Source organism: Panthera pardus, unplaced genomic scaffold, assembly GCF_024362965.1.
Source record: "Panthera pardus isolate Hobbes unplaced genomic scaffold, ASM2436296v1 HiC_scaffold_16, whole genome shotgun sequence".
Classification (NCBI taxonomy): Eukaryota; Metazoa; Chordata; class Mammalia; order Carnivora; family Felidae; genus Panthera; species Panthera pardus.
This window is the reverse complement of record NW_026526721.1, coordinates 86,594,482-86,701,055: the sequence shown is the minus strand read 5'-3', so window position 1 is coordinate 86,701,055 and position 106,574 is coordinate 86,594,482. Positions and strand designations below refer to the sequence as shown.

General features: G+C 38.8%; 2 protein-coding genes and 1 long non-coding RNA gene across 5 annotated transcripts; 1 reads left to right on the top strand and 2 right to left on the bottom strand.

Moving 5' to 3' along the window:
- Positions 1-944: 944 nt before the first annotated feature.
- On the bottom strand, positions 945-63,569 carry GNB4 (G protein subunit beta 4). Of its 3 annotated transcripts, XM_019463233.2 has the most exons (11): positions 63,446-63,569; positions 61,708-62,066; positions 35,781-35,878; positions 25,951-25,989; positions 25,137-25,243; positions 22,095-22,158; positions 19,412-19,574; positions 18,398-18,464; positions 18,052-18,253; positions 8,896-9,112; positions 945-5,404 (listed from the first exon to the last, which is right to left on the bottom strand). In XM_019463233.2, exons 3-11 carry the CDS (start codon positions 35,835-35,837, stop codon positions 5,298-5,300), a joined length of 1,023 nt encoding a protein of 340 aa, XP_019318778.1. In that variant the 5' UTR covers positions 35,838-35,878; positions 61,708-62,066; positions 63,446-63,569; the 3' UTR covers positions 945-5,297. The 3 variants fall into 3 exon arrangements, with proteins under 3 accessions (XP_019318778.1, XP_019318779.1, XP_019318780.1); XM_019463234.2 differs by lacking the exon at positions 63,446-63,569 and having other exon boundaries at positions 61,708-62,132; XM_019463235.2 differs by lacking the exons at positions 61,708-62,066; positions 63,446-63,569 and adding an exon at positions 39,077-39,099.
- Positions 63,570-67,574: 4,005 nt separating this feature from the next.
- On the bottom strand, positions 67,575-71,562 carry LOC109275166 (uncharacterized). Its single transcript, XR_002083994.2, has 3 exons — positions 71,297-71,562; positions 69,232-69,290; positions 67,575-68,110 (listed from the first exon to the last, which is right to left on the bottom strand). It is a non-coding gene; the product is annotated as an uncharacterized LOC109275166 (long non-coding RNA).
- Positions 71,563-78,081: 6,519 nt separating this feature from the next.
- LOC109275165 (60S ribosomal protein L6-like) lies at positions 78,082-79,405 on the top strand. Its single transcript, XM_053903618.1, has one exon. The coding sequence runs from the start codon at positions 78,104-78,106 to the stop codon at positions 78,965-78,967; it is 864 nt and encodes a 287-aa protein (XP_053759593.1). The 5' UTR covers positions 78,082-78,103; the 3' UTR covers positions 78,968-79,405.
- Positions 79,406-106,574: the final 27,169 nt, after the last annotated feature.

Sequence of the window (106,574 nt, the reverse complement as noted above, 5' to 3'; positions counted from 1 at the left end):
ATGAAAAGTACTTGAACTTTTGACACAGTGTAGTTTGGTATCACCGCATTAGAATGGTACAGTGCCTGTCAAAGTTTGACCTCTGGATTATCTGTGTATCACTTGTGAACTAAGAAATACATATTGCAGGGTCTCACCCCAGACCTATTAAATCCAGGACTAGGTTTCGAAACCAGCCATCTGTTTGAACAAGCCCTCCACGTGATCCTTATGCACACTAAAGTTGGGGTAATACTGGAATAGTGGTTCTGGTACAGTCAATTTATAGTAAGTTTTCCATCACTAGTTTGAATGCATTTCCACCTGATCAAGTTTGAAAATGCATGAATGTTGGAAACAGAACACTAAAATAATGAAACTCAACCTTTATGCCTGGAGATAAGTGCATCTATGACTAAGCCCGTGAATTATACAGAAATTATGTATTTCACAGCTGTAGTTCAAAGTTATTGCACATACTTGATTACATTTGCGAGATTATTTATAAACTTTGTATAACCTTAAACTTTTTATAGAACTACATTTTTATAAGTATGCAAGTGAAAATAAAACTTGTTTGCCTGATAGTTGATAAATGTAACATTTTTACTGGCATTAGTGAGTTTTAATCTTAAGTTTTGCAGCAGGGCTCTAGGTATCTTGGGTCATGGCTCATGTGCCTAGCCAAGTACTCAACTCCCTCCAACGGTGTGGAGATGAAATGACAACAGTGAATACTTTTATCTACATCCTATAAGCAATCAACTGGTTAATAAGCTGGCATTCATAATGCAGTAAAGTGAAGTACATTTATTCCTTGCTTCCAGCAGCCTGTTTTTCATTTCATAATTGCCAATGTTTGGATAAAGGAAAAAAAGGCTGAGCATGAAATGACTAGGCTTGGAGTTTACTTCTGAGACTTAACTTTTAGTGTGATTTTTAAAATTAAAACATGCTGTATGCAGTCTGGTTAAAAGCACTTTATTGATTACAATATCAATTCACAGCAATATCTCACAGAGCTACTGTACAAATAAAGGAATGAATCACTGTGCAAGAAAAGATCCAAGAATACTATTAAATCATGGTACAAGTCCATAGTTTGGTTTAAAGCTTTTATAAGAGCTTTAATCTACTACGTTCACCTTTCCCCAAGTCATACTACTGACATTCAGAGTCAATTCACTACGAGTTTGTAGAATCCATTTTAAGTGGGAAAAAATAATCAGCTTTAAAAACCCACTTATTTGTGGATGCCTTTGGATAAGAATACACAAATCCAAGTGTTCAAATGCTTCTCTGAAAACAATAGAATAGAGCACCATTGTGTAAAAGACAAAAAGGCTTGAAATATCCACCAAGTATCACTGAAATTCCATTAAGTAAAAAATAAATACTACATGATGTAAGATTTTGTTGGGAACACTGAAAACCAGTTGAAACACATAACCAGTTTTTTCATGATGCTGCATTATCACTATTTTATAGGATCAGTAATTGGATTTAAGGAAAAAGACTCAGGAAATTTTATCAACATGCAAATTGGCTAAATACAAGGTGTACCATCAATCTGTGACTAACTTTTAAGAAATACACTGCTAGCTTAGACATTCAACTACAAACCATCTTAATGAGTACCTATTGTAACCAATATTTTTAAATACACCACTGAATTTAAGACAATTCAAAATGAACGGGAGAAACACTAGTAAATATGAAACAGTTCACCTTTTACTTTAAATTTCTCACAAGAAAGACGGTCTACCCTTGTGCATGTTTTAAATTCTCACAGGAGATAAGACAGTTTAAAATTTTGCTTTCCACAATGGCAAAGGGGAAATTTGAAGCTGAACATAGTACTTAATTTAAAAGCAAAAATTTTTAAGCCTTATACTTACACCCTAAAGATGCTAGAAAGAATATTGTTAAAATGATAGGCCAATTTAGAAGATTGTTTAATCAGTTTCCGTAAGTTTAAATGTCAACAGATAAGCCGTAACTATTCAATATGTGAAACATTCAACAGTAATCAGAGCATAAATTTCCCTGAATGTTTTCACTTTTAAAAAGGTTAAAATTTTATTAAATCTAAGACCTCAATAGTGTCGGACAAAGTCAGTTATAATATTGGCACAGTATATTTTAGAAATAAAAGTTTCATTGTCACCTGGAGAAGTCAAGATCCATTTCTCTTAATAGGTTAACTTTAAAATGGCTCAACACATTCAGAAGCACCTACATCCATTGTGTCTAGGAGACTAGTTTACTATCATTGCAGTATGGGTTCAGCTGAGTCTAAATTACTAAATTAAAATAAGAATTGTCTATTAGACTCTTAAGATTAAAATATTAAAGCCAGATTTTTGCCTCTGAAGATAAAACTCAATATGGTGCATGTAACCATGGGATTACAACTATAAAAATCTGAGCTAGGGAGGGACCTTGGACATTCAGTCTAAACCTCTAATACAGCTGCCAAAAATGAGGCCTGTCCATCAAAGTAGAGAGGCCCTTACTATCAGCTTTTGGGATGATTTGCTGAACCACATGGCAATCATGCTCACTTTTTTTTTTTTTTTTTTTTTTTAAGAAAAGAATGTTCTCTTAAAATATTCTTGCAGTGGGGCACCTGGATGGCTCAGTGTGTTGAGCATCTGCCTCTTGATTTAGGCTCAGGTCATGATCCCAGGGTCATAGGATCAAGCTCTGTGTCAGGCTCTGTGCTGAGCATGGAACCTAAGATTCTCAAAAAAAAAAAAAAAAAAAAAAAAAAATTCTTGCCAGATCTGAAAAAAACACTTTACGAGGTGATTAATGAGGAGTCTACAAATAAAAATGCTGAGGCATATTATGTTTAAATGCTTCTTATAAGGTAAAAGAAAATTAATAGGCACCAAATAAATGCAACATTCTTGATCGAATTCTTTAAAACTGTATTTGGACATAATTTTAGTCTTGAACTAAAATTTATACAGTGCCTCTATATACTATGTTATTCTTAACTGGTTATAGGAAGTCTTAATGCACAGCACTTAAATAGACCACCAGCTGAACTTGAGCTTCAGGAAACAAATACGTTTAGCAACTGGAACCTATATTACTGGAGAGCAAAGGTTTAACTAGAAAGTTCATGTGGTAATGAGGTCACCATTTGGTCATTATGTAGAAACCACAACAGTGGTTGGTTTTTAGTTGCCTAGTACATATTTAATTATGGGAGCTGCTTTTCAACTAATCTACGCAAGATTTTTTAAATCATTCTATCAAAATGCTTAAGACCATGGAAGTAGGCTGTGCCTCTGACGAAAGTATCTTATTAAATTTCAGAGTAGAAGAGATACTTCTCATATATGTGTGTGTGTGTGTATGTTACTTTGCTTCTCATATATATATGTTACTTTGCACATGGCAGAAATGCTTTCTTGAATAGGATTTTGGAATGAATTGCTGAACTACATGGCAGACCCTCACCTTTTGGGGAAATGAGTACATTCCTTTAAAATACTCTTGCCTTATCTCAAAGAACTGCTCTTTATGAAATGACAGTTCACAAACATTAACTGCAAAAGGTTCATAGAAATCTTATGTGTTTATAAATATACATTCATGCCTGCCACCTACACTGTATTTTTTTGGTCCTGTATCATAATCTTCCTGTATCCATTTTCCTTTTTATTATTATCAGCCGTTCTTAAAACTGATACATTATAGCTGATTCACTTACTAGCACATTCACAATATAAAAATGAAAATTCACAAATACAGTTTGGGAGTATTTAGGTTAGGGTTACAGGTGATGAAAAGTTGAGACCTGTCTCAACAGTAACAGATGTAGTTCACTAAATCACAAAACAATGCACTTCTATATATCAGAATAACCCATGACTTCACCATCAAGCAAGACTAACAATCTTCTATTGTCATTTAGCTTCCTTTATAGAAGAAAATCCAAGGGGAAAAGTATCTTTGTTTAAATTTGACGTGAGGGAGGGGCGGGCAGGCATTCTAGTAACAGACACATTATACCATTTACGAACAGGAACTGCTTACTATTTTCCTCTGATTCCTTAAAGAGCTGCTCTTAGAATTTTTCTTTTGGCTTTCAAGTGGAGTCACTTGGATCTAAGCATTCTTTGAGACAAAAATCACTTAGAAACCAGTATTTTGTGCCAAAAGAAGAAGTACTACAGAAGAGCAAAAAGCTTTAATATTTCTTTCAAATTTAAGTCACAGAAAGTTTTTATCAATTCAGATTTTGTATTATCTGAACATAAATTCATAAAGCCACTTTGTTACACTACACAATTAGAACTAATCAAGTCTAGTGACTGATTAGATTTTACACTTCTTTCAACAATATAATGTCATCACATTATTTCCTATCTACATGTAGGTCAATGGAGTACACTGGGGAAAACTCTTCAGATTCAAGGACAGTCCAAACGTTCATCAATTTGAAATAATGAGTGTACCTACAAACTCAGTTCTAGAATATCAAATCCATAGGAAAGTAAGCCCAACTATTTAGAGGTCTACTGAAAGGGTCTTGGTCATAACCACATTTTTAAAATGTCAATAATTTTTATGCAATTACTGCTATTAACATAGGAGTTTCTTATGTATGTCTAAAATTTCAGAATGAAATCTTGATTCCCTGGCCTTCAGATTATCTCCCCCTCCAAGGACTGAAAACAAGCACTTCTTTAAATTCACAGGATGGCCAAGGATGCACCAGAAACTACTGATACTCAAAAGGGTCTCCCCTCAGAAGTACCTAAGCCTGCTAGTATAAACATTAGGCAACCAAATGTCTTTTACATCAAAAAGGAAGGTCAGACTTCAAGAAGACTTTCTTCAAATACAGCACACATACATCTGGAATCACTTCCATCTATCACTGTGCCTACTTCCTCCATTACATAACTCAAAAATGTGATATTCTTATGTATAGAAAGTTAAAAATGTAGTTCTTAAAAAAATGCAAACACACAAACATGATAGACTGCTATAATGTGTACATTCTGTCCTACACAAAGAAAATAAAGAATCTGAGTACAAGCAAAAATTCATCAAAGTTAAATTAGCTCAACTCAAATTAATGCACTGGTCCTTTTGATCTCAGCAAGCACCCTTGCCTTTTTTTTTTTTTTCCCACTTTTTTGTTTTATAGTTTACTGAAAGCTTCTTTTTGTATATAATTATCTCAATAGAAAAATCTTCACCTGCAAATATAAGGTAGAATTTTCTTCTCACAGCTATAGGCTGTAGCACTGATTTCTCCAGATAGCAACGGAGAACAGAAAAACCTGCACATGCTATTAATTCCAGATTCTAAGAAAACTGTCCCAAGAGCCTGTTGCCACAGCCATGCCATCATCTGTTACACCTAAACAGCTGACCCGGTTATCGTGACCAGCAAGAACACCTGAAAAACAAAAAGTTCAGTAAAAAAATTAGCAACAGGCAAGTTTCAGAATTAAACAACTATGTGCATAAAGATCTAAGAGAGTATTTAAAACCTAAATGGGGAGACTTGGTCCCAGGGGTAAGCTACATATGTGTACAAAATACAATTCTTTCCGTTATGTGAATTTTTGACATGTACGTTGGCTCATGCTTTTATCACTTCTGTAAAGTGATCTTATAATTATGCTTATATCTAAAACAGATTATATTTTACATTTCTAGTAAGTTCATGATACTCCAGATGCTGCCATTGCTCTACGCTATTTTCAACAAAAACAAAATTCCAAAGGAAGTTCAGTGAAGTAGCCTTTCACAAGAACAGAAAGAATGTAAGAACACAGGATGCCTGGGTGGCTCAGTCAGTTAAACCCTTGATATCTGTGCTGGGCATGGAGACTGCTTTAGAGTCTCTCCCCCGCCCCTCAAAAAAAAAAAAAAAAAAAAAAAAAGGAGGGGGTGTGGGAAATGTAAGAATGAAATTGCCTGACATTACCACTTCCAAAAATACCAACACAGTTTATATATTTTCGTTGTTAAACAGCAAACACTGCAATATTTGGTTGTAACTTTGTGAAACCAACACATCTAGTTTTAGTTTTGTCTATTAAAGTTAAATTCATTTGAATAAATACAGTTAAATTTATCTGCTATTCACATCACCACATGGGCTATTCCCAAATAATTGGGAGGAAAATGAGAAATGTGAAGATGTAGAAAAAAATTGGAATATATCAAATTCAAGATTTTTTCTTTACTGTACTGTGTATGAGTCTGCATGATCTCTGTACAATGAAGCGTTATCATTTTCACCCAACTTCAAGAACAGAAGTTCATCCTTTCTTAACTCCTAATATTCTCTGTAGTACTTCCAGTATGGCAATGTTTAGCAATGGGCAAATTTACAATTATAGGTTAAAATTACAAAAAACGAACAGTGACTAAATAGTCCAAGTCACGTTGGAAAGAAAAATGAATTAGCAATTCACAAGTCACCATTCAATTTTACTGTGAAAGTATACAGTTGAGCCCACTTGAAACCAAGCAGCTGTAAGCAAAGCAACACTCAAACTCAAATATAGGCTAAAACATGGAAAACAGATTTTAAATTTTGTTATGGATACTGATCCAACCCAGGCAAAACACCTAATACCTCTTGAAAAAGTAATTGGCTTTGGACAAGAGTATCTCCAAATTTCTACAGGCAGAATGTGAAACTGTGAACTTTTCTGCCATCTCTTAGGAAAGGTCGTTATGTAGAAAGTTATTCACGGGAATGTTAACATTGCCCCTACTCCCTCGGAAGTCTCAACAACTGTATAGGAGTTTAAAGGTAAGAATACAAACCCACAAGGACAGGACCGAGCCGGCAGTGGTAACAAAACTATACGCTACATGGTAGTACTGTGTTAGTGGACCCCAAACAAAATGCTGAGTTCAAAGCAAATGCTGTGGTATGCCGAGATATCAATTCACACTATGGAACCTCTACAAGGGTTACGTGCTAGTGGAACCAGCCATTTCTGGAAACAGAAAGGGGCAACGATGGGGAAATAAACTAAGACTACATGAGAAAGTGTTCAGGAATCGGACATCGCAGGTCTCTACTCTGAGTCAGATGACTGATCATCTTGTACCAGGGCATAAACCTAGAGACTTATTTGATAGAAAGAGAGAGAGATGATCTCTTAACGAGAAGAAAATGGATCTACTCCAAGATCTATTAAAACCAGCAAAAAGTTGGGGTGGCTGGGTGGCTCAGTCGGTTGAGCGTCTAACTTCAGCTCAGGACATGATCTCGTGGTCTGGGAGTTCGAGCCCCGCATCAGGCTCTGTGATGCCAGCTCGGAGCCTGGAGCCTGCTTCGGATTTGGTGTCTCCCTCTCTCTGCCCCTCCCCTGCTCACACCTCTATCTTTCTCTCAAAAGTAAATAAACATTAAAAAAATTTTTTTTTAAAAACCAGCAAAAAGTTTGATGATTAATAAGTATATCAAAGCTAAGAATATAAGCCAAAAAATTAACGTAACCTAATATACACCAAGAGTATATTGCTCTGCAATAGGTACTGTTTAAAAAGTCCTAATCAGGTAAACACTGAATGATGGGAAGGATGTGGCTGTGGTGGGAGGAGCGATGTTAAAGCTGAACCCTCAACAGAGCATGCCATGAAATTTAAAAAAAAAAAAAAAAAAAAAAAATCATGACCCAACGGAATTGTTTTTAAACTTCTAAGCATTTAGGGCCACCTGGGTGGCTCACTTAGGCGTCTGACTTCAGCTCAGGTCATGATCTCACCATTTGTGAGTTCGAGCCCCACACTGGGCTCTGTGCTGACAGCCCAGAGCCTGGAGCCTGCTTCGGATTCTGGGTCTCCCTCTCTCTCTCTGCCCTCCCAACTGCTCACGCTGTCTCTCTCTCTTAAAAATAAATAAACATTAAAAAAAAATTAAAAGAAAAAAAGACTTTAGCTTTAAAACAAACAAAACAAACTTCTAAGCATTTGGGGCGCCTGGGTGGCTCAGTCAGTTAAGTGTCAGACTCTTGGTTTCAGCTCAGGTCATGATCTCATGGTTCAGTAGATCAGGCCCTGCATCGGGCTCCACAGCCAACAGTGTGGAGGCTGTTTGGGATTCTCTCTCTGCCCCTCCCCTGCTCTCTCAACAAATAAATATTTTAAGAAAATAGCCTTATAGCTATTCGCTGTTGAGAGTTCAGCCTTAACATCACTCCTCCCACTGCTCCCCCATGTGGATACTAAATAATCCACACTGGAGGGTGCACATGTGTGTGTGCGCATACACACATCAAATAAAAGCGATACAGGCATGTTATTTAAAGATATGGAAATGAATACTTAGGAGCTACCTTTGGGAACAGAAAATGTGGGTTGAGGGCCAGAGGGCTGCTGTTTTGGGAACAAACCATGTACTTATTTGGTTCCATAGCATAATTTTGATTCTAAAAATATACATAATACCACTCTGTGTAAGTTGTTATTAATGACAGTCCCTAGGAGGACTTGATACTTTCACTAATATTCTGGAAGCTGCAGGGGAGAACTCAGAGCATGGGGCTAAGGGAGGAGAGTACAGATCTAGGTTGTGTCCCAGACAGGATCTGCTCAGAAGGAAGATGATTCAGAGCAGTTAGTTTCCTGTTAGGTTAGAAGAAACTGTAATTTGGAAAACACCACGCTGAATTATAGTCACTATTTCTCTTTAGAGCAAAACTCACCAAACAAGAAGCTACTATAGAACTAGATGTTACTCTTCAGAAAACAGGAATGTAAATATGGTTTATGGGCTGGAAACGCACTCACAGGACAAGGACCATGAATGAGAACTGCCAGGTCATCATTCCCCACAGCTCTAAGGAGAGTCCAGGCCTCGACAACTGATAGGAACCTCGTTTCCTAACAAAATCAAAACCTACTGTGGACTTCTTTACTAACCTGCACGATCTCCTTTTAGCGTGTCCCATACGTTACAATTGAAGTCATCATAACCAGCTAACAGGAGGCGCCCACTTTTTGAGAAAGCTACAGAGGTGATTCCACAGATAATATTGTCATGAGAATACAGCAGTAATTCTTGGTCTGCACGGAGGTCGAAAAGCCGGCAAGTGGCATCATCAGAGCCAGTGGCAAAGGCATATCCATTTGGGAAAAACTAGAAAGAAAAGGAACAAACATTTATTCTGTAAAAGTTCACAAAAACCACGTGCTATGGTGGGATGACAGACTCTGGGTAAAACAGACCTAGATTTGAATTCCAACTTGGCTTCTTACCAGGTGAAAAGCTATTGGGCCCTGAAAATTCTTAAACACTTTGGGCCTTGGTTTCAGAGTGTTGGTTAGGATTGAATGAACTAACATGCAAGGTACATGGTTTAGCACATAGCAAGTATTCAGTAAATGCTGGCTCTGTTCCTCCTGCATATGGCTTATTAAAAGATTTAAATCGAACACTACTATTTGTAGAATTTATGTATGTGTACTCTTAAACATTCCAAAATCCCATTATGAGAAATAAATAGGAAACATTTTACAGCAAAGAACATAAATCATCCCAGCTAGGCTAGGCATAAAGTTAAGCTAGTTAGAAAGCTATGCATTATTAGTTTGTAAATCCCTTTTTCTCAGAAACCGGCACTACTCAACGTTTTTTTTTGTTTTGTTTTTTGTTTTTTTTTATACAAAGGCTTTTTTCATATACCTGTTGGTCATCTGTATTACTTTCATGAACTGACTTTTCATGATCTTTGCTTATTTTAACTATGCTGTTAGTACTTGAAGGAATGAGATGAATATAAATTTTGTTTTTTGCAAACATTTTACAGTTTTTTTATAGTTTTTTTAAAATATAAAGCAATGTTTTTTTAGCAATATTCATTTTTATGTAGTCAAGTTCATCTTTCCTTTTGAGATTTCCATTATTTTTATGAATAAAGTCCTTTCTCAGGATTATTACCTGATATTCAATTATTTTTTTTCTAATTTTTAAAAATAATTTCTTTTCACATCTTAATTTTTATCCATCTGGAATTTGATGTACAGCATTCAGTATAAGGATCTAACTTAATTTTCTTAATAGTCAGGCAATTGTCCAGCTATTGACTAAATAATTTTACTGATTTTGTTGTTACACCTTTAATTCACTAAACTCTTATATACACAAAAACATTAGTTCTTTCTTGTACTTACACCACATGGTTTTTTTTAATCATAACTTAATAAATTTTTCTATCCGGTATGGCAAAATACTCATATTACTCTGATTCAAATCATTTTATTTTCTCCTTCCCCCCCCCCCCCCCGGAATTTCACAGATATTTGATCAAATTTCTTTTCTTCATATTCCTCTGACTCATCTCAAAAAAAATCCACTTGGGTTTAAACTGAAATTTGTATTAAGCCTAAAAATTAGTTTGAGGAATAAATAATTGGTTTACAATATGCAGTCTTCTCATTCAGTAATAGGGAATTTTATTTACTTTTTAAATGTTTTTTGAGTGAGTGAGCAGTGGAGGGGCAGAGAGAGAGAAGGAACCACAAGCAGGCTCTGTGCTGTCAGTGAGGACCCCAACACAGGGCTCTATTTTACAAACCATGAGATCACAATCTAAGCTGAAATCAAGAGTCTGATGCTTAACTGACTGAGCCACTCAGGTGGCCCTTACTTTATTATTTTTTTAAGATTTTAAGTAATTTCTACACCCAACATGGGGCGCTCAAACTCACAACCCCAAGATCAAGAGTCACATGCTCCAAATGAGCCAGTCAGGTGCCCCACGAATATGGAATGTAAAAACCCCCACACTCCCAGATGATGGTGGAGGAAGGGAGTGGTAACAGGTTAACAGGTTCTCAGAAATCAAGTACTTGTATTTTAACAGTAATGTGAAACACTTCACCAAACCCTTACTGCTAGAGGCTAATGGTTTTGACCACTTCCTTCCATTCTACCAGCTAGCAAGATCCTCTGTGTTGTTCCTTTGCTGGAAGTTCAGCAATGCCATTTGCATACATTTATCAGCATGTATGGATTCAACCCTGTTCTCTACCACAGACCAAAACAGAAGCTATAGGGCCTGCGCTAAAGGATGCCTAGTGGAGAACACCCAATCAAGATGACCCTTTTGGCTCCGTGTTTGGGGGCCACAGCATGCCAACATTCTATGTTCAAGACTCAGGATGACCAGCCATCCCATTTTGCACAGGACAGTCTCTGTTTATGCCTTTCTCCCTGGCAAAATTAATAACTGCACTTTTTCACACTGAAAACTTCACATTTCCCAGTTTGGATGATATATGCTCACTCTACCAATACAATGAACTAGTTTTAACTGCTCTCAGAACTACAGGAAATTAGCCCTTAGGTAAGATAGCCTTTAGAACGACAGGAAATATATAGATTTAAATGCATCTGGCAGATTTAATATACACTCAAAAGTGTGTGTGATGTTGGCAGTTCATTTAAGTTGGGTTTTGTGGTGGGGGTTGTTTGTTTTTAAATGGCAGAGAAGAGCTTTCTGGTACTGAATTCTTTGTTTTTTAAGAATGGGTGTTTGGCGGCACCTTGGGTGGCTCAGTCGGTTAAGCATCAGACTTTGGCCTTGGCTCAGGTCATGGTCTCAAGGCTCCTGAAATCAAGCCCTGCACTGACTGGGCTCTGCACTGACAGTGCAGACCTGCCTGGGATTCTCTCTCTCCCTCTCTCTCTGCCTCTCCCCCACTTTCAAAATAAATAAACTTTAAAAAAAACAAAAACAAATAATGGGTGTTTGCTTTTTATCAGCCAGCTTTCAGTATCCAGAATACTGACAAACTGATATGGAAATTTTTATTAATATATTTCCTAACGATAAATCATTTTTTTTTTAATTTTTTAAATGTTTTTTAATTTATTTTTGAGACACAGAGAGACAGAGCATGAGCAGGGGAGGGGAGGGGCAGAGAGAGAGGGAGACACAGAATCTGAAGCAGACTCCATGCTGAGAGGTCAGCACAGAGCCCGACACAGGGCTTGAACTCACGGACTGTGAGATCAGGACCTGAGCCAAAGTCGACTGAGCCACCCAGGCGCCCCATTAAATCATTCTTATAACTAATTTTTATTTAATATTTTTCTTCTTATTTTGACACATTGTTGGATTTGATTTGCTATAATTTCTCCTAAGATGGTTTTATCTAGTTTTAAGGGGTACCTGCTCTTGTGTTTTGGTGTAAGGGTTATGCTAGTTTGTCTGACACAATAAACTGGGAAACTTTGACCCTTTTTCTGTGTTTAGGAACAGATTTAATAGTGCTCAAATTTTCTGTTCCTTCAAATGAAGTATGAATTATTTGCCTAAAACATACATGGGTCTGTAAGTTTTTTTAAAGCTATTTTTTTTGTTAAAGAAAATTATCAAGCTATTCAAGTTTTGACTTATTGAGACAGTTTTTGGAAAACTATTTAGAATGACCATAAGTTATACAGTATATATTTTAAGATTTTCAAAGTCTTTAAAAATTTTTTTAAATAAAACAAAATCTTTTATCTGTGAGTAATATAACCTTTACTATAGTATCTTCATTTTGTATATCTGCAATTTTTATCCTTTTCCTCTTAAGTTTACCAGAGATTTCGGGAGCAAAGTCTTAGATTATTGAATTTTAAAATTTTCTAATAGTTTTCTATTTTTGAAATTTTCTAAATGTTCATTCAAATATTCATTGAGCACCTACTGTTCTGAGTGCTAGTCAGGTGATATACAGAAGTCAACAAAACGGACAAAAATCTGTCTCCGTGGAGCTTATATTCTTGTGAAGCATACTATAAACACAAAAAGTAAAAAAAACAAGCATGTTAGATAAGTACTAAGGAGAAAAAAAATAAAGGAGAAAAAGGGAAAGGGAGCATGGGCAAAAGCTTAGAGTGTCCAGGGAAGGCCTTACTGAGAAGTAATTAGTAAATACACCTCCCCTTGCCCCGTAGGAGGTGAACAATGGGCTTCTGCTGGGAAGACTGAGGGAGGGGGGAAGCAGTGAAGGGGACAGCCCCCATGGGGGAAATGTGGGGATGGGGGGCAAGGAGGCCAGCGTGACCGAGGCAGAGTGAGGACTGGGCAGATCGCAGGAAGAGGTAGGCAGCATGGGTAATGGGTGATCATAGGCCCACAAGCCCTACCTAACAGGCTGATATAAACCCCTTGGGACAGTTGTTTTCCAGATTTTAGAAAAGTAATATGCTGTGTATAAAATTCCACTGGGTCCTGAAGTAGTGCACTGTAATAAATAAACACAACAGTGTGTATTGAGTGAGCAACACGGTCAGACTAAGCGGGGTAAGTAGAGACTACATACAAATAGCTCCTTGTCCTTCCAGTGAGGTTCTGCCACAGAGTAAGTCTACACTAAACTGAAGGGAAAGAATGTCTTTCAGAACTTTGCAGATGTGACAGGTGCAGCTGCTCCAGGGCTGGATGGATTGCAGGTAAGGGGCAGAGGGTAGATCATGGAGAGCCTGTTGGTTCAGGTAAAGGCTCTCACTTCAATCTGTATTTCTGCTTTTCTCTTTACCAGCTCCTTCCTCTCACCCTCCTGGTGTGAACTGTTCTTTTTCCTTTTTCCGAAGTCCTGAGCTATTCAACCTCAGATTTATTCTTTCTTTTGTGGCCTACTATGTGAATGGTTATCCGTATGGTGCAGAGTGCAGTAAGTGTATTCAGTCAACATTATTAAACTGTATTATTTAATCCTTAGGGTTTTTTTGACTACCTAGGATATCAATACCTCCAAGTTGTATACGAAACTCTCTTACACAATGGTGTTTTGGGTTCATTTCTCCCTTCATTTCTAATGGTTTTGGCTTTACGGGCATTTCAGTGTTATGGGTTCCCTACAGACCATCTCTTATTAACATAAAACTTCTTTAACTTTTGTTTCAATTTTATTTTGTTTAATAGAAATATAGTAATATTACTAACATTTCTTTTAGTTTAAGGTGTGCCCACTTTTTCATCTTTACTGTTAGCCATCCTGGGCCATTTTGTTTTAGATGTAGCTCTTGTAAACACAGAGTTTGACTTACTCTGTTATCTTTTAATAGTGGCAACCATACATATGTATTGCCCTGAGTTATTCATATTTGGTCTTAATCTCTTATCCTATGTCATATTTACTGGAATTTTTCTCCCTACATTAAATATGACCTCTGATACTTAAAATTCTTGGGTCACAATATTTCTCCCTCAACATTCAGTGGATATTGTTCAGAAGCCTTTAGGCACTGTCTATTAGGGAAAAGTGTGAGGCTAGCCTGATTTTTTTTTTTTTTTTTTTTTGTATCTAGGTAATCTACTTTTTCATTTTGAGTATTTCTAGGATTTTTTGGTCCTTATGTTTTGATATTTTAAATTCAAGAGGATGGGTCTATGTTGTTGGTACTTTCAAGTACTTGGCAAGCCCCTCAAAATTGGTTTCTTTCTTCAGCTCACTTTATGCTTAAAAAATTATTTTTTGGCTATACTTCTGCTTTCAGCCAAAATGGAGTAATGCTGATCACATTTACCCCTATGCTGGAAAAAAGCAATTGAAGTGGACAACATATATGAAACATGGTTCTAAGGACACTGGATATGAGTCAACAAAGAAGAGTGGTCCCTGAGAGACAAGACACAAATGAGGTAAACTCCATAACTGACCCCCCCTTCCTGCCTGGAGAAAGTTTACAGGCCATGGTGCCAGGAAGGGGAACCCAGATGAAGCCTGCTGATGTCCCAGAGTTGAGGAGACAGAGCCAGGAATCCAGGGAGTCCAAGGCAGCTAGAGTTCACAGGCCAGAGCACCAGAGAGGACAATGCTTGGTAGACAGAAAAGTCAGGAGATGAAGAGGGGCCTCTCAAGTACTCAGCTGAAAACTGATCACAGGTGTGTGAGGAAACTATTCAAGCAGGGGAGACACCCATGAGGATAACAGGAAACTGATGCCCACGCAGGGCCAGGAATGATGCTTGTCCAACTGTAGCAAGAGGGAAAACCTCATAATTCACTGGGAAGAGAGAGGTTTTCCCTCACTGGTGGGGCAAACTTAAGCATACACAAAATGCTGCTCTGGTCCCACCTAACAAAACTGAAATGTCAGGCCTGAAAGGATCACACTATTTCCAAATAGCTATACCCTAAAACAAAGCAATATTTATATAAATAAAAAAATATCCAGCACCCAATAAGGTAAAATTTACAATGTCTGGCTGGCATCTAATGAAAATCAGACATGCCCTCCCCTACTTATGCTCTCTCTCAAAAATAAACATTAAAAAGAAATTTTAAAAGGGGCGAGGGGTGCCTGGGTGGCTCAGTCAGTTAAGTGTCCAACTTCAGATCAGGTCATGGTCTCACATAAGTTCAAGCCCCACATTGGGCTCTGTGCCAACAGCTCAGAGCCTGGAGCTTGCTTCAGATTCTATGTCTCCTTCTCTCTCTCTGCCCCCCCCCCCCCACAACTCACTCTCTGTCTCTCTCGCTCTCAAAAATAAGTAAACATTAAAAAAAAATTAAATTAAAAAAAAGAAAATCAGACATACAAAAAAGAAGCTATGACCCACAATTAGAAAAATCATTCAGCTGACACAAACCCAAAAATGTCATGGATGATAGATTAACAGACAAGGATGCAAGCAATGTCTGATTAAAACGTACACCATATGGGCTTAATGGCAGATTAGACACTGCAGAAGAGTAGCAACCTGGAAGACCTAGCAACAGAAACTATCCAGAGTGAAAAACAGCGAAAAAGAAGACTAAAAAATAAAAGTAACACAGCATAAGCGAACTGTGGGAACACTTCAACTGTGTTAATATATATGTATTTGGAGCCCCCAAAGGAGAGGAGACGAAAAATATATTTGAATGATAATGGCTGAAAATTTTCCAATTTTGATGAAAATTGTAACCCACAGATCCAGACACAAGAAATGTGAAGAAAATTACACAAGATACATCATAATAAAGTTGCTTAACCAAAAGAGAAATTAAAAGCAGCCAGAGAAAAACAAAGGACACACTGTATAGAGACCAAATATAAACATGAAAGCACATTTCATATCAGTACCAACATGGAAAACAATGGAATAACATCTTTACGGTATCAAAAGAAAAAAAATGAAAATACCTTTAAAAAATGATGGCAAAAAAACCCAAAACAAAACAAAAAACTGTTTTAAACGATTTTAAGTTAATCTGCACACCCAACATGGGACTCAAACTCACAACCCTGGGTTCACAGGTCACACGCTCTTCCGACTGAGCCAGCCAGGCACCCCAAAAATATTTTAGGCATACAGAAGCCAAAGGACCTTAGCAGATTTACACTATAAGAAATGTTAAAGGAAGCCCTTCAAGAAGGAAAATAGATGGAAATCTGAATCTATAAACAAGACTGAAAACAGAAAATGGTAGCTATGTAAGTAAACAAAGACTTTATTTTTTTAATGTCCCTTAAAGAGTATCAGCTCTTCAAAGCAAAAGCAGTTATCAATGTACTGTGGAGTTTAAAATATATAAAAGTAAAATTACAACAACTGCACAAAGGCTACGGGGGGAAATGGGAGTGTTGTTATTACTCAGCCATCAAAAAGAATGAAATCTTGAGGGGCGCCTGGGTGGCTCAGTCGGTTAAGCGGCCGACTTCGGCTTAGGTCATGATCTCGCGGTCCGTGGGTTCGAGCCCCGCGTCGGTCTCTGTGCTGACTGCTCAGAGCCTGGAGCCTGTTTCAGATTCTGTGTCTCCCTCTCGCTGACCCTCCCCTGTTCATGCTCTGTCTCTGTCTCAAAAATAAAAAATAAAAATAAAAATTAAAAAAACGTTAAAAAAAAAAAAAAAAGAATGAAATCTTGGGATGCCAGGGTAGCTGGGTCAGTTAAGTGTCCAACCCTCGATTTCTTTATTTCGGCTAAGGTCATGATCTCATGGTTCATGGGAATACAGCCCCAGTTTGCGCTCTTGCTCTCTCTCCCTCCCTCCCTCCCTCCCTCCCTTCCTTCCTTCCTCCCTCCCTCCCTCTCTCTCTCTCTGCCCCTTCCCCAGTTGTGCACATGTGCTCTAAATAAATATATAAGCATTAAAAAATAAATAAATAATGAAATCTTACCATTTGCAATGATGTAGTGGAACTAGAGTGTATTATGCTAAGCAAAATAAGTCAGAGAAAGACAAATACCAGATGATTTCACTCATGTGTAAAATTTAAGAAACGAAATAGATGGAGGCACCTGGGTGGCTCAGTCAGTTAAGCATCTGACTTCAGCTCAGGTCATGATCCTGTGGTTCACGAGTTCAAGCCCTGCATTGGGCTCTGTGCTGACAGCTCAGAGCCTGGAGCCTGCTTCAGATTCTGTGTCTCCCTTTCTTTCTGCCCTTCCCCTGCTCACACTCGGTCTCTCTCAAAAATAAATAAACATTTAAAAAAACAGACAAAATAGATGAACAGAGGGGAAGGAAAGGAAAAATGAAATAACAAAAAAAAGACAGGGAAGCAAACCATAAGAGACTCTTAACTATAGAGAACAAACGGAGGTAGCTGGAAGGTAGGTGGGTTGGGGGATGAGCTAAATGGGTGATGGGAATTACGGAGGGTGCTTGTTATGATGCACACTGGGTATTGTATGTAACTAATGAATCACTAAATTCTACTCCTGAGGGGCACCTGCTTGGCTCAGTCACTTAAGCATCCAACTTCAGCTCAGGTCACGATCTCAACGGTTTGTGAGTTCGAGCCCCACGTCAGGTTTTGCACTGATAGTGCAGAACCTGCTTCAGATTCTGTTTCCCTCTCCTCTGCCCCTCCCTGGCTTGCTCTCTCGCTCTTAAAAAAGAAAATTTTTTTAAAAATTGCAATCATAGTACTTTTGGAAATCCTAGTCACATCTATACAGTTTGGCATCTGACATACATAGAATAATTGTAACTACATATGACTAGTTCATTCTCATATGCACTGGGTACTTATTTGAGCTTAAACTACTTGTGGTTACCCGTTTGGAGTTTCTGTTGTTAAAATCATGTTGTAGACTTCAACAGTTTAAATGTACAATAAATTTTCCTTAGAAATTCTATTTACTTACACTGACAGCATTAATATCTGACACATGTCCAGTGAAAGACTGTCTACACATTCCATCTCGAATATCCCATAATTTTGAAGAGGCATCACAAGCACCAGAAACAAAAGTCCTCATGTCAGGACTCAGAGAAAGACTCATCACATCTCCAGAATGCCCAGTGAATGTGGTGGTCTGCTGGGCAGTTTCGATGTCCCACAAAGCACTATAATCAAAAATAAATTATTATAATGACAATTATATCTTGTTCTTATAAGATATAAGACTTATATAAGACTTATAATTCTTATAAGTAGTTCCTACTACCACCCTCAACCCCCAAATCAGTATTCTTGTGGGCCACACTTACCAAGTTGTATCTCCTGAACTTGTGACAATTTGGCTGTCATCTAAAAATCGACAGCAAGACAAGTAGCCTACAAGCATGAAAGCAACACGTTTTAGGTTGGCTGTGGTTAACTCAATTACCATGTGAAATAGTAATACTATAGATTTTTTTAAATCAATACACGGGCAACAAGTGTTAGTATAATCTGTAATTCTACTTTTAGTTACTTCAAGTTCTATGCTGTCTGCAACTAAATTGTATCAAAAGCTCTGATATTTACTATGTCAATGGCATCTTATTGGACACTCTGAGAATTATAATTAAGGCAAGAGTCCCTTCTGTCTACTAGAATTACCTGAGAGATTCCTTTACACAAATATCTATCATCTATGACAGACTGGGCTGAGTACATAGAGAAATCCTTCAACAACACTGTGAGAAATTAGACCCACCTCAGGGAAGGCTTACATGGGGGGGGGAGAGTGGGTCATGTGAATGCTCAGAATTCACCAGTATTTCAAATATGGAAATGGCAGAAAAATGACATTAGAGATTTTTGTAAAAAAAACACGGTCAAGGATTCAGAGAGGCAGAAACCTGGTGAGTGGAAATAAATTCCTTATTAACACCACTAAGCAAATGCTATACACTACTGTATACACACTAGGGTGTACATATTGGCAAAAAAAGCAATGCATTATCACATTTTTAAGTGTTTTACACTGTGTATCTAATACATACTTCCAGTTACATAACTAAGTACAGATGCCAAAATCCCATCATTGTTAGATGGTTGTAGAGAAAACAGAAAATTATTTTGCTTTCTTTTTATGTTTTTATTAAAGTTATGGTCATCATTTGTATAAGTATAAAGTATGTGTGTTCCTGATTCATAGTAATTTCTACTCTCACTTGATTGACACTCAACCTTCAGCAGCCGAGCACAATCTGTCACTCATTCCCCTTGATCGGTTTGGTTCATTCTTTAGGAGTCCTCCTACTTGGAAGGAAAGGACACTACTTAGTGAAGCTCACCTGTGTGACCTGGTAACTCTCGGCTCACTCTCACGTTTCCCTCTCTGGTTTTTAAGTTATATATAGAGCAGATGTTGTCCAGTCCTCCACATGCAACATAATTACCAGAGGGGGCATAGGCACAGGTCATCACCCAGGAGGACCTCAGAGGAATAGCGTGCATCTGTACAACAAATATAACACACAAAAACTGTTACCAAGATTACAAAAACAGTCCACTTTTCAAACCTATTTACAATGAAGCAAATATTACTAAAAATTAAATGCATCTAAAAATAAGCCGAGGGGCACCTGGGTGGCTTAGCATGGTTAAGTATCTGGCTCTTGATTTCGGCTCAGGCCATGACCTCAGCATCATGGAATCAAGCCCTCCATCTGGTTCCATGCTGAGCACGGAGCCTGAGATTCTCTCTCACTCTCCCTTTGTACCTCCCCCACTCAACGCCTGCTCTAAAATAAATAAATAAATAAAAATAAACTGAATTAAAAATGCAATGGTTTAAGTGAACAATGAAAAATACTAATACATACTAAAATACCTATTTTTTTCTGTATTAACCTCAATTCATTCAGATTTAAGTGTTCTCATCAGAAATTCTCTTGGGGTACCTGGGTGGCTCAGTCACTAAGGGTCCAACTCTTGATTTCGGCTCAGGTCATGATCTCATGGTTCATGAGATAGAGCCCTGTGGTGGGGTCTGCACTGACAGCACGGAGCCTGCTTGGGATTCTCTCTCTGACCCTCCCCTAATCTCATGCACACACACTCACACTCTCTCTCTCTCTCTAAATTAATTAACAAATAAACATTAAAAAATTATTATTTTAAAAGAAGCAAGGACACAGGATGTTTCAATATCAATCTACCCATTCAAAATTTTAAATGCAAAATGTTAAAGAATAAAATTCTGGGGCGCCTGGGTGGCTCAGTCGGTTAAGCGTCTGACTATTGGTTTCGGCTCAGGTCATGATCTCGGTTCCTGAGATCGAGCCCCACATCTGGCTCTGCACTGACAGCAGCTAGCCTGCTTGGGATTCTCTCTCATGTCCTTTTCTCTCTCCTTCCTTCTCTTTCTGCCCCTCCACCACTCTCTCTCTCTCTCTCTCTCTCTCTCTCAAAATAAATAAACTTCAAAAATTATTTAAAAAAAAAAAAAAAAGAATAAAAGTCTTTGTTTTGGCAATAACACCCAAAAGAGGAATTTCCTCCACTATAGCACTGAACGACACAAGTCTCAGAAGCAATTAAAATGGTTCTTCCATGAAAAGATAGCAGTTATGTCCTTCTAATAATAGGATACACTCTGTGCTCAAATTCAAAAAATGGTAATAGTTTGCACTGATTTGCCCACACCATTCTGGTGCCTTGTTACCCAATACCAATTATTTCCAAGTAGGTGGCAAAATTTAGTGTATATGGGAATAGCAAGGCTAAATAGTCCAGAGAATCAACACATTGTATTATTACTATTATGTTCTTATTTAAATCTAAAATATCTTTAAAACTCTATTTTTGTTCTAGGAAAATATAGTTAAAAGACATGCTGGATGGGTTGATTAATATAGAAAAACTGTTACAAATCTGTGTTGCTAGCTTTAAAATCTCAACCAGACTGAAGCTGTTTGCTTCACAAAACTGTACTTTTAAAACTTTAGTAAAAATAGTGATATAAGTATATATAGAATCTAACAGGTATTTGATGTAAGTTTTCCTGAAGCTTTTCCCCTACCACTCCACACTTTTTCATCAAGGATTCCTTCCAATGGACACAACAGCAAGACCCCCTGGGGTCTGCCAAAAGATGGGAAGAAGTTGTAATCTAGAAGTTGTAATCTACCTCTAATCTACTGCATCTTCTGAGCACTCCAGATACAAAAATCAGTGCCTAGAGTACCAAAGAAAGGGTTCACAGTAGCATTCTGGCACACCCACACCTAGAAACAAAAATCTCAGGGTCATTGCCACATTAGGAAATGGGAATTGAAAAAAAAAAAAAAAATCATTTACAGGGGCACCTGGCTGGCTAAGTCAGAAGAGCATGTAACTATTATTTACTTATTTTTTTTTAATTTTTTTTTTAACGTTTATTTATTTTTGAGACAGAGAGAGACACAGCATGAATGGGGGAGGGGCAGAGAGAGAGGGAGACACAGAATCGGAAGCAGGCTCCAGGCTCTGAGCCATCAGCCCAGAGCCCGACGCGGGGCTCGAACTCGCGGACCGTGAGATCGTGACCTGAGCCGAAGTAGGACGCCCAACCGACTGAGCCACCCAGGCGCCCCTACTTATTTATTTTTTAAGAGCATCCAACTTTTGATCTCGAGGTCATGAATTCGAGCCCCACATTGGGTGTAGAAATTACTGAAATAAATAAAACTTAAGAAATAAAATAAAAAATCACTTATATTTAAAACTGATGCACACTCTTTTCTAATATTCAAATACAAAATATGAGACTCAAGTAAAACACACTGAACAATATTCCTGCGGCTGTCCTTGGGAACATAAAAGGGCTTAATATTAAAAACAAACACTAAGCCCAAAGAGAGGAACTAGATTAAAATAGAGAAAATAAATTTATCTTTGAAGGAAATTAAAGTCTGAAGTAACAAATAAAGGAAAAAACTGTTGGACACCAAGCCAAATAAAAGGTTATTTAATCACTCTCTTAAGAAATCCTACCTTATTTGTTGTGTAGCTATCCCAAATAATTAATTTTCCATCTTGAGAAGCACTGACGAGTAACCTATAGGAACAAACACAAAAATAATTTGACACTTAGAAGAAAAAAATAGTTTAGTCATGCACTGCATTAATGTAGAACACTTCAGAAAAGAAAAATACAATTTTTCTAGTTAAAAACTTGATACCAGAAAATATCCTCTCAAATTTATTCTGCATGCCAAAGTTTTCAATAAATACAATTGAGTAAAATTTAAACATTTTAAAAATGTCTCTGGTTACGATTAAACTTTTTTTTTAATGATTCAACTTTTTTATTGCAACATTCTAGTTCCTATTCAAGTTTCTGAAGATATTAGCTTACTGATTATTTACGGACTTAAATCTAAAGACAACAGAGTAGATATAAGCCTAACAACCATATTTCACTTCATATAAAAATCTCAACTGAGAGCCTGTGAATGCAACACAGAATTACAGGTGTGGTACAGGATATGCCACCCACCCTTGAGGTCTCTAGCATCTAGCAGAGAAGAAGATACTCACACAAGTTCACAAGAAATTAAGTGAAAATTGTCAGAGGGGTGGTATATAATCAACACCACAGAAAAACAGAAGAGGGCCAAATAAGTGCTGGTTGAGTTAATCAAGTAGTCTTGCTAAAAAGAATGCACGATGAAAAATGGAATTCTGAGAGCTAAAGGCAGAGAAAAGTCTATATTCTGTGAGGAGGCTATGTTCAATGACAAAAGGTAGAAAAATACAGTGTTTCAAGAACTGCGAATTTTCCAGTTGCAGAGAGTGTGTGAGAAATGGGTGTAACAGGTGAGAAAAGCAGACTGGGCTTCAACTGCAGAAGGCTTTGTTTGTTGGCTAAATAAGAACTCTAAGTAACTATTAGTTATTGAACTTCTTGTTTTCCTTTGGAAATTTTTCACTATGGTATAAAATTTAAAAGGTACAAAAAAAAAAAAAAATCCAGTGACAAAAAGTCATCTTCCTATCCCTGTCACCAACCCACCCAGATCCCTCCTTCCCCACAGGTATATAACATTAGCAGGATTTTATGTAGCAACTGCAGCAAATTCTTTATGAAAGGGAAGATCTAACTTTAGGACGCAAGACAGAACCAGAAATAGATTCTGTAAAAATTGGCATCTGGAGCACCTGGATGGCTCAGAAGGTTAAGCGTCCAACTCTTGATTTCAGCTCTGGTCATGATCTCATGGTTTGTGACATTGAGCCCTGCATCAGGCTCTGCACTGACAGCAGGGAACCTGCTTGGGATTCATTCTCATTTTTCTCTCTCTCTAAATAAACTTAAAAAAAAAAAAATCAATTGGCATCATCAGCATCGTGGTGAGAAGAACTATTAAGTGATGAACTGATAAAGACAGTTTCCTTGATGTTTTTCTATGAAGAGTAATAGTCTTGAGAAATTCTGAGGAAAGTAATTATTCAAGTAATTATTTCAAGTGATTATATTTTGAGTGAAAAGTTTGCTGCAGCAATGGGCAGACTTTTTTTTTTTAATCTTAAACTTCTTTAAGAAAAACAGTAAAACATTTGGCCTAACTTTATGCCACCTGTCCATTATTTTTCCCCCTCCTAGGAGGTTTTTTTTTTTTTTTTTTTTTTTTAGAGAGAGTGACAGAGTGACAGAGACACAGAGTGACAGAGACACAGAGAATCTTAAGCAGGCTCCACACTCAGCACAGAGCCCAGAGCCTGATGTGCGGCTTGATCTCACGACTCTGAGATCACGACCTGGGCTGGAATAGAGAGGTGATTGTTTAACCAACTGAGTCATGCAGTCACCCCATAGGAGGCAGATTTCTATAATACTGTACACCCAGGGGCGCCTGGGTGGCTCAGTCAGTTGGGTGTCTGACTTCGGCTTGGGTCATGATCTCACAGTCCGTGGGTTTGAGCCCCACATCAGGCTCTGTGCTGGCAGCTCTGATCCTGGAGCCTGCTTCGGATTCTGCGTCTCCCTCTCTCTCTGCCCCTCCCCTGCTCATGCTCTGTCTCTGTCTCAAAAATAAAAACATTAAAAAAATAATAATAAATATAATACTGTACCCAAGTATCCCATTTACACTGAGATATGCCAAGAAACAGGAAGACACCTGAAGTAGGCACAACCTTTTTAGTTTCTCCTGGGAAAGCATAAATGTGCAGCTTCTATTAAAAAATAATTTCTTGGGGCACCTGGGTGGCTCAGTTAGCTAAGCGCCTAACTCTTGATTTCAGCTCAGGTCATGTTCCCATGGTTTGTGAGATCCAGCCCTGCATCAGGCTCACACTAACAGCACGGAGCCTGCTTGGGATTCGCTCTCTCCCTCTCTCTCTCTGCCCCTCCTCTGCTCACGCACGCTCTCTCAAAATAAGTAAACTTAAGAAAATAATTTTTTAGTTGGGACTTTTCCCAATGAGATTAATCAAATCAAAGAAACAAGTCAACCACTATGGCAGCAGGCCGATCTGCAATTGTAGTTACTCTGTAAGCCTATGACCAACCATCCAACGCAAACCAGACAGCAGCCATGTATGTGTGCACACATACACATGCACTTGCATACTGGGGTTAGGGAAACAGAAGATGTATGAGTGTACTTGTATTATGTAATTCCATCTTTTGTGATTTTTAGGTAGTAATTATAGCAATATACAGTAACTTGTACATAGCAATAATATTCAAATATTGCCTATTAACTGAAATTAAGATCAATATACAATGAAGCTGCCTTTGGCACATTAAGAAAAACAGTAATAATAATACACTGCAAAGAAAAGAAATCCTAACCATTTTACATGGATCATCTGATAAAGGATATTTTTCAGAGGTAAACTTATTTTCCATATTAAAGGCTTCAAAACATTTAAAGTGCCAATGAATGATTTTTAGTAAAAGCCAAATGTTCATATTTGAAGCATTTTCTATAAACACCTCATAATATTGCTTGTTTTAAAACAAAGAAAATGCAAATGAGGAATCTTAATGAAAATAATTCCAATAGTTGGATGATGCCAGGTACAAACCTTGAATCGTATCCCCAATGCATCGCATAGATTTTAGCTAGGTGACCCCTCAGCGTACGTCTCGTTCGCATCTGTATTCGACCCACGGAATCCATATTTGATGTGATCTTTAGAAAGCACCAAGAATGTTATTCTCTACCTTAGATGTAGCTCAGAAAATAAGATAGAAACAATAGGCATAAGACATAAAACAAACTGACAGCAACTGAAGGTAGTTTAAATAATTCAAGTCATTATAGATATAGGATCAGTAAATTCAAGAAAAAGTATGATTTGAAATTATCCTATTGGCACACCTTCCAGTGAGAATATCTACTACAGACTATCAACTTTTAAAAAGAATAGACATACCTCCCAACTTTAGTAAAAAAAACAATAAAAATCAAATAAATGATCAAATGAAACATGTATAATTTTAACTGTCTATAGGAAAGCAAGCTTTAGCATACATTTCCTTAATAAAAATTATCAGTATTAGTTAAGCTAATGAAACCTTCCTAAGAGTTTATGTAAAAAAAAAAAAAAAAAAAAAAAAAAAGTTAATCAGGGCATATCAAAACGAGTCAGAAGCTAACCTAAAAAATACATATGAATCTACAGGTTTTTAATAGTATTTATTTTTCCACAGTCTTCTATTTTAACAAGTATGCTTTAAAAAGCATATATATAGCATCTGACAAATTACAAAGTGTTTTTAAATAGAGATCTCATTTTTTTTCAATTAAATACTCATAAATACCATCTACATGTCATTTGTATCAGTGTTAAGCTATTTCATGTGAATTACTAAAATGAAGAAAAAAAATAACTTTACCTGAATAAGTGTTGCATCATTACATGCTTTCCTGGCATCCTGAAAGATGATTATAATACATTTAAACATAGAAATCTCTGAATAGGATTTAAAATGCTATTTTTCATTGAAAATGTAGACTTACAAATATACCTTTTACTGTACCACATAATCTTTACTTAAAATTCAGTGGTCAGTACATTCACAATGTTGTGCAACTGCCACCATCAATTCCAGAACATTTATATTAAAACAAAAAAACCCTGTGCTTCCCAATTCCCTCATTCCTTGATAATCACTAGTTCACTTTCTATCTCTATGGACTGCCTATTCTAGACATTTCGTATAAATGGAATCCTAGAATATAACCTTTTGTCTGGCTTCTTTCACTTAATGTAGGTTTTCAGCGTACCTCCATATTGTGGTGCATCAGTACTTCATTTCTTTTTATGGCTGAGTAATATTCCACTGTATGGATTTATCCTACTGTTTATCCATTAACTGATGGACATTTACGTTTCCATTTTTTGGTTTTTAATGAATAACGATGATGTGGACATTCACATACAAGTTGTGTGTACACGTTTTCAATTCTTCTGGGTATATACCTAGGAATGGCAGGTGATACGCTAACTCTAATTTTTTAATCAAATGTCAAATTGTTTTTATCACAGCAGCTGTACCATTTTACATTCCAACCAGGAATGTATTAGGAGCTTTCCAATTTCTTCACATCCTCACCAATACTGTTCTCTTTATTATTATAGACATTTTCATGGTTGTGAAGTAGTAGTATCTTACTATAGTTTTTATTTGCATTTCCCTAATGATTAGTAATGGTTGAGCATCTGCACATATGCTTATTGGCCATTTGTAGATCTTTGGAGAAATGTCTATTCAAATCCTTTGCCCTTTTTTTTTTTTTAATTTTTTAACGTTTATTTATTATTGAAAGACAGAGTCAGAGCGTGAGCAGGGGAGGGGCAGAGAGAGAGGGAGACACAGAATGTGAAGCAGGCTCCAGGCTCCAAGCTGTCAGCACAGAGCCCGACACGAGGCTCAAACCCACAAACCGCGAGATCATGACCTGAGCCGAAGTCAGACGTTTAACCGACTGAGCCACCCAGGCGTCCCCTCTTTGCCCATTTTTCAATTATGTTATTGTTGAGTTGTAGGAGTTCTTTATATACATTCTGGGTACTAGACCTTTATTCTGTAGAATAGTTGCAAATCCTAGATCTGATATAGTATTCTATACTATAAATTATTCTCACATTCTGTAGACTGTCTTTTCATTTTCTTCATTACTGTCCTTACATACAAGTTTTTCATTTTCATGAAGTCTGATTTATCGATTTCTTCCATTGCTTAGGCTTTCAGTGTCATATTCAACTGCTGCCAGGGGCACCTGAGTGGCTCAGTTGGTTAAACGTCTGACTTTGGCTCAGGTCATGACCTCACGGTTTGTGAGTTCAAGCCCTGCATCAGGCTCTGTGCTGACGGCTCAAAGCCTGGAGCCTGCTTCAGATTCTGTGTCTCCCTCTCTGCCCCTCCTCCACTCATGCACGCTCGCTTTCTGTCTCAAAATAAATAACAAAAACATTAAAATTTAAACTATTGCCTAATCCCAGGTCACAAAGATTAACAGCTATGCTTAGTTCTAAGAATTTTATACTTTTAGCGTTTATATTTAGGTACCATTTTCAGTTAATTTTTGTAAATGGTTTGAGGTAGGAGTCCAAATTCATTCTTCTGCATGTGGATACCCAGTTGTTCCAGCACCATCTGTTGGAAAGACTATTCTTTCTCTCTCAAATGGCCTTGTTATCCTCGTTGAAAATCAATCGGCCCTAGATAAATGGGTTCATTTAAGGACTCTCAATTCTATTCCATTGCGCAAATATACTTTTGGTTTATGATTAAAAGATTTTAAATTGTATCCCCATGAGTAAAAATGAACTAGGTTGGTTTAATAAGCCCATAGTATCCTGAGTTATATTTATTACTAAGCTTCAGCAAAAAGGTTCAGGGTTCCCTTTTGGTTTGTTCTGGCATTTAGAAGTTGAGGTGATGGGAAGGATATTTATAGCATAACCCAGGTCATTTCAGAAGTATTTTTTAATGTCTACAACACATCTTTAAAATGCTTAGTATCTATATACAGCATACTTGCAATTAGGAATAAAATATTTTAGCTCCAATATGAAGATAGAAAATAATTTATGTTAATAAGGAACAGCTGATACTGAGTCACATCTATATTTTTATATTAATAGCAAGGCCCTTCTATGTAAGCAGATGTTTATGCTTAAGCATTATATGATGGCATTTCAAAATGACCTTAAATCTGAAGGAAATTATCAAAAAGAAGATGGTGAAACAGGAATCAATATGACAAAATAACATTTACTAAGCAACAAAATGTTTTCAAAGGAGTTTCCCAACAAATTTAGAGGATTCATATACATGGGAAAATCAGAAGCACAATTCTTCCTACTAGACTTGAAACTGTTTTTTCCTCTCAAAAATTAGGGTAGTATCCTCTTTCAACTGCTTTTCCCTACTGAGCTTAGTCGACTCCTGTGCAAAGAGGCAGCACATGGTATTTGCTGAATAAATGCCCCAAATGGACAACTCGTTCCAGTCAGCCAAGGGGAAAATGCCTGCCTCTGCTTGCAGCAAAGACCAGATGGAACACAGGATCCTTTTAGCTGCCCTTTCAACCTATTTAGAACACTTAGAATATCTCTATGTAAGGATGTTCTTAAGCAGTTACACAAACACATGATTTGATTCTCTCATTCGTAGTCAAATTGTAGGCTGAGAAACTTCATTTGGCAAGGAATAATTTAGTCCATTTTCCGACAATGAAAAGAATTTCCAGAAAGGATAGTGATGGCCTGAGCCACGTTCCAAAAATGGTAAAGTACAAGACTATATTCTAAAAACAGGGTTCTCTAATTTTAAGCTTTATGAAAATCCTTGCTTAGGTCGTCTTTCTTAATTCAGTCATTCAGTAAAAAAAAATCCATTGAACATTGTGTCAGGTACTATTCTGGGCACCACAGTTACAGCAGCAGACAAAACAAAAAATCCTGGCCCTCCTACAGGGCTTGTAATATTAACAGCACAATTAAACTGCACATGAAAATTACTAAATAGTGCAAATCAGTAAAAACCAAGACGCTGGAATATAAGCATACTACAAATAACAGTTACTTGCCAATCACGCAAAGACTCTATTCACATTCAGAGAACTTACTCTTATGAACACTTATCCATTATAAAACTGAATATAAAATTATTCCAAATAAAGGCTGAAATTCATATTGTCTACCGTAATACAAGACATCTTTGTACAAGAGAAAAGCGATATATTTCCCACTCCAAGTAACAAAGGAAAAATCTGTTTTTCTGTTTTTTAATCGGTTTTTAATTTAAAATAAATCATATTGCATAAAATTGCATACATTTCTATTGTGTCATGTGTTTATACCATACTTAAGTATACTGTTAGCTAATATTTCTAGAAGTGAGGGGGAAAGCAAGAGGGAAGATCTTTAAATATAACATGTCACGATTTTGTCACTTTACATACATGTGGTTAACTTGAAATCACAGGAGATGATTCAGTGAGCACCTGCACCCATGCAATTGTGTTTGGGAGGCTGGTGAGATATGAAGGGGATTAAGGCACAGAATTCTCCAGCCAAGTACAAGTAGCAGAGGCAAATGTGCACAAGGAGCTATATAAAACAAGGCCAGCTGTGATCAGCCCTATAACACAAGTCCAAAGTGCTACAGGAGTAAGGTCTTCCCGCTTATTAGTAAGTTCTTTCCATGTCATTCCACTTATTAAATTTTTTAACGTTTTTTTATTTATTTTTGAGACCGAGAGAGACAGAGCATGAATGGGGGAGGGGCAGAGAGAGAGGGAGACACAGAATCGGAAGCAGGCTCCAGGCTCTGAGCCATCAGCCCAGAGCCCGACGCGGGGCTCGAACCCACGGACTGCGAGATGGTGACCTGAGCTGAAGTCGGACGCTTAACCGACTGAGCCACCCAGGCACCCCGCATGTCATTCCATTTAATCATCTCCACCAACCTTTGCTTTACAGCAAAGCTACCAAGCATCAAAGAAGTTAAACTTGCTCAAGGCCACAGAATAATTAAAATCTGAAGCCCATGCACTTTCCACCACGCCATGAGGCCTTCCAATAAGTGGGAGAATAAATCCAACTGGAGGACTCTGGTGAGTCTTCAGATGATGGGGACTCAATGAACTGGAGTCATAGGAGCAAAACTGGAGCAAAGATAGCATAATTCTAGGCAAAGGAAACAACTTGTAAAAGAGCAATAAACTGGGAAAGAGCAATGCATGTTCAGAAACTGGCCACCAGAAATATATGGCTACAACACAGGATGTAGAGCAGGATGTTGGTACAGACTGCAGAGCTGGGAGGCAGTGCAGCAGTGGTGTTGGGGCACAGGCTCTGGCACCAAAATATACCTGAGCTGAATCCTGAATCTGGACTTCAAAAAATCTGGATAAGCAGTTATGTTACCTTGGCAAGTTATTTAATCTCACTGAGGATCAGTTTCCTCAGCTGTGAAACAAAGCAACACCATCTACCTCACAGGGTTGCTATGAGGATTAAGTGAGATCAACATGTGACCGTGTGCCTGGCCAATCATTCCAGACAAGGACACCACAAGAAAATTACAGGTCACTATCTCTGATAAACACAGATGTAAAACCTCAATAAAATATTAGCAAACCAAATTCAACAATACATTAAAGCAATCACACACCATAATCAAGTTGGACTTATATCAGGGATGCAAGGATGGCTCAACATCCACAAATCAATGTGACATAGTACATTAAAAAAGTGAAAGATAAAAACTGTATGATCATCTCAGTAGATGAAGACAAGGCATTTGACAAAATGCACCATCCATTTATGATAAAAAACCTCAACAAAGGTGGGTATAAAGGAAGTGTACCTCAACATAATAAAGGTCATAAAGGACAAGCTGATAACATCATACTCAACAATGAAAAGCTGAAAGCTTTTCCTCTGACATCAGGAACAAGACAAGGATGCCCACACTTCCCACTTTAATGTTACTGGAAGTCCTTGCCGGAGCAATGAGGCAAGAAAAAGGAAATAAAGGCATCCAAATTGGAAAGGAAGAAATAAAGCTGTCACTATCTGCAGATGATATGATATTATATATAGGAAACCCTAAAGACTTTACTAATATACCATTAGAAATAAATTCAGTAAAGCTGCAAGACATACAAAACATACAAGAATCTATTGTGTTCCTATACACATATAATTAACTGTCAGAATGATATCAAGGGAACAATCCCACTTACAACTGCATCAAAAGGAATAAAATACCTAGGGATAAATTTAACCAAGGAGGTGAAAGACCTGTGTATTGTAGAAAAAAATGAAAGAAACTAAAGACACAAATCAATGGAAAGCCATTCTATTCTAGTGGATTGAAGGAATATTGTTAAAATGCCCATACTACTCAAAACAAGCCATAGATGCAATGCAATCCCTATCAAAATTCCACAAAATACATTTTCCACAAAAATACAAATAATCCTAAAATCTGTATGGCTATTTACAGTCTTTTGTGGTTTCAAAGAAAACTTGAGACAAAAGAACAAAACTGGAGGCATCGTGCTCTCTGATTTCAAATTACATTACAAAGCCACAGTAACCAAACAGTATGGTACTGGCATAAAAATTAACATATGGATCAACAGAACAGAGAAACCAGGAATATACCCATGCATATGTGGTCAATTTATGACAACAGGGGAAAGATGGTCTCTTCAATAGTGTTGGAAAAACTGGAGAGCCACAAGCAGAAGAATGAAACTGTACCACTATCTTACACCATACACAAAAATAAATTCAAGACGGATTAAACACTTGAATACCTGAAACCATAAAAGCCCTAGAAGAAAACACAGGTGGTAAGCTCCTTGACATCTGTCTTGGTAATGATTTTTTGGATTGGACACCCAAAGCAATGACAACAAAAGCAAAAATAAACAAGTGGGTCTATATCAAACCAAAAAGCTTCTGCACAGCAAAGGAAACCATCAATAAAATGAAAAAGCAACCTACTGGAAGGGAGAGAATATTTGTAAATCCTGTATCTGATAAGGGGTTAAGATCCAAAACAAAGAACTTGGACAACTCAAAAGCAAAACAATCCAATTTAAAAAAAATGGAAAAATATACCATGCCCATGGATTGAAAGAATACTGTTAAAATGCCCATACTACCCAAAGCGATCTATAGATTCAATGCAATCCCCAGGCAAACACTAATAGCATTTTTCACAGAACCAGAACAAATTATCCTAAAATCTGTATGGAACCACAAAAGACCCTGAATAGCCAAAGCTGAATAGCCAATCTGAGAAAGAACAAAGCTGGAGGTATCACAATTCCAGATTTCAAACCATACTACTAAGTCACAGTGATCAAAACAGTATGGTACTGACACAACAATAGACACACAGATCAACAGAACAGGACAGAGCCCTGAAATAAATGTATGTTTATACGGCCAATTAGTCTATGACAAAGGATGCAATGGGGGGGGGGGGGGGGGGGGAGGGGTGACAGTCCTTAAATAAATGGAGTTAGGAAAACTGGACATTTACATGCAAAAGAATGAAACTGGACACTTTACACCACAAACAAAAATAAACTCAAAATGGAGTAAAGACCTAAACGTGAGACCTGAAACCATAAAACATAAAACACCTTAAAAAAAAAAAAAAAAACAAAAGAATAACCAGGGGTGCCTGGGTGGTTCAGTTGGTTAAGCACTCAACTTTGGCTCAGGTCATGGTCTTACGGGGAGTCTGAGCCCCATGTATGGCTGTGTGCTGACAGCTCAGAGCCTGGGGCCTGCTTCAGATTCTGTGTCTCCCTGTCTCTTCCCCTCCCCACCTCGTGCTCTGTATGTGTGTGTCTCTGTCTCTCTCTCTGTCTCTCTGTCTCTCTCTCTCTAACAACAAAAAACCTTAGCAACATATTTTTGAATAGGTCTCCTCAGGCAAGGGAAACAAAAGCAAAATAAACTATTGTAACTACACTAAAATAAAAAGCTTTTGCACAGTAAAAGAAACCATCAACAAAACAGTACGGCAACCTACTAAATAAGAGAAGATATTTGCAAATGATCTGTCCCATAAGGGGTTAATGTCCAAACTATATAAAGAATTGATATAACTCAACACCAAAAAAACACAATCTGATCAAAAAATGGGCAGAGATTCACAACGTGGATGGAACTGGAGGGTATTATGCTAAGTGAAATAAGAGAAATACAAATATTATATGTTTTCACTCATATGTGGAATTTGAGAAACTTAACAGAAGACCATGGGGAATGGGAAGGGGAAAAAATAGCTTCAAACAGAGAGGGAGGCAAACTATAAGAGACTCTTAAACACAGAGAACAAACTGAAGGTAATGGGGGATGAACAGAGAAGAGGGGAAAATGGGTTATGGACATTGAGGAGGGCACTTGTTGGGACGAGCACTGGGTATTGTATGTAAGCTATGAATCATGGGAATCTACTCCCAGAAGCCAAGAGCACACTGTATATTATACACGGATGTTAGCTAACTTGACAATAAATGATCTTAAAAAAAAAAAAAAGGGGGGGGGGGCAGCTGACCTGGATAGACGTTTTTCCAGAGAAGACATACAAGATGGCCAAAAGACACACAAAAAGGTGCTCAACATAACTAAATCATCATGGAAATGCAAATCAAAACCCCCATGAAATATTACCTCACACCTGTTAGAATGGCAAGTATCAAAAAGACAAGAAATAACAAGCGTTGGCAAGGATACGGAGAAAAGGGAACCCTTGTGCACAGCTGATGGGAATGTGAATTGGTGCAGCCACTATGGAAAACAATAGGGAGGTTCCTCAACAAAATTAAAAATAAAATTACCATATGATCCAGCAATTCAACTTCTGGTGTTTATCAGAACAAAAATACTAACTCAAAAAGATATATGCACACCCATGTTCAGTGCAGCACTATTTACATAGCTATGACATGGAAACAACCTAAGTGTCCATCAATAAAAGAGTAAAGAAAATGTATGTACACATGCACAGAAATAGTATTCAGCCATAAAAAAAAAAAAAAAAAAAAAAAATCTTGGGCGCCTGGGGCGCTCAATCAGTGAAGCATCAGACTCTTGGTCTCAGGGTCAGGAGTTCAAGCCCTGTGTTGGGCTCTGCACTGGGACTGAAGCTTACTTAGAGAGAGAGAGAGATCGATCTTGCCATTTCCAACAACATGAGTAGACCCTGTCGGCATTATGCTAAGTGAAACAAGTCAGACAAAAAACAAATACCATATGATCTCCCTTACATTTAATTAAAAAAAAAAAAAAAAGCCAAGTTCATATACAGAGAATAGAATTTTTTAAATGACATGGTTGGTCATGTGACCATGTGCTTAGCCAAGGAGTCAGTCCTGTTCAGCATGTGGAGCAAGTGATACCAAGTAGAGATCACTGAGAATTCATTCTGGTGTTGGCAACATCATCTAATTTACAGATTATTCTATAAAGCCTTCGTTCATCATCACAGGCAAAATACATCCCTTCTTTGTTTGGACAGCTTTATTCAAACATCTACACTATCAAACTCAGAGTTCTCATTCACATCCAAATTCACTTCCTTGAATTCCTGGCAGTAACATTTGGTTATAATTTCAATCCAATCAGAAACAATGTTTTCTTGGCGCATGTTCTTCAGCCACCCCTGTTTTTCCTGCTCCTTTCCTCTCTTCTCTTGTTAATATCCTTCTATAGATCCTGTGCCTGTTCCTTTCTTCTTACTCTTCACTTTCAAACCAGAAGACTTCTTCTGAAACAGCCATTGCAAAAGGTTCAGAGCAGGGGCAGCAGGGTGGAGGGGAGCAGTCAGCAGTGTTCCAAGTTATTAGGGATTCTCCTCACTTCGAGCTGAAGTTCTTCATATCTATCTGTTTCAGCCTTTGCTTTCCCTGCAAAAAGTAGGCAGCACCAGGCTACAGCTCAGTCTCTTTCCTCCACCCTGCTCACTAAGAGGCTTCCTAAACATGAAGGAATATAGACACGCCATCGTTTATCTCTGCTCCTTGATACCCCTCTGTCCAGGAAACATCTGTTTCCACTGTTCCCAAGAGGATTACTGGTGTTGTTGCTGAGGAGTGCTCCCCACTTTGCAGAAACCCTTTCTCTGGAGGCTTCTCACACCCTGATGCATCACTCCGTTTGACTCTTGGTGTGAAATCCTAAGTGTCTTTTAATTTTGTTTTAAGATGGAACTTTATTTGTTAAGATCTTTGCTGTTTTGAGTTGATTTCCAAGAGTGAAAGATGACAGACATGTCTTTATTATGCCACTAATAATTTTTAATGTTTTTCTGTAATGTTTTAGAGTTTCCTATTTTTCTAGTGTATTACAATTGCAATGTGATAATACCTGCCTCATCGTATTGCATCAAAAATTAAACTACAATTCCAGGTATGTAACTAAGAAGAGAATGAGGTTTGCCTTTCAGCAGGAATTCCATATATAATATTAACTTCTTAGGGACACAGAGGCCATTAGGTCCACAGAGATATTTTTCAGGAATAATTTTTATAGAATACTTCAGAGGTATGATAAAAACAAATTGACCATTTCAAGCCTTATAAATTTAATATATGTAGACTGATGAAACAATGAACAAATTTTATTCATTGCTAGTACTGAATAAAAGTGTTAAAATTTCAAAACGAGAAACTTTGTTCTTACCTGGATCTGATTCCGAAGTTGTTCAGCTTCCTGCCTCAACTGTTCCAGTTCACTCATCCTTTAACTTGTTTAGCTCAGAAATTAAGAAGTGAAAGCAACTGTCAAAACAAAACAAAAACAGTGACAGAGACTGATTTAGTTGTTCATTTACATATTAATCTACTTTCAGGGGTGCCTGGGTGGCTCAGTTGGTTAAGCTCAGACTCTTGATTTCAGCTCAGGTCATGATCTCAGGGGTTCCTGGGACAGAACTGTTAGCACAGAGCCTCTTGGGATTCTCTCTCTCCCTTTCTCTCTGCCCCTCCCCTGCTAGAGCATGCACACTCTCTCCCAAAATAAATAACTTAAAAAAAAAAAAAGGTAATTATAAAAATAAAAAGACTAAATTACAGATCATTAGTACTAGAATACAGACCAGTGAGAAGTACTTTGCAATACGTCAGAGGGCACCAATAGTTATCCCCACATACATGTCTAATCAGCACCTCAAAGTTCATACTTCAAAGCTGAACCCCACTCTACCCCAGGTCTTCCCTGTCTCCGTAAATGAAAGTTCAGTCCTTCCAACTGTTTCAGCCAAAAACCTGGGAGCCATCCTTAACTTGTTTCTTTCACACCCTATATGTAATCCATCAGCAAAGCATGCCAGTTCTTCCTTCAGAAAAGAATATTTAGGATCTGACCAACTCTGATTACCTCCACTTTGACTACCTCAGTCTAGGCCACCACCATCTAATTTGGTCTCCTTTCTACTGTGGATGACCACTTCCCAATCTATTCTAAATACAGCAACCTAGTGATCCTTTTTTTTTTTTTTACATTTTTTTTTTTTTAACATTTATTTATGAAAGACAGAGACAGAGCACAAGTGGGGGAGGGACAGAGATAGGAGAATCCAAAGCAGGCTCAAGGCTCCCAGCTGTCAGCACAGAGCCAGATGAGAGGCTCGAACTCACGAACCATGAGATCATGACCTGAGCCGAAGTCAGACGCTTAACTGACTGAGCCACCCAGGTGCCCCCCAAGTGATCCTTTAAAACACAAGTCTCCCAGGGTGCCTGGGTGGCTCAGCAGGTTAAGCATCCAACTTCGGCTCAGGTTATAATCTCATGGTTTGTGAGTTCAAGCCCCACATCAGGCTCTGAGAGTACAGAGCCTGCCTGGGATCCTCCTCTCTCTGCCCCTCCCCCATTCTCTCTCAAAACAAACTTTTTAAAAAAATCAAAATAAACTTAAAAAAAAAAAAAAAAAACCACAAGTCTCTCTTCTGCTTTAAGTCTTACAATGGTTTTCCATTCCCATTCTGAGGAAAACCTAACTCTCTACCTTAACCTACAAAGCTCTACACAATCTCTCACACACATCTCTCTGACCTTATCAATCACACCATCCCCTCACTCTGCTCCAGCCACTCTGAAGATTTCTTGACGTCCTTTGAACACAATAACTAGGATCTGGCCTCAGTGTTTTTTGCTTTTTGTTTTTTTTAAGTTTGTTTTTGAGGTAGGAGGGTGGAGGGCAGAGAGAGAGAGGGAGACAGAGTATCCAAAGCAGGCTCTGCACTGTAAGGAAAGACCCTGATGTGGGGCTCCAACTCATGAACCATGAGACCATGATCTGAGCCAACGTCGGACACTTAACCAACTGAGCCACCCAGGGGCCCCAGCCTCAGTATCTTTATATTTGCTCTTTCCTGGGTCTGAAATGCTCTTATTCCTGGTATTTTCATTGCTTGCTCTTGGATTTTTGTTCAAACGTTACCCCCTCAGAGGGATCTTTCTTTACTGACAGCACATATGTACGTGCCTTATCCTATAACATCACTTAACGCTGCCACCCAGCATGTATTTGCTTATTTGTTGTCCATTTCCTCGTGGTAGAATGAAAGCTCCTTTGAGGCAGGAACCTTGTTCGCTTTATTTTTTCTCTACATCCCTAGCACGCAAGACACTCCTCCGGTAAATTAACTTGAAATAGAAAAAATTTTCCTTTATTTATTAAGCTAAGTATTTAGGATGAATCACAGAACCACAAGGCAAGAATATTACTACCTCAGCACAAAACTAGAAGCTGAAAACTGATAGTGTTCTCTACCTGTCCTGTTTTTCTCTTCATATTTTTGTTTTTCTTCTTTCTACAAAATAACTTTTTTCTGCTTCTCCAAGCGCAAGATCCAGTTTGTGTTTCCTCAGGTCAAAATTAGAGCCCCAAAAGACTATCCCAACCCCAAACTCCCATAAGAGAGACTCTGATTCCCATATGAGAAAATTTGTTTCTGGTGTCTACCCTTCATTCACTTCAACTGTAGTATAAGTATCTGTTTATTTTTCAGAGTTAATTTTAAGTTTATTTTGTCAAACTAACAAAGTAATCTATTGGGATTGACTGGAATGGCATTAAACTGTAAATACATTTGAGAAGAGCTGACATCCTTCTAATATTCCATTTCCAATTTACTTTTGTAATATACTTCTCCATTATCTAAATTTTCAGCAAATTTGGGTAACTTTCTTTGTAAGTCTTAACCATTTCATGACAAAGTCCTACTGTTTAATAATTTAGTATGTTCCTCAGAGACTACCAGACTGACTGGATTACAGCCAATCTGGAATATCATTCTGCCTAACTGAAGGTAAGTAGCATTCACAGGTTCTTTAAATTCACAACCTTAACTGCCCGTGCTGGATCATACCGAAGATATCCCTGGCCCCCAAATCCTAAAGACTCTGGTTCTGATGCTTCTTCATTTCCTGAGTTCCAGAAACTCCTAAGCAAGTAAAATTGGTGTAAATCTTGCTTACTGAGTTGCTAATGTACTCAAAAGGAGTACCAAGGAGCTCTAACAGATCTCATTAGTTACAGGGTATTCAAAGCCACTTTTTACCCACTCACTACTGCCTTTCCACCCAAAGCCACCCACACACAAATGACCCTTCAAAGAAGAGCTTATATCCAACTGTAAACACAAAGAGTTAGGGGTCCCCAGAAAAAGACCAACAGACATAGCTTTCTTAAAAAGTCATTTGAGGCCCCCCGACATCTCAGGAAAGAATGTGAGAACAGCCACTATCAGGCCAGGTGACCTGACCCACATTCTAGAGTTAACTTTGCAAGATCTACACCCCTTTGAGCACTCAGATATCAGTCCAACTGGAGCCAGAGAACTGATAGAAGCAGAGGTCAGCACTACCGTTCCTTGTGACTTTGACCTGGACCTAGTTACCTTAAGATGACATTTGCCTCAACTCCATGCTGTATTTCCCATTGCCTAAACCCCTTCATGAATATGTACACACCCTCAGCTTAAAATGTCCTCAATTTTGTCAGTCAGGGAGACACTGCTTTGGGGAAGAAACAAACAAACAAAGGTATTCTCCTTTACTTATGACAAGTAAAACCTTCCTTTTCCTGTTCTTTGGTTGTGTGTTTTGGCTCAACATTCATCAAAAGGCAAATCCAGTTTCAGGTAACAAGGCTAGTAGCATGTGGCAAGGGCTACTCAGAACAGACTATGGTATGTACCAAATGAATGAGAAATTACCAGCCTGGGTGTCCAAAAGGATGGAGGTACCATGAACAGGAATGACAAAAAGCAGTTCCCTCATCACCACCACTCTGTGGATGGGTTACTTTTGGGAGAGGCCATGGTCCCTGAACGTCCCTACACATTTCTCCTGGGTGAGCCAAAATATAAGGCCCTAGTCACTTTCAATTGGGCCATTTCTCAGGGATGTATTCGGGGCGAGCAACCTTGAGGGATGACACAATGTCTCCTCAACCCCAAGACACAGCAGGCTTGCTTCCACTTAACTGTAAAAGCAGTCAATTCCGCAAGCTCAGTGTTTCTGGGCTGTGACACAAACCCCACTGTATGTGTGGCATCCATCTAGTCCCACCTGTGTTAACCTCATAGAAACTGAAAAGCATGGGAAAATTAACACAAACCAACACCAGGATATGCTACTTGCTGTGCTGTAAGGTGGTCCTTGGTCTCTGACCAAGGAGTCTCTGTGGTCAGCTAGTATCCATGAAACAGGAATAGGCTAACTGACCGTCCTGCAAGTACTTAAAATCCCAGACACTTTGAAGTCCTTGACTCCCCGAAGGAGAAGTTCATAAGAGAGATGAGGAGTCCAGTGTGAAACACAGTGAGTTTGTGGTACCTCTTGAGATATATTGACATATAATATTATGTAGTTACTGTATAAGTTTTAAAGAATGTGATTTCTACATTGCAATATGATTACCAAGGAGTTAACTATCCTATCACACAATTACCATCTCTTCTTTGTAAAGACAACATGTAAGATCGAGACTCTTAGCAACTTTGAAGTATACGACACAGTGCAGTTGACTGTAGTCACTAGGCTGTGCATTAGACCCCCAGAGCTTATTCATCCGCTACTTGCAAACTGCATTTTGCTCCTTATACGGATTAGTTTCCAGATCCAGCACTTGATCAACAATCTTGCCAGCACCCTAGTTGGTTGGTGCCAGCACCCCACCCTTTTATTCTGTCATACTCAACAGACAAAAATCACAACCTTCATAAACCCAACTACTTACTTTCTTTCAGCCAGTACTGAAGTGACCAAACATTGATCGAAAAAGTCAAACAGGGCATATTAGTGACACTACAAATTCATTTTACCCATCTCAAATAGGCCCTCAAAACCACCCGACAGCCTATGCAGCTTTTTATCACTTCTACTCTTACCATCAACTATTTCAGTTCCTTTGAACTCTTTAAGCTTTTGACCTTTCATACCCCCTCTTGCAGATGACTGCCTTCTACATCACAGAGAAAGCAGAAGCCATCAGACATGAACTCTTTCAATTTTCTACTACTAAATATATAAAACCACACAAACATAACTGACTCATCACATTCTCTTTCCCCTCTATTAAGACAGAGCAACTGACTTTTCAGTCATTTGGTCCAATTCTTCCACCTATGATTTAAATCCTATCTATCATCTTTTCAGTAATGTTACACTTCTGATGCTCTCTTCTAGAATATTCATGCTCTCATTTTTCCTCCGTTGTTTTAGTCTTTTAGGATGATTTTCAAACACAGAAAAAGGTAAAGATATTAGTTATAATGGACACCCATAATACCCACCACGTGATTTACAAGTTGCTAATATTGTTGTATTTACTTTACCTTATTTTTGCTGAAGTATTACAAACATCAAGACGTTCCACTCTGAAATACGTCAGCATATATCTCCAAAAATATTAGGACATTTTTCTATTTAACCATAATAACTTTAACAATCTACCAAAATTAATAGTAATTAATTAGGAGCTAATACCTAGTCCATTTTCAAATCTCCCCAATTATTCCACCACTATCTTACATCTGATTTATTCAAAATAGGATCCAATTAAGGACTATGTAGTACATTTGGCTACATCTCAAGTCTCTCCCATCTGAAAGTATCCACCACCTGCTTTCTTTTTTTCCCCTAGAATACTGACTTACTGGAGAGAATGAGCCACTGTCCTATACAGTGACTCACATTCTGTTTACTTCCTTATGTTATTGTTGAACTTGTTTCTCCATCCTCTATCCTGCCAATCGACTGGAAGTTAGAGCTACATGCTAGATGATACTCAAGTTCAATGTGTCTGGCAGGAATACTTCCAGGTAACACTGCAGACTTCATATTATATCAGAATGAACTTAATGAAAGCTAAGATTAGTCAGTATATTTAGGTGTTAACAGCTTAGTTTATTGTAAAGTTGTAATTCCTCACTTTTACCTAGCAAACCACCACCTGTGGGTAACCTTTCACTTTCAATTGGATCCTTTCTATCAGGGTTAAACATGCCCAAGTCTCTCCCTTAAAAAAAAAGGGGGGGGGGGAGGAGGGAGGGAGGAGAGAAAGACAAAACACCTTGATTGACATTTCACTATCACTCATACTCCTCTTCCTGTCCTCATTATGAACTCTCAAAGAGAGCTGCCTATACATAACCCCATTTCTTCACAGGAAATATAAATTCTTCAGCCTCACTCATGCCCAGCCAACTTCAGGTAAGATTAAGCAGTCATCATGGAAAAGGCAGGGGCAGTTATAAGGCAAGGGACTGTGTTGGAAAGGCTTCTAAGAGGCAAAAATCAGAGTCCTTGTGATGTTTGTACCAAATGAAAGCTAGCAGAATATGCCACCCCAAATATGGCCTAAGGATGTGGCATAGGATTATTCTGAGAAAGAGCAAACTAAGGAGAAACTGAAAACAAAAGAGAAGTCACCCCTCTGAAATGGAAATTTACATTTATAAAGAAAATTTCCATTTGTAAGGGTGTCTCCCTCTCCTACTAGGAAGAAAAAGAGGACTCTATCACCAGAAAATCTTAACCACCGGAGAACACACCAGCTTAAATCTGCATAACAAATCTTACCCTTGTTTACCCTTGCTTTTCCTGATAACCTCCAGGATTTGGCCCCTCCCCATCCACTCCCACCGGTACACTTGGTACACTTTCTTTGGTGGTTAGCTGAAGACGGTATTTAAACTGGTGCCTTGGGCTATCTAAGGGAGTTTTTCCCTGGGAATCTCCCTCGTATACCAGAGAAATACGTGTTCACAAACTTGTTTTTCTCATTTATCTTTTACTGCAGGGGGTCTCGGTCAAGAACTCAGAAGGGTAAAGGGAAAATTATTCTTCCTCCCCTACACAGAAGACCATAATTTTTTTCTGGATGCCTAAAAAGAAATGTTCAAGCTGCCTTCCCCCCTCTTCCACATCTGCTGCTAAAAGGAGGAAATAATTTTTCACTCTTTATTTTTTTTAATATTTTTATTTATTTTTGAGAGAGAGAGAGACAGAGCGAGCGGGGGAGGGGCAGAAAGAAAGGGAGAGACCTAATCGGAAGCAGGCTCCAGGCTCTGAGCTGTCAGCACTGAGCCCAATGCAGGCTTGAACCCACCACCTGAGCCAAAGTGGGACGCCTAACCACTGAGCCACCCAGGTGCCCCATAATTTTTCACTCTTTAAAGCCAACTTATTAGTTCTGTCACTAAGGAGAAAGGATTATTTTGATTACACAAGCTTTCTGTTGATCTTTTCTTCTCACATGACAATTGCTGGATTCCTGAGAATACCAATAAAGAGAAGATCTAGCATAAACTAGATTATAAACTACTTCCATACAAGCCTAGAGGCTGACTGGGGTTAAAAATCAGTAAGACACCCCCAAATCCTACTACATTATGTTTTGAAAGGCTAAAGGACAACCTAAGTGGTCGGTCTGTGTATTGATTATGGCTATAAAAGTTCTGAATTCTTGAGAACAATACTGTTGCATCAGGTACAATTTTAGTAAGTAGCTCCCTCAAACTATAGATCTAAAGCCAAGTAAGTCTTCAAGGGCACATATTTGACTATAACAACAGAGTCATCCAACCACTTGCTGGCCCTCCTGCAGTTACTTTACAGCCACAGTTAATAACAAATCAAGGAAATGGCAAAATATTTTTTTTTTAATTGTGAATTCAACCTGAGGGTTGGGGGAAGGGGATATGAAAAGTAATGGCAGAGGAAAGAAAACCAGTAAAATAAAACAGTCACACACCACTAAAGAAATTCTCCATTGGGATGGCCAGGCCAACTGCCACATAAATTAACTCCAAATCTTCCTTAAAGTTTAAAATAATCAAGAATCCAACCTGAGAAGTAAACCAAAACATACTCTTTCACTGATCAGACCTTACATGAATTAATGACCAAAAAATGGAAGTGATTATAGACAGAAATTAAGGTTTTCATCTACGCTGGTCATGTGCCTAACAGAAAACCGAGTAGGACTTCTGAGGACTCAGATGTAGTGAACAGCCCCAAAGCTGAAGGCAGAGACAACAATTATGCTACATTTTCTTTTTGGAGATAGAGTAGGGAAGAGGTGGAGAGAGAGAGACAGACAGACTCCGCAGTGGCACCACGGAGCCAGAGCCCGATGTGGGGCTCAGACTCACGAACTGAACTGTGAGATCACGACGTGAGCCAAAGTCTGAGCCAAAGCCTGACGCGTAACCGACTAAGCCACCCAGGCGCCTCTATGCTGTTTTTTTAAAGCTTCTAACATATGAGAGCAGAATCAACCTCAAGGCTTACTGAATAGCCCAACGGTCTGCGGCACACCACCACTACCCACAAACACAACTGTTGACAATAATTCTTACAATGATCCATGCATACAAGAAGGCTGAGAAGAGGAGAAAAGGTCAGCTAGAAGGGTGAGCATCTTCTGTTGTGTAAGGACAGTGTATTCATGATGAGAAGAGTTTCTCTTCTACGGAGGAGGGGGGCAGGAGGAGAGGGGGAACCAAGCCACAGATAGGGAAAAGATAATTACAAGCTAAAATTCAGATAAAGGATTAGCATCTGGAGTTTAAAGGCAATTCTCCAAACTAAGAAAAAAAGATCAATGATCCAATTGAAAAATGTACAAAGATACGAATCAGCAAATCACAACAGGAAAAACTGTGGAAGCCAATATACAAATGAAAAGATATTCAACCTCAGTAATCAGGGCAATGCATATAAAAAACTATTTCATATCTATCAGATTGATAAAATTTTATCTGAACCCAGAATTGGCAAGGTTGGGGGAAAATGCTAACTCCATTCAGGTGGGAAAACTCTCGGGAAGCAATTTGGCCAATATCTAGCAAAGGTGGTGTCTATCTTTCAATCTGACCATTCCATTTCTGAGGGCACCTGGCTAGCTCAGTTGGTAGAATATGCCACTCCTGATCTGGAGTGGTGAGTTCGAGCCCCACACTGGGTATGGAGTTTACTTAAAGGAAAAAGAAAAAAAGATTTAATTCCATTTCTGGGTATAGAAGCCCTAAAAGAAACTCAAGTACATGTGCTCATGTTGCTCAAGAGTTGGGTTCATACAGTACTACTTGTAATAGCAATAAACTAAAACACTAATGCCAACCAACAGGAGAATGGATAATTACAGTGTTTTCATGTTGAATTCTATTGCAATGAAAACAAATGAACTACAGTTGTATACAATATAGATTAATCTGAACAATATCATGGGGGTAGGGGAAAACAAGTTCCAGAAGACACATGCCAGCATTATACTTTTTATAAAACTCAAAAACAACTAAAACGAAGAAATACATTGTTTAGGAATGCGTACATATGTAATAAAAGTTTTTCAAGGTAATGATAAAACAGTACAAGGGAGAAGCACCCAAGTACAGCAGTTACAAGTGATTGTTAATTTTTGAATTCCTGATTTGGGTATTTGCTTTACAGGTATTTATGTTTATCAATAAGCAACCAAATTTAAATACATAAAAGTAAGTCACACATGGATCCACAATAAATATTTTATAGTTAATCGAACTCTTGCACTAATTAAACAAGGAGGCTATTAGACTGAGGTGGTTCTAATACAGTAGAATACTACGTAAGCAAACCAAAACTAAGCCTGTAATTGTCTCAAGGTTAAGAAGTCAAAACCTAAGGACAACCAATCGCAGCCAATTAGGCCTTCCAAAGAGGGAAACCACAGAAGCTAATCAACTATTCAAATAATTTTCTTGTTTTGCTTCCAGCTCTATAAAAATCTTGCCCTACCACTGCCCAAACTAAATCGATTTTTGCTTTAAAAAAAGTCTTAAAATATTTAATATGCCTCAGTTTATCTTTTAACATACCTCAAGTCCAATGGCAACCATAGAAGTGGAATGACATAAAGACAAAAAGAGGGGCACGTGGCTGGCTCAGTCATAAAAGTGTGTGACTCTTGATCAGGGTCATGAGTTTGAGCCCCATATGGGGCATAGAGCTTACCTAATTTTTTTTTTTTTTTTTAAAGCCAAAGATAAACTGAGGCTCAGACAGGTTAAATAACTTGCTTATTAAGATTAGAGGCACAGTTGGGAACTGAATCCAAGCATGGAACCCAGGATCTCAACTACCCTACCACACTGCCTCTTTTCAAAGGGCATCTCATTAGACTTCTCTGCTGAATATGACTGATGACACTCCCTTTTTATGCACTTTACTACTACAGCTTTCATCACCCCAACTTCCTAGATCCTCCTTCTACTTCACTCACTATTCTTTTTCTGTCTTTTTGTGGACTCCTTCCACCCCCATTCACCTTCTTCAATACTTTGGTTTCCCAGGGTCTATCTTTAGCCAACTGGTCAAGAAATTTCCCTCCTGGGAGGAAGGAAAGATAGAGGAATATGAGATAATCTATGAGCCAACTACATTCCTTTACAAAACAAACAACACAACACACACACACACACACACACACCAAGAACAAAACACACAAACAAAAAACATCAGAAGGGTAGAATGTAATTCTCAATTTCACCAATGGGGATTTTTTTACGCTAGGTCACACTGGAGCTATTCATTACAATCTCTGAAGTAGTACTGAAACTGCAGACTAAAGCAGTTTTAAACTAATAATTCAATCGAAATTAGTTTAACATAAGCAGTGTCTTTCAGTTACCATAACTTCTTGACCAAGTTCTTTTCAACATGAACAACGGATTCATTTAACACAATTGAAATTATTATATAGTGAAAGCATTGTATGTTGAGAAGAAAGCAGCATATTGGTTATCTTTTTAAAAGTTCAGCTGTGCCAGTTACACATAATCAAAAAATACCAAGGAGTCACTGTATCCAAGCCAATTTATTAAATAAATCGAAAAAAAAAAACAAAAAACAGTTGTATAATTCAAACAACCTTCTCTCTCCACTTCTTAAAATGTCCACAGAATTTTTACTAAAGCAAGGCATTATGTAGCCTGTACAATTATATTGCTACACTGGTGAACAACCATCTTCATCTCTAGGAGACAAGGAAATAGTATTTTTTAGCTACTAATATTTTTCATACTACACATGAAAGCTCGTAAGGCATGAAAGAATATTTTAAATTGTACTTAAATTTAAGCATAAAACTACTTTTGCTTACTATGTCTATTCGTCCGAAAAATTCAAGGCTGCTATTATAATTCTGTAATGTTCTACTTTTCTCTTTGTAGTCTTTATAATTTCTATACTTTGTAAAGCTAAAAAACAACTACAACAACAAAACCCAACCCTAATCCCATAATCAATTAGGTAAGGTATTCAAAGCTTTTATGATCATTCTTACCATGGAATTTAAAAACACATTTGCAGGGCACCTGGGTGGCTCAGTTGGGTAAGCGGACCACTCTTGATTTGGCTCAGGTCATGATCTTGGGCTTCATGAGTTCAAGCCCTGCTTCAACCTCTGCATTGACAGTGCGGAGCCCGTTTGGGATTCTGTCTCTCCCTCTCTCTGCCCCTCGCTCTCTCAAAATAAAAAACAACAACAACAAAACATACTTGCCTATCCACCCCAAGTATTCCAAATACAGATCTTCCCATGTGGCTTTTATAAGAAGTTAGCCAAAAACCTGGAGCTGCATGGGGCAAATGGATGGATACAACAGAAAAACTGAAGTGAGAGCTAACGTTAGAGCTGCTGAAACTGTAGCACGGGCATCAAGGTTTTGTTTTGTTTCTTTGTGTTTTTTTTTTGTTTTTTTTTTGCTAGCAAATTTCTCATCGCAATTAAGTGCCCCCAAAGTAAAAAATTCCACCTCTTGAGAACTGAAGGCGGGCTGTTTTGTCTATGTTCCAGAAAATAAGATCCCACTCTTCAGTCTGTTTCCCTTCACCTAACGGTATGTTGTGGCACAGCTCATTCTTTCACCAAACATTTACTGAATGCCTATCATGTACAATGAGTACACATGAGTAGGACAGTTCCCCAGTTCACAGTTAAGCAGGAAAAAGACATTTATGCGCATGCTTACATGGGTCCGTAACCCATTACCCTAAGCTGAAGCACCAGGTGTTTCAGATTTGGAAGTTTTCAGATTTTAAAAAGGTGTATCCATATACTGCCTAACATACCAATGGGACCCTGAGGCAGCACCCCATATAATCAAGGAGTATTTCTGCAGCAAAACATAAACACATTCACGGGGCGCCTGGGTGGCTCTGATGGTTAAGTGTACAATTTCAGCTCAGGTCATGATCTCACGGTTTGTGAGTTTGAGCCCCATGTCTGGCTCTGCACTGACAGCTCAGAGCCAGGAGCCTGCTTCAGATTCTGTGTCTCCCTCTCCCTCTCTCTCTCTCTCTCTGCCCCATCTCGCTCATGCTCTGTCTCTCGCTCTCAAAAAATAAATAAAACATTTTTAAAAATTAAAAAAAAAATAAGCACACTCACAACTAGGGGGGAAAAATAGACTAGCAAGTTTCATGTTAGTTCAGGCCATGTTGTGGCACAAAATGAGTCCAAATCACATAAAATTTTGCCACTAAACAATTTATGAAAAAAAAAAACAAAGAAACACTGCAGTTTTCAAAGCATTTTGGATCTCCAAATTATGGATAAGAGACTACTGACCTATAGTATATAAGAGGAAGATTACCTGGCACAAAGTTAGGACAACCCCAGAACTGAGGAGTTAGGAGTTAGCCAACCAAGAGATGGCATTTATTGAGCACTATGTGCCATGCACTGTTCAAAACTCTTCATAGTAACTCATTTGAGCACTTCAAATTGACCTCAGTAGGTAGGGGTTAATATCATCCCCATCCTACAGATGGGGAAACTACATGTTATAGAGTTTACAGCACTACCCAAGTTCATACAACCTAATAGAGCTTGCTGACTCACTCACATTATACTTACTGTGTGATCCCAGAAATTGCTTAACAGCTCTGAGTCTCGATTTCCTCTTCGGTACAGTGGAGATACCCCATGGGATTGTTTTGGGAATTAAATATACACATTCACAAAATGCCCTTGGATATTTAAGTAGGGGCTAATTTGCCCAGCAAGGGAAATATACAAAGACACTCTAACCAGAAACACTACTCAGGCCCATATTTTTATCTGGATCAACAGATATAATACAAAATACTTGAAACAAAAGAGAAAAATACAATTATTACCAGAAAGAATTTTTGTCATGGGCTCAGCATCTCAGTTATGCTGCAACATAACCACTTTGTTCTCTCGGTAACTCCTTGAGAAGCACTGAAGATCCCTCCCTGGAAACTCTAGAGACTATATTCTTCTGTCTGCCAGGAGAAAACATTATCCCTATCCCCTACTATGTACACCAAGACACTCTAATGAGTGCGGAGGAGAGAAAAAAGCTTCAAGGTGGGAAACAGGGTAAGAGAGAAAACATCCATTCACATGAAGGCCTTTCTCAAACTACACCCACCTTGTGAAGACATCAATTCCTGGCACACCCCAGCACGCTGCCTACCCCCACCCCAATGCCTTGAGTCTTAGATTGAAGCTTTTAATGTTATATATACCTTTCAGGTGCGTGAGGGAAGAAACGTGGTTAATAACCACTAATTAACTAAATAGCCCAAGCTGTGGTTCTCAAAGTGTGGGGACCAGAAGCATCAGCAGCACTGGGGAACTTGCTAGAAACACAAATTTTTAGGCCCTTTCCCACTCTGAGGGTGGAGCTTGGTGTTCAGTGCTCAACAAGCACTCCAGGTGTTTCTGGTGCCTCCTAGAGTTTGAGAGCCACAAGTTTAAACTCTTGTTTACCTAGGAAACCAATCTAAAACCATTTGATTGGATGAAAGTTCAAGAATGTGTTTGTTCATGCATTAAGAAGTTCCTAAAAATGCTAAATGGCATTTATATTATCTTCCTGGTCAAACAAAACATCTAAATGCTTTAAAAAATATATTTGTTGGAATAATTATAGAAAAAATCATTCCCATTCTTATCAGTTTTTAAATAGAGCAGACTTATTTCCCATATCTGAATGGTGAAAATTTTTTGAATTTTTTTTTCTGAGGAATGGCTTAAGAATGGGAAGAGAGAAAAAAGACAAGGTCCCATATAAATTTCCTATTTTTCAAATACAACTTAACCATGCCTTTACAAAGAAATCGTTAACAATTCCTTGATGTATTTCAGGTGTTAGCTTCCCTTTCCTCAAGGGAAATAATGTATTTATCAATAACCTGATTTTTTTTTTATTTTGGCAGCCACTGCCTTCTTTAAAACAATCCACCTGTAGTTGGTCTTGCTTTACTCTTTAAGAAATATAAGAATGAAATAAACTCAAGAGTTGGAAGGATGGCTTAGGAACCAGCTATCTTCTATCAGGAAATACCCATAACACCTGAAAAAAGAGATACTTGAAAAGTTTTTAATCTTCGTTAAAGTAACAAAGTATGTGAAAAAGACCCCCTGTGTTTCATGTACCTCTGGAATTAATTTAAAAAGGGCCTTAGAGGGGCGCCTGGGTGGCCCGGTTGGTTAAGCATCTGACTTCGGCTCAGGTCATGATCTCACGGTCCGTGAGTTCGAGCCCCGCGTCGGGCTCTGTGCTGACTGCTCAGAGCCTGGAGCCTGTTTCAGATTCTGTGTCTCCCTCTCTCTCTGCCCCTCCCCTGTTCACGCTCTGTCTCTCACTGTCTCAAAAATAAACGTTAAAATAAATAAATAAATAAATAAAAATAAAAAGGGCCTTAGATGCTCAAATGCCAAATGAAGCTTTATGGCTTTTTGTCTGTTTGTTTGTTTGTTTGTTTGTTTGTTTTAAGAACTTGTGATTAAATTTTCTTAAGTCACAACAAGATCAGGCCACACCTAGTCATAAATCAATCAACAAGAAAACAAATTCTTCATCCAAGTATCATAAACAGATGCACTGAGGTGAACACTTTGGATAAGAATCAGGGGTCTGTCATTGAACAGGATTTGTCATCTTGGTAGAAATCTAAACTGAAGTAGTAAATTCCATGACCCAATAAAATGTCATGAGTAAAAGGAAAAAAAATGGATAGGAATTCATGGAATTAAAAACAAACAGACTTTGTTTCATTCCCATACATTTTTACATTTGTGTTATAAATACGTGTGACACCTATAGTGTTTTAGACTATTTGCCATTTATAAAAGCTGAGTGTTTAATCATAAATTCCTTGGGTTTAATTTTTAAATTACTAATTATACAAAGTATCCTTTAAATCAAGGAAAAGGGAAGGAGTCTTTGAGACAAAGGTAGTAACAAAGCTTATAATAATATCAGCTATTACATGAAAACCTAATGTAGAGTGTATGTTTTAAATATAGAGTGGATATTTTTCCATTCTTTTAGTGTATCCTACATTCATATACAGAAAGAAAATGGAAGCTTTAAGTGAATAAGTTTAGCTTTTTTCCAGTCAACATTTGGGGAAAATCTTTCAAAAGGTTTTTCTTCCTGCATTATTCCTATTATTTTTAGCTATAATTCTAAAACACGTAAGAAATGAACACTGTCCCAACCTACTGTCAATCCAACTCATGTGATTCATTCTTCTACTCAAGAAACATGTATTTAACACCTACTTACATTAGGTACAGGCAACTGACCCACCGCAATCAGAAAAGTTCATCTTCTCATGAGAAAGGTAAGTAATAATCATTATATTAGGATGTAAGGGTGGAAACAGCACATATTTAGGATGTTATGTCACCAAAATTGAATGTTTCCTGAGAAAATGGCTGAACTCACCACACTAAGTTCCCTTAAACTGAAACCGTTTTTAGTATGCTTATATTTTTAGCTGTACTACCTCTTAAAGCAACAAGTTCTATAAATTCACTGGCAGCTATGTAAAATGGCAGGGAATTTCCTTTTACTTCGTCTAAAAGGACTTCTCTAAGTCCTACCATTTCTAAGTTGAGATGCCTCTGGTTTTAGTATTTTTAAGATTCTGAACCAAACATTAGGAAAATAAATTATGTAAATCATAACTTTTTCAGACTATCTTTTCTCTTATGACTTCACTCAAGTATTATTACCTCTTGGATTTTTTTTATAGGACCATGTATGGTTCATCTCCGTATCACTACGTCACACAGTCTTAGACCAGAAACCCCTTATATTTACCAGAATTGGTTATGTATTACTCTTGGTTATATCTAAAAAATGTTTAAATGAATCCTACCACTAAAGGATGAAAATATGACAACTGTGGGGGCACCTGGGTGGCTCAGTCTGTTGAGCATCTGACTCTTGATTTCAGCTCAGGTCATGATCCCCGGGCCATGGGATAGAGCCCCATGTTGGGCTCAGTGCTAAGCATGGAACCTGCTTGAGATTTCTCTCTCCCCCTCTGCCCCTCCCCTGCACAGTGGCCTGTGCAGGCTCTTTCTCTCTCCCTCAAAATAATAAAAAAACTTTGACTGACTTTGCAAATCAAATTGATTTAAAATAAATATGACAACTGTGGCGATCAGCATTTCAACCAACAAATGTTTGTAAGTGCCCAACAGGCATCATGATCTAGCTTATTTGCTAATTTGGCTTCACAGGACAAAATGTGATGTGGAACTAACATATTCATGGAAAGATAGCTATAATTCTATGTGTTCACAGCTTTAGTAAAAGTAAAATATGTTTTTTAAAAAAGCAAAATTAGGGGCACCTGGGTGGCTCAGTGGGTTGAGTGTCCAACTTCAGTTCAGGTTACGATCTTGCATTTCACAGGTTCAAGCCCCACATTAGGCTCCGTGCTGACAGGTCAGCCTGGAGCCTGCTTCGGATTCTGTGTCTCCCTCTCTCTGCCCCTCCCCCATTTGCACTCTGTCCCCCCCTCTCTCTCTTAAATATAAGTAAACATTAAAAAAAAAAATTTTAAACTGGGGCACCTGGGTGGCTCAGTCAGTTAAGCGTCCGACTTCAGCCCAGGTCATGATCTCATGGTTCATGAGTTTGAGCCTCGCATCAGGCTCTGTGCTGACAGCTTGGAGCCTGGAGCCTGCTTCGGATTCTGTCTCCCTCTCTCTCTCTGCCCCTCCCCAGCGCATGCTCGCACTCGTCTGTCAAAAATAAATAAACTTGGGGCGCCTGGGTGGCGCAGTCGGTTAAGCGTCTGACTTCAGCCAGGTCACGATCTCGCGGTCCGTGAGTTCGAGCCCCGCGTCGGGGCTCTGGGCTGACGGCTCGGAGCCTGGAGCCTGTTTCCGATTCTGTGTCTCCCTCTCTCTCTGCCCCTCCCCCGTTCATGCTCTCTCTCTGTCCCAGAAATAAATTAAAAAAATAAATAAATAAATAAATAAATAAACTTAATTAAAAAAAATTTTTTTGATAAAAAATTAAAAAGTAAAATTATCTTAAAGTTACCAATAAGTGGAAATAGAGTACAACACTCAATGTCTTTCTTTCAGTACAGTTTTCATTCTTTCTAACACAAAGCCATAATGCCTAGGCACAAAGTAAAACTTTTTCTTAATAATTAAAAAGCAAATACACCTATGTGGTATTGGTCTGAGACGAACAGATATCCACGAGTGCTACTTCAGGTCACACTTTATTTACAAAAACATCATATGATTGCTTTCCTGGGTTTAGACTAACAGCTAATAACCCACACTAGCTATTCGTGATTCCACTCCATCCTCAACTCCCTCCAGGACCACTAATGTTCTCAAATTCCATCAATACATCTTATCTCTCCCAAGCGGCTTGAACAGTGTTTCCTTTTTTTTTTTTTTTTACATTTAGACACATTTGGTTTTATTCTATTGCTCTGATTCTCCTACTGATGTTTTCATCCTGCAACACTCACTATCACATATACCAATATAGCTCACTCTTCAGCAGCATTAAGGAAACACGCATTACTCCTGATGTTTCATCATCCCTTCACAACATGTCTCACCATCATCTCTAAAAACTTTACAAGGATTGTTTCCTCACTGAAAGTTAGCACAAAACCATGGGTGAAATTTACGTATGAACATGTCTCCCCTTCTTTATATCCTAAGTCACAGAGGAGTATTTCTCTGTTTTTAAGTATTTTTTCCCCAAAAGCTTCCCTAGTGGCACATTAATTAATGAAATAATGAAATCCCTTGTTGATAAATTTTAGTTCCCATAAAGGTTAACATATAACCATAAAAATTAATATCTAAGGTTTAAAAATTTTAAATATCAACTGTTTTTGCTTTTCATATCATGGACACAAGACCACATTTTTTTTTTTTTTTAATATTTACTTATTTAAGTAATCTCTACATCCAATGAGGGGCTCGAACTCACAACCCCAACATCAAGAATCACATGCTCTTCCAACTGAGCCAGTCAGGCACTCCAAGACCACATTTTCTCAAAAATTTTATTCCTTCCCCCACAACAGCTTCCCCAGAGACCCGATTCATAAGTAATGCACATAATGAAGATCCCTTGTTGATGAATTTCAATTTCAATGTCTACCATTTTTCCATTAAGCACATAATTTAATTTACAGAAGTCTAGCAAATAAAAAATGTTTAAATTACTTCCTTATAAAAACCTGGTCACTATAAGCCTTGTTAACTATCCTACATACAATGTATAATCTATGCCAGTTAGACAACAAAGTCTCATTCTGCTTAAGCTGCATTACTGGATTTTTAATTTCACATAACCAAATAGTTAAAGCCCAATTTTCATTCGTTAAGCAATTCCAGGGTAATGGTGTGTAGGTGGGGAACTCATAAAAATTGAAGGGGAAAAAATGAGTCAAGCCATTGCTAAATGTAACCATAACAAAAGTATCAGAAATTCTTATACACAAGCCAAGAGACAAATAGCTCTTTGAGCACAGGAACCACTGTCTTCATCTTTGTCTATTCCAAAGTAGTGTTCTCATTCTATGTGGTACAGATTCTATCAATTTCTCCATAGCTACTAAAAAACTAGATGATGAAGAAGAAACAGTAAGACTTCTAAAAACACAGTATTTCTGAATAAGTAAGAATGAATGTTTAAGGACAGTCACTATCCAATTGTTTATATAACAAAAAATTGCAAAAAAAATTACAAACATAAAACAGCAAAGCAGATGTGGCATAACCATATGATGAAATATTATGTAGCTGTTTAAGATGAGAACATCAAAGCTCTAAATACTTGCAAAGATGCCAGTACTAATGACACCCCTGAACAAATGCTCCCTTCTGGGGTTCCAACTGTAAGATAAGCGTTTCAGTGGGTGTTTGCCCTTAATATATTAAGTTAATATATTAAGTTTCCTTGGTAAAAACTATACAGCACAGGAAACAACCCTGCAAAGCCAAAATGGGGAAGGGGGCAGTAATTTAAGCTGTGTATTGCCTTAAATATTAAAGATGGACATTAAGAGAAACTTTAAATTTACATTATTTTAGCAAGTCAGTAGCACATGGGTGTTAAAATCATTTAATGTGATTGCCACTTCAAAACGAATTAAATAAGATATAATTTTCAGCAATTCTAGAAGGCTCTCCACAATGCATACTGGAAAAATGGTATTGAGGAACATATATTGTTCATCACAGCACAATAGGAAGGCTGTGGTGAAGCATAAATATTAAGAGTGCTGCCTCTAGTCTAGACTGCTTCTAGTCCCTCTAGTGTTGGGGTTTGAATACTGGCTTCTCCATTGGTATATGTTACTGACATACGGAAAAGTCAAAAGATGAACTGAAATTAATATTAATATTACTAAAAGTGGAAAAATATTAAAAATATTTTAATAGAACGAAGTATATTTAAACAGGAATTATGTTAAGTAATCAAAACATTTTGGAGATAAATAGGTTTTTTTCTTCATCCTAGGTATCTCTTGAAATCCAAATATTGCCATTTCTTGTCAATCTTTCCAATATTAATAGGTGAATTGAGAGGCTTATCAAAAATTAAAATTTTTTACATCTTTGTAATTTAGAAGTTAATTATCCAGTTTGTAGTCAAGGTTCTTCACTTTTTGTTTCTTCCTAGTAACCTATTGTTCTCCTCTGCTGGTTATCTGTGTTACCTCCACCAGAGGGCAGACAAAAGGAAGGTGAAGCTGAGAAAATTGACAACTTGATAACTTCCAGAGAAGCTAAGCAGTATCACCAAGAAACTTCAAACAGCACTAACATTACAGGATTCTCTGAGACAGTCTTCTCCATTTGAAATAGTATTAAATAAAAAAAAAAAAAGTTGGCAAATATTAATCTATGCATTTATTCATTCATTCAACAAATATCTGAGTTCTAACCACATGCCAGGCACATTCCAGGCTCTAGGGATTTAGCAGTCAACAAAACAAACAAAAGGTCCTGTTGTCATGGAGCTTTATTCTATATCTGTCTAGGAAACAGATAATAAAGCACATAAATAAACAACAATTTCAAGTACAGATAAGTACTATGCAAGAGAAAAGAAACTGCAAGAAGTTAGTGACAAGGAAGGCTATTTTTAAATAAATTAATCTGTAAAGCCTGAATAAAATGATCAAATGAGCCATGCCTTAAATGGGAGAACAGCATTCCAGGAAGAATATACAGTAAATGCAAAGGTCCTGAGGCACAAACTAACCTGGCATGCAGAATCAACAGCAGAGATGATAGGCTAGAGAGGAGTACACAAAGCAGAAGAGATTAGGTGGGTGGGCATGTAATCATGTAGGCCTTCAGACCACAGTAAAACTTCAGACTTTATCTAATAACAATTGGTTCTGCTGACTGAGACTGGAAGCAGAAAGACCAGTTAGGGGCTACTGCTGTAGTCCAGGCAAGGGAAGATGGTGGTTTGAGGCAAGGGTAGTGGCAGTAGAAATAAAATACAGCCAAATTTGAAATAATATTTAAGTCACAACCCATTATAATTGCCAATGGAGGAACAGATGTAGGATGAGTGAAACAGGAGAATTAAAGAGAACTCAGGATTGTTAGCCTAAGTGGCTGGGTAGATGATGACACCAGTTACTGAGGAGATTACACAGCCAGTGAAGCAGGATGAAAATCAGTCAGTGTCCCAGAAGCCAAGGGAAAAATGCTTCAATAGGAAGAAGTTATCTATCACCTGAGTTAAATGCAGCTGAGAGATCTAATGTGGAAGGACTGACATTGCTGGTGACCTTGAGAAGAATGGCCTCTTCTCAGCACAGGAAGGATAAAGTCTCTCTGGAACGAATTCAGAACAAGAGGGGAGTTGAGCAGGTACAGCTTACATGGACTCCTTCAAAAATGTTTTTGTTGTTTTGGGACACAAAGTAACTTTATTATTTTTTGAAGTTTTATTTTTTAACATTCCATTTTTTTTAATTTAAAACATAAAGTTGAAAAAAGTAAAGAGAAAAAACAGACGAACATTAAGGGAAGGGAAACAAAAATAATATAAAAACAGGGAGGGGGACAAAACAGAAGAGACTCATAAATATGGAGAACAAACTGAAGGTTACTGGAGGGGTTGTGGGGGGGGGGGATGGGCTAAATGGGTAAAGGGGCACTAAGGAATCTACTCCTGAAATCCTTGTTGCACTATATGCTAATTTGGAGGTAAATTTTAACAAAGAAAAAATAAAATTTAAAAAAAAGAAAAAGAAAAAAGTAGTATAGTGAATACTCTTAGACTCTTCACCTAGATTCAGTAATTGTTAATATTTGCCATGTTTGCTTGATCAAGTTCCTTCTTCATATATAATAATTCTTATTGCTCATCCGTTTGAAAGTAAATTGAAGATATTCTGGCCATTTAGTCCTAAATAATTCACTGTGTATCTTCTAAGAACAAGGACACTGTCTTACATAACCACAGCACAATTATCATATTCAGGAAACTTAACAGTGATGTAATACTATTATTTAATATTTGGTACATATTCAAATTTTGCCAATGTCCTGATAATAGTCTTAGATCAACTGGATTTTCCAATCCAAGATCCAATCCAGGATTATGCACTGGATTTTACTGTCAGGTCTCTTAAATTTCCTTTAATCTGCAACAGTTCCTTTGCCTTTGTCTTTTATGATATTAACATATTGGAAAAGCACAAGCTAGTAACTCTGTAGAATGGCCCTCAGTTAAGGTCCCTCAATTGTTTCCTCTACATAGATTTTGATTATGCACTTTAGAAAAATACTGATGTCCCCAGTCCAAACACACCAGGAAGAATCTGTTTATCCCACTATTGGTGATATTAACACTGATCGCTTCACTGAGATGGTGTCTGCCAGATTTCTGTACTGTGAAGTTATTGCTTTTCCCCTTGGTCATTAACCTCTGGAGAGACCACTAGAAACTGTATTAATATCCTTTCCCCATCAAACTTTCTCCATTAGTAACATTTGCCTGAATCAACGTGACCATGGTGGTTACAAGCTAGTCACTTTATGAATTCTCTTGCTCCTTCTACATTTTTATTGGCAGTCTACTTGAGAGTGCTTTCCCCTTTCCCTTATTTATCATGAACTTGTGGGTTCTTATTTTATTCCATAGGTTACAATCCATTACTATCATTATTCATTTCGAGGCTCAAATTTTCCCAGATTTAGCCGTTCAAGCTAGTTCCTATGTCCTTTTGATATGCCACCACCATTTTGGAGAACAATTCCTTACTTTGTGTTCTAGGCTCGTCTTCTACTTTCCCTGCCCCAGCCCTGGAACCAGCCACTTAGATATGGGCACTACTTGTGCTCACTGCTACTAGGGTGCCATTCTGTCTACACCTGTTCATCAGGCAGAGCTAGGAAATATATGATAACTCTAATTCCAACCCAACACCAGAGAGTGTTTCACTGTCTTCTTCCACTCCATATCTTTATTTCCCTTCTCCCACAGTGTAAACCCTACCTCAAAAAATATCAATGAATTTACTCATTTGCTCATTCCTACAGCACATACAAAATAGTTCAAGAACTGCTTTTTTTCCTACAACCATAAAAAACCAGTTTGCCATACCAGGTTCAAGTTGGTTTTGTTGTTGTTTTGCAGTCCTTTCTATCTTTAGATTAAGGGTAGATAGTCCAAGTGTTGTGTTAAAGACTTACTTGGATTTTTCTTTTCTTCAGAGAGTTCATGTTATTCACTGAAATATAGCTGGTTCATTTGTTGCTGTTTATATTCAATTTTGGAGGTTTTTGCTTTCAACCTTGTTAATTTTATTTTTGAACATATAAAACATAAACAAGTTTCCAAAACTCAAAACTATACAAAAAGATATAATTGCCACAGTGCTGTTCCCTCCACTGCCTTCTACTCAGTTCCTACCCACCCCCTGTAGATGACTAATTACGTTCTGGTTATCCTTGCCTGTATTTATTTTTGTTCTATCAAAAAATTATGCTTTCTCAAAAAAAAAAAAAAAAAATTATGCCTTCTCAAAGTGGAGCCAGAGAAGTGGGGCAGAATACTGGATCAAGAAAATAATTTTAAGATGAGAGACATAACAATGTTTGTATAATGATATAAATGATTCTGCAGAAACTGAATTGAAATTGTAGTAGAGACAGGATAACTGCAGGGGTAAACATCTATCAAAATATCATCTGGCTTAATTTGAGGAATCTCAGAGGGTTCCCATAGTCCAAAATAGATTGCCATACTGTGTATAACCTTCCAAAATAGTTGTATCTACGGCTCTAGAAAACCCACATTAATAGGGGGTTATTATTTTGGAAGAATCATCAAGCTTTCACCACCTATTAATGTCGACAGGAGAAAATTTGCCCTCGCAAGAGGGAGGTCTTGAACCCTGAGCCAGACATTTAACCAGGAATAAAGAAGTGAGAAGAGAATGGTTGACATGAGAATCTGTATAACAACACAGACGGATAGTAATGATAATGCTAGAAAAACAAATCTGTATCTCTGGCATGTCTTGGAAAATTTACAAATATGCTAACGAGTAATTGAGGGTCATTCCTCATGTCCTGGCACTAAGTCAATGTGGCACAGAGGAAAGAACGTGGACTTCAGATTCAGAGAGGTCTGGCCTTGTATCCCAGATGAGTTACTTAACAGCTACATCGACCATCAGCAGTTACTTAACATCTCAGGGGCACAGTTTCCTTACCTTTAGAACTGAATAATGTTCCCTTTACCAAGTTCATGTAAGACATAAAGAGAAAAATGTATAGCATCACCCCCTGGACCAGAAGAAATGTCAAATAAATAGTTCCTATAATAAATACAGGCAAAACCAGTCAGCAAGGTAAAGAAACTAGTGACACAGTGCACTTTAGTAACATGCCTGAAAAAAATCAGAAATCACACCATCTCAGGCAGTACTTGCTAAGGGCAGAAAAATGTCCGATACTTTGTTCCAATTCTCAATTTTCAAAATGTCCCAGAATCTATTTTTAAAGTGTAAAAATATGTGCTGACATACTAAAGCGCCAATGACTTTAAAGAAACAATTCTGGGGAGATGTTGATCAAATGGTACAAACTTCCAGTTATAAGAAAGTTCTGTGGATGCATGGTACCGCATGATTACTATGGTTAACACTTTATTCTATACTTGAAAGTTGCTAAACACACACACATACACACATAGGTAATTATGGAAGGTGATGGATGTGTTGACTAACCTTACTATGGTCACCATTTTGCAATACATGAGTATCAAGTCAACACGCTGAATATCTTAAACTTCTACCATGTTAGATGTCAATTATATCTCAGTAAAGCTGGAAAAAATAATAAAAGTAATTCTACAGATTAACAAAGACCGATGACTCAGAATAACCACCAAAATAATGCCTATGGCTCACAAAGAGATGAACCTGAATGTATTGCAAGCCACATTAACCAATTTTATAATTTTATAAATGTGTATGCACAAGAGGGTTAACCACGTTCAATAAAACGGTATTTTAAAAGTTTCCATTTCAGTTTCAAATTCATCTGCAAACCAAAATGCAACATGGAAAATCTTAAAATGATCTTTAGCCAAATACTGAAATACACAATAAACCTTCAGAGCCTAGGATCAGTAATAAACAAAAAGCCCCACACTAGAGAGTCTTAAAATGTACAATGGAAAAGACACTCGAAGCATACAATTTTATGTATCCAAACCGTCCTTTTCCTCCACGTCTAGAAATGACTTCCCTTTCATCTTAAATAAGCAGTGTGTGCTCGGTGTTCTAGGAAAATGTACTCTAAGGTCACAATCTCAGTTTGCAACACTAAGAAGGAATGATAATAAAGCGTTCTGACCAACAATTAAATCTCGAATGTCTTAAGAAAACTTCCCAGTAGGGTGCTTTATCCAAACGCCGCCGAGCTATTCAGTCCGTGGCCGAAAGAGAGAAAGATGTATCCACATCCTCTACTAAAAGAGAAAGGGAAGGAGTGGGAGAAAAGGGGGAGAAAGACAGAGGCAAGATAACAAAGCATCGCTTCTATAAACAAATTCAAGTCTGTTTTTAAACTTTTGGAAATTCAGTCTTGCCTTACCGTATAGCAATAAACATCAAAGTAGAAGGCAATCATTTATGTTTTGAAGGAGAAAAAGAATGTGGAGAGAAAAGAAAAACATTTTACCATGTTCAGAATTTACAAGAATTCCTATCCACTACCCCCTCCCCAATAATGGACATATCATTTCCAAAATAAATTTAACACGAAACCACTAGTCTCATTTTTAGCACTAAGCGGAAAACTTTTATGAGCTTTCCCAGAGCTCTCCACCCAATAACCCTTCTGGGCAGTCCCGAATAACCGCTATTTTCGGGGCAACCACGAGCTCGCGCTCTGAGTCCTCCTGAGGGGCCTCGGGGCATGGGGAGGGAGCTGGGGGGTCTGGGGGTCTGGAGGCCAGGGACTAATGGGCCGCTCCCTCGCTTCCCAGAGCGAGCGGTACGAGCCCCCCAGGAAGTGCCCGAGGCGGCGGCCGAGGGGCTGGCCCCCGCGCGGCAGCAGAGCGCGACCAAGGCGCGCCCGCCCCGTCCCTCCCGGGCAGGCTCCGGCAGCCCGGGACGCCCGAGCCGGCCAGCCCCGCGCCACCGGCCGGCGGCGTTCCGCCGGGACGGGGGCCCCGCGGCGCCTCACGCCCCCTGCGGGAAGCCCGGGGCCCCCAAGTGGGGCGCACCCACGAGATGCAGCTCGCGCGATCGCTGCCTACCTGAAAGGAGTTGGGCTCCGCGTCGACCGGCCGCTGCTGGGTCCGCGGGGCGCTCAGCAGCCCCCAGTGAGCGGAGCCGGCGTGCAGAGCGCAGCGCACCGCCGAGACCAGCGCTGCCGAGATCCGCCGGCCACACCCAGGCCCGCACCGCCCAGCAGCCAACTCCGCGGCGCGCCGGGGCCGGGGCGGAGACGTGGCTCGAGGCGCGAGGCGCGAGGCACGAGGCGCGCGGGCCCGCTGGGGACGCGCCGCGGCCACGCGCACACCCAGGAGCGCGCGCCGCCCGGGCGGGGGACGGGGGGCGAAGGCGGCGGGTGCCGCGCGCAGCTTCTGCTTCCTATTTTCTCTCTCGTTTCCTGCTAGAAGAAGAAGAAAAACATTAATTCCCAGGCAGTTTCGTTTTCTTGTCGTTGTGGCGCCTGGACGCCGGAGCACACTTCTGAGTTGCGCCCGAGTGGTGTGGCCGGTTTCCTTCCTGGCACCATAGAAGCCTCACTTTGCTCGTGGCAGGATGGGGGGCGGGGGGGCGCTGACTTAGAAGACCCCAAGTCCCCGTTAGGTTTAACAGTGTGGAATTCTCCGTGTAAGAAAGTCAACTGGAGTCCAGAGTCCTACAAAATTGTATTGCAAGCCCAGCTCTACCGTCGCTGGGCGGTTGATCGTGTACATCTCAGGTAGTCAGCTTGGTCATTGGCAAAATAGGGATAGTGATACCTGCCTCATAAAGGTGCTGACATACTAAATGAGGCACCGTTTGCACAGAGCCTGCCTCCAAATAAATGATCAATACTTGGAAGTTATTGTTACTATCGTCACTGATGAAAGTAGGCCTTTCAGATAACCCTGGCAAGTCGCTCATCTCGGCGTGAGTTAAAACATCACACAAAGCATCTCAACCGACTTCCCCCCCCCCCCCCGACATTTCTCCGGGTGTTTTAGGTTTAAAATGTCATAAAGTGAATGCAACTATCCAATTTGCTTCCTCTGAAGTCAGTACCGCCCGGGAGCAGTTTTCCTCTCCCCACCCCCATCTTTCTTCTGAGTTAATTCCAGTTTGACAGACTGTTGCTATAGCATTCCTTCTCTGACGTCAAACAATTTAAAGAAACCGCCCTGGGTAACGAACACTGCAGAGGAGTTCTTTGTGGAGTTTCTGTGCTGGAGAAAGGCTTGAACAATGTAAAAGAACTTTAACACCTCCGCAGCCTTCCATTCCTTCCTCCAGGGCAGCTTCCCACTATCACCTGGAATAAATCTTTTAGTACCTTAAAAGACATGATGCCATGCTAAGCACAGGCAGAGTGCAACTCTGCAGAAAATGTGGCCGTTTGGTATAAAACCCAGACCATGACAAAAATGGAAACTGTCATAAGTGCTGGGATTATGAAATTATTGGTGTCCCCCGCCCCGCCCCGATTTTCATTTTCCCTTACGTGGGGTGCTTTTTCCACTTAGAAGAGGAGAAGTGTCAAATATTCTACATATCAAAATGTCAGAAAAATTGATGGGGATCTGAATGGTTTGCATCTCTCACAGTTTGCTTTAATGATTAAATCCTGAGCTTTATTGTGGTCATTTTTAGAAGAAAACAAAGGGAAATTATTTAAGGAGCTCTGTTATACACCAGTCTCTCTGCTTTCTTGTATTGTGCTTAGTTCTCATAGTGACTTTGCAATGTGCACTTTATCCCCATTTTACAGATAAGGAAACTAAGGCTCAGTGAGATTAAGGAATTTACCTAGAGTCCCAGGAGAAGGGGCAGAGCCTACATGGAACCCAGATTGGATTGACTTCGAAGTCCACTTTCCTCAGATATTTTCTGTCTTATTCTTGTGCACTGGAACTTAAGAGACATTCTAGACCTTTGAGAGGACATTGAGTTAAGTTTATTCATTGAAAAACAAGTTGCTGGTGTTTAGGAAAACCTGATGGAAAGTACTGAGATACTCTATTCCAGAAAAGATTAGGGGAAACATAAATCAACAACTACAACTACAACAATCAACAAGTACAATAAGTCCTAACTACAAAAACCTGAAAAGATATAACAAGAATTTAACTGACCTTTGTTTGAAGATTTGAGAATTAATTACACAAAATGATGACTTTGACCTTTTTGAAAATTTGATATGGACAGAGAAATTACTAGAAGAATAAAGTCCAAGTACGAAAAAGGAAAGTTGAATTGTTACCCAAACTAGCCCACTTCCAAGAATATTATATTTCTGTTTTGCCACATCTGCTGCATATTTTTTTGAAAAGAACACTTAATTGTTAAAGGACAAGCCTGTATTGCAAATCTGAAAGTGGAACTGATGAAAAGAATTTCATTACCAGGAATAATTTCCTAAGAGTACACTAAAGCATCTAAGTGGCCTAGCAATTGGTAATATTGCAAATGATAATGTAATCCATGTAGAAAGCAAGAGAGAGTTGGGGAGGAGGAGAGAGAGAGAGAAAAGAAAGAAGAAAGAAAGGAAAGAAAGAAAGAAAACGAACAGAAAAGAGGGAAGGTCATGTTAATAATTTTGAAGACTGCTGATTTGTTTAGACAATTGCAGTGATATATCCTGCTTGTAATGCTTAAACCCAGTACTCTTGTGTTTAGGTGACACTGGGTGGTATTTAGATTTCTAACGCATTAGGCTCATGTTCTCAAATTTTACTCTATTAAAAGAGGATGATGGGGTCCTGGCTAGAGAACCTTTGAAGATAAAACCCGTTTCATCCTTGTATTCTTTAAAAAAAAAAAAAAAAAAAAATTTTTTTTTATGTTTATTCATTTCCTGAGAGAAAGACAGTACAAGCAGGGGAGGGGCAGAGAGAAAGGGAGACCCAGAATCCAAAGCAGGCTCCAGGCTCTGAGCTGTCAGCACAGAGCCCCACACGGGGCTCAAACCCACAAGCTGTGAGATCATGACCTGAGCCGAAGTCTGATGCTTAACCGACTGAGTCACCCAGGCACCCAACATCCTTGTATTCTGAGTAGTGTTTAATAGAATACCTTACATGTAGTTGGTACTCAGTGAACAAATGAATGAAGGAACTTGGTCACTTTGGTTTACTCAAATAACCTTCATACCTAACCCCAGCCCCCTGCCCTATTCAGAATCGTAGAAAGGGAGACAGTGATCATTATTTTTCTGGGAGTTGAATTTCAGTTACTTCTGCAGGGCGTTTTGCTCTTCTGTTATCAAGTTCAGAGAAGCTCTGCTCTTGGTCCTATGTTGAATGAATCTGAATCTGGCTCTCAGCGAACCACCCTAAAATTCACAGTGCCCTGGCTTTACAACCTACACTTTTAAATGATACCTTAGAAATCATCTATTTTTTTTTTCTGAACCTACTTTGCTCTCAATGACAAGTGCATTATGAAGAACAGAGCCATCAAAGTGTAAAATATTCCAGTACTGCTTTGTTGTATGGGTTGTATGCATTTCAATCCTTTGGTATTCAAGATGAGGCCAAATTTTATTCATGCACTATCCTTTATAGAACTAAAGTAACAGGTTTTCTTCCAACAACAATAAAATGGGTTTTAAAATATTAAATGAAAATTGTCTAACAGGATCCACAATAGATTTCCTCAAGGATATGAGAAGTTATTCTGTAGTCAATTCTATAAGAAGTTTATGTGTTATTTCACACATCCTTGATCCCAAATGGTTATGTCTAAATACTTCCCTTTCTCTCATGTGCATTTCCATCTCAGATCTTTTTACAGTTTATATTTTGAGATTGAGTTTGCTGTATTCTTCTGACACTCCCGATATAAATCAGTTATAGCTCTTGCTAAGTTTATTTACTTTTGAGAGGGGGGGAGGGGTAGCGAGAGGGGGACAGAGAACCCAAAAGTGGGCTCTGTGCTGACAACAGAGAGCCTGATGTGAGGCTCCAACTCAGAAACCGCAAGATCATGACCTGAGCTGAAGTCGGACCTTCAACCGACTGAGCCACCCAGGTGCCCCAGTTCTTGCATCTTTCTGCTTAGATTCTTTAATGGTAGTTGGAGTCCACAATCTGCATGCTCATCGGTGACCTTAGGAGAGCGCTGTACTTAATTAATGATGTCTGTCACACGCACGAGAGGGGCAAGGAGAAGCAGATCCTGTGGTTCAGGTCTCTGGAATCTGTTATTGGGAAGGGACAGTCAGTGTGAAAAGAACACTAAACTGCATGTCAGAAGACTTGATTCAGAGTTTTGGCTCTGGTACAAAATATCTGTGTGACCTTGAGCAGATCACAATGCACTTCACTCTCTTATTCAAATGTAAGATGAGCATGTATATAGCCTCACTGATCAGTCATGCATTCTTTTCCTCTAAGCCTCATCCCATCCCAGGAATGCCAGGAAGGCATTCTCATCTGTTGATGTTGATTAATAACATTCTATTAGCTATCTATTACCATGTAAAAATCCACCCCAAAAATTTAGTGGATTAGAACAACAACAATCATTTATTTTGCTCATGAATAGCCAACTTAGGACTTGGCTGACACACTCTGCTCTAGACACACTCTGCTCTGCTCTAGACCGTTTACCTAGTTTGATTTTATTTTCAAGATGGCTCTCATAAGGCTGGCAAGTTGGTACTGGCTACTGGTTGGAAGATGAGCCTGTGCTGTGGACAAAGGCCTCCATTCTTCTCACATAAGCTTTTCCATGGCGTACTGGGAAGTCCTCACAATACACTGGCTGGGTTCTAAGGGCAAGTGTTCTAAGGCAGCAGGAGAAAGAGCATAGCATTTCTCTGACTTAGCTTCAGGAAGCACACACTGCAGCTTTCTCAATACTCTCTTGATGTACACAATCTCAAATTGAAGTGATAGGGACACAGACCTCTTGATGGAGGAGTAGCAAGGTTCTAGAAAAGCACGTAGGCTGACACATATTGTTGCAGCCATTTTTGGAAATATAGTCGGCCACAAACAAGCATATTTGCTAACCCTGGATTAATCTATGAGTCTCACAGTCTAAGAATCTGTTTTTCCATTCCTTCTTCCTATTTAGCATTGACTTTGTTTATTTATGCTAATATACTCTGCCTGATAGATATTTCAAACAAGGGAAAATACCTTGCTTTTCTTGTTAATTTGTTTAGCATTGCTTTCTTGTTTTAATTTTAATTTTTAAAATTATCACACTATAAAATTGGCCTCTTTCTTTTGGTATACAGTTCTATGATTTTATTTTATTTTATTTTATTTTTTTAAAGTTTATCTATTCTTGGCAGAGACAGAGTGCAACCACGAGCTGGGGAGGGGCAGAGAAAGAGGGAGACACAGAATCTGAAGCGGCTACAGGCTCCATGCTGTCAGCACAGAGCCCGACACGGGGCTCGAGTTCACGAACTGTGAGATCATGACCTGGGCCGAAGTCAGATGCTTAACCGACTGAACCACCCAGGCGCCCCTCTATGATTTTAAACACAAGTACAGATTCATGTAACCACCTCTACAATCAGTATGCAAAATAGTTCCATCACCCTCAAAAAACTTCCATTATTGTTGTTGTTGTTATTACTATTATTTGTGGCTCACCTCCCTCCCCTAACTCCCAGCAATCTTTGATCTGTCCTCCATGCCTACAGTTTTGTCTTTTCAGGAGTTTATGTAGGGGTGCCTGAGTGGCTCAGTTAAACATCCTACTCTTGATCTCAGGTCAGGTCTTGACCTCAGGGTCATGAATTCAAGCCCTGCATTGGGCTCCATGTTGGGTGTGAAACCTACTTTAAAAAAAAAAAAAAAAAAAAAAAAATATATATATATATATATATATATATATATATATATATATACACACACACACACATACACACACACACATACATTATATAATATATAGATACATTATATAATGTAAATGGAATCATACAGTATGAAAACTTTGAGACTGACTTATTTCACTATAATGCGTTGTTCTTCCTCGTTGCTGAATAGTATTCCATGGTATGAAGGTACAACACTTTGTTTACCCATTCACCTACTCAAGGATATTCAGGATGTTTTCCAGTTTGGGGCAATTATGAATAGTGTCTATAAACATTAATGTGCAGGCTTTTATATTAACATGTTTTCATTTCTCTAGGTAACTGTGAGTGGGATTGTTGGGTTATATGGTTAGTATATGCTTAACCTTAGACTGCAAAATCATTTTCCAGAGTGGATCGTTCATTTTTCATTCTCACCAGCCATGTATGGGAGTTCCAGATGCTCTTGAGTCCTTGCCAGCACTTGATATTGTCAGTTTATATTTCTTTTAAATGTTGCCATTCAAATAAGCGTGGAGTGGTATCTCCTGATAGTGGTTTGTTTTGTATCTTGTTCAGCGTCACACATGCATGCTATCTCCTGCCTTTTCCTGTCCTGATCCATTCCATGCATTTCTGTCAAATTAATGTTCCTGAAACACAACACTGATTAGATCCCTTTTTGGCTCAAAGAGTGTACAATGGTTCCAATTATTCACTGAATGGAATATACCTTCCTTGCCCTGGCATGCAAGGCCTTACTTAATCTGGCTCCAACCTACCTCTCCAGGCCCATCTTTTACTACTCTACTCTATTTTTCACTCCATCCAGTCCTTTTGCTCTTCAGAGAGTAGGTTCTTTGCCTTTTTATCTTTCTCAGTGCTATTCCCCAGACTGAGTCTTCCACCCTTCCTTCAGTATCTTTCAAGAACCAAAAATAGAAGGAGACTGTCCTTGCCCTTCTCTGCCTGGGGTACCACTATGCAATGCTATGCACTCTGTCTCCAACACTCTTCCCAGGCTCTTAGAGGACCCTCCTGCCTGGGAAGGTCAGCAAAGCCAGGAGTGGACAGGTATCTGGCTGCGGAATGGGGCTCCTTTACTCATAGAGACCAACAACTTTCCAAAAGATTCTATTGGGTGCCCCTCCCTTGGAAAGGGGAGAGAAACCAAAGTAGAGAGGGGGTTAATCTCTCTTCCTGATGCTGCATTTGCCTCAGGACATTTCCTTCCCCAAACCTATTCTGCCTTTAACCAATGTCTGAACACTGGAAGGCAAAGAATGAATATATAGTAACGATACTCTGTCTGTCTTAGAAGTTCTCGGAGAGATTTTTGAAACATTTTTGAGATATGAGTTTAATGATATGGTAATTTTTCAAGTGACTTTCTGCTAAAGCATGAAGAGTTCTGATAGCTGTCAACAATATGTCACTTCCCTTTAACACTAGAAGCTGAGAAAGAATAATTTAACAACATTAATAATATTCTGTTGGAAACAATTGCTTTGGTTTAATACTAAGTCACTTTGCCTGGACTTTAGGAGGTTAAAAAAAAAAAGTTGAAAAGAAATTCCATAAATCAATTATTGCTCTAAACATTTTTAGTTAGCGGTAGAAACATCATTCCTAGTATCAGTAACAACAAACATTAATGAACCTGTACTTTAGAACTAATCTCTAAGAGTAAGGGAATGACTTTGAACTTGCTTGCTTGCTCCAAGGAATATTTAAGAGAAAAAAGGAGTGGAGGTATGAGTTCAAACTTCCTTACCCGTCTTCTCTAAGTAGACCAGGATATCCAAACCATGTTTCCACCAGCGCTTATAAATTCTAAGGAAATCAAGTGAAACTGTTAATGATAGCAAATTCAGTTCAGGTCAAGTGTATGATGTATTCAAGTCACATTTACATAGCTTCCTTCTTGTATAATTATGCCCATAATTACTGTGTCTAGAACATAACATATTATTTTGTATGATCTAGAGGTTTGCAATTGCATGACTATTTTATGCCAAAAATCTCATTCTTAGAGGACTCAGACCTTATCACTATATCCATAGTCTTAGCACCTGCACATAGTAGGAATCCATTATTCTTTTTCAATGAAGGAAGGAAGGAAGGAAGGAAGGAAGGAAGGAAGGAAGAAAGGAAGGAAGAAAGGAAGGAAGAAGGAAGGAAGGAGGAAGGAAGGAAGGAGGAAGGAAGGAAGGAAGGAAGGAAGGAAAGAGAGTGCTAAGGGGAGGGCACTGGGAGCATCATTCATTCATTCATTTGTAAGTAATGAGTTATCAGATGAAAAGATATCTCCATAGCTATTTGGGAATGAATAGAATCAGGCTAACAACATGCTTCAGTCAACATCAATGCTTCTAGAAACTGCACTCTTCTCCTGGCAGGTGAGGTGGTCAAGTGGGGGGGTGGAAGTAAGGCACAAGTTCTTAGGCTTGGAATAGTTTTTACACTTTCCCTTCACTCTGAGGTAACATATGAACACTAAACTACCTTTACAGCTTACTTTTCTTTCTGATGTCATTTTAGTTCTTTAAAAATTTTTTCAAATGTTTTTATTTATTTTTGAGACAGAGAGAGACAGAACATGAGAAGGGGAGGGGCAGAGAGAGGGGGAAGACACAGAATCTGAAGTGGGTTCCAGGCTCTTAGCTGTCAGCACAGAGTCCGACGTGGGGCTCAAATTCACAGAGTGTGAGATCATGACCTGAGCTAGTCGGACGCTCAACTGACTGAGCCACCCAGACACCCCTCATTTTAGTTCTTAATGTGGGGAAGGGCAAGGGGGCTGCTCTAACATTTTGTCATCCTAATGACTGCTGCTAATAAGGGCTTCTGGAGCAATTCTCTCTCCTCAGGGACCAAGCATGGGAGAAAGCTACTGGGCAAAAGCCAGCTTCTGTTCTCATAGCATGTGCTGAGTGCACTAATGGGTGTGATATCATTACCTGTTTCTAAGTGCTCTGTGGGAAAGCCCAGCCCTTTGATTTGAGACAGAATATTAGCAGGGTACTGATGGTTTAAACAAAATTGCTTTTCTCCTCTTTACCTATGGGGGGGGGGGGGAATAGCAACAACTGGAACAAAATATTGAAAATAAATGTCTAAAGTGCTCTAGGAACAAGGCAGAGGTAAGACTTTTCCCAATAGAAACAATTGTCTTTGGAACAGACATAATGCAGTATTTCCTCTTTGATATCTTTTAGGTTTATATACATTTACTGAGTATTCAGGAGCTAGCACTTCACATTGTTTACCTTATTTACTATCATAACCAATTTATGAGGAAATGTTATTCTCCTCTTGCAAAGGAGGCTCAGACAGTAGAATCTTCCCCAAGGTCCTGAGGCAGCACCAGAGGGTGGCCATGCTTCTTACCCCTCCCTTATCCCCATCTCCAACAGCCCTTAAAGCTACTCTGGTAACTTTACAATCTAAAACAAAAGGTTTATGCAGATGTTATGGAAATGTAGCTTCTAAACATGCCCCTCCTTCTGCAATACCCTAGCCTCTGAGACCCTCCTGTTTCCAATCAAACATCTAATAAATGGCAGGCGTTGACATAGGGGCCAGAACTTTCTGGCTTAATTCTTGGGTGTGTTCCTGTCCCTTCTTTTAGGAGCCTCCCCTCCAAGCAGTAACACAACTGCTTTCACTTAGGTTTCATTTTGAATATTCCATTTCCTTCTGAATAAATCAGAGCAAAACTTCTGGCTAATGAATGCCTCAGAAGTTTTTCTCTCCCTTCAGTTGTAGCTCATAAATAAAAACCTGGCAGGTGGAGAATTTAACCACTCCACCCTCATCCAACTTGCCCCAACACTTACCCAAATCCCAGAGACTTCACAAATTCTTTCAATTTGGGAACATCAACTTCTTTGCTACTCCTTTTTGGCCCTCCCTTATCAGGATTAGCTACTTATTGCTCTTCCTGTTTTGCTTTAACTGAAATAAACTTGAGCTCTTATCCCACCCGTCAGATAGATTTCCTAGCTTAAAAGCTTTGAATAAGAATGACATTGATCCTACCTTTCCTGCAAAGTGGCATTACTGCTTATTACTGATGTTTGTACTGCTCCATATTACTTTTGAGAATTTCACGGACTTTCTCACTGCAGATGAGTCAGTGTTTTGGAATTGGCATCTCCTCAAGTAACAAGATTGATTGCCTCATTTTTTAAATCTCATTTTTTTTTCAAAGAAAATTCTAGTCCAACTTACTAATTTTTTTTAAAAAAATCTGATTTCGGGGGCACCTGGGTGGCTCAGTCGGTTGAGCGACCGACTTCGGCTCAGGTCATGATCCCATGGTTTGTGAGTTCGAGCCCCGTGTCGGGCTCTGTGCTGACCTCAGAGTCTGCTTCTGATTCTGTATCTCCCTCTCTCTCTGCCCCTCCCCCGCTTATGCTCTGTCTCGCTCTGTCTCAGAAATAAATAAACATTAAAAAAATTTTTTTTAAAAATCTGATTTCGTTACAATCAAACCCAGAATTCAATTAACTAGCATTTGCATGATTAGCATTGCTCAAAGGTAAGTATATTTTCTGTAGAGACTGACCAGTGGGGCAGCTGCACAAATCTCTGCAAGAAGGTTCCTCTTCTTTGGTGACAATGAGTCAGATTTGTATTAACTCAGAAATGAATTTAAGGAGAAAAAAAAAAAAGAACTTTGTCATCTAATGAGTAACTGTTTCATCTTGGTTTAGTTGATAAAGCAGTAGCTCTAAAAATAAAACTTACTGTAGATTTGTTCTTTTCTCTTTTATGTTAAAAACCAAACCCTAACTTTGCCTTTCTGCACATCTAAATAATATACAATTTTTTTAAATGACTTTAAATATTAGTAGTTGGAAGAAACTGCTTGGTTTGGGAATGGTGTGCTAATTGGTTAGGTCCACATATCAGCTGAAATATACATTTCAAGGAAGTTTTAAATGTCCCCAATTGAAATGTTTTCCAAGAAATCAGACCTATTTGTTTTGTTTTGTTTTCCTCATTGACAATGATTGCCTAAAAATCTACCCTGGACCGACTGAAAACATAATAACTTTCCACATCTTTTTCTTCCTCATCCTACAGATCACATAGCATTTTGTACATTCTAATGGCAGTTATTAAATTCTGCCCCTTTTGAAGTTGTTTGTATAAAAAGTGATTGTGTGAGAAGAGTCTTATATAGAGTCTTATATAAACCAAGTCTGAACCATCTTTGTGTCCTTTGTGGAACCAAACAGAGTTTTCTGACTTTTACTGCCCTAATCCATCTAATATCCTATTGTCAAATTTATTTTCCTAAAGTTCAGCTCTGCTTAAGTAACTTCTTGGATAAGAATCTACAACAATTTCAGGTTGTTTACTGAATTATATGCTCCTGCCTCACCTGGTATGTGTAACCTTCCATTATCTGGCCCTAACCTGTCCTTTCCAGCTTTGTCTCTATGGTATTTTCCATTGAAACTTGGCTCTTCCTACTTCTGAGAATAGGTCCTGGGATTTCCCATTTTTCTCGTGCTTTCTCACCAACTAGAATGCCTCATCTCGTACAGAGACCCATGCACAAAGCCATGCCTGACCCTCCCAATTGAAAAAAATCTTTCCTTGATTCTGATCTTTGCAGCACCTTGTTTATACCACTCTTGGGTACTTACATCACTACTGCCCAACTTAACTTTGGGTTAAATTATAATAATATAATAATAATAACCCAACTTAACTTTGGGTTAAATTATAATAACCTGTGGAATTGTTTTATCTCTCTGATTTGAGAGTAAGCCTGGTATGCTTGAAAGAATGTGAGCTATGAGGTTGGAAAACTCTAAGTTCAGATAATGCCTCTCATTTATGGGCTGTGTGACTTTGGACAAGTAACCTACCTTTCTGAGCTTTTTTATTATTTTTTTTTAATCTATATAAAAAAATTGATTCACTTCCCCTTTCTCATGCATTGAGTTATTATAAGTAAAAAGAAGATTCTTTCTACCTAACCCAATCTCACTTGTAAATAGCAAAAAAGTAATCAAGTTGGAACGGAGTAAACAGAGGCCAATGAATAAAAAGAGACAGAAAGCTTGTACTGAAAGTGTAAGAATTGCCAAAAAATGATGAGTTAAAGGAGTTTAACTGAGAAAAGAAAGAGCAGAAGAAGAGATTTTTTTTTTTCTTCAGTTTCTTTAAGGAGTTTTAATAGTGGATAGTATATTCACCGAGTCAGGGAGCAATATCTCTAGTCACTCAAAGCAACAAAGCCCCTGGAAATCAAATAGAAGTCAAGCTCACTTCTCTCTAAAGCTGTCCATCCTGTACTATGTCTTTCAGAAATAAAACATTGAAAAGAAACAGTGTCATCCCAGCATATGGTGGGAGATTGGCTATTTTGCCTTCCAAAACAGAAGAAATTTATCATATTTTTCGAGGACAATTTCCTGAAATAAATTTGTCATTACTTCTGCAGGAGGGGAAAAGAATTAATGTGCACATTAGTAATATTGTTACTCAAAGTGGTCTGTGGAGTTTGTTATACATTCAGAATCACAGACCCTGACCCGCAACTTACAGAGTAGAATCTACATTTTATTTATTTATTTATTTTAATGTTTATTTATTTTTGAGACAGAGAGAGACAGAGCATGAATGGGGGAAGGTCAGAGAGAGAGGGAGACACAGAATTTGAAACAGGCTCCAGGCTCTGAGCTGTCAGCACAGAGCCCGCCGCGGGGCTCGAACTCACGGACCGCGAGATCATGACCTGAGCTGAAGTCGGACGTTTAACCAACTGAGCCACCCAGGTGCCCCAGAATCTACATTTTAAAGAGATACCTAGTGGGGCACCTTATTGGCTCAGTCAGAAGAGCATGGGACTCTTGATCTTGGGGTCAAGCCCCACATTGGGTGGGGCAATTAGAGATTACTTAAATAAATATTATGAAAATAAGCAAAAAGATATTAAGAAACCACAAATAAAATGAAAAGGCAACTTACTGATAGGAGAAAATATTTACAAATCATATATCTGATAAGGGGTTAATATACAAAATACATAAAGTAATCACAAAACCTAATACAAAAAACCCTCCAAACTACTTGATTGAAAAATGGGCAACAGATCTGAATACACGTTTTTCCAGAGAAGATATATAGATGGCCAACAGGTAAATGAAAATGTACTTGGGGCGCCTGAGTTGGTGAAGCATCAGACTCTTGATTTCAGCTCAGGTCATGATCTCACGGTTGTGAGATTGAGCCCTCATGGAGCTCCATGCTGAGTGTGGAGCCTGCTTGGGATTCTCTTTCTCCCTCTCTCTCTCTACCCCCACCCTGTGCATGCTCCCTCTCACTTTCACTCTCAAAATAAGTAAATAAACTTTCAAAAAATGTATTCAACATCACGAATCATCAGGGAAATGTTAAATCAAAACCACAATGAGAAATCATCTCACATCTGTTAGAATGACTATCAAAAAGACAAGAAATAGTAAGTGTTGATGAGGATGTGGAAAAAAGGAACCACTTGTGTACTGTTGGTGGGAATGTAAATTGATGCAGCCACAATGGAAAACAGTATGGAGGTTCCTCAAAAAATTAAAAATAGAACTACCAGCAATTCTACTTCTGGGTATTTGTTGAAAGAAAATGAAAACAATAACTTGAGAAGATATATGCACCTCTGTGTTTATTGCAGCATTATTTACAATAGCCAAGATGTGGAAACAACCTAAGTGTCTATCAGTAGATGAATGGTTAAAGAAGATGTGGTATATATACACAGTGGAATATTATTCAGCCATAAAAAGGAAAGAGATTTTGCCATCTGCAACAATATGAGTGGACCCTGAGGACCCTATGCTAAGTGAAATGAATCAGACAGAGAAAGACAGATACTTCATAGTCTCACCTATATGTAGAATCTTAAAAGAGAAACAAACAAACAAATAAACCAACCTCATAGATAGAACAAATTGGCAGAGAAAGGGGTAGGTGGTTGGAGAAATGGATTAAAAGTTACAAGCTTCCAGTTACAAAATAAATAAGTCATTCAGGTATAATGTACAGCGTGGCAATTGTAGTCAATAACACCATGTTGCATATTTGAAAGTTGCTAAAAGAATAGATATTAAAAGTTCTCATCACAAGAAAAGCAATTATGTAACTATGTATAGTGATGGATGGTAACTAGACTTATATACAAATATTGAATCATTATGTTGTACACCTGAAACTAATGTAAGGTATGTCCATTGTACCTCAGTTTAAAAAAAGATCCCGGTATTTTCTAAGTACATTAAAGTTTGAGAAGCACTGATGAATAAAGTCCTTTGTTCATGTTAAGGATTCTAAGATCCTTAACACTAGGAAATCATTTTTTCCCTCTTTTTCCACCTCAGTCTTAGTCATTTGAGATTCTTTAGTGTCCATTAACAATTTAGACTAACATGGGCTTGTAAAATGCAAAAACATACTAATGTAATATGATTGCAAGAAGGTTCTATAAGTGATGGCTTCTTTTTCACTTGCACTATGCTGAGGCTGAGGAATGGCAGCCTATTAACTGGAAGTTCTTTCCTAGTCACTATACCTGGCCTTTGGGTGAGCTTGCATTAGTCTCACATGAAAGAGCTGTCGGTTGGATAGATGAAATAGACTGTGAGGAAGTCAAATGGAGAGACCATTGCTAGCAGAATTTCAAATTCAGGTGGATGTTTGTTAGTATACCCTTTCTGCAGGGCAATCTGGCAATATGTTTAAGAACACTAAACCTCTTTGACTCAATGATGCTCATTCCGAGAATTTATGTAAAATACATAATCAAAGATGCACAGAAAGATTAATGAATGAAAATTAAAAAAAATTTTTTTAAGTTTATTTTTTTATTTTGAGAGAGAGAGAGAGAGAGAGAGTACAAGCTGGGGAGGGGCAGAAAGAGAGACAGAATCCCAAACAGGTTCCATGCCATCAGTGCAGAGCCCGATATGGGGCTCGAACTCACAACCTGTGATATCATGACCTGAGCTGAGATCAAAAGTCAGACGCTTAACCGACTGCGCCATGCAGGCGCCCCAGGAATGAAAATTTTTTATGTGCCTTTAGCTATATTAGTGAAAACTTATAAATAACTTAGATATTCCACATAATAATGAAATGATGAGCTAGATTATGATGTGGCTGCATAACAGAATAATATGCAGCCAGTAAAATCTTATTTTTGACTTGGGAGAAGTTCATAGCATGCTAAATGTAAAGATAAACTCTCCAAATAAAAATGAAGTATGATCCAAATTTTATAAAAAACTATTTACATAGGAAAGGAAAAAAGGTAAAGAAATATATAAAAGTATCAACAGTATTTTTCATTTTTAAATTGTGGGAGATTTTAATTTATGACTCTTAATATTTATCATCTTTTTGTAATTAACATGTATTATTTCTATCATTAGGAAAAACATAAATTAAAACAAAACATGTAGTTGCTACTCTTTGATTACTGCTTCTGACTTCAAGTCTTGAGTTGGAAAAGGGAGGAAAGTTGGAAAGGGTTTTTGATGGAACATTCTATCCCTTTTTTAAAATAATTTTTTTAAATTATTTATTTTTGAGACAGAGAGAGACAGAGCATGAGCTTGGGAGGGACAGAGACAGAGGGAGACACAGAAGCCGAAGCAGGCTCCAGGCTCTGAGCTGTCAGCACAGAGCCCGACGCGGGGCTGGAACTCACGGACTGCGAGATCGTGACCTGAGCTGAAGTCGGGCGCTTAACCAACTGAGCCACCCAGGTGCCCCTCTATCCCTTTTTTTAACTGCTGCCACGGATTTGGAAGAAGGGACCCTCCGATGACGGACACCAAATACTTGTGAAAAAAGACAAAGGTCTGACTACAGACATCCCTTTCCTTAATCTTCTGCTAACTTCAAGAATTAACAGTAATTCTTTCCAAGGTTAAAAGTCCATTTCCCATACTGAAGGAACTTAAAAAAAAATTATTTTGGAATAATTACAGCTTTACAGGAAGTTGCAAAGATAATACAGAGAGATCCGTTGTGCCCTTCACCCAATTTCTTCTTGAAGCAACTTTTAAACATGAATTATTTGATGGATTTAATTTCTTTATTCTAACAGTCTGAGATTCATGCTGAGCAGCAGTGTTGTACGTTGTAAAGGCAATTCCAGTCCCTTTGGTTTCTCTATTTTGAAAATAGTGTAATATTTTTTCCCCTAATTACCCATGGTTAACCCTGAGTCAGATGCAAGAAAAGAAATCTCAGCCTGTTATGTTGTATACTTTCTTCTATGGTATGGACGAGTAAATGTAACCTGTGAGATACAGTTTCGGTTCAAGAGTGCATCTGCGCTGGGCGTCTGCCTTACCAGGTACCGGCAATTCCTCTGCTCAGCTTAGCTGATATAAGGCAGGAGGAGACAGGGCAGAAAAGATCGCCTTAATTGATAAAAACTTCTCTGTCGTTTGTAAGGTGTTGAGGTTTCAGCATAACTTAAAACACTGAGAATTGAAAAAATGATACTTTGAAATGACATCTGCATGATAATGAGATTAAAATGAAACAAAAGGACAAAACCTGTTTCTTTTGCCAAATTGCTAATGCTGGTGATCTTATCTTAGTTCTCTTTCCCATCTTGCAAGATGGCGGGCGAAAAAGCTGAGAAGCCGGATGCTAAGGAGAAGAAACCTGAAGCCAAGAAGGCTGATGCTGGTGGCAAGGTTAAGAAGGGTAACCTCAAGGCTAAGACGCCAAAGAAGGGGAAGCCCCACTGCAGCCGAAACCCTGTCCTAGTCAGAGGAATTGGCAGATATTCCCGATCGGCTATGTATTCGAGAAAGGCCATGTACAAGAGGAAGTATTCAGCAGCTAAATCCAGGATTGAAAAGAAAAAGGAGAAGGTTCTTGCTACTGTCACAAAACCAGTTGGTGGTGACAAGAATGGTGGTACCCGAGTGGTTAAACTTCGCAAAATGCCTAGGTATTATCCTACTGAAGATGTGCCTCGGAAGCTGTTGAGCCACGGCAAAAAACCTTTTAGTCAGCATGTGAGGAAACTGCGAGCTAGCATCACTCCTGGGACCATTTTGATCATCCTCACTGGGCGCCACAGAGGCAAGAGAGTGGTTTTCCTGAAGCAACTGAGCAGTGGCTTGCTACTTGTGACTGGAACTCTGTCCCTTAATCGAGTTCCTCTGCGTAGAACACACCAGAAATTTGTCATTGCAACCTCCACCAAAATTGATATCAGCAATGTGAAAATCCCCAAACACCTCACTGATGCTTACTTTAAGAAGAAGAAGCTGCGTAAGCCCAGACACCAGGAAGGTGAGATCTTCGACACGGAGAAAGAGAAATATGAGATTACAGAGCAGCGCAAGGTTGATCAGAAAGCTGTGGACTCGCAAATTCTGCCAAAAATCAAAGCCGTTTCTCAGCTTCAGGGCTACCTCTGCTCTGTGTTTGCTCTCACGAATGGAGTTTACCCTCACAAATTGGTGTTCTAAATTTCTTACAAAGAACCCAATTAAATAACAGATCCATCTCTTTTGTGCCTTTTTTTTCTTTTTTGTTTTTAATCTTTCTCTGCCCAGAGGTGTGGTTTGACTCTGCGTGCTTGTGGCATCTTGGCCTCTGCTAAGAGCAGTCGGGGTCGGGAGGCTGGCACCAGCTGCAGTGGAAGCTCCACTGTGTCATCGGTTTGGATCAGCATTCTTGCCTTCCTCACCGTCTGGCTTGCTGCCCAGCACCCACCAGTAGGAAATAGCGACATTTCCCCAGTCGTTACTGAGCAGGTCAGTACTGGGCTATGTGGACAAAAAATAGCTCTTCTCTTCAGGCCACAAACTTTCCTTCCTTTGAATGGGTAATACCCATTTCTCCCCCATAATCATTGCAATCTTGTATATCTGGTTTTTTAAAAGCATACATAGCAACATAGCAAATGAGTATAATTATTTACCATCTTTTTCTTTTTTGTAACCAAAAAGCCCTTATGCTGTACATACTATTACACAGATGACAAACCGTGTGTTTTGGTCATTCCATAGAAAGTCCCATCTTCAGGGGCACCTGGGTGGGTCAGTCGGTTGGGTGACCGACTTCGACGCAGGTCATGATCTCGCAGTTTGTGGGTTCGAGCTCCGCATCGGGCTCTGTGCTGAATGCTTGCTCGGAGCCTAGAGCCTGCTTTGGATTCTGTGTCTCCTCTCTCTACCCCTCCCCGACTTGTGCTCTGTCTCAAAAATAAATTAAAAAACAAAAACAAAAACAAAAACAAAAAACAAATTGCTAATGGTGAATGCACCACAGCAGGGCGGTGACACTCTAGAGTCACATTGCAGGGATTTCAATCGTGGCTGTGCCACTTATGAGCTGTGTGGCCCTGGGCAACTTTCTATTCCTCAATTGCTTTTTCTGCCTGGTCCATAATAGGCACTTAAGAAGTATTAGCTATTGTTTCTGTTGTAGAAAGTATAAACAGTTAATTCACCTTCTTTGAGATTCCTAACCTACCTTACTTACATAATTCAGGAATTTTTTTTTTTGAAGTGTTTGAGAAGGATTCTATTTATTAATTCTTTAAATGTTTGGTAAAATTCACCAGTGAAGCCATCTGGTCCTGGGCTTTTGTCTGTTGGGAGATTTTTGATTATTGAGCCCATCTCCTTACTAGTAATTGATCTGTTCAGAATTTCTGTTTCTTCATGATTCAGTCTTTGTAGTTTGTATGTTTCTAAGAATCAAGAAGTCTTTAAAACGACTATAAAGTTGCATATATACCATGATACTGTAAATTACAAGACACCAAGATACACTTCAATTTTAGACTCTAGCAAATGATTCTATACAATCTCTGGTGTCCACTTCTTTTTAAATGATTGGAATTCTCTTCTTTAAAAAAAATTTTTTTTTAAGTTTATTTATTTTTTAGAGAGAGAGAGAGAGACAGAGTGCAAGTGGGCTAGAAGAGACGGGGAGACAGAATCCGAAGCAGGCTGCAGGCTCTGAGCTGTCAGCACAGAGCCCAACATGGGTCTCGAACCCATGAACCATGAGATCATGACCTGAGCTGAAGTCAGACGCTTAACTGAGTGAACCACCCAGGCACCCTGGAATCCTCTTCTTTCAACACACATATCCAAGTGCCCGGCTGACCCAATTTCCTGCCTAATACTTGTGTTTGTCTCCCATAACTATTCAGACATCTTAATATTTTTATGTTCACTTCATGCAGATGTTGAAAAAATTATTTGGGAGAAAATCAAGTGAGATTATTGACCATAGGGCTACCACTTTTCAGGTCTAGAGCCCAGGACAGGAATAATTTGGCTTTGGCTATCCAATGGAAGGAGTGTCTATGCTGCAAAAAAATTCCCGTTATTTTTGCCATGGTGAGGGAGGAGCATTTTCCTAATCCACATAAAGGCATCCTCTGAGTTAATTGATTAGTTCAATTAAAAGCAGAAGAAACAGTTAAGTGCCCAGTGTATGAGTACATATTAGAGAGAAAAAAAAAAAAAAAAAAAAAACTCAGCTACAATCTCTTCTTAAATAGGAAATATCAGGATTAATACAGTTCTCAAATGTTCTGATGTGCTCCAGCATCCCTTAGAAATATTGCATATTCTTGGGTCATAGAATTGCAGAATTGAGCAACAGAAGAAATCCTAAGGATCATGCAGCCCGACCTGTCATTTCACAAAAGAATAGTAAGTGCCCCCAATGGAAGTACTTGCTTAAAGGTATTGGATACATCTGGTTGCTGAACTCAGCTATTCTGACTCCCTATTACAACCACAGTACTGATTTTCAGGTACATAGCTCTGAGCACTTTTTCATATGCTGTCTCTCTTTCACTCTTGTTCTTTATTTTTCCTTCTCTCCATTATAAACCAGTCATTCCCACGGACTTAGCTTCCTCTAGGAGGAGCCTGAGAAAGAGTCGTCTCCTGCACAGCTCTTGTCTCATAGCATGCATATCCCCACCCACTCGATCTTCAACTACAGAAGGGTTTGTGTTTATTATCCACATCCACACAGATAAGGTACTGTGTGAAGAAGCAAAATTTAATGTTACATGAAGATATTCACTAAGGAAATGACTGCTCAAAATCCCACATGGTTAACATGACGGCTTTTCCTTGCCCCTGGCATCCTCGGCTTGGGTACTCATCTCTGCCTGATTTTCAGATACGCTAAACATCTGCTGAAGTAATGGAAATACAATGCCAACCGATTGCAAACTGAAGTTGTAAATCCTGGTAAACATGACAGGATCCTATGAGGTCCGTTGCTGTAAAATAAGTCCTGAGAAATAAAGATTATTACTTCCCTCCCTCTAACATCCTCTGATAATGAAGATCTGACAAAGTTTAAGATTATACTTGTTAATTAAAGAAGCGAGAGGAGAACCATAGCACAAGAGGCATTTTTAAAAGAATGCTTTAATTAATAAATTGATGAACCATCTTTTAAAATTATGCTGCAAAGATCATGTATATTTTGTTCCATCAATTGCTCCAAAACAAAGTCAAGACTCAATTCATTCTCAGACTTCATGCATCATTTCCACCATGACCTGAGTTTTGTTCAACATTAGATAAAGTGAACTTACTTTCATAAGTTCCTTCTTCAAAAGATCAAGTTTCAATCAAACATTTACTTATCATTTACAGTAAAATTATGGTTCTCTCTTTAAGTGATCTTTCTGTAATGCCACAGATCCTCAGACAGGGAACATGTGCATACATGAGCAAAGATCAGAAGACTAGGACAGAGAGTCAGATGTTACGATAGGTTATCTCTTGACTGGTAGTGTGGCAAATAATCATTTTCTTCCAAGAACTTTTCTAAGCTTTTCAAAATGTTCTAAAAATAAGTATATTGTATATTTTGAAATGCAAACACATTTACTTTTAAGGGTTGCCTGGATGGCTCAGTTGGTTAAGTGTCTGCCTCTTGATCTCAACTTAGGTCTTGATCTCAGGGTTGTAAGTTTGAGCCCCACGTTAAGCTCTGCGCTGGGCATGAAGCCCACTTAAAAAAATAATAAAATAAATAAAATAAAATAAAATAAAATAAAATAAAATAAAATAAAATAAAAGACAGAATTCTCCTCGTACTTCATCTCTTCATAATCCTCACTTCCACCAAGAGCCTGAGGCATCGAGGCTGCAGTTCTCTCTACAAAGACATTAATTACTCTAACTGTTTTATATTTCTGAGTAATTTTGGCCTTATTCTGAGGCTTTTTATGACCCTCGTTCTTGAGGAAAGGGAGATAGCGTGGATTACATCAGACAGGTAGAAAGCGTAATTGGAGGTTTGACTTTTCCGGCCTCAGCATATGAAGTTGTCCTGAGAAACAAACCATCTTGTCTTCCTCCCCCTAAAAACTGGTGAGCATTTTTATGATTTCTATTCTTTACCATGTCAAGTACGAGAAGTCATTGGTCTGAATCTCTTTTTCTAGCTATAATTGGCTAGTGAGCCATTTATCTATTGGGGCCACCCTGGTTTATGATAATAAAACCATGATGCCCCCATATGTAAGAACCATAGACATAGTTCTGCCTGCAGGAAAACAATGGCTTGTTCTCTTTCTATCCAAAAGCCAATTTAACATTTTTCTTTATATATTTATTTCCTTTATTTCTCTATTTTCTTGTGCACACTCTGCCCCCTTCCACAAAGGAGATGAAGATGTTTTCCCTTCTAATTCCAGAATTGTATGGCTGACAACAAAAGACATGTAAATGAAAGAATAAAATAGAAATAAGAGCTAAAGGTCAGGGAAAATTATAAACAAATAGTAGTAACTTTGTGATGAATTAATATATACTATATTGTAAGTACATTTATGTGAGTCAATTTATAAGTTGTATAAATTACCAATAAAATTAGGGATAGAAAAAGGCTTACAAAGGCACAGGTCTCGAGAAACTATATAGTTGTTATAGTTGACCTTCAAATTTCACTCTAAACTGCCTGGCAATTAAAGCTAAAAGAAAGAAACAATCAGCATAAGTTCACTTTCCTTCATTAATTCAGTGGGGGACTATATAGTAGATGTATATGATGAAACAATTATTAAAATCACAAGTGGGAGGGCGCCTGGGTGGTTCAGTTAGTTGAGTGCTCACTTCTTGATTTCAGCTCAGGTCATGATTCTAGGGTCGTGGGATTGAGCCTTGCATCTGGCTCTGTGCTAAGCGTGGAGCCTGCTTGAGATATTCTCTCTCTCTCTCTCTCTCTCTCTCTCTCACTCTCTCTCTCTCTTCCTCTCACCCCCTCCCCTGCTCGCATGTTTTGTCTCTCTCTCTCTTTCAAAAAATAAATCAAATCAAAACAAATCAAATCAAATCAAATCAAATCACAACTGGCAGAAAACCTATGACAAACAGGCAATTATTTCTCATGCTACTAAACACAACCTCTACTATTAAGCCTGAGAAAGTGTCACCTTTGACCAGACAATGATTTAACTTACCCTCTGCTACCTCTGTAGTTAGATGTGGATTTATTTAGATTTCCATTTTTTACTTCAAAAGAATTTTTTTCTTTTCTGATAAGTAATCATAAAGATAAGGGTTAGAAAATGTTAATTAAAGTGAAAATATCTAACAAATATTACTGCAATGAATATAGTTTACATATTTCTGAATTATCCCTCACCTGTTTCTTCTCAAAGCTGTTTATTCCTTTAAAACCTCAGAATCTAGACCTGAAAGAAAGGACCTTAGAACTTTTGTCATTCAATCTCCTCATTTAGCAGTTATGGGCATATTTTCTCTGTGTCTCAGTTTCCGAAAACGGATATAGTACAATTTTCAAATGGTAAAAAAAAAACATGACTCTCAAATAAGAAAACGAACACAGGTCAAAAATTGTATTTAACTTGGTAATTAGTGAGGGAACCAGTAGGATATTAAAACCGATAAGAGCAATTGATAAACTAGATTTATATAGGCAATCTAATTGATGTCTTTCTTAAGTATAAAATTGTCTAACCCTCTAGCAGGACCACATATCATAGCCTATGGGGTTCTGTTTCATTGGATAGAAATCATTTGCCTTTCTACTAGACAAAAAGTCATTCCTTGTTATTTGTAGATTCTGTATCTGCAAATTCACCTACTCATGAAAATTTATTTGGATTTTTTAAATCAATATTCACCCTGTTTTCATGGTCATTCAAGGACATGCACAGAGCAGAAAAAAATTTGAGTTGTCTGACGTGCACATTCCCAGCTGAGGTCAAGCAAAGTGACATCTGCCTTCTTGTTTCAGCTCTCACATTGTAAACAAGTGTACTTTTTGTGGTTTATTTAGTGCTATGTATTTTTTTGTTCATGTTTGTGCTTTTTGGTTGGTGATTCCTCCGTTTATTTATTTTTTTGATTCCTCTGTTTAAAATGACCCTCGGCATAGTGCTGAAGTGCTGTCTAGTGTTCCTAGCACAAGAAAGCTGTGATATGCCTTACGTGTTTGTGAGTTTTGTTCAGATGTGCGTTATGGTGCTACTGGCCGAGAGTTCAATGTTAATGAATTAACTATATATACAGTCAGTGTTCATGGTGACTTTATAGAATATCACTATTGGGAATAATAAGAGCTGATTATATCCACAAATAAATCTCTGCCCCTGCAGAGTTATAAAATAGACCTGTAAATAACAAGTCAAGCCTAGCACTGCACCACCAGAACACCTGTTACCCTTCTGCGTATTTCTAAATTTCAGGCATTTCTAGTAATATTTATTTAGCTTTGTAAAATGTCTTGGCCCCACCAAAGTTCTCTGCTTTCCCCTTAAGTTGCAAAACAAAAAGCAAGATATACTTCCCTGCTTACATTTTGACCAGTGCTGTGTGGAGTGCATTTTTCCCTTGTTCTAACTCCAGAATTGCATTCCAACATTCATAACTCAGTTTCCTGTGCTATTAAATGTCATGCCTTTATTTTTTTATTTCTGTTTACATTTATTTATTTATTTATTTATTCATTTATTAAGCGTCATCCCTTTAAATGCATGTTAAGCTGTTACTCACTCTTAAATCCTTTCCTGCTATCCCTACTTTTGGGAAGGCTTTTATTTCAGTTATACAGTTATGATATCATTACTTTGCTCCTAGCCCAAATGTAAAGTGGTGATTCAAACTATGATAATGTCCCTAGATTTGTTTGTTTTTAGAAGTTTTGAGGATCTAATTTAGGAAGTACTACTAATGAGAAGAGCCTTTGCTGTAGTAGCACCAAAGAGGTTTCATCAAGTTGTGTCACTCACTCTAGTAGATGTGTGATCACAGGTAAATCATCAAATTGCTCTGGGCCTCAGTGTCCTCATCTCTCTCCTCTCTAAATAAAGTTAATAACTACCCAGCCTTCCGACCTCCCACTATTGTTTTAGCAGCCAACTTGAAGTGCGTAAAGCAAACAAGGTCCATCCTAGTTCCAGAGGTCAGGAAGTAATGTTTAAGCCGAAACTTGAAGAAAATAAGGGGAGAGAAAGAGTAGCTTGGGAAAAGGCTCTTCTGGTAGGCCATGTGTTGGGCTTGGGGAACTGCAAACCTGGGGTGTGGCTGGATTGGGATGTAGGTTCTGTACTACCTTCTTCCTACTAGTTGTGAATATTCTTCAATCCATTCTTCTGTTGAACAATTTAAAATACTCACAGGTTTATTTACCCAATAAATCCCCTACTATGTGAACTTTCCCAGCTTCTTTTGCATGGTTCTCCATCTTAAAATTGTGATATTAATTTGAGGAGCTCTTAATCTAGCTTTTCCAATTCCCATCTACAGTAATCAATTTTGCTTTAAGTTGACAAGTATTTGTATTTTTCAGTCAAACAAGAGTAAGAATATGTAAAAAGAAAACAAGTATATCCCTGACATCTTCTGCAAAAAGTCAATGAGCTATCATAGGATTCTAATTTCAAGAAGATTCAAATTTCAAGAATTTCCTGTGACACAGGGAAGGTTTGATCCTATTTCACTTGAGGTGGCAAATTACAAGCACATTTAAGTTCAAAAGAGATCTGAGTAGGTTGAAGCTGGCCAACTTATCCACCCACCCTTCCATCCATCCATCCATCCATCCATCCATCCATCCATCCAACCATCCATCCATCTAACCATCCACTTATTTCCTTTATGCCTCTTAACCCTGTTCACCTCTTTCACCCATCCCCCATGCCTCCGGCAACCACCAGTTTGTTCTCTGAATTTATGAGTCTGTTTCTGTTTTGTTTTGTTTGTTTGTTTTGTTTAAGTGGCTAACTCATTTTAATAAGCAAAGTTTTGCCTCAAATTCAGTAACGTGGGTGCACTGCCATGTTACTGAATTACTAGGGAAACTCTAAGCCTTCTGAAATAGCTTTCAATCAACAATTAGGAAATTGTGTTGTCTTGTGAAAGGTGAGCCTGCAAATTCAAAACAAAACAAAACTGTTTAAACATCTGGCCTCACAACATAATCATACAACACTTTTAAAAACATACTGGCATAAATCAAGCTTGAGATACTGGGCCTGATATCAGAAAGCATTCTGTGTAAAAATGGCTCCTTCTAAGAAAAATCTGAACACAAAAAGAGAAAGCTTTCATTAGAATCATGAGACACTTTACTGTTCAAAATCTAACCAAACCTATTTTAAATAAGAATCATTTAATGCAACATGTGCTTACTATGAATGTCTTTAGACTACAAACCAATTCCTACAGTGTTTAGCAAAGTTAACATACTGTTAACTGTGATGAATATGCTAATCACAGCTGAAGGAAGATTATACAACTGCATCTTATCACAACATCTTATTTTGTTAGAAAAATATTCTTCACGTGTTATCAGTATCTTATATAAAATGTTTTAAAAACAGGTCACATACAGGGGTGCTTGGGTAGCTCAGTCACCCGAGTGTCCTGCTCTTGATTTTGGTTCAGATGTTCATCTCAGGGTTGTGAGACTGAGCCCTGTGTTGGGCTCTGTGCTGAGCATGAGCATGGAGCTTGCTTGGTATTCTCTCTTTCCCTCTTCCCTCCCTCCTGATCTCTCTCTCTCTCTCTCAAAAAAAGTGGGGGGGGGGGGTATCATATATAGGAACAAAGCCAGTTTTGAGATCTAAAATGATAGCTCAGGGGTGCCTGGGTGGCTCAGTCGGTTGAGCATCCGACTTCAGCTCAGGTCATGATCTCACAGTTCGTGGGTTCAAGCCCCACGTCGGGCTCTGTGCTGATGGCTCAGAGCCTGGAGCCTGCTTCACATTCTGTGTCTCCCTCTCTCTCTGCCCCTCCCCCACTTGTGGTCTGTCTCTCTGTCTCTCAAAAATAAATAAATGTAAAAAAAATTTTTTTTTTTTTAATAAAAGGGGTGCCTGGGTGGCTCAGTCGGTTGGGCGTCCGACTTCGGCTCAGGTCATGATCTCGCTGTCCGTAAGTTTGAGCCCCCGCATCGGGCTCTGGGCTGACAGCTCAGAGCCTGGAGCCTAGAGCCTGTTTAGGATTCTGTGTCTCCCTCTCTCTCTGACCCTCCCCTGCTCATGTTCTGTCTCTCTCTGTCTCAAAAATAAATAAATGTTAAAAAAATTTTTTTTAATAAAAAATAAAAAATAAAATAAAATAAAATAAAATGATAGCTCAAAAAAAATGATAGCTTAAATTGTAAAACATGAATTTCAGTTATAAGATGTGATTTTTCTGTGATGAAGTGCTCATGCCTCTAAAATAACTATTTTAATTCAAATCAATTTATTTTATGAGGAAACAACTGCAAACTTTCAATTAAGGAATATGAAACATACAGTAATACCATGTAAATTAAAAGGCAAGGAACAGTATACACTAGCTTTTTCTGGCTGTGTTCTATCTACATCCAAAAAGCTTAAAATATTTTACCATAAAAGTCACATTATACAATTTGGCTATTTCAATAAAAAATGGAAAGTAAAATGCCATGTTACCATGCCATTCTACCAAGGCAGATATACTAATTCCACAAATGAACATACTGATTGCTTATTACACTTAGCTCTGAGTGCCCTGTCAGCCAAAGAATAAAAGAAAATGCAAGTTACATAATTCTTACCATGACCAAAAGAAGCATATTATTTCTTCAAGCACTCTTTTTCTGATACTAAATTCTAAAAGGAAGTGGAATTAATGTTTATTTTTTATTTTATGTATGGTGGGATATTTACATATACAATATGGTTTAATCATCTCAGTGAGCGTCAAATTAACCCATTTTGCATTCTATGAGATATAGATTCAAATCTAGGGCTGCTTAATTCCAAGGTTTATGCTTTTTCCACATTTCCCAACCACTTTGTACAGAACACTTAATTAATTATTTTAGTATGTATTTATTGCACAGAATGCTTTAAACCCTGTAAAGGATCAGGATACATCTTAAGGACTTTACTGGAAACTCAGAACAATTCTCAGAACCATCTTTTTTTTTTTTTTAATGTTTACTTATTTTTGAGAGAGAGAGTGCCACTGGGGAGGAACAAAGAGAGAGGGAGACAGAATCTGAAGCAGGCTCCATCCTGACAGCAGCAAGCCAATGTAGGGCTTGAACCCACAAACTTGGAGATCATGACCCCAGCCGAAGTCGGATGCCTAACTGACTGAGTCACCAAGCAGCTTCGTCAGAACCATTCTATTTTTTTTAATGTTTAAAACCATTCTATTTTGTTTAATTTATTTTTGAGAGAGAGACAGAGACAGAGAGAGAGACAAAGAGACAGAGAGTGAGCAGGGGAGGGGCAGAAAGAGAGGGAGACACAGAATCTGAGGCAGGTTCCAGGCTCTGAGCTGTCAGCACAGAACCTGACACAGGGCTCAAACTTCTGAACCGTGAGATCATGACCCCAGCCGAAGTTGGATGCTTAACTGACTGAGCCACCCAGGCACCCACCCCCACTTTGTTTTTTTAAATGAGAACCATTCTTATGATAACTTCTATTTAACCTCTGTAGAAATTGAGGACACAAATTTCAAAAATGACTTAGTAAGGTTCTGTTCTGGGTAAGATAACAATTCACTTTGTTTCACCCACTGAATATAGCTATAAGATCTAGAAAGAATGCATGGAACAGAATACTTGGGTGGCTCAGTTGGTTAAGTGTCCAACTCTTGAAATTGGTTCAGGTCATGATCCCAGGGTTGTGGGATCAAGTCCCATGTTGGGCTCTGCCCTGAGTGTGGAGCCTGCTTAAGATTCTCGCTCTCTGTTCCACTCCCTGCCCCTCTCCCTCCCACTCTACAAACAGGTGTGCACACATGCTGTCTCTCTCACTCACTCTCTGAAATAATAATAAAACAAAAATGCATGAAACAGCTATTTTAGTACTCTGAAAAAGCAAGTAGTAGAAGAAGGATTAGAGAAGTCCAGAATTTGAAGTATCATTGAACTGGCAGTGACTTTCTGATTTTTTTTTTAATTTTTTTTTTTTAACATTTATTTATTTTTGAGACAGAGAGAGACAGAACATGAACGGGGGAGGGGCAGAGAGAGAGGGAGACACAGAATCGGAAGCAGACTCCAGGCTCCAAGCCATCAGCCCAGAGCCTGACGCGGGGCTCAAACTCAGGGACCGCGAGATCATGACCTGAGCCGAAGTCGGCCGCTCAACCGACTGAGCCACCCAGGCACCCCTTGACTTTCTGATTTTTACCCTTCCAGTATTCCCTTGTCTGATATGAAGTTGGCCTCACACCCAGAAGTGTAGTCAAAACTTATAGCCTGAACCCAACTAGGTCAATTTGCTGCTAAAACGAAAATATCACCATCCTCCCTAAGATTTCAATAAGACCCTATAATATCCAAAATGTCCAAGACACAATCCAAAATTACTCAGCATCAAAAGAACCAGTAAAGTCTCAATCCAGGTGGGAAAAGATAATCATTAGGTGCCAGCACCAAATGACATGTAATTAAAATTATATGATAAAGTATTTAAAGCAACTATTATAAAAATGCTCTAAGAAGTAAGGGTAAACACTCCTGAAAAAGGGTAAATAGAAAGATGGAAATTCTGAGCAAAGAAATAGAAAATATAAAGAAGAGCCAAACGGAAATTTTATAAAGATGGGTAAGAAAAAGTCCGTGTGTTCAAAGTCTATGGAATCTAACTGGAAGGATAAGAAAATTTTAAATTACAATAATACAAAAGAGAATAAAGATCCAAATTGACAAATTGAAATCCATTTATAGATTTCAATAAAACCAGATCACCTACTAAAATACCTAAATCGTAACAATAACATTAGGAAAGTGCTGTGATAGTGGTATGAACAAAGAGAAGCAGGGCCAGAAAGAAGGAGTGATCAACCTGGTGGGTGAAGGGATAGAGAAGGATTAGGGTAGACATATTAGGATTAGATTAGCCCAAGAGTGACAGAGATCAAAAAATTAAAAAATTTTAAAAATCATTATTTTTGCTCTTATAAAGGTCTGGATGAAGGCGTTCCAGTGCTGGCATAGAGATTCTACCATCATCTGATCCTAGACTGACTGCCACCTCTGTTTCACCATTCCTAAGTATGGCCCTTGTTGTCCCTGTGCAGATTGAGTTGTAGTCATCCCAGACAGGTTCCAAGCAACAGGAAGGAAGGGACAGAGAAGGGCAAAGATTTTGTCCAGTTGTTTTTTTTGTTTTTGTTTTTGTTTTTGTTTTTGTTTGTTTTTTGTTTTAATAAGGAAATTTCCCTGAAGCAGCCACTGACATATCATTGGCCAGAACTTAATTGCATCATCACACCTAGCTTTAAGGGAAATTGCAAAATTTTGTCTTTATTTTGGACAGCCAGGTTGGCCATCTGAAATCTGGGAGTTGTAAAACAGAGAACGAAGAACAGATATTGAAGGACAACCAGAGATCTCTGATGTAGGCTACACGGAGTAACCATTTGAACTTTTGGCCTCTAAGTCACCCCTTTTTCTCTTGGTTATTCTCCAGCTTCAAAGGCCTCTCTTATCTGGTCTCTCCTTGTTTTTCTGTTATAGGTTAAGTTCTCTGAAAGCAGATACTGAGATTAGTGTGTGAGATAAATTAGAGGGGTCAATACCTCTGAAAGGAAGAAAGGGAAAGCAGAAATGGGTCAATGCAGACCCAAAAGGCTGTGGTCTATCTACCCAGTGGGATGCCTGGAACAAATATTACTGGTCAGAGTTGTCTTGCAATTGGACAAAAATGGTTGTGCTTTCATGAATTTAGAAAGGCTGGGACCTAGTACGAGGTGGCTCTCTCAGCTGAGGAAGCTCCTGAAGGAGCTAACAGCTGAGGCTTCCTGCTGACTGCTCTCCCAGGAGTAGGGTTGCAAGTCTTTCCCTGAAGGGGAATCTGGCAATACCTATCTTTGTCTTCCAAGCTGTTAGTACTCAGACCCTTCTCTTCTTCCTTTAGGGTTACTCCATAGGTGATCTTATCTTGTATTTACAACTCCAGCCTGAAACATGGACTTCTTCACTCCTCCAAACTTCAGACCCAAATATCCAATTGTCTACTTCATGTTTCCTCTTGGAAGTATAATGAGCATCTAAAGCTTAACACTGAAAACTTAAAGTCAAACTTCCGATTCCCTCCTTCTCCCTTCTAATATTTCCTGAGATGTCTTCCCCATTTCTAAAAATAACTCACGTAAAAAACTAGGCATCACCCTTGAGTTCCTTCCTTCCTCTTTTACTCTTTCTCTCTCTCTTTGATCTTTCTCTCTCTGTCTTTCTCTCTTTCTTCCTCCCTTTCTAACTGGAAGTTTGTACCTTTTAACCCTTTCACTGAGTTATTTCTTTTTCTCATGCTGTGTATTCATCATCAAACTCTGTTTTCTCTACCTATAAAATGTCCAGAATCTGACCACTTCTCACCACTCCCATTATTACCTTTTTATTCCAAGCACCATCATCTTCTGCTGTAATTATAGCACATGTATTTATTTAATAGAATTAGATCCCCTCTTACTCTTCTATTTTAAACTTTACTGTCATAAAAATTCATGATAATTTTATTATATTATACACAGAAATGTCCACTGATATCTCAATTTCAATGATCTTAAGCCTATGAACTAAGTTGGGGAGAATGGACATTGTTACAATGTTTAATGCCTTCACTCAGGAATATAGCATTTTTTTTTGTATTATTCAAACCTTTCATCTTTCAGTAGATTTAATTTTTTTTAATGTTTATTTACTTTTGAGAGAGAGTGTGAGTGGGGCAGAGAGGGAGAGACACAGAATCTGAAGCAGGCTCCAGGCTCTGAGCTGTCAGCACAGAGCCCGACGGGGTGCAGGGGAGTTCGAACCCATGAACTGTAAGGTCATGACCTGAGCCGAAGTTATATGGTTAACCTACTGAGCCACCCAGGCGCTCCTATCTTTCAGTAGATTTATAGTGTCCTGTATTTATGTCACACACTTCTCTTATAAACTTATTCTGAGGTAGACATTTTTGTATTTTGGATGCCATTGGGAATGGCATTGTTCTTACTGTAATTTCTAGTCTGCTATTGCCAGTATATTTGTTTAACAAATGGAGAGAATAATGAGTAGGTCGTGGTAGCCTGAGGTTTATTCTTCTTGGTCTTTGAAATTCAAGGTTTTGAAAAAAAAAACCTGAACTTCAATAATTTGATAAGATGAAATATGCAGCCCAGAGAGAAAAATATAGCCATTCTATTTTTAAAAAATGTTTATTTATTTATTTTGAGAGAGAGAGAGACAAAGAGTGCAAATGGGGGAGGGGCAGAGAGAGAGGGAGAGAGATGGGGATGGATCCCACAAAACATGAGATCATGACCTGTACTGAGTCGAGTCAGACACTGAACCAACTGAGCCACTCAGGAGCCCCCAGGAGCCCCCAAATATAGCCATTTTAATTGGAGATTAAAACTCGATGTTCCTGGTGTATGCATTTGTTAAAACTTATCAAATGGGACACTTAAGATTTGTGTATTTTGCCATATGTAAATTTTACCACCAAAATAACCCATAAACAAATATTCAATTCTAGATAATAATAGGCATGCTGAAGTGTTTAGAGGTGAAGCGTACTGATGTCTGCAACTTATTTTGAAGTGATTTAAAAAATGAGATGGATTGGTGCATAGACAGACAGAAAAATGAATACATCAGTAGATATCTATCTAATAAGGCCAATATAGCAAAATGTTAATTATAGAATCTAGGTGGTAAATATGTGAGAGGTTACAATTTTATCAACTTTTTGGTGTGTCTGAAAATTTTCATAATAAAATGTCCAGAAAAAAATTCCTATTATCAACTACACAGTTCATTACAGTATTCTGGCCTTAACAGCTGGTCAATATCTCAGTGGTTTTACCTCCAACAAAGGGAGCCTCTGCCATATGCAGTCTGCCATTTATTTACTAGTGGCGAAGTAAGAACATCTTTGATTTTCTGTTCTGTGTTTCTATTCTAAGGCCCTTATAATTAACACTGTTGGAGGCATAATGTCATAGCATTCAGTGTTATCTGGTGCCGGCAAGCAGTCCCAGACACAGCCTTCAGCATTCATGGTGGGTTGGCTTATTATCTGAATACAAGGATGCAAACCTACTATAGTTGCATTCAAAAGATTAAATTAAAGGGCAGTGGCTTTCAATTGTGGGATGAATCACAAGCCTAACATGTTCAATCTGCTTTTCATTTGCTAGTATCCAAGATTTGAAACATTACTGTCAGGTTTCTGCACTGCTTTCTTTCAGTTGTAAGATTCATAACAGATGAAACTAAGTTGAATTAAACAGGGGAATGTTTGTGAGTTCCAAACTCCCAGATCTTTCTAAGTGTACTGTTTTTTCCCTTTTCATCATAGTCTCCGGGGATGGATGGGACAGGTAAGATTTCCTCCGACATCATAATCATTTTCATTAATTATAATGCTGAACTTTCCACCTTGCTGGAGGTTTCACAAGTCTGTGCTTTTTAAAACAATAATAATAATGGTGGGGTGCCTGGGTGGCTCAGTTGGTTAGGTATCCAGCTCTTGATTTCAGTTCAGGTCGTGACCTCACGGTTTGTGAGATTGAGCCCCTCATCAGGCTCTGTGCTGACTTGAGCCTGCTTGGTATTCTCTCTCCCTCTCTCTCTCTTCCAAAATAAACAAATAAACTTTAAAAAATAGTGACTTTCTTTCATGCAGCTATCTTAGATGTAAGAAAGAGGCAAAATTTTATAAAAATAACTAGATATCATCTTTTCCCATCTCTCACTCAGGCCTGATGCTAATCAGGTTAGGTATAAAATATGTGACAGGTGGAAAATATATATTCTAAATATATACGATATCCTTTTGTCTTGGTTTTGGCTTTTGCCCCAAAACAGTAAACAAAAGGAAGTGCTGACCTAGCTTTTAGCACCTGCAAAGAGGTTGTAAAAGTCACTTTGTGACTGTAAGCCTATCTTCCACCTCCAGCCTATTGATGAGATGAGGACCGTTGGAGGTTAAGAATCATTTTTGGAAACAGTTATTGGAACACTATGCATTGCAGACTCCCCATTCCATCCCGGCCTTAGGTGAGATAAGGAGCAGTAGGAGAACATCTCAGAGAGCTTGCCATGTGTCTTCAGATGTTTAGAGGACCCAGAGGCTGACTTGCACCTGGAAAAGTCTAAATTCAAGGGCTAACTAGAGCTATCCCTGATAACAGAGTGAAGGGTGAAGGCTCTCATTCTAGCACTTTCAGAATTAGTGGGAATAATCAGCACTTTCAGAATTTGGTCGAGCAAAGATGTGAGTATTGCCATGAACCAGAGTGGACACTGCAGTAGAAGGCCAGCATGAGTGGCCTTAAAGCCACTCTAGAGGTCTAGAGGTCTGTCTGCCTGACAAGATGGCTCTAGGAGAAAGGGTGGTCCTGGAATGGAAAGCCAGAAGCAGGCACTATGGGAACAGTTTCAGGGTCAGCAGGAAGATGCCTGCCCATATCAGGGAACAGCACAGCAGGTAGCTCCAGAAAGGAGTCTTCAAACAACTCACATAAACATCCCCTGAAAGAAATGGCCAGCAAGTCTGCATCCGTCAGACAAAGGGCCTATACCAATGTGGCACCAGTGAAGCTAAATGACTAGGGGGTGAGGCAGAACGAGTAGTGAAAGGCAGACCCTCTCATTAAACGTGTCCAAACCTGGGTCTGGTTAAAAGCCATGGAAGAGAGAAGGAGCTTTACGCTGAATGAGAGATTAAAGTTCTTACTTTGATCAAATTGAGCTTTTTAATTCATGAAGACAAGCCTGTGTGCTAATACCTTAAAGTTTTAAGAAAAGCTTTCGGGCTTCCTTCAGATAATGTCCATAGTCGGGGAAGGAGATGACATTCAGGTATATTTAAAAGACATTAAGGGGGGGAAAAAGCTATTTAATAATTTTGTCCCACAAAATCCAGCTAGTTCATAAAGATGATACATAAGGAACAAACAAAATACATGTATCTATAAGAATTTAGAGCTGAGGTGGACTTTATTATTGTCTCCAGTAATTTATTGTCTCTCCATGTGACAGGGTGATACTTCCCTACTCACTGACATCAGACTTGACCATGTTGTTTGCTTTGGCCAATAAAGTATGAGTCGGAGTGATGTAAAACACTTTCAAGCAAAATAAAAAAACACAAACAAAAAGAAGGAGAAATGTATAATTTAAAGGAATAGGAGGAAAGTGTCTGAGCTCTGATGATAGCAATGAGAAAGAAAAGGAAGATGCAGGAAGTTTTGTAAAAACAAAATTGACAAGACTTTAGTTGACCAGCCTGTAACACTCTCTGGGGCTTCAGCACTCATTCATATTGAAGCAATTTTAGGTCACTGCACTATTTGGATTCTTGAGATGGGTTACTTCCTTTAGACTTTTTACATTTTTTTAAAAAAAATGTTTTATTTATTTTTGAGAGAGAAAGGCAGAGCATGAGCAGGGGAGGGGCAGAGAGAAGGAGACACAGAATCTGAAGAAGGCTCCAGGCTCGAGCTGTCAGCACAGAGCCAGACGTGGGGCTCAAACCCACAAACCGAGATCATGACCTGAGCTGAAGTTGGACGCTTAACCGACAGAGCCACCCAGGTGCCCCATCCTTCAGACTTTCCAAATGTGAGCTCCCTACCCTCATCCCCAATACTACTCATCCCTCTTCTCTTTCCCATCTCTTCTTGTCTAGGTCACCCTCTCTAATCCTCTCTCTCTTTTAAATAAACTACAGATCCTTGTCCTTACCTTACAATCTGTTGCTCACTTCCCAGAAAACATGGTGTCTTTCATGTTGTAGATGCTTAATAGAGATTTGTTAAATAAATACTTTTTTCCTAGTGTTATTCCAACAATGTGGATACCCTCATGATTGCTCTCTACCCTCCAACCTGTGGCTTCTCCTGTTGGGCTCCTGTTCTAAGTCAGTGGTGCCACCATCCATGTAGGTGGCCAAACCAGAAGTCTGAGAAATGTCCTGGAGTCATCATCCACTTGTCAACCCATAACAGTTCTGTCTCCTTTATGTCTCCAAGTTAGTTTCCTTCCCACCGTCTTTTCCACCACCGCCCTTAGTTCAGCCCTTCATCATTTCTCCCCTGAATTACTGTGTTAGTCTTGCTTACAGATTTTCCCTCCTTCATTCTGTTTTCATTTTCTGACGAATATCCGTGGTGATCTTTACTTTGTTTTTTAAGTTTATTTATTTATTTTGAGAGAGAGAGAGCATGCACACATGTGCATGTGAGTGGTGAGGGGCAGAGAGAGACAGAGAGAGAATCTCAAGCCGGCTCTGCATTGTCAGCGCAGCGCCCTACATGGGGTTCAAGCCCACAAACTCTGAGATCATGACATGAGCCAAAATCAAGAGTCTGACACTTAACCAACTGTGCCACACAGGCACCCCAAAGGTGATCTTTTTAAAATACAATTCTGATTACATCACTGCACAATTTTAAACTCAGACTTCAGATAAAAACAGCAAAATCCGTAACATAGTGAGGGGACAAAATGCTTCACCATCAGGTCTCTAATTATCTTTCTTCTTCCACCAAACTATGACACTCCATGCATGTTGAAAAATATGTGGTTCTTTGAACACATCTTACTCTCATTTACCTCTGGCCTCTCCCTACTGGACTGTTCTTTCTCCCATCTTCCTCCCCTTCTCATGATTAAAATCCCACTTCCACTTTCCCCAAAAACTCAGCTCAGGCATCACCTCCTCTGTGAAGTCCTTCTTAGTTAGCGTTTTCTACGCTCCCTTTGTCTTCCCAAACCATCTCCTGCCTACTTTGATTACAGCACTTCCCACCACACTAGGATTGGTTAGTTATTCGGTGTCTTCCCACTGCAGTGTAAGCTCCTTGGGGTCACCAGTTGTGTCTGATTCATCACATGCTGGGCATAGAGTCCATGCTCAAAAAATGTGGATATTAGATGTCTTGGTGGTTGATAGAATATGATGACCAAACAGAATGGAGAAATCCAAGGTAACCAAAATTTTGATATTGGGTGATTAGGAGCTGAGAACAGATATGGGGAACTGTGGAAGCAGAGTTAGTTTGAGAAGGCTGCTGCTTTGGCTTTATATATGCTGAATTTTAACCGACAGTATCCAAATGGAAAAGAGAAATATGGGCATTTTCTTTTTTTTTTTTTCAGGTATACATAATAGTGATTTGATATTTTTTATACATTGTGAAAGGATCTCCATGATGAGTCTAGTCACCATTTGCCACCATACAAGCTTATAACAATATTGTTGACTGGATACCCTATGCTGTGCATTATATCTTCATGGCCTATTTATTTAATAACTGGAAGGTTTTTTTTTTTTAAGGAGGTAAGTTTTGTTTGTTTGTTTGTTTTTAAATTTAAATTCGAGTTAGTTAACATACAGTATAGTCTTGGCTTCAGGAATAAAACCCAGTGATTCATCTCTGACATATAACACCCAGTGCTCATCCCAAAAAGTATCCTCCTTAATGCCCATCACCCATTTAACCTATCCCTCTACCAACCTCCCCTCCAGGAACCCTCAGCTTCTTCTCTGTATTTAAGAGTCTCTTATAGTTTGCCTCTCTCTCTGTATAACTAGAAGTTTTTACCCGTTAATCCTTTTCACCTATTTTGCCCCTCCCCAGCCCCATTCTCTCCCTGCTCTGATAACCAACAGTTTGTTAGATTATCTATGAGCCTGTTTCTGTTTTGTTTTGTTTGCTCATTCGTTTTGGTTTTTAGATTCCAGATATAAGTGAATCATATGGTATTTGTCTTTCTCTGTCTGACTTATTTCATTTTGCATAATATCCTCTAGGTCCCTCCATGTTGTTGCAAGTGACAAGATTTCACTCATTTTAATGGCTGAACAGTATTCCATTGTGCTTATATACCACTTTTTTTTTTTTTTAATCCATTTACCCGTCAATGGACACTTAGGTTCCTTCCATATCTTGCCTGTTGTAATGCTGCTATGCACATAGGGGTGCATGTATCTCTTCAAATTGGGGTTTTTGTTTTCTTTGAATAAATACCCAGAAATGAATTGCTGAATCATGATAGCTCTATGTAATATTTTGAGGAACCTCCATACCGTTTTCCATAGTGGCTGCACCACTTTGCATTCCCACTGACAGTATATAAGGATTCCCTTTTCTCCACATCCTCACCAATACTTGTTATTTCTTGTCTTCCTGATAACAGCTAGTCTGACTGGTGTGAGGTGATATCTCATTAGGTTTTTGATTTGCATTTCCCTGATGATCAGTGATGTTGAGCATCTTTTCATGTGTCTGTTTGCCATCTGTATGTCTTCTTTGGAAAAAAAAAAAGTCTATTCAAGTCCTCTGCCAATTTTTAAATCAGATTGTTTAAAGACATTTTCTTATATAACTGGCATGCTCCCACTCATACAGACCCATGGCAAATGCACCATTATAGGGGACACATTGGCACAGCTGACCTCTTACTGGCATGGCAACATCCCGAGTAATGTGAGCTCCCTCCCGCAGTATCATGCAAGGGGACTGGGTTAAAATAGATACCTACCTGCTTATATTTGAAATAAAATAAAATAAAGCAAAGCACTGTAAAAATAAACACTGCAAAGATACATAGTTTTGGATTTGGTATCTTGTTAGTATTTTATATATGCAAAAGATAGCTAAAAAAGCAATCCCTAAAAAGGTTTTTGTAAATACTTTTCAAGTTTTTATTTATTTATTTTGAGAGAGAGACAGCAAGAGTGAGCAGGGGATGGGCAGAGAGAGGGAGAGGGAGAATCCCAAGCAGGCTCTACACTGTCAGCGCAGAGCCCGATCTGGAGCTTGAACTCACAAACCATAAGATCATAACCTGAGCAGATCAAGAGTTGGTTGCTTAACCAACTGAGCCACCAAAGCACCCCAAAAGTTTTTAAAAATTGAAATGAACGTTTCATTATTTTTAGCTCTAGAACAAGTTGGTGATAGAACTACACAGAGAAAACAATTCAAGTTATTAATACTGTAGTTTTAATACATATGTTCAGTGCGATGTATTCTAAGAACAAATAGAGCTGCAAAGAAATTATGAACGGCATGCATTGAATAGTTGTGTTAACAGTCACATTAGTATTATTTTGAAACTATTTTTTACATTGCAGGATAAAGCAAATGTTAACTATGTTAGTGTTGTTAGGAATCAAGATTTCCCACAGTAGTATATATATCTCCCCTGTAATGTTAAATTTGAATTGGAAATATCAGTAGGAGCCTGTGATTTTTTTAATTTCCAGAAATATGTATTTTATAGCTCTGACCACTGAAAAGGCCTAGATGTAATGACAGCACAGATTGTGGCCTTTAAATACCATTTCCCACTCAAGAAGCCAAGGCTCCATGCAGAAATGAGTGATTCCAGATCTAGGACCTGAGATACATGTGTGTGTGTGTATATATATATACTAATTCATCATATAGAAGTTTAATTATCTAGCATGTCTTAAGCGATAAGGCCCCGGGGAACACACTTGGTTTAACCAAAAGAGGTCAATTTGTAAAATCAGAATGACTATTACTTTAGAAGGTGAAGTTAAACTACCAAATAAACTGGCTATTTATATTTGCATTCTCTATCTGTGGACAGATCTGAGGAAAGCAAATTATAAGCAAAATTAGCCTGGTGAGCAGCAAGCCAGAGTGAGTAGAGTTTGCTGGATAATCCTAGTGGCTGATGTTATCAAGCCATGATCATCTGATCAGACGTTTCCACACAGGTGACTCAACTCGATATGTATCTGCTATGTGGAGAGGATTCTTTTTCACTCTTCTGATCTGGTATTGCAGGAGTATAGCCCCTTGACCTCCGTTCACTCTCTGTTCACCTCCTCACGATGTTTTTGTTCTGGCCACTCCCCTCCCAGCGAGCAGTCTTTTTCTTTCTACACGATGAGACTATCAAGTCTTAAGAGCAAAAGACCACATCTGTCCCTGTAAATGTGTTGTTGTACCATTTAATGTACAACATTAGTTGCCCACATTTCACATAAAAATACAGATTTCTGACTTCTCCTTTAAAAAAAGAAAAGACCAGGGGCGCCTGGGTGGCGCAGTCGGTTAAGCGTCCGACTTCAGCCAGGTCACGATCTCGCGGTCCGTGAGTTCGAGCCCCGCGTCAGGCTCTGGGCTGATGGCTCGGAGCCTGGAGCCTGTTTCCGATTCTGTGTCTCCCTCTCTCTCTGCCCCTCCCCCGTTCATGCTCTGTCTCTCTCTGTCCTAAAAATAAATAAAAAACGTTGAAAAAAAAAATTAAAAAAAGAAAAGACCAGAAAACTATAAGGAATTGCACAACAATTAACTGGAGTAGCATAGAATCCCCAGTTCACCATGGACTCTGAGTAGTTGGTTCACTAGTTTCTGTCCCCCACTTTTTAAAAAAATTTTTTTTTTAGCATTTATTCATTTTTGAGAGACAGAGACAGAGTGTGAGTAGGGGAGGGGCAGAGAGAGAGGGAGACCCAGAATCAGAAGCAGGCTCCAGGCTCTGAGCTGTCAGCACAGGACCTGACTTGGGGCTCAATCTCACAAACCGTGAGATCATGTCCCCTGTCTCAACCAGCCTTGCAAGTACTGAGTTTGCAACCATGGTATTAAGTCATCTCTGCAGGACCACGCACTCTGCTGAGCCACTGCCTTTGTCAGGTAGTTAACTCTCAGAAGGCAATCTTTCTTCCTATTATCCAGGTTCCAGGCCAGAGCATGATTTCTTCTGTTGACCTCCTGTCTACATTTGCACCAGCTACTGAGAAGCCGGCTCTCACCACAAAACAGAACGAATTTGCTGAAGAGAAGGAAATGGAGGCCCAGGCCTTGGGGAAAACCCACAGTAGAAAAGTGAGAGGAAGAAAAGCAACCTCTTTACAATGGGGCTCCTATTTGCTTCTTTCCCTCTTTTTCATTTTTTTCTTTTTTCTTTTAAATTTAACATTTATTCATTTTTTGAGAGGCAGAAAGAGACAGTACGAGAGGGAGAAGGACAGAGAGAGAGACAGAGACACAGAGTCCGAAGCAGGCTCCAGGTTCTGAGCTGTCAGCACAGAGCCCGACACAAGGCTCGAACTCACGAACAGTGAGATCACGACCTGAGCTGAAGTCGGATGCTTAACCGACTAAGCCACCCAGGCACCCCTTAATTTTTTTCTTTTTTTAGTTAAAAATTTTTTTATGTTTATTTATTTTTGAGAGAGAGAGAGACAGAGAGAGGCAGAGATCGTGAGTAGGGGAGGGGCAGAATCCAAAGCAGGCTCCAGGCTCTGAGCTGTCAGTGCAGAGCCTGAAGTGGAGTTCAAACCCACGAACCGAGATCATGACCTGAGCTAATGATGGACGTCGGACGCTTAACCGACTGAGCCATCCAGGTGCCCCTCTAATTTCTTTTCTTTTTTTTTTCTTTAAAAAAAAAATTTTTTTTTAATGTTTATTTTAGAGACAGAGAGACAGAGCACAAGTGGGGGAGGGGCAGACAGAGCCGGAGACAGAATCTGAAGCAGGCTGCAGGCTCTGAGCTGTCAGCACAGAGCCCGACGCTGGGCTCAAACCCACAAACCATGAGATCATGACCTGAGCTGAAGTCGGACACTCAACCGACTGAGCCATCCAGGTGCCCCTAATTTTTTTTCTTTAACAGAACTTCCCACTTATGGAGTTGAGAATCAGTACGCTTTCTGAAGCAAAGCCTCTATAGTCAGAGGCCCTGAAGTGAATCTCTAATAGAAGTTTCTGAGTTTCTGGGGTACCTGGGTGGCTCAGTTGGTTAAGTGTCCAACTTTTGGTTTCAGCTCAGGTCATGATCTTGTAGTTCGTGAGTTTGAGCCCCGCGTGGGGCTCTGTGCTGACAGTGCAGAGGCTGCTTGGGATTCTCGTTCTCTCTCTCTCTCTCTGCCCCTCCCCTGCTCGTTCTCTCTCTCCCTCTCTCTCGCATAAGAAACAAATAAACTTCAAAAAAAAAAAAAAAACGAGTTTCTGAGTTTCTGTGTACATTTGCACACACTGACATTGATGACATAGGCATGAACTCGACTATCTACTGGGTGTAAGCTGGGCACAGGCTGAAACCCAAATTATTTTTGGTCCCCATTACAGATGTTAGCCTGTGTTCCATTTTTAACTCTGACGTAGGCACATGCACTGGTTGCCCAGGAGACATGAATCTGGGCAAACCAGGGAGAAAAGTGCCTTGAGGGAGGGCAAATTTTGTTTCTCTGTGGTCTTGCTCACACACAGCCTCCAACCTCACCCTCTGACTCCTGTCCCCCAACCACAGAGACCCATGCCACTGCAGGGAAACGTGGGCACAGCTGACCCTCATTGGTTGGCAGTCTCCAGGACGGTGGAGGCTCCCTGATTTCCCCTTCTCGGTGTGGGCTGCAGTGCCCAAGTTCCACCTGCTTAAAAGAGCCACATCTGGCCTCTCTGTCTGGGTCAAATCTCAATAAACACTCTCAGTACCAAAAGCCAATCCTTTGTCACATGGCTCCCCATTGCAATCGTCCATGTATTTATTGTTCGATTAATGTCTGCTTCTCTCACCATGAGAGCAGGAACCACGTGAGCTTTGTGTGTCCATGTGTATCCAGCATCTAATATAGTCCCTACCCAGAGTAGTCACTCAACAACAACTGCTTAAGTGAATCCCAGACCATTTGGCAGTGGAAAGAACCTTAGAAGGCATTCATTCTGCTTTCCTTATTTGATGAAGGAGGTAAAGCAATTTCCCCAAATCACATGAATTTTCAGAAAGGCAGCATTAAGTAGTGGTTAAGACCACAGACTGAAGGCAGAATGCTTGGGTTCATATCCAGGCTTTACCATTTACTGGCTCAGTGAGTTATTTAATGTCTCTGTGCCTCAGTCTCCTCATCTGGAAAATAGGGATAATTGTATCAGCTCACAAAGTTATCATAGGGATTAAATAATATTTATAAAGTGCTTAAAATACTTGCTATATAGTAAGCATTATATATATGCTGGGTAGAAGCTGGAATAGGACCAAATTCTGGGTTTCTTGATTCCCTATCTAGTGTTTTCACAGAACTGACTAATGTTATTTTGTCATTGGGGTAGACCAGTATTGTCCAATAGAATTTTCTGTCATGACAGAAAGGCTCCACACTGTCCAATACAATAGCCTACTAGCCACATGTGGCTACTGAGCACTTGAAATGTGGCTAGTGTGACTGAGGAAATTCATTTTTAATTTGATTTAATTGGAGTTAATTGGAATTCAAAGTTAGACTACCTGATGGACAGTCAGGAGCAGGAATTCTTACAGCAGCCAAAGCGTCATGGCTGACAGAATCTGGCTACCCTTTAAGCCCAGAGACATCCTTTTGAGCATGAGTAGCACAGTCTCCTGGAAGCCAATAAACTCCCCCACATCTTTATTTTGGTCAGCCCTCCCCGGCCAGGCACCTGATCAAGGCAGTGTTGCTATCCTGTCAGGTAGCCATGCAGGTCAGCACATCCCCCCAGACCTGTGGTTGAATAAGCCAAGTAAGAGCCTTTTTCTTTTTTTTAAGGCCATACACCATGAATTTAGAAGCAACAACAGCATACAGATAAACAAAAACTTTCAAAGATCTAACATGAACATTTTTAAAACCAGTTTTAAAATACATATTCTTCAAGAACATTTAACATTCTACTTTTGGAGAACTCCTCTTCCATATGTATAGATATCTCCTGCCATTAAAAAAAAAAAAATCAATCCAAGGAAAAGGCAAGACCTCAACTGGTTGGATTCCAAATTAAGCTACAGCTTGAGCTATAAATAGCTTGCCAGTGTTGAGGATCTGTCCTCTGAATTTAAATGGCTTACTTCTCTCCCAGAGGACAACATTCACTGTGTCTGATGGCAGGATTGGACTCTGGGAAAACACACTTCATGTTTTCTCTGGACTCATTTCTATGTTGTGTTCAAAGCAGAGTAAAAGTAACCAACCATAGTTTTAGGTTCTACACATATGCGTTGTCAAATATAATGAACATAAATATCTAGAGCTTTTCTTAGTAGGAGTTGTGTGTGTGTGTGTGTAATTCAGTTTCATGTAGATAACCCTAAAGGTATGTGTAAGAGCCTGAAGGTATGTTCTGAAATATATTTTACTTTCTTTTTTTCCAAACATGTTATTATTGACCCTACAAATGTGTCTTCACCAGTTATCACCAAAATATTTATTCTTTTTAATTTCAAAAACAATCTCTGGGTTTTTTTTCTCTGGAATGCTGGCATAGCTTCCTATGTGGCAGTGAGGACCAGAAGAGAAAAATAAGAAATGATAAAATGCAGGTTCAATTTGTGGTAGAAATTACATTTCAAAATGGATTGTATTACACATACTTAAAATTTTTCAGTGCCCCAGAAAGTAAGTTTAAGGCATTTATCGTCAGTGGTACATGCACGTATTTTAGGTAATCAAATAATTCTGCAAACCTTGTGGATTATTTTTTACAATGGACACTTTGTACATGTACATACCTCTGTCAGGTGCCCCCAAAGCCCTCCTCTTACTGAGTTGTAGATATAATAGCCATGTTTCCTGACATCAATCTTTCCTTTCCCACCCACCTCTTTTAAAAAATGACTGAAATTTTTTATACTTTTTCTTATTAAAAATAATAATGTACTTGTATATAGCATAAAAATTCAAACGATTCAGAAATAAAGAAAATATAAAATGAAAGACCTCTGAAATTCTACTCGTTTATGGATAACCACAGCTCAAGTTTGGTGTTTACTCTTCCTGATCCTTCATGCTCTGTCTACCCTTATCTGGTTGTCATTGGCATGCAACTGACATTTAATTCAACACATTCTTTTGTAGCATCTATGTAGAATAAGGCTCTGTACTGGGAAAGGATTATGACAGAAGAGCCAGAACCACTTGGCCTCCAAGGAACTCATAGAGGATCTGAGGCATGCACTGATATAAAATGGAGAAAATGTAAAGTTATGAAAGAGAGACACCAAGCTTTGAGAGCTGAGAAAGGAGGATTTCCATCAGGGAGGATTGGAAAAAGCTTCCTGGTGGAACTGCATCTAGGCTGGTTTCTGAGATGTAGCTATGATGTGGACATACAGAGATGGAGAAAGGCATTCTAGGAGCAGGGAACAGCATGAGTACAGACAAAAAGGAATATACCTCAAACAAAACAATGTATAATGCATTTTGCTTAAGGCATTGAAGGAGCCTATGGGGAAGTGTGGTGGGAAGTAACCCTTAGGCACCATGATTTAGGTTGGATCTACTCTGAAGCCAGTAAGGAGACCTTAAAAGTTTCAAAGCAAGGGAATGAGGCAGAGTGTTATGGAGTGAATTGTGACATCACCACCTTCCCCGCCATTCACAGGTTGAAGCCCTAAACCCCAGGAGACTATATTTGGAGATAGGACCTTCAAGGAAGTAATTAAGGCTAAATGAGGTTATAAGAGTGGGACCCTCATCCAATAAGACTGGTGTCCTTGTAAGAAGGTAAAGAGACAACAGGAGTGTTTGTGCACAGGGAAAAGGTTAGGTGAGGAAATAGCAAGGAGGTGGCCATCTATAAGTCAGTAAGAAACCAGCACTGCCAACATTTTGATCTTGAACTTCCA

Bases quoted from the DNA above. Each gene is read 5' to 3' on its own strand.
- GNB4 (XM_019463233.2), bottom strand. From the start codon at position 35,837: ATGAGTGAACTGGAACAGTTGAGGCAGGAAGCTGAACAACTTCGGAAT. The intron at 25,990-35,780 runs GTAAGAACAAAG...ATCATCTTTCAG, and splicing joins AACTTCGGAATCAGATCCAG to GATGCCAGGAAAGCATGTAA. The intron at 19,575-22,094 runs GTAGGATTTCTT...TTTGTTGTACAG, and splicing joins ATAGCTACACAACAAATAAG to ATGCACGCTATTCCTCTGAG.
- LOC109275165 (XM_053903618.1), top strand. From the start codon at position 78,104: ATGGCGGGCGAAAAAGCTGAGAAGCCGGATGCTAAGGAGAAGAAACCT.